The sequence below is a fragment of the Babylonia areolata genome, chromosome 29 (assembly GCF_041734735.1).
Source record: "Babylonia areolata isolate BAREFJ2019XMU chromosome 29, ASM4173473v1, whole genome shotgun sequence".
NCBI lineage: Eukaryota > Metazoa > Mollusca > Gastropoda > Neogastropoda > Buccinidae > Babylonia > Babylonia areolata.
In genome coordinates, this window is record NC_134904.1 from 23228284 (window position 1) to 23372462 (window position 144179).

The 144179-nt window shown below is 42.8% G+C and overlaps 3 protein-coding genes across 3 annotated transcripts; 2 read left to right on the plus strand and 1 right to left on the minus strand.

Moving 5' to 3' along the window:
* Positions 1 to 4940: 4940 nt before the first annotated feature.
* Positions 4941 to 70554, plus strand: LOC143275084 (uncharacterized). Its single transcript, XM_076579152.1, has 5 exons — positions 4941 to 5418; positions 9477 to 9782; positions 31400 to 31520; positions 62238 to 62657; positions 63093 to 70554. The coding sequence occupies exons 2-5, from the start codon at positions 9631 to 9633 to the stop codon at positions 63813 to 63815; spliced, it is 1416 nt and encodes a 471-aa protein (XP_076435267.1). The 5' UTR covers positions 4941 to 5418; positions 9477 to 9630; the 3' UTR covers positions 63816 to 70554.
* LOC143275085 (glutathione S-transferase theta-1-like) lies at positions 67269 to 99467 on the minus strand. The gene is made up of 4 exons (XM_076579153.1): positions 99346 to 99467; positions 95363 to 95450; positions 82817 to 82967; positions 67269 to 78621 (listed from the first exon to the last, which is right to left on the minus strand). The coding sequence occupies exons 1-4, from the start codon at positions 99455 to 99457 to the stop codon at positions 78283 to 78285; spliced, it is 690 nt and encodes a 229-aa protein (XP_076435268.1). The 5' UTR covers positions 99458 to 99467; the 3' UTR covers positions 67269 to 78282.
* A 30683-nt stretch (positions 99468 to 130150) lies between these two features.
* LOC143274616 (uncharacterized) lies at positions 130151 to 134271 on the plus strand. Its single transcript, XM_076578485.1, has 2 exons — positions 130151 to 132516; positions 132583 to 134271. The coding sequence occupies exons 1-2, from the start codon at positions 130294 to 130296 to the stop codon at positions 134269 to 134271; spliced, it is 3912 nt and encodes a 1303-aa protein (XP_076434600.1). The 5' UTR covers positions 130151 to 130293.
* Positions 134272 to 144179: the final 9908 nt, after the last annotated feature.

Consider the following 144179-nt stretch of genomic DNA (forward strand, 5'->3'; position numbering starts at 1 on the left):
ATCTCAATTTAGCCTCCTGACTGAGCAAGCGATATCAACGTCAAAACCAGTCTGTGATACCGTGATATAGACATTTGACTACGGACTCTTAAATGGTGGATAATGATAACGTATCTTTTACAAGAATGGTATTTTGTCAAAACAGGAGTCTATTTCTAGTTTTAATGTGGTCAATCAGTACAAAGCACTGTTATCGTTATTGATTACAGCCACGTTATAATCGATCCAGTGACCATCGGGCGGGACGTTACCACGGCACAGTCTGATTTTATTGACTGACTTGGCCGGAGAATAAAGACTGTCATTTATGTGCATTCGGCATCATTCTGTTCTACTCCATCCTGTATTCACACAAATACAGAGAAACGCACTTGCGTACAAATGCACTCACACACACACTTTCCAAACTGATTCAGTTGCTGGATTGATTGAATAGCATTATTGGCAATATCCACATCTTTCCCCCTGTGTTTCGTTTCTAAGACGGAAAACTTGTAAATTGGTTGATAACATTGTAATGAATACTCTACATCTCACCCACTCCACTCTTTACAGCATTCCAGAGGGGGAAGAAATGAAGAGAATGTATTACAATGTTTTTAACCAATTTACAACTTTTTCCGTCTTCGAAACGAAAATAGATGGAAAGAGTACAGGGGAAGAACTTTGGACATTGCCGCATTGTCTACAGATCTGGTAAATTGGGTGCTTTTTTTCCCCCAGTTCAGCTCAACAGCGAAAACGTGACGAGGCAAGAAAGAGAAAAAGGGTGGAAGTTGGGGTGAAACAAGTAAAACGGGATGGTGACAGCCCTGACAATATTGTAATACCCACCGCGCTGAACTGGGAACCAGTGGTAACGCTGTACTGACTGCTTCAACACAAAAACTGGACAACCAGAAGGCCGATAACTCTGGACTCCTTCAAATATCGAGTGTTTGATCGCAGTAGTGGTTACTTTATCCACTGCTGACAAAAAGTAGAGTCCGAAGAAAAGATTCCTATTCATAGGAAAAGTAGCAAAGCAGCTCAACCGACTGAGCGTGGAGTTCGCATCAAGAGGGTTTAAAGTTCAATCACTGGATGCCCAACGCACAAAAAAGTCATTCTGGCTTCCCGGGCCACCTGAACGTATTCCCCCCCTCGACTGACTTCAGTTTCCACCTGACATAACTAACACACTGCCTGTGATCGACACGGCACGCCAGCTGGTGCGGGTTGCAGTGTGTACCGCCATACATGTGTGTGAGAGAAGTGATAGTGAGGCAGGCCCGTGTGGATCTGGTTGCCAATAGACGGGAGCAAGAGCAAAGCGGTTGTGAAGTTCTGAGGGCCGCGTCCACTGCGCTGAATGGGAAGGAGTGGCAGCTGTGGTAATATAAACAGGCCTCCGCGCGCGGCAGCCGGTTCTCCATCTTGCTAGAGGCTGGCAGCGTACATTTCACTGCAGGACAGTAGTAGAGTGTAGACAATTTCAGCAAAATATTTAATCTTTGTTTGGCAATAAACAGCGATAGGTGGTATGGGAAAGAGTACTATTATATATAAAAAATAAAATAAAATAAAAAATATAAAAAAAATAATTAAAAAAAAGAAAAGAAAGAAAAAATCTTTTATTTTTGATATATCTCTCTCTCTCTTAGTCTTGACCATAATATTAATAATGATAACGACGAATAATAACGATAATTATAATATCAATGATGCTGATAATGATAATAATAGCAACAATTGATGATAACAATGATAACAACAACAACATGATAATAATTATAATAATAATAACAACAACAATAATAATAATATTATTATTATTATCATTGTTATCATCATCATCGTCTGACGGGCGCAATAGCCGAGTGGTTAAAGCGTTGGACTGTCAATCTGAGGGTCCCGGGTTCGAATCACGGTGACGGCGCCTGGTGGGTAAAGGGTGGAGATTTTACGATCTCCCAGGTCAACATATGTGCAGACCTGCTAGTGCCTGAACCCCCTTCGTGTGTATATGCAAGCAGAAGATCAAATACGCACGTTAAAGATCCTGTAATCCATGTCAGCGTTCGGTGGGTTATGGAAACAAGAACATACCCAGCATGCACACCCCCGAAAACGGAGTATGGCTGCCTACATGGCGGGGTAAAAACGGTCATACACGTAAAAGTCCACTCGTGTGCATACGAGTGAACGCAGAAGAAGATCATCATCGTCATCATCATCATCATTAATATTATTATTATTAAAGCAAGAAATAGTTGTCTCAGACAGTATCCGTATCAGTAGCTCAAGGAGGCATCACTGCGTTCGGACAAATCCATATACGCTACACCACATCTGCCAAGCAGATGCCTGACTAGCAGCGTAACCCAACGCGCTTAGTCAGGCCTTGAGAAAAAAAAAGAAGTAAATTAATATCAAAATTTAGATATAATAATAAGAATAATAGTAAAATAATTATAATCAAAATAAAAATAGAAAAATAGAAATGAAAACAATTTTTTTTTAAAAATGATAATGATAAATGGGGATGAAATAACATTAAATGAATAATTTAAAAAATAAAACAAGAGAGGCAAAGCCTTCAAGACTCACTTGTGATACACTTTAAAAAAATATATATATTCGTTAAAATGTGTTCTGTATTTGTTATTATAAAGCTTCGGTTTAAAAGAAAAAGAAAGAAAAAAAAGTCCTACCGGCAGATTCGAACCCCGCGTGTTCGGATGAGAAGAAACTGTCTTATCCATTACACTATCGTGGCTCCTTAACTGACGTTCAAAAATATAATATAGAAACATGCTTTTTTAAAGGGCGATAAGTCGATTGCGGTATTCGCAGTGAGAACGCTGTTTAAATCGTATTATTCTGGTGTATCTTGGGAATTAAAAAAAACATTAAGAGCAATTAAACATTCTTTTTAAGTCCGCGGTAAAGGAGACGTGGCTATCGCCGCAATCACACTGCAACATTTAGCCGTTTTCTCTGGATCTAAATAGATGTACATGTTTAGTTACACCCGGTTGACAGGGTCGATTCAATTTCTCTTTTATGTTCATTCTAGTTTTATAGTTTTAAAGTTGATATGTAAATGAGTATTTTGTTAAACTAATAACATGTAGAGCCAAGTACAAGTACTTCTAAATGTCATATGAAGTGAAAAGGACTTCATTTTGAGAAAAGTCAAGACTGGACATTATTGCGTTTCATCAATTCAAGGGTATTAACTCTCTATGTTTATTATTGTTAACTGTGAATTCCGACTGATTCTGTGGATATTTTTATGGCAGTTTGGGGCATAATCCAGTAAGTGATGAGGCGTTCACAAATCTTTCTCTGAATAAATATTTAACGGTCTCCTTCTCCAACTCTCCATCACATGTTATCGTGTATTGTCCATGGAATATAGGATTGAACGGGCAGGTCAACAACTTGAAACAAAATGGCATCATTCGCGTTCGCGAAGAATATGAGCACGCGCTTTGAATATGTATAAATATGTGTACACAATTGATTTTTGCCATGCTCAGCCAATAGGTCTATAAAGTCCACTTGTCGTATTGATTTTAGTATTTTCCGAAAAAGACCACTTGGGTGAATGAACATAGTGAAAGCCCTGTACACTGAGAGTAAAACACACAAGCTTTTTATGTATTGAGTATAATTTCAAAATGTAATGTTTAAGATGAGAAAGATCAGTTTAAAGCAAATTAAGCCCCCTAGCAATAATTACAGATTAATTTCCCTTTTTTACTATCTGCACCAAAGACATGCAAAATAAATATAACTTCCATGCTTAGCAAAAGGAGATCCTGTTTGAACAAAAAATGATAAAAATGACTGCTCTTGTTGTTGTGTCAGAATAAGAGGTCAAAGTGCCAAGTTTAGAGAATAAAAAAATATATATATATAACAGTAAATTCAGTTTGCATATAATTTGGCTGCTTTTTTAATTTTTTTTGTGCCCATCCCAGAGGTGAAATATTGTTTTAAACAAAATGACTGGAAAAAATTGAATTTTTCCTATTTTTATGCCAAATTTGGTGTCAACTCACAAAGTATTTGCAGAGAAAATGTTAAAGTTTACCACGGACACACACACACACACACACACACAGACAACCGAACACCGGGTTAAAACATAGACTCACTTTGTTTACACAAGTGAGGCAATAAGATAGATAAATAAATAAGGATGAAAAAATTAAAATACTTTTTTTTAATATAAAAAACAACAGGAAAGAAAACGGACTTGGAAATAAAAGAAAACAAAAGAAACAACGAAAAACAGAAAACAAAGTAGATGGGGAAAAAAGAAAATGGGAAAAATAGGAGGTTGGAGGCCCCACAATAGACACCAGAAAACAGCGTCAGTGTGTGTATGACCACAAAAAAGGGGGGGGGGAGAGAAGAAGTGGGAAAAATTAGCTAAGAGGTTGGAGGTCCCACAAAAAAAAACAACAACAAAAAACACAAAAAAGCAACAAGAAAACAACAGCCAAAAACATTGTGTGTGTGTGTGTGTGTGCGCGCGCGCGCGAGCGTGTTTCTGTGTGTGTGTGTGTGTGCCATCACCTTTATCTCGTTTTCTTTCTTTGCCCCCCTCCCTCCTGTAAGTTTTCGTCGCAGTTAACATTTTAAGCTGAGTAACCTTCATCTCTCTCTCTTTCTCTTCTCTCTCTTGTCCAGTTGTTTGGAGACATTAAAACCAAGGTAATTTTCAGGCACAACAGATTTGCCAGCTTAATTAGAGAGAGAGGGAGAGGCGCGCGCGGCAATCAGTAGCCTCCAGCAAGATGGCAGCCCGCTAGCGCGCGGCCGGCCTCCCTTCTTCCCCTCCACACTATTGAGCCCGATGGCCGCGTCACGGACTTCCATTCCGTGGGGCCACGCACCTGAGTTTCGCTCTCCGCGCTGTGTGTTGTGGGGAGGTAACCTCTGCTTTCTCTGTGAACGAGTCAGTGCGCCAACATATTTTAGGTGTGTGTTTGTCTGCTCCAGCCCGGGTCCTGTCGCTTGGCACTTCTCTAAAACCACACAGCACATTGATTCTTGTGCCTGAAGGATGCCGTCCTGCTCACCCATGACGATGTTCCAGTTCACAGCTGGCCAGCCGTGAAACGAATAGCACGCGCTCAATTTGCAGCAACAATCTACCGGGTGAAGGTCTGGGTGGGGATTTCTTCACATCCTCAGTGGTGACTGGCAAACATAAAGCCCACATACACACTCCTGACGAATATGTGACCGCATGGGTGGCGGCCTTCTTCGGTGTTTCCCGTCTGTTTTGAGAGCAGGAGGCTGGATGTGTTGAAGGCACACCCTCGCCATCACCTTGCACGCTGCGCCCAGTGCAGATATTTCTGTGCACGTGGACTGGAGGGTCAATTCCACTGATGGTCTGCTGACTGCTGGGGTCACAAGGTGAGCTTTGGAAAATTGGGGAGGGGTGGGGTGGTAGGATTTATGTTTTCAGTGTGGAGTGCGGGGTAGGGGAATGTTACTGCTGTCAGGTGCAACCTTGACAAAGCGCACACAGTGGTCAGATTATAGTCTGTGCACAGAACCTTTGCTGGGGAAAACATAGCCCCTCCTGCACAGAACCTTTGCTGGGGAAAACATAGTCCCTCCTGCACAGAACCTTTGCTGGGGAAAACATAGCCCCTCCTGCACAGAACCTTTGCTGGGGAAAACGTAGCCCCTCCTGCACAGAACCTTTTCTGGGGAAAACATAGCCCCTCCTGCACAGAACCTTTGCTGGGGAAAACGTAGCCCCTCTCCACCTCCATCTCTTTCTGTAAACATGTGCCCTTTTTCTCTCACACTGTGTGTGTGTGTGTGTGTGTGTGTGTGTGTGTGTGTGTCTGTGAAAAGTGAGGCGGAAGAGAGAGAGAGAATATTCCACACAACCGTTGGATCTGTCTTTACTAATTTCGTCATGTAAATCAGTCGAACTGCTGAATTCACGAAGCATTGATGTAAAACGTGCACAGTAAAAACCGGAATTGATACATCTGGAGACTGATGCAAAGGCAAAAGAACCACAGTGCAAGCGCGCGTTTTTGTGTGCGTGTGTGTGCGGTGTGTGCATGTGTGTGTGTGTGAGTGTATGTATGAATATATGTGTGCATTTGTGTCAGTGTATGTGTGAGTGTAATGTGTCTGTGTCTGTGTGTACCTCTGTGTGCTAGTGTGAACTCAGAGCTCAGTTTATTTGTCGTAAAACCCATCAAAGGAATCTATGGACGCTAGAACTAAACACAACTAACAGGTAAAAGCAGTAAATTGTCAGCACATGCAGGATCTTCAATAAGACATAGTTATGGATTGCGAACGTTAACGCACACACACACACACACACACACACACACACACACACACATATATATATATATATATATATATATATATATATATATATATATATATATAGATATGGAGAGAGAGACGGAGCTGAATGGCAACGGATAACTCGGAGTTTGGTTTATTGTACCATCTGACAAATGATTGAAGAACGGGAATTAATATGCACAAAGAGACGTGATCTCATGTCGCAGTAACTGAGATATGTTTACACTATGTATGTCTATGTTCAACATTTATCCAGAAAATGCATTTCATCCTCAAAACTCCATATGCTTTACATAGTCGGTCCGTTTCCTCGTGATGTTGGAGTGACGTCCTCTCTCATTTCAGGTTCATGTACGCTTGTTTGCAGTCGACCTGATAACGCTCTTCCAGTCTGTTTTTAGAATCTTTGCAGCTGATAATGTTGGGTTGTTATGTATAAGTGTTTGTAATTTTACAATAAAAGGTGAGCCTTGAAATGGCCCCATTCTTTGTGCTGTTCCAATTTGAACATTGTTATCTTGTAGTTTATTTATAACAAAATATTTTTGTCGCCTAACTTGAGTGCACCCTGGTTTTCTAACACGTGGGAGAATCCGTCTGAAACCAGGATCTTTTTGACAAAATTAAGTTAAGGAATTTTTCTAGTCATTTCATCCATAACTGAACATATCATCATATGCTTACCCCAAATAGCTATCTCTTTTTGATTATATGATGTGCACCCAGAGTGATATAACCTGACACACTGCGGTCATAGAAATGGGATATCTGCCTAATTCTGCTAGAACTTGAACTATATGGACTGGCAACCAGTAGTCTTAGTTTACTCCAGTCATATCTCACAAACAGGCAACAATGCGTGACAATGGGTTCGTCAGTCTCCGTGCTAGCAGTGCTTGACTATGGCGTTCCTCAAGGGTCTGTTTAGGCCCTTTACTATTCTCAATATACATAAATGACCTGCCTGTCCATATAAAATCCGCGTGCGAACTCTTTGCGGATGATACAACAATCCACACATCCCATACTGATATCAACGCTCTTGCTAAAGACTTACAAGAAAGTACTAATGAACTCGTTCAATGGACTGAACACATGTCTCTTCATCCACTAAAAACAAAATGCATGTTGACCACCACCAGACAAAAGAGGCAAAAACACTATCGATAAATTTCCTCCCATCCAACTTAAAAATGAACCTGTTGAACAGGTTAGTGATCGTAAGGTTCTGGGAGTCATATTAGACAACAATCTGACTTAGATTCCTCACATTACTTCCCTTTGCAAAAATACATCCCAGAACAACCATCAACTGTCCAAAATAAAGCATTTCTTTGACCCCTAGTCCGTGGATTAGAGTACAACAAAGGAATACCAATGCACAAGATTATGACGGGAAATTCACCACCTACAATGATAAACAAATTCTCTGTAAAGTCATCAAGGAATCCCCTCCCCCCCCCCCACCCCCCAAAGTTCATATCCCAATCCCAAGAATTGATTTGTTCAAATCCACTTTGGTTTACCCATGCGCCACTCTATGGAACTCACTCCTGGAAACAATAAAACAACACCACTGCCATACTACCTTCAAAAAACATGACCTTTCCCACCTCATGACAGTGTAATGTATTGTCCACTTTGTTGATACCGACTGACTCTTGGTGTGTACGGTTGCCCAGGACCCCCACTCCCCCACCTCATCATATTATATTGCACCCCTGTTTTTTGTGTGTTAATTGAAGTGTTATTTTATAATATTTCATTCGTTTGTAATGCATGTTACTTCTGTTTGCTTCTTCGGTAATTTCTTTCTATTAAATGTAGTTATATCCATGCAGTAGTTGCCAGTTGCTCCATTGTCAGTTCGATGTATTGATGTATGTGTACCGATATGTGCATAGTCCTTATATAAATATATATATATATATATATATATATATATATATATATATATATATGTGTGTGTGTGTGTGTGTGTGTGTGTGTGTGTGTGTGTTGATTTGATGATTACAATGCACGTTACTTTGTCTTCCTGAGTGACCTGCTGTTCTCTATTACATGTTCCATGTAATATGAGGTTATCTATTCACTAGTTGATACTGTTCTCTCTCTCTCTCTCTCTCTCTCTGAGTCCCCCTCTCCCTCTGTCTGTCTGTCTGTCTGCTTCTATCTCTCGTTCACCTGTGACATTTTTATTCTCATACTATTTTATATGTTGAGTTATGCTTCCTTTGGCAATGAGCATTCCTCTCCCAACCCCCCTCCCCCTGTTATTGTTATGTGTATTTTTATTAGACTTACTGTTTTATATTTTAGGCTTCAGCTGCGTACGGGTCACGTGATCTGGGTGATTTTTTTTTTTTTTTCGTAAAACATAAACGAATGTTGGTAGTAAGCATCGAGCGCATATAAAAAGAACCCAGGGCAACATTACAAAATTGATAGTTCTGAATACCGTTCAAGCTGATGCTGGAAGAACAGTTTCTCTGCGCTTGGTTCGTTATTATTTTATTTTGTTAAAAGGTTTTCTGTTCACTTTTAGAAAAAAAAAAATCAAATTAACGTGGTTGTCATTCTATGCCACAACATGCTGATGACCTCAAATGTGTGACATAACTGGCCATGTTGTAGCTGTGCCAGCTTTCAGTCTCACCACACTGACAGTCCTCAGCTGAAGCTGTGAAGGTCGTACTTCTGGAGCATGAGCGTCAACTTGCACGTGGTGCAAGTGTTGTTCCGTACTGGTTGGGGAGGTTCTGTGATCCCACCTCTGTGTTCAGGGCCGGTTTGCTGTGCCTGATATCGAAAGCTACTTTGATCTTTCTGTCTCCTGGAGCTGTTGGTATCCGTGGCCAAGATCATGTTTTCCCATGAACTCTGGTGGCCAGTGTGTGTGTGTGTGTGTGTGTGTGTGTGTGTGTGTGTGTGTGTGTGTTCGCATATAGCTGCTTCAATCTCTTTATTGATACGTGTTCTTTACTTCTGGGCATTCTGGTAGTCTCACCTGTGTGGTTTTACCTGTGTCATCTTGTATGGAATGTGACCAACACTATAGACAGGTGAAATTGAATTGAATTGGGCGTACAAGACAATAGACAGTTTTAACAGAATTTCGCCTTGTTTTTCAGTGAACTTGTGTGAACAGCAGTACTACCCACCATCATCACATGCCGCTCTACCTGAGCAGCCCCCTTCCTGTTGCCACCCTCTTCAAGACAACCGGCAGTTTCCACCAGCCTCAGCGGCCTGACGTCATCCCACGTTTCCGACAAGAGTTGAAAGATGGCGGAGGAGCCGGCGCGGGTGGCTTGGCGGACTTACCATGACTGGGTGCTGCCTGTCCGGGCGGTGCAGGCTCTACTGGCCGGGGCGCTGCTCTTCCTCTTTCTGGGCCTGGTCTTACTGGCTGTAGGGGGAGGAACTCGCGTCAGCGGGTGAGTACAGCGAGGTCGTGTGTGATGGGAATAGTGTATGCAACTTCTTGCTTTTCTAGTTCCTTTTTCGTTCTTTTTTTTTTTTCTTCTTTTTTTTTTTTCTTTTTTTCTTTTTTTTTGCGTTTTATTTTTCAATCCCGTGTTCCATATCTTTTGCTTCACACACTCTCTTTCCATCACTGGAGGTGTTGGCCCCGCTGTCTTACACAGAGCTGTCTTACACAGAGCCACATCCTGCATTCTTCATCTGCTGCAGGACACTGCCACAGTCAGCACACGTATTATGTCTGCCTGACTGAATGACAGACTGATTGTCTTTTCTTTCTTTTTTTCCTTTTTTTTTGTTGCTCTGGTTATTGAATCATTCCGGATGAGACATTGACACTAGCACTGACACGGGTTTAATTGTGAAGTCCACCGGCCCGTACACAAAAGGGGGAAGATGGATACAACGGGCTATTTCACAGACACACAGCCCAACAGAAAAGCAAGTTTTGTACAAGAGTAACTGAAAAATGATAATAAAGATGTCAGTAAATACATAAATTAGTATGGATCGTCATTTTTATTGCAAAGCAGTGGCTGGAAAAGATAAAGGAGCGTACTAGTAGTATGCGTGAACACATATGTACATTATACAACTGCTGTTCGTTCCTGTACTTAGAACTGCAATAGGTATACATTGCAAGATTTCTCTGGAAAGTAAAGCATAGATTTTATAGAGCAATTAGCAATATATAATCATTTACTTTCATCAACTCTGGAATATATTTCTGACGGATATGGTTCTGTTTTAGGACAAATAAAAATGAAGTTGTCAGGTTTTGTTTCATCTCCTCTTTTTTTCTTTTTTTTCTTCTTTTTTTTTTTCTTCTTTTTTTTCTTCTTTTTTTTAAAAACAGATATTTGAAGTGGAAGTGATTTGTGCCAATTCAGGGGAAATAACTCGTGTCGTAAAGTTTATTAAACAGTTTGGTCAGAAAAGAGAAAGCAGCGTCTTCAACATATTTCGCAAATTTCATCTGATACGGCTTCTTTAGCCAGTTTTATGTTTTTATAGCATCTCTTACTTCTCCTTCCGTTATAAGACTATCCAGTTCCGGAACAACCCTTTCTCCTGTCGGGTGTTGCTCTGGTTCGTCATGTGGAAGAGCATCTATGCTCATAACACGACTTGCGAAATAGATGCAGTGATTCTGTATTTCTTTTCAGAAACATTTTTATTTCCAGTCAGAACACTTTTCAGAACGTCCATTGCAGAATCAAAAGCCTTTGGTTGTTCAGTCAAAAAAGACGCCATTGGTGGTGGCCAAGGGCTCACAAGCTGCTCTGGAACGCTGCATGAGACAGCGGAGAGTGAGAGCTGCCTCTTCCAACCTTCTATCCTCCGATGCAGAAGCAACAATAGTACTTTCAATGGTTTGGCCTGTGTGTATGTCTGATGAGTACAGTAAATCACTCCCATTATTTGGAGCTTCAACACCTATTTTGCTCCAAGAGTGTTCAGTCCGGTGGTTTGGATTGTAAAACTGTGGGTGTTTCTCTTGCATGCATGATACTTCTCTCAGCATTAATACACGTCTTCGCCAATTGTACTCTTTTCCATTTATTCGCACAGATGATCAAAAGCAATCCTAAGGGCTACCTTTTGCTCTGTAAATGCTTTCTCCCTTCTTCCATGTCTGTACTCATACCTCAGAATTAAGCTCCTTTTGAAGGATTTGCGGTACGATGCTTCCCATGCCACAAGATTTGTCACATATTCAGACAATCACAACAGTTTCTTTGGTTAGTGTAGCTGTTTCTTGGGGGGGTGGGGGGGGGTTGTTGTTTTCTTTTTTCTTTTCTTTTTTTTTTTTGTTTTGTTTGTTTGTTTGTTTTAATCGAGTCACAATTTTCCCCATTTGATAGCTATGGTCTTTAGAAACTGGGCTCTATTTCTTCGTTTTGTCATGCATGATGCAGCAATCTTTTGGAAACAAAAAGGTTGAAGATTGCAGTGCAAGTTGTCCTTTTTGCCTGGGAGTTGATGGTTCAACTGTGGTATCCTTCTTTTCGGCTTCTTTCCCTGTGCCGATGTTTCATTATTTGCATTTAAGAACACACACACACACACACACACACACACACACACACACACATATATATATATATATATATATATATATATATATATATATATATATATATATATATATATGCAGTGTTTTTTGGAGATTCCAGAGTCGTTCTCGTCAAACCAGTCTTTGTGGCTCCTCTGTACATACAAAGCCGAGTGTGTCAGCTGCTGCTGTGTACACAGCATCTCTAATGGTGCTCCATACCTCTTTTACATCAGTCGATGCAGGAATTTCTTGGAGAGCTGCTTGGATTTGCTGCTGCAGCACATCCTTGGTGATTGGGAGGCGGCGGATGTTCAGCTTCCTAGGGGGGTTTTGCCTGGCTGATTGGAGCTTGCGTGCAAGTCTGATGTTCATCTTGCTGCGCACCAGGCGATGGTCCGACCAACAGACTGCTCCTCTCATGAAGCGTGTAATGGAAACATCACCCCTGTCCCTCTGCCGGACAATCACATCGTCCAGCATGTGCCATTGCTTGGAGCGGGGGTGCATCCATGTGTTCACTGAAATCCCCAAGGATGACTAGCCTGTCCTGTCTGTCTACTGCTGAAATGGTGCGGCTGAGTTCCTCGTAGAAAGCTTCGATGATGTCATCAGGGTTGGTCATCGTCGGGGCATAGCAGCTGATGACTGTGGAGAAGCGATCCTCGGACAGCTTCAGATGCAGGGTCATCAGCCTATCATTTATCCCACGTGGAAGGCTGTCAAGTGCAAGTTTGGTTCGTATGGCAAAGCCCATGCCTGAGGTTCTTGGGGGGCCATCTGGCTTCCCAATGTAGTAGAAGGTGTAGCCCCCTCCAACTTTCTCCAGCTGGGTTTCACCGGCAAACCTGGTTTCGCTCAGGGCTGCAATGTCCACCTGGTAGCGATCAAGCATTATAGTAATGAGTCCTGCGCGCCTTTCTGGTCTGTCGTCTCTGTCTAAAAGGGTGCGAACATTCCAGGCACCCAGAGTCAGGACATGACTCCTGGTTCTTTTCTTCTGTTGTTTTCGACCGCTAGTGTTGGATGTCCAAGTAGGTGCGGTTTCCTACTAGGTAATAGGCGAGGTAGGCTTTGTTTAGGGATCCTTTTATCTCCCCTTCTACATGTGGGGAGAGCAGTGCTGTCCCTAAAAAGGGCTGCTCTGACACTGTGGGATAATACGGGCGCCGCATTTGCCCCAGTCTACGGCGGACGACCATCACCCTACAGCCGCCTGCGTGCAGAGTCGTGACTAGGAACTGCCAGCAGCATCCTCTGCCTGTCCCCGTTACCACTTCTCCATCGCCGCAGGGCTTGGGAAAGCTGGGTGTTGAAGGGCTAGTTCGTCGTTCCGACATTAACCTGGTTACCTGACCAGCACAGGTGACTTTTTTTTAGTGAAGAGGAGTTGTGCAGTCCCTTCCCCACTCTCTCGTCTACCGACGCTCACAGTCCCACATACTGCCACGTGCAGAACGGCCTCGGCAGGTGCAGGTTTTTTCTTCAGAGTTCCGTCTCCAAGGAGGACTTCCAGCCAAGGATAAGAGCTCCCCCTGCCCTTTGGTCATCCTCTTCCGCCTTCACAGCCGTTGGGAAAGGTTTCCTCCTCCGCCTGGTCCGTCGTCGGGAGACTTCACATTCGGCAGGTAGTACTGGGTTACATGGTACCAGTAGCAAGGGCTATGCCCCTGACCTGACCCACCATAAACCATAAACCATGTCAGACTGATTAAATGTAGTACTAGATGTGTAACACAAATGTATTCTAATACAGCACCCATTTATGTCAGCAGGTACATCACGCTAATACAGAAATCTTTCATCCTGTAACCAGGTCGCTGACGTTTTAGCATTTTCAGTACACCGGAAGTATTTGATCAATTGACATGCTGTTGTATTACTGTACAAATCCAATTTGAAAGTCATTCATGGAATAACAAATAGTAAAGAGTGGTAACTCTCTCCATTACACAAGGTACACAACTTCAAGTCAGTGATGCTTACGCTACCGATTCAGCTAGCACACAGGTAAATAAAAAGTACATTGGAACAAACCCAAACACTTCCTCAAAAAAAAGGAAGCGCCAGGCCTGTCCTTATACCAATCATTTGACATGTGCACACAGCAGCAAAGACAGAAGAAATTTGCAAACACAAATTTGAGGAAGTGTCTGGGTTTGTTCCAATGTACCTTTTATTTACCTGTGTGCTAGCTGAATCGGTAGCGTAGGCATCACTGACTTGAAGTTGTGTACCTTGTGTAATGGAGAGAGTTACCACTCTTTACTATTTGTTAATCATATCGTCTCCTGCCTCATTATTTGTATAACATTCATGGAATAGCTCAATCTTATCTATTTCTGTAGATATAAAGAAATTAACTGTTAGAGTATGGGGATGTAGTGCCGTTTCAAACACATACACCCCCAAAAAGTCATTTATAGGGGCCAAAGAATGATAATTGGCCTATGTTTATCCTCCCCATGCACTCATACCACAATTTAAACTTGGCAGACAGGTAAATCATGATTTCTGACATAAAAACACACGAAATTCGCAATGAAAAATCCCACTGCCTGAGTAAGTGTTACCACTGGCCACACGACAAACTATTAGTATGTGATGATTTGAACCCCGAATCGGTGACTGTGAATTGAATGATGATGGCATGGATGAAGATGGTGATTTTCATGAATGTGATCTATTCCCCAGAAAGTTAAAAGATACCGAATGTGGATCATGATTTAGAAAAGTTACTGGATATGTTACTGGATGCTGGACAATGCATGAATAAACCATTAATATTGCACCACGCAATAAAAACAGAAACATGTGGTTCGACGATGAATACAAACAGAAAAAAACGCCAGGCAGGCATAGCATAACTCAGTCGAATCGAACGGGGGATAAAGATGATGAACCAATATACAGGCAAAAAAAGATCAGAGTACCAAAAACTTTCCGAACAAAAAAGAAAAGAGTGCCGGAAACAGGTGATAAATAGTATGTTGCAAAATAAAAATGATAGTGCAATGAAAATGATAGTGCAATGTTTTGTTCAACGATTCGGAAAGCTAAAAGAGAATCACTGGATCTCCCCAATATAAGTGTTGATAGCTGGCAGGATCATTTCAAACAAGCGTTTGGTTCTCGTTGTGCTCTCATGTCGCTGACCCAGACGTATGTGAAGAACAGAAAGAAGAAATATACATCCCAGAGCTGGATGAGACAACTGAACACGAAGCCCGCCAGACTGTTAAAAGACTCAGACCTAGAAAACCAGCCAGCCTTATCAAATTTTAGGCGAATTTCTAAAATCAGTTGAACACATAATCGTTACCATCCAAACAAAACTCTTTAACGGGTGTACGATAGTGGTCAGTATCCAGAAGCTTGGACAAAACGTTGTTATATTTTTACTTAAGAAAGGTGACGTCTCAAATCCAGAATATTACAGTGTATTCTCTATCAAGCATAATTAGAAAGGTGTTTACTTTTATCCTAAATCAACGTTTATAAAGGTGGGCAGAAGCTGAAGGGAAAATCAGTTCTCAGCAGGCGGAATCCGTAAACATTACTCAACCGTTAATCACATTTTACTCTGATGTCAGTGATCAAGAAATGTTTGTCTGGTCATAACAGGAATAAGTTCTATGTTCCATTTACTGATTATCAAAAGGCCTTTGGTACTGCGGACAAAGACAGGCTACGGAATATTCAGCAAAGACTACAAACGTCAATAAGATTTATACAGATGCTCAAAGGAATGTGCCTTTGCCTTTCGCCCTTAACTTCTGTTGGAGTCGTCGGGGCGCCGTCCTGATGAGATTTCCACCAGTTCCCTCCATCCCTTGCGGTTGTGTGTCAGTGCCTGAGTCCCTGTCCACTCCTCAATGTTGTCGTTCCACTTTTTCTTTTGTCTCCCCCTCTTCCTTCCTCAAAGGCATGTACAGCCCTGTAAACAGTTGTCTCCGGTGGGGTTCTGAAATCTTGCCCTTATGGTGTGAAACAAGTTTGCTTGATATCTCTTTACTGATTACCGAGGTTGCTGATGCCGTAAACTGTGGTTCCAGTTTCTTCCAGGTATGCAGGAAATCTTTTTATTGTTGTTTGCAGATGACATAGTTTTTCTTTCTCCAACCCCAGTTGAACTCCCGAAGCAGATAGACAATATTGCAAGGGCGTCGGACATGCTAGGTCTCAGTCTCAGTCAGTTTTGCTGAAAACCAAGATTCTGGTATTTTGTAAGGATGAATATCTAGTCAGAAATGAAAAATTGTTCTTTAAAGGGAAAGGCATTGATAGTGTCAACAGCCATAAATATCTTACATTCGCATTTAGCACCATGTCCTTTGAGGCAGCCCCAGAAGAATGCTGCAGACGTTTACCACCATGTCCTTCGAGGCAGCCCCAGAAGAATGCTGCAGACGTTTACCACCATGTCCTTTGAGGCAGCCCCAGAAGAATGCTGCAGACGTTTACCACCATGTCCTTCGAGGCAGCCCCAGAAGAATGCTGCAGACGTTTACCACCATGTCCTTCGAGGCAGCCCCAGAAGAATGCTGCAGACGTTTACCACCATGTCCTTTGAGGCAGCCCCAGAAGAATGCTGCAGACGTTTACCACCATGTCCTTCGAGGCAGCCCCAGAAGAATGCTGCAGACGTTTACCACCATGTCCTTCGAGGCAGCCCCAGAAGAATGCTGCAGACGTTTACCACCATGTCCTTTGAGGCAGCCCCAGAAGAATGCTGCAGACGTTTACCACCATGTCCTTTGAGGCAGCCCCAGAAGAATGCTGCAGACGTTTACCACCATGTCCTTTGAGGCAGCCCCAGAAGAATGCTGCAGACGTTTACCACCATGTCCTTTGAGGCAGCCCCAGAAGAATGCTGCAGACGCGCTAAAGGTGATGTTTTTGAAGATGTGGGCTCTCGGCAAGATGGATATGTCATAATTATTTGACGTCCATGTAAAACCTAAGCTGCTGTATGCATCTGAAATCTGGGGTTTATACAGGTCTGAAACTGTGGAGTTGGTACTCTTATTTGCTTGTAAATGTCTGCTGAACGTCCACTCAAAACCTACTGATGCAATTATCTACGGGGAAAGGGACAGGTACCCTATGTATGTGGACAGTATTATTATTCACTCTCTGTGATACTGGCTTCGCTTACAAAATATGAGTATTTTAAAATTTTCCAAGCAGGCATATGGAGTGATCTTGGAAAAGATACCCAACAATGAGGAGCAAAACCACTTATATACCTGGGCTATACAAAGAGAGCGGTGTCTAGATTCGTTTGGTTTCTCACAGGTCTGGATAAATGGTGGGTTTAGTGAAGAAAAGAAAATTCTGGAAACTCTTTAACAACTAATAATGGATTTCTTTCATCAGGACGTCAATGCAAAACTGGATGCAAGAGAATGCTTTGTACCATATAGCCCACTCAAATCTCTTTTGGAGAAGGTAAGATAAGAATAACTTTTATTACCTCCAACTGGAGAAATTTGGTCAGGTGCATTATCACAACATAGACAAGTAAACAACATGGGGACCATAACTGTAAAAGCCAACAACAGCCCCTACAAATATTACGAAGATACAAATGTAAAAAATATCACATACATCGTTTCATACATACATCCACACACTGCAGGTAATAACTAGTATTCTTAATGTAAAAACAGAAAGAATTAAGAAACATTATTTGAATATAATTATAAACATAGCCTACTATACTGCACATTGATTATAATAGACAGATAAGATAAGAGTAAAGATGAATTGCGGAAAACCACAACCAGATGATCAGCACACACCCGCACCCCCACCCCCTACCCCCCACCCACCCCACACACGCGGATAACTTGATTAAACAAGAGTAATAAACATATGTTCTCAAATAAAAGCATTTCACATATTCGCTTTTAAAAACATTGCAATTAATTATTACATCGTAATTATTAAACAGTAATATATTTAGAATATGGACGTTAGCATTAGACATATTCCACTGTACATTCATCCTGCATATTGCACATTATTCTTCCTACATATTGCACATTCATTATAACCAATTGTCACGTTTTAAGCTCAGTAAACACACACACACACACACACACACACACACACACACACACACACACCACAACTAGAACAAGGTACAGCCTATCATGCACGGACTTTCACACGCCTCACATGAGAGTGCGCGCGCGCGCGCGTGCGCACACACACACACACACAGTTCTCAAGAATTTAAAAGGTGGATTGAACGTGGAATAAAAAAAAGTCTTCAGAGCTCTGGATTTCAACTTAAAAGTTCTGTAGCGTCGTCCTGATGGCAATAGCACATAATACTTTGCTAAAATATGGGTGTCGTCAGTTGCTATCTGCCTGCTTTTTTTAACCACTCGACTTTCATACAGCTCTTGCATACTAGCTTGTTTCACTCCCACAATTTTACTGCATACACTCATGACATCGTTCAAAACACGCTTACTCCTCACTCCCAAACTTCCATACCAGCACATAAATGAAACTGTAAGCACGGACTCGATACAACATCGATAATAACTTTGAAGAATATTTGAATTTATACCAACATTTCTAAGCTTCTGTAAACAAAAAATTCTAGATTGACATTTCTTATGAATGGAATCAACATTTCTGTCAAAAGTCAGCTTATTGTCTAAGATGGTCCCTAAATATCTATATTCATTGACCCTCTCCACTGTTTGACCATCAATAACAAGGTTAGCTACAGGCAAGGGGTCTTTCCGAAAATCTATTAACATTTCTTTTGTTTTCAATACGTTGAGATCCAGATATATTTTTTCACACCAGGAACAGAACTTTTTAATTTCACTGAAATAAATAGCATCAGAGTTGGACAGATCTTCAATTGCTGAATCATCAGAATATTTTATGACAGGAGTTTCCTCCGTGCCTCTGCAGTCATTTGTGTACAGTGTAAAAAGAACAGGGGACAGCACTGTACCTTGGGGTGCACCAGTAGAAGTAGATGTTAGAGAAGAGTGGGCAGAATGAAAGCGGACGGACTGAGTTCTATTGAGAAGAAAACTTACTATCCAAAGAGTAAGCTTCGGATCAACATCCATGCCTAGCAGTTTGAGGGCAAGGAGATGAGGTTGTATTGTGTTAAAAGCAGAAGAGAAGTCAACAAAAAGGATACGAACAAGAGATCCCGTGTTATTCAAATGAAGGAAAGCATTATGACGGAGAGTTAGGATAGCATCGTCAGTACTTCTGTGTGCTTTATAAGCAAACTGAAGAGAGTCAAGCTGCTGTTCAGTGAAAGAAAGAAGATGTCGGAGAATAATTTTTCAAAGCATTTCATCACTACTGAAGTCAGGGCAACAGGACGGTAATCATTTAGTGCGGCTGGGTTCTTTTTCTTGGGGATAGGACAGATAGTAGATTTTTTCCAGATGCTGGGGACAGAGCAGTCCTTCAGAGACCAGTTGAAAATGTTACAGAACACGTCACACAACTGGGAAGCACATGTTTTCAGTAATTTTCCGCAGATATTGTCGGGGCCAATTGCCTTCGTGACATTCAGTTTTAAAAATAAAGATTCAACAACTTTTGCATCGATCTCAAAGTCTTCACCTGTGTTCCTATCTTTGATCTTTTCCTGCAACTGTGAGATAACACTATCCAGTTCCCTTCCCAGATCATTCCTTTCAAAGCGACAGTAGAAATCATTCAGTTTATTTGAAAAATCAATCTGTTCATCCTTTTTCATTTTACAAGCTACTGTTTTCCTTTTCGTTTCTCCAGTAATAATTTTTAACCCATCCCATGCATCTGCCATTTTTCCTGTCTGAAACTGTTGCTCTACTTTTGATTTGAATTTCCTCTGTCCCCTTCGTAATTCACCTCTAAGCTTCTTTTGTATCAGTTTCCTATCCTTCTTGTTCCCTGACTGAAATGCTACCTTTTTCTCGTTTAAAATTGTTTTGAGAGACTTTTAGATCCATGGTTTGTTGTTGGGGAAACGTTTTATTATTTTTGTTGGAATTATCATGTCTTCACAGAAACTGATATAAGATGTAACAACATCAGCTGCTTCATGAACATTCTCACATGGGTCAGTCAACACACTCCAATCAGTACAATCAAAACATTCTCTCAGTTCATCCACACTCTCTGACGTCCAAACTTTCACACTCTTTTTCACAATCGGCTCTGTCTGTATCTTTGGTCTGTAGGCTGGGATTAAATGAACAACATCATGATCAGATACACCCACTGGTGCAAGGGGAACAGATTTGTAGGCATTAGGAATGTTCCCATAACACAGATCGATTGTCTTGTCCAGTCGGGTCCAGCAGGTAACATATTGTTTAAAAGAAGGTAAGGCTTTCTTTAAATCACAGTGATTAAAATCTCCAACAATAAAACACGGGGCGTCGGCAGAGATGAGTTGAAGGTCGCGAACAACACCTGCGATCGTCCTTCCTGTACGTGCAGCAGATGCCTGGTCAAAGACTGGGGCGTACACAACAGTCAAAAAAATACGGCCGAACTCACGTGGCAGGTATCGAGGCCTCAGCGACACTGATATGAGTTCAAGTTCCTGTGTACACAGTTGCTTCTTCACACACACATTCGCACTGTCACACCACTTCTCATTGACATATAGGCACACGCCAGAAATAGATTACTACTGCCAAATATAGACTTTAACTAACTAGACTAAGGCTTGGGTTGTGTGAGATTAACACAAACAACGAGTGTTCAATTTTATTTTTTTTTAAACAACAACATATAAATGTCCTATCTGTGATCACATTGAAAACGAAAATAATTTCCCATTTGTTTGTTTGTCCATGTCATTCCACTCTAAGAAAAATACGCATTGTAAAGCATTCCAGAAATACACTTGATCAAACTCCAGCATATTTATTACAGAACGAGAGATTTAGAGTTGTACAGTTTTTATGCCTTACAATTGCTCAACAATATTCTGTATGATTCATGTATTGTGTGCATTGATGCAATGTCTACATTTTCCCCCTTTTTTCTTTCACTATTTTTTGCTGACTCATTTTGTGTACAAGGTGGTCTCACGAATTAAAACAGCTCTCTCTCTCTTTCTCTCTCGTTCTGTGTGTGTGTGTGTGTGTGTGTGTGTGTGTGTGTTCCCCTACCCCTCAATACCTCTTTGTCAGTCTGTGTTCAGAAATGTGGATGACAAAGACCGGAAGTTTCGACCTGTGCTGTGAATCTTGGTAGTGTCTGACACATACAGATTGGGATAGACACAGAGACACTCCAACAGGCACAGGCAGCAGAGCGATGACTGACAGTCAGGCAGACAGCAGGTGGCAGCGCCGTGCAGGGGCACATGTGTATGCCTGTTGGACGTGATGCGCAATGCCTGCCAGAAACATTCCTCTGCTTGCCGCCGCTGAAAAGGAAAAAAAAAGGATGAGCAGCGCTGCGGAGTTGTACCCAGTATTCATGTGGAGGGTTGTTTGGTTGTTTGGCACGTATCCCAGAGGTCTGCTGAGACTGAATTTGACTAGGAAGAAATATGTTTTTTGACGTTTTGACAAGAATAGACATTCTAACCAATTGAATGACAAATCGACAAATACTTTGATTTTTTTTTAAAGAACAAGATAATGGTTAAAACTAAAAATGATTGCAGATTACATTGGTTGTTATATACTTGCCGGCAATACAAAAACTGTGTAAATTGAACACTTTTGGTGATAATGTAAATTTCTTCTTCTTTTTTTTAGTCCCTCAGAGAAACAGAAGATTTGACTGACTGATCTTAACTCAATGAGCACAGTCTTACAGTTTGTCCTTGTTACACAGGTATGTATTACTGTAATTCAACTGGGCATTAACTAGATAAAGCGGGGAAATAGGACAGAAACTGAAGTAGAGACAAAACATTTCAGTTCCGGTTGTCTGATTGTGTTCTGCATCGCCAACAGATCGAAAGTTACAAATCCATTTTTGTTGTTTTTGGACCATCTGTTTGGATTTTTCATCATTCGTCCAACAAAACATGTCAAGCAGTATGGTCCTTCGAAACAGACGGACGCAAACTTCCATGTCACAAAGAGAAATAAAGCCACAAAATCAACCGTACTCTGTTCAACTGTTTCTCTGCTCTCTCTCTCTCATATGAAAGCCATCTTTATATATATATATATATATATATATATATATATATATATATATATATATATATATATATATATATCTATTCTTAATGATTTATTCTTTTTTGTTTGTGTTTTTTGTTTTGTTGTTGTTCTTTTACTCCCTCTGCTTTCTCTCACTACATCTCCTCTTTTCTGCTCTTTTCTCCTTCTGCCTTTCATTTCCTCTTTATTATCTCCAGTTTCCTCTCTGCGAGTGCGTCCGTGTGTGGAAATGTGAGCAAACGTGTATTTGTGCGCGTGAACGTGGGTATGTGCGTCGTTTCGTGTGTGTGTGCGTGTGCGTGTGTGTGTGTTTGTGCGCTTGCTTGCTTGCTTGCTTGCATATGTATATGTCACATGATGGCAAATCCTCGACACCTTGTGACCCACTGGTCTACACACCAGATGCACTGACTCTCCCAAATAATGAAAATTTGACGAAAAAAAATTATTATTCTATGATACACCCCAAAATCAAACCATATACAAACTCAAACAAACAAAAAAGATGTAAATCAAAAATATGTTCTCTCTTACACACACACACTCAGCCACCCTAACCACCACCCACATATCGGCGGCAGAAGTTGGAGCAGGGTGGGGGTGGTAGACAGTGATGAGCACACTTGTAGCGGAAGAAGCATGTCTCGGCAACTTAGAGCAGATGTAAGGAAGAAGGCGATGAAGACGTTAAAAATACTCAGTGATACATCGCTCTCATTAGAGCGGGTGTAAGGAAGAAGGCGATGAAGACATTGAAAATACTGATACATCGCTTTCGTTAGAGTGGGTGTAAGGAAGAAGGCGATGAAGACGTTAAAAATACTCAGTGATACATCGCTCTCATTAGAGCGGGTGTAAGGAAGAAGGCGATGAAGACATTAAAAATACTGATACATCGCTTTCATTAGAGCGGGTGTAAGGAAGAAGGCGATGAAGACATTGAAAACACTGATACAGTGCTCTCATTAGAGCGGGTGTAAGGAAGAAGGCGATGAAGACATTGAAAATACTGATACATCGCTTTCATTAGAGCGGGTGTAAGGAAGAAGGCGATGAAGACATTGAAAATACTGATACATCGCTTTCATTAGCGCGGGTGTAAGGAAGAAGGCGATGAAGACGTTGAAAATACTGATATATCGCTTTCATTAGAGCGGGTGTAAGGAAGAAGGCGATGAAGACGTTGAAAATACTGATAGATCGCTTTCATTAGAGCGGGTGTAAGGAAGAAGGCGATGAAGACGTTGAAAATACTGATACATCGCTCTCATTCCACAAACTAACAGACACCACATCTGGCGACGATGGTAACCAGATTTTTATTTTCGCCACGTGATAGCTGAATCGGGTTTGGTGACGAGTACCGTTCTCAGTTTGTGTACTCCAGATTCAAATGGTGGGTTGTTATTAGACTTACATGTTCAACAGTGACTCTCCGCGCTGAATTGTATGAACATTTCGTACTTGGATTTAATACATCACTATGTGTTCACTACTACCATTTCAAAGATTTATTTTACTCGGAGAAGAAGCCGCAGCCGGCACCAGATGAGAAAAATGGAATTCTAAACAGGAAACTTTACTCACAGCATTACATTACATCTGACAGTCGGAAGAAAGGGCTGCTATTACATTATGGTGGCGATGACGTTTTTGAAATTTACAAGACATTGACTGTTGAACAGAAAGGCAACGGAGCTGTATCTGAAGTGAAAATTCGACTTCCAATGAGTAGGCAACTTTGGAGAAATCATTCAGTGAACGTTTCACACCAAAACAGAATACATCATGATTATGAAACATTCAAGTTTCGTCAGATCTACCAAAAAGAAGATGAAAGCATTGACTCTTATCACATATGCCTTCGTGCAGCTGCTACTCATTGTGAATTCCATGATGTGGATATTAGACAAATAATTCAAGGGTGCGCATGTTCAAGAGTTAGGCGCAAAGCACTGAAGTGCCAGTCGCACATTACAACATTTCTTGAAGAAGTTCGCAGTCTTGAACAATCAGAAAACAGAGCTGCAATTATTGAAAATACCGGTGCCAGTGCTGCTGCACCCAGCTGTCTACACCAGTCGACACCTGCATGAAAAACCCTGTCGTGACAATGCTAGAGAAGCATACATCGCCAAGAACGATGCGCCCAAATTGATGACACCACAAGAAGTGAAGAAAGCCACAAAAGACCAAACACTTCAGAAAGTGATGCGTGCCAAACAGTCAGGCTGATGGGAAGGTCCAGAGATATCAGACTTTGTCAAATTTCGATACGAACTTTCTATGATGGGGTGATCTTAAGACTTCACTCACCGCATAGTCATTCCTGCTATACTGCATCAGAAAGCCATAGACATCGCTCACCAGGCACATCAAGGCGTTGTAAAAACTAAGTGAAAAGATCTGGTGCCCTAGATTTGATAAACTTGTAGAGAGCAGTGTCAGGTCATGTGCCATTTTTCATTAGAGTGGAGTTTAACGACATATCGGCTTAACGCCCTTAAGGTCAAGTTGTTCATAGCTGTGGTCTTTCCCAAGGGGATGTGGCGTGGTCAAGGCATTGGTCCAGTGGTCTTGTTCGAGGAGAGTCCTGGTTGTGTGCTGGCCGCCGGTGAAGTCCGCGGTCCGTGCTGTGTCCTGGCTGTGTGCGGGTGGTGGAGTCCTGATTGTCGGTCCGAGGCTGGTCCTCGCGATGTCTTTGGGGAGGTGGTCTCTTCGGGGTGGTTCCTGGTCATTCATCGGTGGGAAGTGTCCTTTCCTGTGTTCCCGTGTCGCAGGGGTTAAAACCACGAGGCAACGCCGGAGGACAGGAGCGAGTCAGTCAGGGTTCTCACAGGCCCCAGCCCCAGGGTGGGGTGGGGATGGAGAAAGTCGTCGGCACTGAGGTCGTGAGTGTGCCTGTAAACCCATAGTGGGGTCAGTGAATCGGCGAGAGCCGAACACTTGTCTGAAGGCGTGTGCAAGTGTGACGTCGCTGCCACATGCGCATTTGATGTCCATGAGGACGTTCCTTCGGCATTGGGTCCTGATCCTTTTCAGGACTCTGAGGTTTGTCCGGGGCATGCAGAGGCGTTCTCTCTTTCCCTTCGTTGGGAGGAAGAGCCACCCGTGTGTCTGGCAACGGGTTCGCATATGTTCATTTCGTAGTTCGAACGCGGTGGTTCGAATCTTGCTTTGTACCTCTGCCTGGGATAGTCCGAGGTCAGTGTGGTTGTCTGTTGAGGTGGCAGCTTTTGCAGCTCTGTCTGCCATCTCGTTTCCCCTTATTCCACAGTGGGATGGTATCCACATAAGGGTTAAGTTTGTGCCTTTATTATAAGTATCTCCATCTGCATTTCTTTCCTGTTTTTCCTTCCTCCACTTGCAAGAGCCTGCAGAGAGGATTTGGAATCAGAAAGTATCGTCACTGCTCTTGGTGGCTGGGGCATATCGTTCACAGTGGTGCAGGCCATCAGGATAGCGTGCAGCTCGGCTGTGAAGATGCTGACCCCTTTGTTCAGCCGGTACATTTTTGTGATTTTCAGGTCGGAGATGACCATGGCACATCCTGCTTTTCCGTCTTCAAGGACAGAGCCGTCTGTGAAGATCTGCAAGTGCTCTGAGAATCTTTCGTTTAGTTGTACTTTTGCCAGCGTGGAGAGGTATAGTGGGTCGTTTTTCTTTGTTGCGTCCCCGTAGGACAGCAACGTGTCAGGTCTTAAGAGCCTCCAGGGTGCAAAGGGGGTGATCGGGGTGAGAACCACCTGATCGGGCCTCGTTTGGCTCTTGTGCCACAGTTCTTCAGTCTGGGTGCGGAGTGGTTCAGTCTGCCTGTGCAAGTGGGTTCTTTTTTGTGCCAAGTTACGTCTGTATGCGGCGTCTCCGGAGTTGAAGTCCGTTTTAAGGACATCCCTGACAGAGTTTGCAACTGTCAGGGTACGGACTTCGAAGTTCGCGCATCTCCGGCGGCACTCTTCTTTCAGGGGCAGGCAGCCCGCTTCCTGGTAAACCAGGTCGTTGACAGCGTGTGTAGAGACTCCGAGCGCGTGTTTCATGTGTTTCGTGTGTCATGTGTCCTTTTGTCAAGCCTTATATCCATGCCCAACCAGGCGTGAGTCTCTTCAACCCACACCATTTCCACCTGAACTTTGGACAAGTTGGAATTCCCTTGCTATTGCTTTTTGCAGGTCCATTCTCCTCCGGTGATTATCTTCTCGTTGTCATCGACGAGTACTGTCACTTTCCCGAGGTTGAAGTTGTATCCTCTCCATCTGCCAAAGCTGTTTTACCCAGACTTGTGGGCTGTGTTCTCCCACCAAGGAATCCAAACCACAGTCAAGACTGACAACGGTCCTCCATTCAATGGTTAAGATTTCGCCAACTTCATGAAGAGCTTTGGTGTTCACCACAGAAAAATTACTCCGCCGTGGCCCGAAGCTAATGGAGAACCCAAGCAGTTTATGGGTAGCCTGAACAAAATCATTTATTCCAGAAGGCCATTCCTCGAAATCACAGTTACCCACATTCCTTCGCCTGTACCGTGGTACTCCTCATTCCTCTACAAAACTGTCCCCTTTTGAAGCCCTCACAGGTCAAAAGATGAAAATCGGCCTACCCACTATACCAGTCACTCCCCCTAAACCAAACAGCATCCATGCTGAACTCACAGCCTGAGACATGTCAGCAAGCAGATGATGTGTGACCATGCTAACATCAAAAGAAACACCCGTCCCTCAACACTTGAACCTGGTGACTACGCCCATTGTGAAACAGCAGAAGAACAACCTGACTCCATCGTGCTCTCCCTTATCATACATTATCACCCAGAAGAAAGGCAGTATGGTAACTGCAAGACGTGGTAGAAACCAGTCATCACACCCAATTCTTCTTTTTTTTCAAACCTGTTCGAGGCATGGTGCCCACTTGTCTTGAAGAAGAAGAGGAGAAAAACGATGTATACTCTGAAGCTGAGGTGAACATACACTGTCACTCACCTGACAGTCCATCTACAACCTGCCAGAACCAAACCTGATGACGCCATGAAGTCACAGCTGCCTCCTGTCCAATGATATGAACTAGCAGTCACACCACAGACTGAACCTCATTCCAGACCACAACGTCAAGTCGTCCACTATTCTACAGAACGCTCCGCCTATACCGGATATACCGAACATCGTCTATACCGTCATAGATCCCTTCCACATGCGTCTTCTCTCCGAATATAGTGTCATGTCAGACAGCGTTGATGGCACCTTGCCCTGTTCCCAGGGGTGCCTGATAGTTCTGTTGCATTGTCAAATATTACAAAAGGTCCATTATTCTTTAACTGTAAGATCAGAGGCTATAACTTTGGTATAAACATACTCCTTTGCGAGAAAGGCGGTCTAGACAGAATGCAGTCTGTGTCACCCGAAGGTGTTATCAAAGTAACTGATCGTGTGCAATCATTCTCATTTTCAGGTGTAGTGTCATGCCTATTTCACTAGAAGCTGACTTAAAAGAAAGAGGACTGAAAACTGAAACTTTTAATGTCATTATTAGCTAAATAGCTTTTGTGACATGGAGGTACACAATTACATCCCTGTTGTGAAATGAAAATACACAAAAATACATGTAGAAATTAAAATAGTATTTCAAACATTGTTTTGCACATTTACGCATCGAACTTAAATCACACTCTCACAAAATAGGTCTCGTCCTAGATCACCAGGCATAGTAAAACATTAACCGAAAGTTAACGTGTGTAGTATTTCTTATACTGGAATTGAACGTTTACTCATTTTACTGGCTTTAGCAATATACTTTGCCAATTTGACGGGATTTGATTTGTTTTTCTTTTTGTAATGTCAGCACATCAGCTATGCTTTGTGTCCTAACAACAGGCGCCTGAATCAGATTACGCGTTTGTCGAATGGGTTCAAATGCTTTGGAATGAAACGAAAATGCCATTCATCTTCGTGAGCGTTTCCTTTACAAACTGGGTATGTATTATTTTCTGCTGTGGTTGACAAACCATGTTTTATTCGCATTCAAACCCAGAGTCCTTGTTCAAAATCTAGCCATCATATCACTGTGCCATTTATGTGTTGTGACAGACAAATGTTTTTCAGGCCGCAAGCTACTGTTAAACGAAAGAAACCATGTATATTTTTCATTCTCTTCCATGTGAGCGTGTCAGTCTTGTCAGAACATACATACCAGTCTATCATCAAATTCTGAAATTAATGCATTATAATCCCTTCGTCCCTGATTTAACCAAACGAATCCAAACCCGCTTTCAGTTTCTTTGTTTTTTTATGTTAGATACCCAGTACATTTCCCATTCATTTTCATGTTATATATGCTTGACTGCATAGTCTTGTCACATGTAATTCCATCAGTTTTAACCAATATTTTATACTGTTTAGATATGCACGTATACACATAGGATATCAACCAATTTCAGCGTAAATCATTTTGTTGGGGGAATGTAAAGGCTTGGTGGCAAAAGGACAAACATCTTCCATTTGACTATCATGACTGGAAATAAAAACAACATTGCATTGAAATTTGCACAAGTAACCACAGAACTTTGAGGCCCAATACTGAGTCTCGGCATAAATAACACTTTATAGCCAGGATTCATGAGAATGAGAAATGTTAAACACACACACACCAAACACACACAAAGAGAGCATAGGAAATAGTTGTTTATATAAACAATACATAACACGCATATGCATACAGTGCCTTCTGTCTGAGAACTCGGATAAATCGGAATATTTCCGTAATACCCGGAAACATCGGATACAGCGTCCACAAGGCCAAACGTGGCCGCTGTACCCGATGAATCGGCTATAGTGGATATCGGATATATCGACATCCTAATTCTATCTCCCCAGAGTAGTGAGTATAGCCGGAGTTTATAATCATACTAATAAGAAGAAGGTTGATAATGATAGTAATAAATCAGTAATAACTGCACACCAATCTCTCATGCTTTCCCCAGGGCCTTAGGGCCTCTTTCATCCATATGATTCCTTACTTGCAGTACAACTTGCTCAGCTCAACTTTTACTTGTGCTCACAGCAGGACAAAGTGGGCGAGCCAGGTCCTTGTTTGTGACCTGATTTAATTAACTATGCAGTGCAGGCCACAGATGTGCAATCTTCGCCAACGTTGGAACGGCGCGTAACGGCAAACCGAGCAAACTTTTCATCGAAGTCCCGTCGCTTCACTGGACAGACGGCACAGACCATCGCCCTGCGACCTGTTGTGAAGTTTTCTGGCGATTGCAGTACTCGACTGTAGACACTGGGGAGAACAAAGACCAGCTGATAGAAAAGAACCACTTGTTACGACGACACTGTTTGACCGTCCATTTCAAAAAGCTGCTGCGGATATCTGTTATTTCAGGGGACACAACTACTTAGTCCTGGTGGACTATATCTTAAGATGCATTGAAATAGGGCATCTTCCGCGTATCACTGCAGAAGCTGTGGTTGGAAGACTGAAAAATATGTTTATACACCATGGTATACAAGAACTCCTTGTCATGGATAACGGAAGACAGTTTATCTGTTCTGAACTTTGCTGCAAACTGGGAATTTGATCACATTACATTCAGGCCTTATCATCCTCAGTCGAATGGAGAGGCCGAGCGAGCTGTTCAGGGCTGTCCCGAGTCAGGGTGACCCATCTCTGGCACTTCTGACGTATCGTTCAACACCAACATCAGCTACAGGAAAAAGCCCAGCAGAACTCATGTATGGAAGGAGCATCAGACCTACTCTTCCAACACTTCCTTCGAATCTCAAGCCCGAGTCCTATGACAGAGCATCAATCGAATCCAAAGATAGCAGAGAGAAGAAGCGTAGTCAACTGAATTTCAACAGAAGAAATGATCCACTCCAGTTTCCTGAACTACGGCCAGATGACATTGTCTTAAAATTAGACCATGAGAGACAGTGGAGGAACCCAGCAGTCGTAAAAGAAAGGATCGCCTCAAGATCTTACCTAATCCAGACATCCATGGCACAGTACCGAAGAAACAGACGACATCTGAAGCTTACCAGAAACTGTCAGGTTTTGTCGGAGAAGAAATTACTGCAAAGCCCAACAACTACGGTAGGATTCCATTATCGCCAAGTTCCTCATATTGGCCCGCAAGTAACAAAGTCACATACCCACACAATTCCAATTCCCAAAACCTTAGCAACCAGCCACAGAGCAGATGGACCTTCAATAAGAAACAGTCCTGTGGCAACCAAGTCTCACGAAGACAGCCGCCCAGACGTTCTCATATTTGGAGGTGCTACCAAGAGCCCTCCTTGCAGTGATGGTGGTTCTGTGACGTCAACACACAGACAACCTCCAGTGAGGACAATCTTCCCAAACCTGCCCACTAGTTAATCATCAACAGCAAACAAGAGCACACAATAAAACGTTCACCACCATAAAATCACATTCTTAAAATATTTACTGTTTGAGGATAGAAGAGTTTGACAAGATCTTGTTACATTTATAAACAGGTTGGCTCCACGATGGCCTCACAAATACCTCCAAGATGCAAAATCGTGTCGTTTCGTGTGGAAAATAATTGCAAAATCATCACAGAACACTCTAAAGGCGTTTAGAACCAGTTTGCATTATTCCTGTAAGTGTTAGGGGGGAATTGGTAGGAGCTCGGTGGGTAAACTTCATTTTCCTGACTAATATCGCTTATTTGCACGATATACACAATGCATTTTGAACGAAAATTCTTCATTCTTCAAGTCAGTATTTATTATATTCTGTATTCTGAAGCAGGGGAACATATGTAAATGTTAGCAAGAAAAACCTCACGATTTTGTGACTTAAAGGCGATTCCTGGCAAAACAGCATTTTGGGGATAGGGGAAGCAACTCGACCAGTGTGACTCTCCAGAGGGTCCAGTGTTCATCTAAATGCTCTGGAATAAATCAAGACCCGCGCAGGTTTCTGTTTAAAAATAATTTCGGAAAGAGTGATATTGAAGTGATAAAATGAAACAATCGGACAATTTTACTTTAAATCGTCGGAGGTTTGATAGTAGGCCAATACAAGCCAAAATTGTGAAAGAATGAACGAAAATATTTCAATTTTGGATATCTATTCGAATAGACAAGACCCTATTGAAAAAGAGAACATACGATATGTGGTGGTTTCCTTTATCAAAATATGATTTTTGAGGGTTTGAAGTTGAGCTTGTCTTAATTTCATTGACCTGGTCTACTTCATTCCTGGAGAGAGGGGATGGGGGTGGGGGGGTGTTAACGATACCGAGAGTGATCGTTTTTGTACATTTTACGGTTATGGAACCAATTATTTTTCCCTTACGTGTGTGTGTGTGTGTGTGTGACAGGCTGGTGGCGGCGGGGGCGGTGCTGGCCGGTGTCGGAGGGTGTGGGATGTTGGTGTGTCTGCTGCTTTGCCTGCACGCCTATTTCATCTTCAACGTCCGTGACCAGGCCAACCAGACCACAGTGAGTGTAACACTCAGTCTTCCTCGTATACAGCAGTCGGATTCAGCGTGCATGACTGTTTTTACATCGAGGTTTACGCAGCCATAATCCGCCTGGGGCTATGATTGAATGTTCTAAATCAACATGATATGACAACAATATCAGCATGTCGTTGTGTGCTTGAAAGAAATTATGTTTGTGAAATAATATTCATAGGGTAAAGCATTACTACACTAGCAATGTTTTTGCATATTATTACTGTTATGAGCATTTACGCCTAATCTTGAAAATAAGCCCAAGGCGTTTACAAATAGAACAGATATGTAAATATCAAAAAGAAAAAATTGAACACAAGATACCAAACATCATTAGAAATTATTCTTTTAGAAACAATTCTTTCTTGCCGAATAACCTCGCCGACAAAAGATGTCGCTCCTGTCTGTGTGTATACTCGTGAATGAATCATTTTCAGCAATACTTTATTTTTGTCATAACGCGTCGTGTTGTTAACTGTATCAAAGAGGTCTTTCTGCAAACTATATCAAAAACAAAATGCTAAAAGACACACACACATCTTTCAAGATCAAATTACATAATAATGGAATATTCTATCTTCACTCATCCACAACTAAAATGGAATGGGAATTCTTAAATGTAAAAGGAATACAGAGAAGCAATATAAAATAACATTCATCATGCGATAATTCCCATGGAAGAAGCTTAACTATCGATAAGCGTGCATAAGTCACATACCTAGCGAGTTGACTGCTTGAAACAGTCGACAGCCTAAGGGAAACCCAAAGGTAAACATAAATGACGAGACTGCCTTTGGTCGGTATGCCAACCCAAGCCCATCTCCATCTGCTCCTCTCATTCTGCAAAGTGTGGAGACTGCATGGGAAAAAATATGATGTTTGCGTTGTGTTCGTGCAGGAAAGCAAACTTCTAGTTCTTGTGAAGCTGCATACAATCAGCGAACGTCCAATTATAGTTCGAGCGATAACCAGAATAGCCCACCTGGTTTTGCGTCATGCATTAGGAAGGATTGTGTTGATTTTTACATGATTTGGATGTGTTGAATCAATATCCGTTGGAGGCCAAGTCGTAGTTGTTGAGCATACTGAGTTATTGCATAAAATCCAAAATGGCCGCCACCATGCAGATTCGTGAATTACACGTTTGACGCACAGTTGTCTTTCTTTCGTACCTAATGTTTTCCTCAGTCAAGAACATGATTTAGATAACGAAAAATGATTCATACTATCTTAATTTTATACTATTTAGGCATGCTTTTATGATTTTTGCTTTTCCAAGGTGGCCACCATTGGAAGAAAACAGTACCTTTCTTGCTCATGATTGGCATACAATATGAAGTCAATAAATCTGGCAAAGTGAATACAACTGTTGAAAAGAAATCGCAAGCCTTCTTTCATTCGGGGATTGTAGCATAAAATGATTAATGGTTGCATGTTTAGAAAGTAATGAAATATAAACACGAACAGTCGATCGTGTCGAGAGCCATGCAATTACTGATGCCCACTTTTCGTATCACGGATTTGTGTACATTTTCTTTTCTATTTCGATGGTGTTGATGAATATTTGATTATAGCGCTATAAAAAAAAAAATATTATTATTATATTTTATTATTATTATTATTTAAAAATAAAATATTATTATTAATATGCTGCTATGGCATCTCATTTCGGTTTTGGAATACTTGACAAGGCTGTACTCGTTGTCCCAGCGTCAACCCAGCTGAGAGATACAGATACTTTTATTGTAGTGTTGGTCAGGTTGATCCTCGAATGGGTCTTCCAGTTTGAGCACACTCAGCTCTGGTTAGGAGCTGGCCACGGGACGTGAAAAAACAAATCCATCGTGTTCTTTACAGCGTTTGAGAATTTCTGGTTTGTAGTGCGTGTGTGTGTGTGTGTGTGTGTGTGTGTGTTTCCCTCGGATTTCAGTTCCCTTACGACATAGATATTCCTTTCGCCACAGGCTAGGATGTTTCTTGCCACTGGTTACATCGCTGATTTCACGCACACACACACACACACACACACACACACAAAGTGTTCGCTGATACTAAAGCTAACTTCAGTTCTTGTACCTCCCCCACCCCAGCTCCTCAATCCTCCCAGAACGTGGACCATTTCAAAACTTGGATCTAACTGCCTCAGTTATCACTGTGTTTTAAAATATTTATATAGCATACCTCCTACCGTGTATGACTTGTGGGAACTGGTGTGGGGGGAGGGGAGGGGGGATATGCGTACATCAAGCATCTGCTCACTTGATGCAGATATGATGTACGGAAAAGTCCTCTTCATTCTGCCATGTACATACTCGGTGAACCCCCCTCCAGCCCCCCCCCCCCCCCCCTATATACGCACACTCACACACGCGCTCACACAGACAGAGAGAGAGAGAGACATACATACATACACACACACACACACACACACACACACACTTAAACATAGATACATACATACATACATACACTGATCTATGTTGTGACCAAAAAACATTGAAATGCCAGTCCACTGTGACACCCAACATTCACACACACACACACACACCACACGCACACTCTCACTCTCTCTCTTAATTGGCATAGATCTATATTGTGGTCTAGATCTGTATTGCAATCTAAAACAAATAAAATGCCGGTCGACAGTGACACCCCACCAACCACACACACACGTGCGCGCGCGAACACACACACACACACACACATAAACACACGCGCGCGCGCATATCGATGTAGATCTATAGTGTGATCGAAAAACAATTAAATGCTGGTAGACAGTGACACCGGAGATTAGAAAAGAGAGATAAACCACTCGCGGCAGGCCCCTTCTTACTGTCTATAACAGTGCTGAAGCCGTTTTGGGGCACACACGCAGTGCGGAAGGATGGGGGTAAATCACCCTCTCCTTCCCCACCTGGGGTCGTATTCAAGACAAAATTCATTTTGCCTTCAGGCAAGTTATCTTTGACATGGTTGGGACCCACGGGTACAGTTTACCTTGAAGGATAAGTTAACTTCGTATTCAGGGCACACGCAGTTCGCAGTTCGCTCAGACAGCTAACCAATCGTCTTTTTAAAAAAAATCGATGATTCCCTTCTGCTCATGCTTTCAGTTTCACTTCTCATCACATCACAGCTCGACCATTGTCGATAGAGTTCGCAAAACACGTGCTATCTGTAAAGCAAGCCTGTTTTCCCTTAAACAAAGAAGAAGAAAAAAAGGAAAATGCTGCAAATGGATCCGCCATATTTACCTCTGCTTCGTGGGTAGTCACCCTTGGCAGGTAGTAAGGGTACATTGCCTTCGGGTTTGTAGACATGCGGGTAGACGCTTGTGTTCATGAATACTGGATATTGCTTTCCCTCAGGCAGTTTGCCCTGCCTCCGGCAGATTACCCGCAGGTGCACATTTACCCTCTGGCACGATGCTCTCTTGAATATGGCCCCTGAAGGAAACTGGTCCGTTCTGACGGTTCAGCTGCAGTAAAGCGAAAGTTAAGTTATGCCTGGAATTTCCCACGTGTAGTAAGATTCGCTGTATACAATGAAAACCGATTCATTTTTGCTTGGTTTTTAGCACGTTTGCATCTGCTTGAATGTAGATAATATAAAAAGAAAATAAAGTAGCTCCCCCCACCACCAACTCCCCCCCCCCCACCCCCCCCTACTTTCTGGTTTACATCACCATTTCTTCAACAACAACAAAAATATATATATATATCAAAACATAAAACACATATTCAGCTCTCTTCTAACATCTGTCTATACATACATACATACATAATTTCATATAGATCTATCAGTATGTAAATCTAAATCTATCTATATGTACATAATCATATATATAATTCATATATATACGAACGCTTCATGTTGCCCGAGCAGACCGTTGTATTGTGCTCTATCTCTCTCTCTAAGTCTCTGTCTCTCTCTCTCTCTCTCTCGGGAGTTTTACATGGCTGTTAAAAGCATCTACGATTCTGCACTTGTATGTGTTCGTGACAAAGGTATTTATTCAGACTTTTTTCAGTGTCCAAGAGGGGTTAAACAAGGTTGTATGCTAAGCTCACAGCTGTTTTCCTTTTTCATCGGTGAATTGGCAGTGGAGTTATCAAAGAAGGGGAGACATGGAATACAAATGATACCTGGCGCAACAGATTTGTTCTTAATGCTATTTGCTGATGATGTTGTTCTCTTGTCTGACACACCCATAGGGTTACAAAATCAATTAAATGCCCTTAAGCAAGAAACAGACAGACTACAACAAACAGTGAATCTCGATAAGACCAATATTATAGTTTTCCGCAATGGAGGTCATCTTTCCACTCGTGAAAAATGGTGCTGTGGTGATAGGGAAATAAAAGTAACCAATACATATAAATATTTAGGAATGTTATTCACAACAAAATTGAGTTTGACATCTGCGTGGGATGAAGCAAACAGAAAAGGGGAAAAAGGTGTAATCCAAATAAAATCACTCAGGAGACTGCGTTCGACTGACGCTTTCCTTTTGTTTGGGCGGGGCAAAGGCAGCTCATGAATAATGAATGCGTGTCGCGGCGCAGGCTGCCTGGCTTCAGCAATTTCTGCAAGTGGTTTATCTCTCTTTTCTAATCTCCGGTGACACCCCTCCCCCATTCACACAAACACACACACACACACACACACGCAGACTTTGACCTAGATCTATACAATGGTCTAGATCTGTATTGTAATCTAAAAACAGATTGAGATGCTGGTCGACAGTGACACCCCACCAATCACACACGCACGCACGCACACGCACGCGCTAACACACACACACACACTTTGACCTAGATCTGTACTATGGTCTAGATCTGTATTGTAATCTAAAAACAAATGAAATGCTGGTCCACAGTGACACCCCACCAAACAAACGCTCTCTCTCTCTACCACACACACACACACACACACACACACACACACAATTATATATATATATATATATATGTGTGTGTGTGTGTGTGTGTGTGTGTGTATGTGTGTGTGTGTGTGTGCGCGCGCGCGCGCGCGCGCGTGAGAGAGAGAGAGAGAATATAGCAAGAGCTGGGGTCAGCATGACAGCAAGGTAACAGACACTGACCCACCACAACAGACCAAAGCACAACAGGACACCCATGGTCGTAACATACAATCCAGCGAACTCACCACTACGGGCATGATTTCATGAGCTACAACCGTAACTCCACACCAGTGAGCGCATGCAGAAAGCCATGCCCACACCTATTCTGGCGGAAAGAGCCTGCCGGTCGATAAGAACGCTATTGATGCATTCAACACTACCTGCCGCTGAACCTGAGGCTGACCCTGGCTGCGTCAGGTGCAACAGAGGCACAGCGCGATGTGCTGCTTGTAGACACCACCTTGTGGAATCCCGCACCTTCAGAAGCTCACAAACAGAAGAGTCATTTAACATCAGGCAAAGACTCACCTGTGACAGCAGGAACATATCTGTTCTGTTCTGCGATACCTGTGCACACAAGCAATACGTGGGTCAGGCCCAGAATTCTCTCCGGGAAAGAAAATACCAGCACAGGTCTGACATTGGTTTGAACATTTCAGCAAAGCGAACGTGGGTCACCATGCACTTCCACGAGCGTGGCCACATGCAGGACAACATAAAGGTCATGACCATTGAAGAAGTACATCTGAAGAATAAACAAGCAAGGCTCAAGAGGGAACAGTTCTGGATGGCGAAACTGAGGACAGTCCACCCTTTTGATCTCAACACGCAACAACTGGATATTCGACCTGAAAGCTGAGTTTGACGATGACGATGGATCAGTTCCAGAGACAGAATGGTGTGAATGCTAACTTGTGTGAAAACAACAACTACTACTACTACAACGACGACGACAATTACTACGATTACTACTACCACCACCACAACTACTACCACTTCCATGACTATTACAGCAACAACAGCCACTACAACGACGACGATGATGACGACGACAACGACGACGATGACGACAACGATGACCGCTACAAGTACTACTGATTGTGGGTGTTGAGGTGACGCTGGAGCTGATTCTGGTGATGGATGTCCTACTGTTCTATTTCATTCTGTTGTTTATTTTATTTTATTTTATTTATTCATTTTTTCATCAATTAATCATAGATGTAAAATTCAACCCTTTCCCTTTCTTTCCCCTTATCAGTACTTTTCTTGGATGCCTCTCTTTTTGTAATACAGCCCATTGTTCTCAACGATTTGATTGTTTATAATTGTAAACGCCCCCCCCCCCCCCCCCCCCCACCACCACCACCACCACACACACACCTCCTTTTTTTAGTCATTCTTATTTATTGATTTATTTATCTATTTGTTTATTTATTTACTTTATTTTTCATTTCTTTTCTTTCTTGTTATTTTTTTAAATTAATTTATTTATTTTTTATCTTTATATTTTTTTAATTCTATTATCATCGAGTTCTCAGCTCCCTCTGTCCAGTTGATGACCGATCGCCGATCAGACTTCCTTCTGTGAACTTCAACAACCTGATCTCCATTCCCCTCTACCCCCACTCGTCCAACAATCGTAAGCTCTCTGGTCTTAAAATTGCATCTTTTAACGCACAGTCTGTTGGTCCCAACTGCAGAGAGAAAAGAACCGCTATTTCTTCTTTTATCGTTGACAACAACATTGATCTACTGTATATTCTGGAGACGTGGCTCAATCCCTGTGGAGACGAAGCAGTATGTGCTGATCTTGCCCCCAGTAGTTATGCCATCTAGTCACTGCCTCGTGCCTCTGATCGTGGCGGCGGTATTGCAGTTATTTGTAGAGACTCTCACTCCCCACCTTACCTTCACCTCCACATTTTCCTTCACACACTCATCCTTCGAATTGCTTCAAGTGTCCCTCACTTCCCAAGCATCGCGTGCTGCACTTCATGCGTGTGTATCACCCCTGGCCCAACTCTGTTAATAAGTTAACGGAGACCATGTTCTTTGAACGGTTTCCTAATCTTTTGGACCCCTGTAACTGTCTTCATGGAAATCTGTGTCTTTTAGGGGATTTTAACTTTCATGTTGACAGTTCCACTGATCGTAGTGCTGTAAAATTCTTGGAACTTCTAAATATGTACAACCTTTCTCAGACTGCGTGGACCTACCCACAAACATGGTCATACTCTTGATTTGGTGATTGAGAGGCCCAGTGATGGAGTTCATCGATCGTCTGATGTGAATCATGAATTAGAGTCTGACCATTTGTGTGTAAGATAAGATAAGATAAGATAAGAATAACTTTATTATCTCCAACTGGAGAAATTTGGTCAGGTGCATTATCACAACATAGACATGTAAACAACATGGGGACCATAACTGTGAAAGCCAACAACAGCCCCTACAAATATTACGAAGATACAAATGTAAAAAATATCACATACATCGTTTCATACATACATCCAGAAAGAATTAAGAAACATTATTTGAATATAATTATAAACATAGCCTACTATACTGCACATTGATTATAATAGACAGATAAGAATAAAGATGAATTGCGGAAAACCACAACCAGATAATCAGCACACACCCGCACCCCCCACCCCCCACCCACCCCACACACGCGGATAACTTGATTAAACAAGAGTAATAAACATATGTTCTCAAATAAAAGCATTTCACATATTCGCTTTTAAAAACATTGCAATTAGTTAGTGTCCTCGACATAGACATCCCCTCCTCTGTGACAGTGTATCGCAGAGTGCGCAACATTCGTGCTATTGACAGGGCAGCTTTTCGTGACGACCTGAAATGAGGACTTGAGTGCTTTTTGGACTGTTCAGCTGACCAGTACAACACTGCCCCTTCAGGCAGCACTGGACAAGCACGCCCCTGCATCTCATTGCAGGGTGTCGTCCAGGAAGGTGTCGTGCACATGGTTTGGGCTTCTTGGTGAGGAACTGCTAGCAGCGAAGAGAGAGAGGCGACATGCGGAAGCACAGTGGAAGGTATCTGGTTTAACTGTCTACAAACAAATCTACCAGAAAGCCAAGAACTTTCTTACCATTCTTGTGCACAAACCGAAGACTCTGTTTTTCAACACCAAGATCTCCGAAGCTAAATCAGGCAAAGAACTATATTGCATTACAAATAAGCTTTGTGGCAGAACAAAATCTTCTTTGCTTCCTTCCATCCATCTATCCATTTTCATTACTGCCCAGTGTCTTTTCAGATTTTTTCTGCTAAAAAATTGTTAACCTCAGGAAAGAATTGGATTCACAGTCACTTGTGTCACATCCCTTTAGGAAATAATTTAAAGGTGTTCCTTTTGTTGCTTTCACACCTGTTTCATCGACAGATGTACTGAGTGTGTTGAAAAAGTCTGCTCCAAAAACATGTGACCTGGACCCCATTCCCACACCACTACTGTATGAGTGTTTGGGTGTTGTTTTGCCTGCACTTACAAAAATTATAAACGATTCTTTAATTTCTGTTGTCTTCCCTGATGTATACAAAACTGCACTTGTTAAGCCCCTGCTAAAGAAAGCCACTCTGGATCACACTGACCTCAAAAGTTTTCGCCCTGTATCCAACCTTGTTTTTATGTCCAAAATGATTGAAAAAATTGTTCTCTCCGAACTTTCAGACCATTTAGTCAGCATAGCACTCTTCTTTGTTGAAAGTAGTTAATGACCTGTTACTGTCTGTTGATGAAAGTAAACTATCTGTGTTAACTTCGCTCGATCTGTCGGCTGCGTTTGACACAACAGACCACAGCATACTCCTTTCCAGACTTGAACATGTTTTGGGGATTCCCTCAACAGTTCTGAGTTGTTGTTTTTTGGGGGGTTTTCATACCTATCCAACGGCTTCCAGATTGTCTCTTTATAATTGTAACTTTAAGTCTGATCCAGCCCTGATCTCCTATGGTGTGCCACAAGGCTCTGTCCTGGGCCCCGTTCTGTTCGTTCTGTACACTGTTCCTCTTTCTGTTGTCATTTCTGGCCATTCTGTTCTTCACCACTCTTTTGCTGATGATACTCAGCTACAAAAGTCTGCAGAACAAAACCAGGTACATATAGTCTGATTCTGTCAATGCAGGATTGTATTCTGGATGTTAAATCCTGGATGACATTCAACAAACTAAAGTTTAATGATGACAAAACTGAAGCTATGATTATTTCCGCTGCAAGAATGTCCACATCTACTTCTTCTCCTGCCTCTATTGTGGTTGGTGATGCCACAGTTCAGTTTTCTAAATCAGCAAGGAACCTTGGAGTCATTCTTAACTCAAACCTCAGCATGCATGCTCAGGTTGTAAACCTGATACACATAGTCAATTGTGAACTTCGTCGCATCAGCCCTATCCCAGTACCTTTCTGTTGAAACTACTAAAACTCTTATTTCTGCTTTTGTGCTGTCACGAATTGACTACCGTAATTCTCTTCTCATAGGCTGTCCACAAAATATTCTTCAGCGAATTCAAAAGCTTCAAAACAGTGCTGCCCGTCGGACTCTCAGAGTCCCACGTACGGATCACATTTCTCCTCACCTCTGCACTCTACATTGGCTACCCATTGAAGCGAGAATTAACTACAAAGTTGCGTATCTCTGCTATTCTGCTTTCCACTCCGCAGAACCTACTTATCTTTCTGACCTTATCAGTGTTTACACTCCCACAAGAAATCTCCGCTCTTCCTCTGACTGTTACCTTTTGAAACTTCCTCGTGTGAATACAAGAACCTATGGTGGACGTTCTTTCTTCTTTGCTGCTCCTCACATCTGGAACAACCTTCCTCATCATATCCGTGCATCTGATTCTATTTCTGCTTTTCGCTCATTACTAAAGACTCATCTTTTTAAAACCTATCTATAAGTACTCTCAGCTTCCTTTTCTCCAACACCACCCATGTCAGCTCACGTTGGATGTATGTGGAGTGAGAAAGGGAGAGTGTGAGTGGGGGGAAAAGAGAAAGAGTGGTCATAAATATTTTATGTTACTTGTGATATTTTTCTTTCATGTAAAGCGCCCTGAGCTCTTAGTGAGAATGGGCGCTATATAAATGTACATTATTATTATTATTATTATCATCATCATCATCATCATCATTCTTAATCTTCTTTTGATTATCCCCCCCACCCCCACCCCAACCCCTTTATTTTCTTTCTTTCTTTCTTTATTTTAAATATCTATTCATTTTCTTTATTTATTTATCATTGATTTTTATTTCATTTTTCTTATTATTTTTATTATTTACCGTTTTATTTCTCTACTGTTGATTGAGTTACTCAGTAAGTTAGGTTTTATGGAACTTATTTTTTGACAGTAGAAGAAAATAGACAATTGCAATTCTTTGCTCTAGGCGAAACCTGGCATAGTGAAATTGCATCACAACATGTACGTCATGGCGTGCTTGCGTCATAATAGCTGCGTAAGAGTGACCCTGGTAACTGTCCCTTGAAGGAACGTGATCGTTCCGAAAATTTGGAATATTTGACAGATTGATGTGTTTGTTTTTCTTCTCTCTCTCTCTCTCTCTCTCTCTCTCTACTGTTGATTGAGTCATTCAGTAAGGTGTTGTTTTTTTTTTGGGGGGGGGGTTAAACATTTTTTTAAATTCCATTTTGGTAGGTTAACATTTTACAACAACAACAACATCTTAATGGACATTTATAAAGAAGAAAAAACAAACAAAGAACAAAAAAACCAAACCAAAACCAAAAAAAAAAACCCAAACAAACACCATAAATACTCTGATAGAAACAGCCAAGCAGCTGGATTATACACTGGTTGGTTATCATCATGGAGTATTATCATTCATTTCTTAAGATCTTACACAAGCTGTCAAGGAATACAAACTGTCAAGTATCTTAGAACACGTTCACAGAAAGTGAACACCTCAATCATTTCTTATGAATATCAATAAAAAGAAAATAAATATGGGTGGTTAATTTTCGTTAATCATGAACAGGTTACTAATCATTTGTGATCAATAATTTGTAAGGCAGCCATCTGGCAGAGAAAATGGTATGGTTAAAGTTAATGTATGCATTATATTCTTCAATTCTATATCGAGTTTTTACTTTGTTCAAAAAAACTTATATTTGTGGAAAGCTGTCCTCAATTTTACATAAATATAAGTAATACGTTGCAAACAATATTATAAAACACAAACACAAAACAGCATCAGTTGTTATTGTCACATCATGTCCAAATAGCACAAGTGATTCTGTTAACTTTAAATTTCATGCGTTTACACATCTCTCTTTTATCAAGTCCGTTAAAGCGTTCCAAAACATTTGCACATAATTACATTTCCAAAAAGCATGATCAATACTGTCTTTGTGTTCTCTACAAAAACTACAGTTGTTATTATCCGTAACACCAATTTCTTTTAAAACAATTTTTCTACATAAACATCGGTGTATTATTTTCAGCTGAAACCATTTCAGCTTTACATCAACTATCTTGTGTGCATGCATAAAACAAGATTTCCAGTTATGATGCATCAAAGGCTTTAAGTCCCATTTCTCACAACATTTTGGTTTCATATCATTTTCAATCAACACATCATGATATGGTCTTGAGCCTTTAGAAACAGAAAACAAGTGTTTGAAGCAGAGCGAAGTATTTGTGTGTCTGTTGCTATCCACATGAATATTATGCTTTTTAACTAATTCGTTTATTGTGGATTTATATGGAAATCAATGTGCAAATCATATTTTTCTTTGAAGCGTACATATGAAAAAACTTTACCATCATCATCAAAAAAACTGTGCAAGACAATACACATCATGATTACTGAGCAGTCTGGATATAATACACTTTTTACCAATTTGAACACGATTATTATAACACAATGGCTCTGCAAGCAGTTCCGCTGAGTTTTTTGGTTCACATTTATAAAAGAAAATCTTATAACTTTCAAACACATTTGTCCAGAACTGGTTATATTTGGGCAAAATTTAAGAAAAACTCTGGACTATATTTATCAATAGCTGTCCATTGGGGGAAGTTACACAACAAAAGGTGCTTCCACTTGTGATTTGATTTTTCAGCTTTACGAATCCAGGAAAGCTTTAAAGATAAGGCAAACAATTTAACATCAGGAAGACCGATGCCAACATTTTTTTTTTTACACTTTTATGAGCAGTTTTACGGCTAATTTTATCTGGTTTATTGTTCCAAACAAACTTATAACAAATATGTTGACGTATTAAAAAATGTATCTGGTGGGTTTGGCAAAAGCAACCACAGATGAGTCAGTTTGGAAAGAATAACAGATTTCAGAATTGCTACTCTGCCTAGAGGCGTTAACTGGCGTTCTACCCATATCTTATACAAATATCTTATTTCTGCTAATCTCTCTGAATAGTTTATAGTTACACACTCTTTTAAATCATTAGTAAACCAAATCCCTAAAATTCGGAATCTTGTAGGATTCCAGTCCATACCTAAATGTTCCATATAACGCGTCTTAGAATTCTTTTTGCTCCCTAACCAAATAGCACTAGTTTTGCTTGAATTCAAATAGAGACCTGAGACACAGCCAAATCTATCAAGAGTTGTAACACAACATTCAAAAGATTTCCTATCCCCAGCAAGTAGAAATTCTGTATCATCAGCATATTGGGTCAGTTTATTCTCAACATCATTAATTATTATTCCTCAGATATCCGAATTTTCCCTTACCATTATAGCTAATATTTCTACACACATTACAAATAAATAAGGTGATATAGGGTCTCCTTGTCTGCAACCTCTCTTAACTTCAAACCAGTCAGAGACCTGACAATTCAAAATCACACATGACTTAATATTTGTGTAAAATACACTAATTCATCTACACATATTTTCTTTGAACCCAAATGCCTTTAACACTTTAAACATGAAATCCCAATTTATTGAGTCAAAAGCCTTTTCGAAATCTATGTTCAGTAATAAACCTGGTAGATTATGTTTATCTAAGTAAGCTATGGTATCATATATCAACCTCAAATTATCTCCAATGTATCTATTTCTAATAAACCCTGTTTGATCTTCATTAATAATGTGAGGTAATACTGGTTTCAAACGGTTAGCAATACAAGATGACCCAATTTTATAGACTACATTTAAAAGAGAGATGGCTTTCCAATTTTTCAAATATTGTGTTGGCTTATCACCTTTGGGGATACACGTAATCACTCCTTCCTTTTGCACAGAAGACATTTCTCCTTTCCTGAAACTAGCATTAAGTGCCCTAACAACAAATATTCCTATTTTCTTCCAAATGACTTTAAAAAATTCTGCACTAAAGCCATCTGTACCTGGACTCTTATTATTTTTCATATTTCTAATAACTTGTGCCGCTTCCTCCATTGTAATCATACCCTCTAAATCACTTGCTTCTGACTCATTCAAACATGGAATATAATTCACTAAATTTTCAATTTCACAATGTTCCACCCCAACATTCACATATAAAGAGCTATAAAAATTATGTACTTCATTTAAGTTATCCTTTTGATTTGTTAGAACATTGTCGTATTGATCAATAATTTTGGCTATGTGTTTACTAACATAATGACGTTTTTCTAAATTACAAAAATATTTACTAACTTTCTCTCCCTCAGCTATCCATCTAGCTCTAGACCTTAATAATACCCCTTCCATTCGCTTCTCTCGAATATCTTGTAATTGTTTTTGTTTAATTTCTAGAACTTTAATATCTTCTTTATTTATATTTTGATATTCATCTAAGTTACAAATGTCTCCTTCTAACTCTCTTTCTTCTTCTATCATTTTTTTCCTTTTTCATTGAAGCATAAGAAATTGTTCTCGATCGTATTTTCATTAAAAGGAAGTCAAGAAAAAATGTCATCAGGAACAGAGAACACCAGTTCATCATCCGGTGTGTCATCAGAATACATATTAATAGCATTTTCTTTTTTAACATTATTTATTTCCATATTTATTTCATCCACATATGCTTTATCCTTTAGAAGAGATGTATTTAATTTCCAAAACGTATTGCGTTTTACATTCTCGCTGAATTTAAGTTTCAACGAAATGGCTGAATGATCTGTTCTGTACCCATATTCTATGTCAAATCAAATCAAATCAAATCAAATCAAAAACACTTTATTAATCCACATGGAAATTAAGTTGTGCAATCACAGGCTCATTGTAAACACTGGCATAAAATCATGCGCAACATAAGAAGAGATTAAAACTAGTCAAATAAGAATTCCCAATAGCTGACGATATACTAACCCCCCCACTCCCCACACACACATACTCATGTTAAGACAATAGGGTATTGCACAACAATATTAACAAATGAAAACATCCAACAAAAAAAAAAGGGTATAAGATTACTAAAAATGACATGCGCGCACGCACGCACACACACCCACACACATATACACACACATGCACACACACACACACACACACACACACGTTAAGACCATAAGGTATTGTACAACAATACATAAATAAAAACATCAAGGGAATAAATCGTATATATAAGTAAAATGCACACACACACACACACACACACACACACACACACACACACATACACACTCACACACACACAAACAACGTATGCATGCACATAACATATGTCACGCCAATAAGATTAGAACATTAACATTAAGATACATGAAATCCAAGTAAAATAAGAAAATATTTAAAAATCACTTCCGATCACACACACACACAAATGCTTGCTTGCCCGTGCTCACCCGCTCAGTCCCACATGCACGCATAATGTCTGCTCCCATACACTCGTCTGCTGGTGAAGTTCAGGTGTTGCTGTGGCGAGGGGGCTTGGGGGGTGGGAGGGTTCACTTAGTGTATTGGATGTTTTGATTGTGTGCGCGAATGGCTGTAGGAATAAATGAATTAATGTATCGAGATGTTCTTGCGCGTGGAGCTCTAAACCTACCACTTATGTCTGACCTTCTGCTATTAATGTCATCATGTAGTGGGGGTGTCTTACGTCGGTCAAAATTGTTATTAGTCTGTCAGTCAGTTTTCTATTGTGCATGTCGCTAAAGGTGTCTTGTCTTATACCCACCACCCCACCCGCTTTCCTAATGACTTTTTCCAACCTGTCTTTGTCATGTTTGGTCAGGTTTCCCCCCCAGCACACGGCTCCGTATGTTAAAACACTACAGACAACAGATGTGTAAAACATTTGGAGCATCTGCTTGCATACATTAAAAGGTTTCATTTTTCTAAGACAGTACATGCGACTGTTGCTCTTTTTAATGAGTGCAGTTGAGTTTTCATTCCAAGACAGCTTATTGTCGATTATCACACCGAGATATTTGTATGAGTCTACTTGTTCGACCACTTCATTTTTTGTGATGATTTTACTTAAAGTTGATTTCTTTTTTCTGAAGTCGATTACAAGCTCTTTGGTTTTGCCAACATTCAGCTCAAGGAAATTTTCTTCACACCAGTTCACAAACCTGTCAATTTCTCTTCGGTAGTCAGTGTCATCGTCATCAGTAATAAGTCCTGTCAGTGCGGAGTCATCTGCAAACTTAACGAGGGGACACGAATTGGTCAGACTTCTGCATTCAGCCGTATACAAGGTAAAAAGAAAAGGCGAGAGGACTGTACCTTGTGGTGCACCTGTGTTTGTGAAAGAGACAGTAGACATAAAATCATTTAATTTTACAAACTGAGGCCTTTTAGTAAGATAGTCTAAAACCCATAAAATCGTCGGAAAAGCGAGTCCCATGTGCATCAGCTTTTTTGCTAAGAGGTGAGGTTGAATTGTATTAAAAGCACTAGAAAAATCAAAGAACATCAAGCGGACACAGGTATTTGATTTGTCTAGGTGTTCATAGATTTTGTTCAAGACAAACAGTATTGCATCATCCGTACATCTGTTTCTCCTGTATGCAAATTGCAAGGGGTCTAAAAATGGTTTGACAGACTCCTGCAGATAGACAAGTATCACTCTCTCAAAAACTTTCATCACAGCAGATGTCAGTGCTAAAGGACGGAGGTCATTCATACATGAAACATGTGTTTTCTTAGGTACAGGTATAATGCAGGAAGTTTTCCAGATAGATGGTATTTTGCATTCACTAAGAGACTGATTAAAAATAATTGTTAAAATCTGGTAGAGCTGAGCTGCACAGTATTTCAGTGTATTTGATCGGATCATATCAGGACCAGGTGCTTTGTTTGGTTTCACTCGTTTTAATTGTGAAAGCACTTCCTCTTCAGACACAACAATGCATTCGTCCTTCTTAACATTTAAAATATCACTTAAATCTTGTCTTTCTGCGCTAAAATCGTGACAATCAAAACGAGCAAAAAAGTCATTCAGTTTGTTTGCTTCTTCTTCTGATGATGATAAAACCGTTTCTTTCCCCCCCCCCCCCTTCCTACCTTTGTATCCACTCATTAGTTTCATCCCTTCCCACACCCCTTTCATGTTGTTGCTGAGTAATTTGTTTTCTATTTTCCGCTTATAGTTTTCTCTGCCCTCTTGCAAGTCTTTCTTAACCTGTCTTTGTGCTTCCCTAATCTCTTCTTTTACCCCTCCCTTAAAAGCACTTTTCTTAGCATTAAGAGTACCTTTGATCCGTTTCGAAATCCAGGGTTTGTTATTGGCAAAAATTTTAACATCTCTAGCTGGAACAACACAATCTTCACAAAACTTAATGTAATCTGTAACTGTATCTGTTAATTCACATACATTGTCCGTGGCCTCAACAAACACATTCCAGTCTGTGCACTGTCTGCATCATCTATCAAGACTACTACAGTGTCTGAGATCAAAAAGAAATCAAATCTAGCCTGTTGGAAAGGATTAGTTCTTCTCCAAGTGTAAGGAGGGCAGTCTGGGTTTAATTCACGCCAGATGTCATTGAGATCTAAATTTTCTATCATGTTTTCAACGACTACTTTTGCTTTAGAATTATTTACATGTTTATAATTATGGTAATCTATTGTTGGGTTAAGAACTAAATTGAAATCCCCAGCTATTATAACATTCTCTACATTATTTTCACTTATTTTTTGTTTTAAATTCAGTAAGTTAGGTTTTATGGAACTTATTTTTTGACAGTAGAAGAAAATAGACAATTGCAATTCTTTAGGCTCTAGGCGAAACCTGGCATAGTGAAATTGCATCACAACATGTACTTCATGGCGTGCTTGCGTCATAATAGCTGCGTAAGAGTGACTCTGGTAACTATCCCTTGAGGAAGGAACGTGATCGTTCCGAAAATTTGGAATATTTGACAGATTGATGTGTTTGTTTCTCTTCTCTCTCTCTCTCCCTCTCTCTAGATATATATATATATATATAGCCAAACACACACACGCACACACACACACACACAGAGATATATATATATATATATATATATATATATATATATATATATGTGTGTGTGTGTGTGTGTAAATATAATACAGGAAAATACCGTGAATGTGGGCTGATTCAAATGGAATTCTTCCGCTTCAAGCATGCAACTTTCAGTTCTACGAATACTCATTTCTGGCGAAAGGTAAAGAATATTATTTGGATCGTTATATGTTAATAGGCCTACTGGTTACTGGTAACACGAAATAAGACCTTGCTCATTCACGCATAATCATGGTCAGTCAGTGGATGCAATCTTTGATGAAGCAAGTTAAACATCGAGGATTTTACTGACCTGAATATGAAAGATGCTGCGTCAAACTGCCGAAGCTACACCTTGATAATAGCACACTGTTTCTACCGTTTAATTAGAGTGAATAAACAGCGGAAATGTCACACACTTGTTCTTTCAGAACTGTGAAAAAAAACTAGAGGAATCCCAAAACCAAAAGTACGCGATAATCTGCATTTCCGGATCTGTTCCATTTCATTTTACATGGGTTATTTTGTGACGTCAGTCAGCCATGACTCGCCAACATACCAACCTGCCGCCCCTTTGTGTCAACTGAACCACAGAATACTGTATTCTGTGAACTGAACAGACAAATCAACACTGCAACAGCTATTTTTAGACAGAGGCCGCAAGCAGCCAAAACGCCTTTCGGTACCTCGAAAAATTGCTGTCTGCTAGGAGCTGCTCAGCATATTGTACTTGGCCTCCGAACGATATGATAAACAGACAAATTAAAGATTACTGTTTAAAAAAATCTTAATATATTCTTCAAAGCTAGGTATTTTGTGTTTTACAGACTTCCATGCTTGGACTATATGATTTGTGAATTAAATCGAAGAAAACTGTCGTCTAGCGTTGGATAACGTCTCACATTGAACACACTCAGTGAGATAGTGCCCATTTAAAATTTAGGATGGCACAAACATATGATATAATTATTGTTCAGCATCTCATTTCGATCACTGTGATGATCTAAGAAAACATTAATTGTTGCGAAGAAAATCAGCTCGTTTGGAACAAATAAGCCTCTTTTTTTTAACAAATAAACCTTTTTTTCTTTTTCTTTTTATTAATCATTAGCATTCGCAAAAAATTGTGTTAGAAATATTCACTGGGAAAAAAAATAGACAAGGAGCTTGCAAATAGTATTTCTCCATTTCAGCAATGGCTGATTTGTGTGTGTGTGTGTGTGTGTGTGTGTGTGTGTGTGTGTGTCCATGGTAAATTCATTTTCTCTGGAAACATTCTCTGTCAATACCAAATCTGGATTAAAGATAGGAACAAATACAGTTCTTTCCCCAGATCATGATGACAGTGCACTTGTGTGAAGGGCATAGAAATACTACATACTATGTACACTGCCAAACGTTTTTCCACTGTCATGTTCCATTACTTTTAATTACTTATTCACAAAACTTAATAGTTTTATCTGAAGTATGGCCAGCAGTGATTCTATCATTTTTAATTCAACCAGTAATTCTTCTGTTCTATTCAATATAGAAGTTACATTAATGCATGCATCTTCCAAGAAAAGTAGAATTAAGTGAATCAATGGGACATCAATCTGAATATACTGTGGTGAATTCTTTTTAATTTTTTTTACTCACTTGTGCAAACACAGTGAGTCTATGTTATAACCCCGTGTTCAGGTGTGTGTGTGTGTGTGTGTGTGTGTGTGTGTGTGTGTGTGTGTGTGTGTCCGTCCGTCCGTGTTAAACCTTAACGAATTCATTTTCTCTTGAAATACTTTGTCTGCCAATGCCAAATTTGGATTAAACATAGTAGGAAGAACATCTTCACGTCATACCAATAATAGGTTGTAAATCTTCAGAATTAAGCCGTATCTCCGGATCATTAAAGGTTTATTTCGTTGACGCTTGATCCTGATCCAAAACTTCTATAATCCTCCTTCCCAGTTGTGAGAACGCAGGCAATTTTCGGTCAGAGGAGGGCATGACATCGTTTTTTTCTTGTTCGGAAGTACAAGAAAAGAAATGCAAATTCTGGACAAAACAAACACAGTGACACTAACAACACAATCAATGCATTTTCTGCACATGAATATTCTAAAGTGGATACTGAATTAACTGGAATGAATGCAAAAGAAAAATTGACACAAGCGTTTCTTTCATTTTCGGTCAGCCTGTTGTGGACTGGTTTTTGCAGATCTGGAGAAAAGAGCTATATGTTGCGGTGTGCCTGAAGCATGTGAACATTTCCTTTACCGTCGAATTAAAAGAAGTTTTTAAATAATCGAGATAATTATGATGATAATAGCTGGGTATTTTATCAGTGCTTTCCTCGTTGCATAAAGCGCTTTACAATCCACACACACACATATGAAACACATTCAGTCCTCAACTCACAATCATGCACAATAAACATATATATGCACATCCAGACTCGTACATACATACATGCATACATCTATCCATCCATCCATACATACATACATTCGACGCACACACAACAAAGCGTTACAAATATACCTACACAATCAGCTAACTACTTTCATGTATAAGAGAGGGTCTAGAGGACATGCTGCTGGAAGAGGAAAGTCTTGAGATTAGATTTAAAGGAAGGCAGTGAGGGGCTGTGACGGACGTGGTGAGGCAAAGAGTTCCATATTTGAACAGCAGATGATGAAAAGGCTCGACCACCGTGCTGTCCCCTTTTGTCTTTTGGGACGCGGAAAGTTCTATCATCGGCAGCAGAGCGAAGAGATATATCAAAGAACATGATTTAAAATGTGTTATTACGTGGATACTGAATTAACAGAATGAAGTGGAATGAACATGAAAGAAAAATTGAACGATCGTTTCTTTGAGTATCGATCAGCTTGTCGTAGACTGGTTTGTGCAGATACATGTTGGGGTGTGCCTGAGGCGAGGTCAACGTCTCGTTTAAATAATCGAAATATATCAAGAAAACACGCACATATACACATGTTAAGACACTAGGGTATTGCACAACCAATTTTAAAAATAAGAAACATCCAACAAATAAATGGTAAATATTCTCTGTAGTATCTCTCTCCATTCACATAAAAGGAACATTAAAACAAACCCAGACACTTCCTCGAAAAGGAAGCGCCGGGCCTGTCCTTATACCGATCATTTGATATGTGCACACAACAGCAAAGACAGAAGAAATGTGGAAACACAAATTAGCTTTTATTCAAGACTGGCATAGCCTCTTTAATCCTGACCAAGCCACACAGAACACATGGACAATACAGAATAAACACATGGTTGCCTCGGTGATTTTTCAACTGGAAATGACCAAACAATTAGGCATGGAGATGAAATCATTAACAAATAGTAAAGAGTGGTAACTCTCTCTTGGCTGTCTTTGCTACTGTGTGCACATGTCAGGCAGGGACAGGCCCGGCGCTTCCTTTTATTTACCTGTGTGCTAGCTGAATCTGTAGCGTAAGCAGCACTGACTTGAAGTTGTGTACCTTGTGAATGGAGAGTTACCACTCTTTACTATTTGTATGTGTATATGTGTGTATGTGTGTGTGTGTGTGTGTGTAGATAAATAGATAGATTTTTAGAGAATGTTTTGTACACAGGCCTCAAAATAATAGACTGTATAATGTCCATGGACAACCATCTACATCAACAGATTTCTGGACTTGTGGTCCAGAATTGGTCAGTTGGTCTGAACTCATGCTGCACATGCGCGTTTGATTACTTTTCCGGTTTTTTTAACAGTGGCCAATTTCTGCAATTGTTTGGAAAATATCATTCGTAATTTTGGTTCGTTTTCACGGGATTCCGACATGGAGCAGCCTGGTTTTTTGGTGTGTTTTTTTGTGTGTGTGTGTGTGTGTGTTTTGTTTGTTTGTTGTTTTTTTGTTGTTTTTTAATCCTTGTTCAGTGGGATAAATGGTGATAGACTCAGTCTGCACTGTTCGGAATTTGAGAACCTGTCCGATCCGCTGATTATAATTTGGCCGAAAGGACTGGACTTGCCCACAGTGATTATCATGTATATTACACCAGTAGATTTGTTAGGCGAATTTGTTGCGATTTACGGAAACCGAAAAGTAATGAAGATAGGGAAAGTTTGAAATTTTGACAGATCTATATTGTGATTGTAAAACAGTGAATTGCCGATCGATGAGGATACTTGGGGTGCAATTGCTCCGTTCCCAGCTCACAGCATCCAGTTCGACAAACACCGTTTCTCTCGGTAAGCAATAATACTATATCAATCGTCCCCTTGCCCCTTCTACTTCGGCGTTTTCGGTTTCGTGAGCGAAAATATTATTTGTATCGTTAATTGTATGTACTGTTAATCCCCTACTCCCAACCCTTTTCCACCCATCCTCCACTGTACCACTACAGCAGAAATCACAAACGTGAGTCTCGAATGGTTTGCCTCTTGTTTAATATACATTCTTCAGTAACTCCCGTGGTTGATCGGTCCACGTATGAGTCATTGAAGACTTGCTTATTTTGAGAGGAGGGAGGGTTGGGGAGTGGGGGGGGGATAGGGGGGTGGGTGGGCGAGGGGCGAGAGAAAGAGGGAGCTGAAAATGCCTCCCGTTTTTCATTAAGTTCCTGGCAACTGTGCAGCATTCATTATAAGGCTTGAGGATGAAGGGGGTGCGGGGGGTGGGGGGGCTCAGGAATGCAAACAGGAGAGAAGATGAATACTCTGTCCTAACTGGTGTTCCAAGTGACTTAAAGACATAATGATTTCCACGCACCGTGTTCCTGCTGTTACCTGTCGGTCCGATTTCAACAAGTCCTCTGGTCTGTGAAGTACACTTCCACTGGCTCCCTTCTAGGCACTGTCATATCACCCGCCGTCTTTACTTCATACAGAAATAACCATATTGGCACTGATACCGCCCTTATAGTTGTAAAAAAGTGCTGTGTGGTTCGATTCTGATAGAAGAGAGAGGGGAAAAGACAGGGGGGATATGGGATCAACTAATGATGCACTCACTCACTCTCTCCTCACATCAATAGCAGGGCCACATGGAGTGGTTTTTATAGAGTGTTTACTTTACAAATCAGCACACAGTAAAAAGTTCACCCTACACCTAAAGCAGCACACCTGGAACACAAACACACAACCAAAACCCAGGTCAGATAAAATCTCAAATATCTGGACATCACTGACATGAAAGGCCTTCACCCTTTCAGCACCTTTCATCACATGTCCACCAGTATGCACTCCTCTCACACATAGATCTATGTGAGGAAATACAAGCTTCATCAAGCTTACCTGCTACCAGCAGTGACATACCAATTACCATACTGTGTACAAAACATATCACTGACCAATACAACCCTGTGTTCCAACTCATGTTACCCATCATTCAATTAAACTGTGTGTTACCATTTCCAAACAAAATCTCTTAGCCTTCACAAAGTGTCCAACTGACACAAGTACATGTAAGGAAATTATTACTTCCAACATACCTCTGGTAAACAGCAATGTGCAACAACATAGCACTGACCCTCAATGCTCTCATAGTTTGCCAACTCACTAATCACATTACAATGTTCTTTCCCACTTTGTCTGAACAAAGTAAACCCCTGACACATAGCACAACTCCTAAACATGTTACCACAACAACCAACAATCAAAGGATGGCGTGGTGTCGGCACAACCTCAAAGACTGGACTTGGGATGGAGCAGGAAGGGAGATAAGAAGGAGGGGTTGGGGGGGAGGGGACAGAGTGTGGGTGGTGGGGGGTGACACTGCTGGCACACTATAACATAGTAAAGTGTTCTGATGACTGCAAGACCAATCACATTCTGACAATATTTACTTTGACCGTGTGAATGCTTTTGCAACCTAGTGGTGGGAAAACTGAGATCTGAATATGCAGAGGATGAAAGAAATGTTGAATGGTTTTAGGAAGAATCCATCCACTGTGCCAGGCCTTTTTGTTCTTGGTGTAAACGTTGAGTGTATGAATGAGCATTAATATCAAGGGACAGTTTAAACAATCAATTAAACTTGAATGCTAATTCCAGTCTTATTCATAAAAATACACCAGCCTGGAATTTATTGTTTACAAAAGCTCAAAAACCTCCATGTCAGTGGTCAAGTACTAGTGATAAGAAACTTCTTGAGAGAGCTGGACAATACAAGGTCTTCAGAGAAGAACCCCCCCCTGTCAAGTGTTTCGGCGCTTAACTCCTTACACTCTAAGGGGGCTGGGCCGCACCCAGGTCATGACTCCTGGATGCCCAAGTATTGCCGCCATTTTTTTTTCCTGGCAGACGTTTTAACCACTGAGTACACAGATCTTTGGATGAAGCTGATCCCCAGAGGGGCAATGTTCCACATTTCGCTCCAGCTGAGGCTCCTTTGGAGTGCATTTTCCCATGTTCTCCACTGCCCCTGCTGGCCTTGCTGGACTGCCTTCTGGACTCTTATCATCTTCTTCCTTCTTGATCTCCTGTATGATCATGTATCTTTTTGCTTTCCCCTTTGCCTTGGACCACCGTTACATCTTTGTCGATCCCAGGCCCTGTTTGTTTGTTTGGGTGTGCCTTCGACTTGAGACTTTCTTTCGCTGCACTGACTGCCTCCCTGACTTTCCATTTTCTGCCGGCCAGTCTTCAGCTTGGGTTGGTTGGATCTCATAATACTGTTTCATGAGTCTTCGAGCATGCTGAGAAGTCTTGCCTTCCCTACCCTGTATTCTTCGACAAGGGATTTCAGAGGTAGCCTCAGCTTTGCTTGGCGACAGTAGAGTGTCAGTCCATTTGTGTGTGTACTTGTTGATCTCAGCCTCAAGACTCAACTGTGCTACACCTGATATCATATATCGTGAGAGGCCATAGGAGCTTTGGTATCAGCATAGACTGTAGGTACCACACTTTGTATTTGCCAGGAAGGCCACACTAGTTTATGATATGCAGGCCTTCTTCTGCTGTCTGCTTGGTTTCCTTTCCTAATTTTGTGTCTTTCAGGGTCTCATCATACCATCTTCTAAGGCTCTTGACTGGCTCATCTGACACCGTTGGAATGGCTTGGTTGGCTACAGTGAATGTGACCGTTTCAGCTACCCTTTCTTTATACAGTGAGATGCTCCGTGATTTCTTTGAAGTTCAACCTGGCTGAGGCAACTTGCTTGTCCAGCCGCTTCAATATTTCACGGGTGTCATTCTTTTTTGTTGAAAGGAGTGTTGTGTTATCCATGAAGGCTTTCAAAGGAGGTATCCGGTATCCGTTGCCGAGGTCGGTTTGATCTGTGACCTTCATTGAGGCCTTCAAGATCACTTCCATTGCCAGCATGAACAGGATTGGAGAAATTGCACAGCCCATGGCTACGCCCACTTCCAGATTGATCCAATCTGTCATGTATTCCTTGGTAGTGAACCACACTGAGAAGCCATGGAAGTACTTCTTCAGCATTTCCCTGATGTTCGTTGGTACATCGTGTATCTCAAGAGCCAGTTGGATCATCTCATGAGGAACTGACTGGTACGCATTTGCCAGATCCAGCCATACCATGTCTAGGTCCTTTTTCTCTGCTTTTGCTCTTTGGATTACATCCCAAGTCATTGTGGAATGTTCTGCACAACCAGGAACTCCTGGGATGCTGCCTTTCTTGACTGACACATCCAGGTACTCATTTTCTGTAAGGTATTTTGTCAGTCTTGCAGCCATGACAGAGAAGATTTTTTCTTCGACAATTAGGAGTGATATTGGTCTGATCTGGCTGATAGTACTTGAATTCTGTTCTTTCGGGATGCATACGCCATCAGCTATCGTCCACTGGTCGCTGATCTTCAGGTTCCTTCATGCTGATCTGTGGAGCCACTCAAGGACTTTAAGACATTTCTTGGACAGCAGGTAGGATATTCCGTTTGGCCCTGGTGATAATTTGACATTGGCTTTCTTGATCACTGTCTGTACTTCCTCAAGGGTTGGTGGTTTATCGCTGAACTTCTTCTCTAGTTTCCTGAGATGAACCAAACCCTTGAGACCAAGTGGTTTCTTGCTTTGCGGATCGGAATATGTTTTCCTGAGATGCTGTTCAAGTGTTTCTTTGTCCACTGTGAGTGTCCCTGATTTGGGCTGCTCGAACAGTTTCCTGGCGAACTGAAAGGGGTTCGGAAGAAGCAGTCTTGTGTCTTCTTTTTGCTCCTTTTCCTCCTTTCTGTTTCTGCTTTACTGAGGGCACTGTGCTTTGCTTTCAGGTCTTTCCAAAGTTTCTGTAGGCCGTGCTTCTCAGATTCTGAAGCCGTCTTCATTCTTTTCTTGAGCTTTCTTTTTTCATTTCGGATTATCTCCATTTCTCGTTGTCGCCTGGATTTTTGAGGAGGTGTTCTTGTCTTTGGTTCTCTCACTCTATAGGTTTCCCCGAGAGGTTGTTTACACGACATCTCCGTAGGTGGCTAATTTGTGTTCCAAGGTGTTCTTTCCTATTAGCGCATCAAGTTTTCGTACTATTTTCTAGTCCAACTCTTCCCATTCCGTTTTTGCACTTGCAGGTGGCAAGTTTAGTTTCTGGCGTTTGGCTTCAAGATCTTGTACAAACGATTAGTCTGAATTATTAGCGTGGATGTTCTTGGCACTGTGGTTTCAATCCTGGCCTTGGTTTTCCGACGTCTTATCTGCTGGTGCAGTGCGCTGCTGTGCATTCGTCAAATTCTTCGTACAACCTTTTTTGGTCCTGTGGATCTTCATGCCACGCTCAGTGGAGAATTTCCGCCCACAAACACAAGGGAATTCCATCGGTTGTGAAATCGTAGTCCGTTTACCATTTCCGGTCGTGATTGTGTTGGCACCGATTGATTAATCATTCTTTCCCCCTTTCGGTGAATCCTGGGAGCATCTCTTCTTTGAACAACTCGTGGCAGTTTGATTTAGGGTAAGGTGGGCTGCCAACCCATGGTACCTGAGAGTCTCGTCTTTCCCACTGTCACTCGGTCTTTCCCGTGCGTCATTCACATTGTTCCCAAAAGTCAATGGCCTACCCATGTCTAAGTGATAAGAAACTTCTAGGGAGAGCTGAACAGTACAAGGTCTTCAGAGAAGAAGCCCCCCCTCGGTCAAGTGTTTCGGCCCTTCATTCCTTACACTCTAAGGCGGCCGGGCCACACCCATGTCATGACTCCTCGATGCCCTTGTATTGCCGCTTTTTTTCTTTTTTTTCCCCGGTCCTCAGCAGGTTCGAACTAGCGCCTCCAGGGTGGTCACAACTTCAGGACTGAGTCAGATTTTTACAAATGTTTTATTGAATCAGTGTTAACGATTTCTTTCATAATGATGTTGTTTTGGAAGAATAAGTGTGAAATGTAAGAATGCATTGAACAGAATAGAAATGTGTGCACAAGATTACAGGAGTGAGAAAGGACAAAGTGTGCTCTTCAAACAGTGAGTTATTCATAAAGCAAAAATGATCTCAAATAAACATAGCATGAACTCTTACCTTCTGGAAGACGCTACAAGACTCATAAATTCAAATCTCTTTTAACTAAAACCAACAAAATTCCTGTGTCAGTTCAATTGTTGATTTTACTCTTTTTCATATAGCATGTCAACCAGACAGGCTTTTCCAAATTGTGTGTGTGTGTGTGTGTGTGTTTGTGTGTGAGGGAGGAAGGGACAGAGAGAGGGAGAGAGAGAGAGCTTTCATAATTTAGGAAGTTACGTTGTTTATACCATAAAGATATTAACTGTGGAATTGGCGTATAATGCTGAAATTGATTATTTTAGGAAGTGAATTTGTTTTGCATAATGATGTTTACTTTGCAATACATGCTGAATTTGAGCTGCTATGCTATATTTTACTGCTAAATGTTAATTTTTATGTAGGAATTGATGCTTCTGTGCCTTGACCTTTGTAGTGTGTTTTATATTTTAGTAACCATTGTTTTATATTGATTTGAATATCATATTTATTCAAGTTTTGTGCGAGTGTACGTGCATGGGTGTGTGCCTGTGTGCGTGCATGCGTGTGTGTGTGTGTGTGCGCGCGCGTGCGTGCGTAAGAGAGAGAGAGTGTGTGTGTGTGTTAAACAGTGGTAAATTGATGAAGTTAAGTGGGAGAAGCCTGATGAGCATCATGACCGATCGATAAGGTCAGCGAATGTGTCTGTCAACCATTATCTCTCCGCATTTCTCAATAGATTCAACGTTGCCAGGCACCGGGTGTCCGTGGCTAAATGATTAAACCAGTAATTAAACTACAATGAATATATATTTGACTACAGTATATTGCTTCATATTTTCACTTCAAGCCTATCCTGTTGACATCAAATGTGGCAGTTAAAAATGTAAAACAACCAACGAACAGTTGATACAACGTGGAGGTCGTGGTGCGCTGCGATATGTGTCGACAGTTACAAGTTGCTCAGTCTGTCTGCAAATATGTGCTGACTGGCAGGAAACGGGAAGGAAGGGGGAAGGGGACCTCACTGCGTGAAAATACAGCGTGGTGGTGAAGTGGGAGAGACTGGATCCTCGCCAAGACAAAGCACACACACTCTTTCATCTCCCACACACTGCGGAAGAGAAGATGGATGTCAGGATTGTTACTTCACTTTCACTCATCGTTGGCATTTTGCCCCATTCTTTAGGTAGACCAGGAATGGGTTAGGAGTGTTTAAACCAATCGTTTGCCTTTCTTACCATTTTGACTTATTTCAGTATGAGTGTCTGAAAGTGTCACAGAATCTAGAGGATCTTCCTTGAAATTAAATCTGACACTCAGATGGAACAGCGAATAATTTAGAGAAAACTTAAACTGCAAGAAAAAATCACCAGTATATGACAAGTTTATTTGGACATGTAGAACATTCAATTTAAACACTGTGTGATGAGTGATGATATACTCAGTGGTGTTACTGGTCATTTATCTAATATCTGATAATAATATTGATAATAATACTGACGTGTAATGGAATAGGATGACTTTGTCTTTATTACCGAGTGCACCAGGTTCACAAGGAAATTGGGGATGGGGGGGGAAGAGTAGGAGCCGACAAAGAATACGGACATAAATTGAAAATGATATGCATACACAAAATCTTTTATATTAATACATCAACAGGAATTCCGGTCTTCAGTTGAAAATATGCTAGCACAATACACTTATATAGCAAGAATTTAGATACCATGCACATATGGAAGTGCATGTGCTCGTAGATGTGCACACACATGTGCGAACACACACAGCACTTACACACACTCAAGCACATCAATGTTTCATTTGTATGTTTCTTTGCTTTGATTAAACAGTCAATCTTTGGACTTCCTAGACTTTGATACACTGTATGATTTGTGAACAACACAGAAAAACCAAAAATCACGCTCTCTGTTACGATTTTCTATTTTGTTTTGTTTCTGATCAGCCGTTAGCGCCATCCAGTAGCTGCTGCAAGAGATGGCTATCACAGCCCCGAAAGACAGGCTACCTTTCTCTGGCTCTGTCATTTTCTGCCAGAAATCTTTAGGAGAAGGAGGCAGAGCCAAAGATCTTATGTATTTCCAAACAGTGTTCTGTGTTTTTCTTGGCTTCCCATGAGTGCGCATAAGAGTAGTAATAGTCAATGGTTGCCACTGTTTCATGCTGCCAACAACGAAGCTTAGTTACTTACATTCGGGTTTACGTCTTCATCCACCACAGGTGACTTCTGAAGGTGATGATAAATCTCCAGGAACTAGGATTTGCTTACAAATGGTTGAGAGATGCGAACGGATTTGTACATACACTTCGTCGAGACTGACCGTTGGCAGTAGTCGTTTTGACTTCTTTTTTTTTTCTTTTTTTTTTCTTTTCTTTTTTTATAGACAATTATGAACCTTGAACACCCGATACCAGTTTATCTATCAATGATATCTAAAATATATTATTACAGTGTTAATGTTTAAATTTTCTTACCTGTTGACGCACTATTATCGCCATATAATATGTTGAAGGATAAAATAGAGCTCAGGCGAAGTACTTCTGTCTGAACTATGTTATTCTGCCAACTAGGATCTGCCCCCCCGAGGCATTTCCTTCAAGTCGTCGTCAGAACACAAACTGACAAAGCACAGCAAACGTAGGGTGTCATTCATTTCCATCTAGATACATGATTAAGTAAAATGCAATTTTAAAACATCTCATGCTACATTTATGGTGAGTATTACTGAACTTCTGAGAGACAGACTGTTCACACCTTTCCTCTTCACCTTGTTGAGTCCACTGAGTTGTAAAAGTATACCTACTTCGAAACTTACAAATATAAACCGTCTTTTGTGGTTAAAAAATGAAACCATTATACAGATGATTATAACAGTGGTAAATGTGGCACTAGTGTTAGTTGTGATTGTGACAAATGACTAGATCAGCAAGAAATGTATTTTTTAATAAAACAATCAATAATATTTCAATGATGAACACGCATTCCATATACAGGTATACTTTTGGTGCCGGTGAAGTTTTCTACTCCTTCAAAAAGTTTGTTTTCGTCGAAACAGATGAGCCATATGGGCCTTCCTCGGATCTGTCTGGGCACATTGTCACAAATACTGCTTCACAGGTTGACTGGTCTGCCAGATTGTTGGCCTGGTGTGTTGATGTCTGGAACCATGGGTGTAGCTCTGGGTGTGGCATGCTGTACTAGTGGATGACGGATGAATAGGTAGATAGATGGGACGGGTAGATATTGTATGTAAGCTTTTATATTTAATCTTTATCTGTGTGGTACCTTCAGCAAGCATGCAAAATATGGATGCTTTGGTTACTTTACCGATTGGTTCACTTAAAGGAACATTGATATACACATGTACACTTCAAGTTGATACAACGTACTGTGTCGCATTTTCACGGACAATTGAAGTCCTCTGAACTAAGCCGGCTGTGGAGTGATGGCCTAGAGGTAACGAGTCCGCCTAGGAAGCGAGAGAATCTGAGGGCGCTGATTCGAATCACGGATCAGCCGCCGATATTTTCTCCCCCTCCACTAGACTTTGAGTGGTGGTCTGGACGCTAGTCATTCGGATGAGACGATAAACCGAGGTCCCGTGTGCAGCATGCACTTAGCGCACGTAAAAGAACCCACGGCAACAAAAGAGTTGTTCCTGGCAAAATTCTGTAGAAAAATCCACTTGGATAGGAAAAACAAATAAAACTGCACGCAGGAAAAAATACAAAAAAATGGGTGGCGCTGTAGTGTAGCGACGCGCTCTCCCTGGGGAGAGCAGCCCGAATTCCACACAGAGAAATCTGTTGTGATAAAAAGGAATACAAAATACAAAAATTAGTCTTCCAAACTGCATAACTTTTGCACTCCCACTTGCTTTTAGTCAATTCATGTATATATCAATGACCTGACAATCTACTTTTGTTGTGTATCCCTTCGCAGGACGCTCTGTGGTCAGACGAGATCCCCTCCACGCATGAAATCCCTGGTTACGCCATTATCAACAAACCGTCAGCCTTAAAATCCGCCGATACTTTGCGGCGAAACGGTGGTAACGGCGGGATCAAGAAGGTCACTATGGCTCCGGATGTCGCGCTGAAAGCCGACGTAAGAGCGCCTGCGCTGAGACTGACGGCTTCCGATGATTTCGCGAAGGCCCCAGCTCTCCCCAGACTCGCCTTGGGTTCTACAGCGAAACCGGAAAATCGTACTGTGGGGTCATATGCCATCGGTGATGCAGGAGGCAATGCTCGAGGAGCGAGGATGTCAGGGGGTACCGCCTTGGAGTCCTTCGACCAGATGAGCTTCGCTCAGCAACAACAGTTTCAGGACGTACAGCAACAACGGCTGAAGCACCAACAGGTATCAGAAGTGTGTGGCACGTTTGTGAAAGGAGTTCACTGCAATGATTTCATATTTGTGGAACATCGACATCGATACCATGTGTTGCCAAGGTGATCAGAATGGCCAATTAGTCATTATTGCATTGGTGATAGATTTGAATGCAGACTCTCTCTTTCAATACACACAAGACACTCGAATGTGCGGACACACAGACACAAACACACTTACACACGCACGCACGCACACACACACACACACACACACACACACACACACACAACCTGCTCGTTGCACACACTCACAAATGCACGGAAAATCATACATTACTCAGATACTTTTTTTTCTCATTCATTCATTCATTTATTGATTTATTGTTAATGACTGAGCATTAAGGAAGATGAGTGGTGTGAAATGGGGTTGTGCTGGTGATGTCTGTGCTCTTTTCCACTGCAGGCCAGCCAGCATGCAGGTCACCGACAACTGGAGGACACTGACATCCACCGCCAGAGACAGCAGCTGGAGCTCCAGCGCCAGCACCTGTCGCGTCAACAGCAACACAAACACCAGCAGCAGTTGCAACAGCAGCCGCATCACATCAGAGTACAGGTGCAGCAGCCGTCGTCAGCCCAGTCTGTGACTTACGCCCAAGTCCAACGCTACCCTGTCCCTATGCAGCACTCCCCGTCCCCGTCCATGTCATCTCAGCAGTCATCCGTCTTCACCAGTGCCACCGGCAGTCTCAGTGGAACAGGTGGGGGAGGTGCAAGTGGACTTAGTGGCGTTGGAAGCGGAAGCCACATTGGAGGAATGGGTGTTGGTATGGGAACAGGAAGTAGCGTAGGTACGACGCAGACCTCCTCCTCCTTCAGCAGCTACAAAATCCAGACCCAGGGGTTGCAGTACCAGAGCGGACGGCCCTACCAGGAAGATGACGACTATGACAACCCGGCAGAAGGTATGCCCATGCTCGCACGCAGTTCTCCCTCCCTGGCCACCTCTGTCAAGGGTGCCAACTTCAGTGGGAGTGTTCACAGTGTTGAGGTGAATGTGCCCGAGCCTGCTCCTTTACAATATCCCTCTGCACGCCGTCCTATGACTTTTGAGCAGCAATCTTCCTCCAAGATGAGCATTTATGATAATGTATCGTTTCCTTATGCCGAGGTCGAAGGAGAATGACGCTGACCTGACACATAATAATTGTAACTCCAAAATCTGTGACATGGCTTGCTGTGCGACACTGGTCCTGTTATAAATGGATAGATAATGAAACAGCAAATAAGAAAAATGTTCATGCACACGAGCGTGTGCGCACGTATTATCGATTGCTTACTGTCCGCTATGACGTATTGCTGAGAGGTTTCGGTATCACAGATCACACCTGGAGAAGGAACACGTGAAACTGGGTGGAAATCACCTTGTCAAATCCGGGAGTGGAACCGCGCCCTGCATTGCTTGATTGTTGGTGCCATCCAATGGCGAACATTTTGATGAAAAGATCTGATGTGACAGAATTTGGAAAAGGCAGGGGAACGTCAGCAAACAGACAGTAGATGGGATAGCAGACAAGTGAATTTGGGGACATCACAAATCTGTTCCTGAAGAAAGAATTATGACGATTCCAGTGATGGAAAACATTGTTTTTGTAAACTACTTTGCTTTTAGACAAAACTCTGTGGCCGTGTATGGGGGAATCTAAATGAGCGGCGTGGGAGTAATGCCACTGAAACGGTGCAGATGATGGGGTAGAGAAAAAAAAAAAAAAAAAAAAACACCTCCGTGGCATGATGGCGATAATGAGGGTGTTATTTCCTGGTCCTGCACAACACAGTCATTGCTGTTTCTGTGTCATCCAGTCCCTCAGACACCAGCAATGCTTGCTGAAGTGAAAATAAAGCTTTAATTTCTTCTAAGGTATTTGTTCCGGCCATAGTATTACCGTATCGACGAAAACGAAAAACAAGGACGACCTTCAAATTGCTGCTTTGGAGTGATACAATTGGTAGCTGCATGGATAAACCTCTTTTTTTTTTTTTAATACGAAAAGATACTGCATTCTCCCTGAGGGACGAGAATACGAACGTAAGGTTACAAAGCGATGCATTCGTGTTACAAAACAAAGACAATACGGATAAACTCGAAGAGAGGCTGTGTGGATGTTAAACCACGGTCTTTGTTGTTATCTTTGTCTAGAAGTTCAGTCTTATGGTCTTCGGTTATGAAAAAGTGACCGTTCTTGAGGAATCTCAGACATGGTCTCCTGTCGTTTCAACTATATAGACTTATGTGATGCAGTGTTTCGTGTCATATACTGTACCGTGTCAAACTTATGCAAATTAGAACTATCGATTTGCTCTGTTGGCCAAAGTTCGCTGCGAACAGCACAAACATACCTCTGCCAGGCCCATCATCTGTTCAGCCAATTGGCGCAATTTCCAGCCTTGAGCGCTGAAGAGTAATTCCTTTGACCAATGGTCGACTTGACAAGTCTATCAGGTTTTAGCTCTCTCTCTCTCTCTCTCTCGCCACAACCTTTTTTCGACTTTTTACTGGGTTTCTTTGGCGTTGTTTGCTTCAGTACTATTCTATATTTTTTATCTGAAAATATATCATTTTGCTCGCTCTATATTGATAACCTCACTTTCCTTTTTTGGGGGCGTGGGGGTTTGGGGGGGAGGGCGGCGGGGCTTGAAGCGTGGGATCTTGAGACATTGTGAGTGTGTGTGTTCTTAAACGTCGGTCAGGAAGTGGACTGAGGGGGAGCAAGGTCGTGCCTCATACCCCATGTCTTTCCAGCTGGAGGGTGGCTCAGGTGGGGCTCGTGCCCATAATATAGTTGCCACTGCTCAGGTGGGGCGGGATATTTCTATTCAGCGGGACGTGGCGACCACCCTTTACTCCCAGCAGTGCACCGAGACACTTTGAGGCACTTTCCCCCTCCCATGTTCAGTCCTCTTTCTCACTTCCCTGTGTGTGGGAGAAAGCACTGGCCTCGTGTGGGCACCTCTCAGTCAACCCACCCCAGGTCAGAGCACCCCAGTATCCTCACGGGATGGGTACTGGTCATGTGTACCTTCTACCCGCTACCCCATCAGCCCCCTCTCCTGGCATCTACAGGAGGGCGAGGTCTGGGGTTTCCCTCATTGGTCAGTAGATGGGAGAGACAGGAGACCCTTTTGCTATGTGACCACCTCCGCCCTTTGTGGGAGACTGACTCATGGTTGGCGACCCCGCTATCCAGCAGGTTTCCTCTGTGGAAGAGGGGGAGGGGAACCAGTGAATGACAGTTCTGTTCTGGGTTGTCATCTCATCAGTCCGTTGACGGGTTTGACACCGAAGTTCAACCTTACCTCCCTCCTATCTGGACAAGTTATTCCCTTCCAAGAGATCCAAGGGTCAGTGACCCTTGAAGGTAGTGCTCTTCTCAGATGCATCTACCATGGGCTAGGCAGCACTCATAGTCACACTCCATGTGTCGGGGACTTGGTCCTCGGAGGAGTGCAAACAGCACATCAACATTCTGGAATTCAAAGGTGTTCTCATGGCTCTTCTCCACTTCTGCGGAGAGGAAGCCTCCAGCAAGACCATCTGGTAGTTTATGGACAACATGACAGTGGTCTGTTACGTAAACAAACAAGAAAAAAAAAAGGAGGGGGGGTTGGAGGGGGGGCGGGGGGGGTCGGGAGGGGGCAAACTCGATGAACTTCTCCCAGCGGGCCGAGATCCTCCCCCATTGGTACCACAACTGGGGCATCACTCTCTCGTCAAAACTCACAGTGAGCAAGGCCAACATCTTTGCCAACACCTGCAACAGGTCCAAGAGTTTCCTTCACATGGAATGGACCTTCGACAAAGGCATCCTTCGGGGATGTGGGTGTAGTTCCGACCGATTGAGGACCTGTTGCGCCGAAGACCGCAAGAGACTGCCGATTAATGTCTTTGGAGTATCAGACCTGTATACATGGGCAGTGGATGCTCTGTCCTTCAACTGGCGCAACCTGATCGCTTACACTTTTCCTCCATTTTTGGTTCTGTTCAAGGTGGTTCGGAACGCCAAGTTGGAAAGACACAGCACATCCCAATCACACCCAAAAGGCCAGCCAACCTTGGTGATCTGCTGGCTCTCACTCAAATTTTTTTCTCTGCAACTCATGGTCAAAACAGATCTGCTGAGACGGCCCCAGTCATGCGTCCCGTATTCGAACCCTCAGTTGCTCCACCTGCATGTATGGCTGCTTTGTGGTCCGCGTCGCCTCCACCAGACTTGAATCCTTCTACCCCTTGGACAGCCTCTCTGTCACCAGACTCAGGTTTGGGGTTGGAAGAGGTCGGGAAATCAGTCTATGTATAAAATTACTGTGGGCGCAAATGGCTGTACTAGGGCACGGAATACAGGGTCCCACCTACCAACCTTTTTAGCATGAAACTAGCTTTCCAATTTCCTCACCCTCAAAACTACCTTCCTCCTTTTGATGGCCACTGGTAAGCATAGGAGTGAGAAACATTGTCTGAATGTATCCCCTCAGAACAGACCTTCCACTGTCATTCAATTTTCAGGCTAGAATATACCCAGAGGTGGTCTCCCACTCTCTGGGGATCAAACTTTTATCTGGTATCCAAGGAGCATGAGGATCGGCAGTTATGTCCAACTAGGTGTCACAAATACATGTGGGGTAAATCTCACAGCAGACGTTCCTCTCAGAGACGACTTCTCATCTCGATCAACTGCAAGAACTACAAGAAAGACATGGCAGCTGGTACTTTGTCTCTTTGGGTCTCTCAGGTCCCTCAGGCCTGGAGACGCAATAGCCGCGTGAATCTGAATGCACATGGAGTGTGAGCCATTGTCACTTCAGTAGCGTTTCAGCACTCTGGCTCTTTGACAAGTTCTGGAAGCAGCCTTCTGGCGTTCAGAGAACCCATTCATCAACTTTTATCTCAGGAATTTCCGTGTGACAATGGCTGATGGTTCTAAGGGGATTTCCTTACTGGGTCTCCCCATGCAAACCAACAGACCACTGGAAAGTTCCGTGGCCATCTTGGATCATGCGCATGCACATCTGACTTTTACTCGAAATCGTGAGCAGTGCCAAAGGCAACTTAAGTTGAGTGTCATCAGCATAAGAATGATGACTGACACTGTGGTGGTTGATAGCGAGAGGAGCTGTGTACAGTGTGAAGAGCACAGGCCCTAAAACAGATCCCTGTGGGACTCGTGTGTTTTTACTTTAACGGGTTCAGACTGACAAATATCAACTATGACATACTGGAATCGGCCGGCGAGATATGATTCAAACCAGCTGAGAGCAATGCCGTTGATATCAAATGTAAAATGAAGGCGGGAAAGAAGGATTGGATGGTCTATCGTGTCAAAGGCGGCTGACAAGTCGAGAAGAGTGAGAAGGGAATTTTTTTTCCCCGAGTCGGACGCTAGCAGTAGATTATTCAGGATGTGGAGGAGAGTGGTTTCCGTGCTATGGTAGGCAGACTGAAAAGAGTGGAGGAGATTGTTGAAACAAAGGTGGTTGTTGAGCTGCTTCAGGACGGCTTTTTCAAGAAGTTTGGACAGGAAAGGAAGGTAAGAAACTGGTCGATAGTTTTTCAAAATGTTCGAGTAAAGGTTGGGTTTCTTCAGAAGAGCCCGGACAATTGCAGTTTTGAAAGTGGATGGAAAAGTTCCAGTGATGAGGAATGAGTTGACATTATTGGTGATTTGGGGGAGAAGCTATGAGACACGCTGGGAAAAGACAGAGGCTGGTATAGTATCGAGCTCACAGGATTGTATTGTCATTCCTTTCAGAATTTCGTGGACTTCTGTTTCAGACAAGGGATTGAAGGAATGGAGAGGAGTGCCGTTGAACTGCAAGGGGATCAGGATGAGCAGAAAGGCGTTTGGAACCAAGCTGGTACGAATAAATTGGACGTTATCGAAAAAGAAAGAGGAGAAAACATTGGGGAGTTCAGATAAAGTTTACGCAGAAGGAAGAGGAGTCTTTTTTGCAGTACCAAGAAGATTTGATATGATGGAATAAAGAGATTTGGTGGATGAGGCACCGAGAACTTGAGAAGAAAAGAAGTTTGTCTTCGCTGATGAGACCGTATGTTTGTTTTCGTAAGATTTGATTATGGACTTGCAGTTTTGTTGATCGCCACCGCCGTTCTAATTGTCGACGCTTGTATTTCGCAGTGTGAATGTCTTGTGTATGCCAAGGGTGGAAGGCCTATCAGGGATCATGCGGGTAGTGGGGGGTGCATGTACATCCAGCTGTTGAAAGAGGACAGTGTTGTAATGTATAGAGACGTCGGTACAGGAAGAAGCTTTGGAAAGGTGTTCAGCAGCTTGAAAAGAGAAAGTTTTAATGTTGATAGATTTAAGGTTGCGACGTGTAATGGCCCTTTTTCTCTTTTTTTTTCCTTTTTTTGTTTGTTTGTTGTTGTTGTTGTTCTGGTAGGTTTTGAAGAATTAGGCGAGAAAATAACAGCAGAATGGTCAGAAGAAAGTTCGTCAGTTACAGTCACTGATGAAATTATGGCATCAGAGTCGCGTGTGATGAGCCAGTCCTTGGGTTTTATCTGTGGTGAAAGGTTTAGGTCAATCTGGCATATCATATTGATAGGAAACATTTATACATGCAAAAGAGGTCAAGTTTCATATAATCTTTAGTAAACTTACTACAATCATTGGTCATGGTGAAAACAAAATCTGTGAAAAGAAACAAGGTCAGCATTACAAAATGGCCTTTTTGGAAAATGCAAACTGGATTTTTTCATCCAATTTTCGATCACTATGGTGTGCCACTAGAACATCAGTGCTGTGTAAATTTAGAAGTCAAGGTAACATAATTGTGTCATTTTGCCAGAGTGTTCTGCATTGAATTTGTGTGTGTGTGTGATTCATTCGTTGTAGTAAGTGCATGCAACAAGTGAGTTTTGAAGGCGTTGCTTCTCTTGTTTTGTACATTATTTTACTCAATTTCGATGCAGATTCAGTCACTAAACTTGCTTTTTTCGTTTTTGCCCAGAAGCAATGAAAATGTAACCAATAGGTGCAATAATTTAGGACGTTCAAATAGGACATTAATATATTTTTTGAAAATAATAATTATAATAATAATGAGCAGAATGCGTGTGGCAAGGGGTGATAGACATAGAATATTGATAAAGGAGCACCTCCTACACCTTCATGACTTTTATTTACTGCTTAGTTCCCACTGTAACATAAATTTTATCATGTAATGGAGAAATATACTGTATGGTTTCATCATTGTATCAAGATGAAATTTTCAATATTTTCTTAGAAAAAAACTTGCCTTTTAAAATGTTTCTTTTATCTATTTTAGTATTTACTTACTGTACTTTGTATAGTGTGTGTGTGTGTGAATACAACTTCCGAGACAGTTGTGGCCTGAATAATTCAATGACTTAACCCATCACAGTATTCTTCCATTCACTTGCTTGCCAAATGTTTGTCACACTGTGTTCCTCTAAAATAACAAGTACTGTGTGTATAATGCATGGAGTACAGAAAGGTGCTTCCATGCACATGTGTATGTATGTGTGCATATGTGTATGTTACGAGATCTCAATAGATCTTAGTCTAGTTTATGACACGTAATGATTTCACTGTGATTTCACTGTTTATGACACCTAATGATTTCACTGTTAATTCATTAAAAGTATTGACGTATCTGTTTCTACTCCTTATTTACTGTTTCACACACATTAGAAAGTTGGAAATAGTTGAAAGTAAGATTTCCTGATATGATTTAAAGTTGTTTCTGTTGCAAAGAGCAATAATGGAATGAGCAAATATCTGTGTAAATGTGTGTGTGTGTGTGCGTGCATGCGCGCACGTGCAAATGAGTGTGCATGCATGAATGTGTGCATTCAAATGGTTTGAATTAAAGTGTTATGCTTATGTTGTCCAAACATGTTGATGTTACTGGTGTTGTTTAGTTCTAATGACTATGAGCGTAGATTGTCAAAAAGCACAAGTTGGTCTGTTAGCATCATAAGGATTGAAGAACCTGCCCACATCATTCTCTCTTTCCTGGACTTTACCTGTGATTAGTCAACTGTAATTGTGATTGTTAGAGAACTGTCGTGTTGGATTCCCCCACAGCCATGTTTATGCACTTGTATATTGAGGGTAAAACTGGAATGTAACAACTTTTTTTGTCAACCATTACCATCACAAACTTTTCACTGAATGGGTTAAATATTTGTCAGAGCCATGTTTGCTGTATATTATGGTTTTCTTTGAACTGATTCTTGTTGCTTATAGTTCAGCCAACTGCACAGGGCCATGTCAGGACTGTCAAACCATACAAATGCTCAACTGCATCAACACACAACTGTCACATCTACAAAAAAATCCACTAAGACAAACCCATAAAACACAGTTCATGACACAGTATCCCAACCATTTAGCTTCTTCGGGCAAATAAGACTAGGCCATGCTGAGGACACCAGCCATTCCAATTAATTTATCATCCCCAGATTACAAAAAAATCAGGAAAAAATGAAAAAAACAAAGCCAAGCAAAAAATACATAAAAAGGGCCATATAGGCAAATAACATTGCAGAATGGGCAGCTAAAGCCCATCCAAGTGTTTACAGTCTCACTATCTAATCGTCAGAGCAAAGCAGCACAGATAGTACATCACAGACTGTGGAAAAGAGAAAAAAATGTCAAGGCTTGCTTGAAAAAAGAAACGGGAATGGACTGGGAAGGCAGAAAAAGAGACAACAGTGAAAGAAGTAAAAAGGCAAACACAAAGAGAGTGATAGAAAAAAGGAAATTCCTAGCACAGAAGGCGGGGCATCACCACAGGGGTGCGGGGGGTGGGGGTGGGTTCTCTGAAATAAAGTTAGATATATATATATATATAGAGAGAGAGAGAGAGAGAGAGATGAAAACAACAGTTGTCAAATCATGACTTCAATTTTTGCTGGAGTACAGCTTCTACATGCTGGGGTACAGAAATAAAAGCTTCCAGTTGGTTAAACAGCATTCAGTGAGCTATGATCATGTAAACCTGGGCAGGTCAAAGAAAATATGCTGCATACAAAGCATTTTATCTGTAAGCTAACTACTAGCACACATGCACAATTCCAAACCACGCAGACACGCCCACCCACCTACCCATGCATACATACACACAGACACACTCTTATACATGTTGGAATGCATGAAAAAACAATCTATACATTTAGACCATGTACATGGATATGGTTTCAAGAAAAGAAGGGGTGTGTGAGGAAGTTAAGGCTGGGGTGAGAGAACTGGGTTTTAGGGTGGATAAGCTGGGAGATGAACAGTGGTGGTATGTGGGAAGGATGGAGCTGGGGCATGAGAGAGCAATAACTTGAAAAAGGGGTTGGGGGTAAGAGGAGAGGGCCTGGAGAGGGGTAGTGGTTAACGGCAAAAGGGGTGAAAGTGTGGGGAGCATAGGACAACACAGGCCATAAAGAAATATCCTCATGCAATACACACACAAGTATACAGACATAACTCCCTTATAATAAAATCTTTCAGGGTAAAATCAAAATACTATCCATATATTAAACACATACATATTATATTCACACACACATACACGCATGCATTTGTACATTAATATAGTGGTGTAAAAACTAATCCATGTTAAAATGATACTCACAATGTATGTGGTTTGAGTGGTGGAGGTTAATACTCTCTTGGGGTCCTGGGCTCCACTTTTTGTGGAATAAACAACAGTAAGCTGCACAAACAGTAAACTTTTACCATTTGCAGTGTTTACTTCAGTGTATTGTATTATGACAGCAAACTTCTCCTGTTGTGGAGTTTACTTCAGTGTATTCTAGGAGGAATGGAGACAGGACCCAAAGAGAGTATGAATTTTACTGTTTTTATTGTTTATTTCAGTGCATTCTACACGGAACGGAGCCCAGGACCCCAAAATAGTGTGGATTTTACCATTTGTGGTGTTTAGTTCAGTGTATTCTACGAGGCATGGACCCTAAGATCCCAAGAAAGTGATAGTTTTACAGTTTGCAGTGTTTACTTCAGTGTATTCTACAAGGTGCAGAGCCCTGGACCCAAGGGGGTGTGGGTTTTACCATTTGCAGTGTTTACTTCAGTGTATACAACAACGAGTGGATCCAAGGACCCAAAGATACTGTAATCATTTGTGTGTGTGTGTGTGTGTGTGTGTGTGTGTGCATGGGTGTGTGTGTGTGTGTACCCAAATGATGTGTCTTCTGTCAGTCCTTATCTTGGTCCACAAGTGTCAGTAACTACTGCCATTATTTACACTTTAACCACAAAACAGTATACCTATGCTCAAAGATAATGTGCCATGCTTGTCCAGTTGTCAGTCCATTAAGTTTTATCACTAACGACTATGACACTTGAAATGTTCAATGATTATTTTTTTTAATACAACCAATCAAGTAAACACATGTCTGTTAACCTAGAAAAAAATGCATTGAACAGACACACAAAGTAACGATGTGAAAAAGAGGTTGTAGTGTAACACATCATTAATATTTCTACGAATTATAATTCAGAGTCTTTCAATCCAACGAGTGAAAGTGAAAAGGAACTATGGAAAGGTAATGACTTCACTTACAATAAACTGGAAGTCTATCTGATAAAAGAGGGACAGGAAGGAAATAATCTACATGGTGTTTGTTTTGTGTTGTTGTTTTTCCTTGACAAAGAAGGTATGGAGTATGACTCCAACCAAAATAAAAAATGGCTGATGGCCAGTTTGTCCATACAAAATGGAAGAAATTATTGTATTATGGACTCTGCAGAAATCCATAATGATGTTTTATTTGGGGGTTCAAAAAGTCAGTATATAAACATAATCATATTTCTTATCAATATCAAATCATATATATATATTTTTTTTTTATAATTGTGCTGCTCCATCTCCCATGCCATCTCAGTGACATTCCCCCCAGATAAGCCTACAATACATGCTACACAACTCTTAGATTACTTTGTACAAGCCTTGCACATTAGCCACACAGTATATCAAGAGCTTTCAACTTTCTAACAATCAACACTTCCCCTCAATTACAGTATAATCATCAATCAAAATATAGTAAGCATTTATGATAATTCAAACCATCATAAAAAATTTTCAAGTATCTTTGTAGGACCTGAAACAGACAAAATATAGAATGGCAAATGCAAATACCAACACTTTCCAGTACATTCCCAGATTTCACACATGTAAAAAATTGAAGCAAAATCAGTCTCATACCACACACACATCTCTGAAAAAAAAAATTCCACAGCAGTATCAGTAATATTAGGTACAACTCCTGGCAATATCAGGTAAAATGTGAAACACATCAGAGGCACATACATTTGATCCTGACACATGCATTGTAGAAACACTGGACACATTTGTACATTCACCATACTTTTTAAGCATGTTGATATGAACATTTTTCTATAGTCCCTTCACTGGTGAACATTAGTTTGTGGTCTGCATAATGTTTGTTCCAGTCTTCAAGTATTTTTCTGTGCAATCTCACATCCAGTTTTGATTCTATCACATGAAATCCTTTCACAATCATCTGGGAAAGTAGTGACAACATTTTGAATGAATGTTCCATCATATTATCTTCCATTTGAAATTATGAAAGATGAGATGGTGAAACATCAAGGGTAGATAGTGGATTCAAACTTGTTTTGTTCATTGCCTCATGCTGACATTGCACAGGACAAAAGTTCCACTCTGACACCAAGAACTGTAGTGACTCCCAGTAAGTTTCCAAGAATGAGATCTGCCACAGGGTCTTCAATTACACAGGCAAGTCTAGGTGAGTAGACACATGAATACTGGCAAAGAGAGATCACCATTTTCTCACTCTCCATTTTCTCTCTAAATGACCCAGTTTTTGACTTTTCCTATGAATTGTCCAGGAAGAACTTAAGCCTGTCTCACAACAGCAGTGGTACAGCCACTGTCTCTCAAAGGATGGCATCAAAACAATTAACAATGTATTTTTCGATACGCAACCCTGATGTGGAATCATGAAAGACCAGTGCATGATGAGGATCCTGAAAACGGGTCTCCACTTTGCATCTGTGAGGCCTCATTTTCAGTACTGGATTGCAGACCAGGACAATTACTATATCTGTGAAATTTGCATCCGCAGTTCCAACAAGAAACATCTGCAGCAGAGGATGTGTGTCTGTGATTTGAGTTTGCACCACGATATGAAAAGCCACCATGATTCTAAAACCCACTGCAATCTGTGTTTCCATCAGGGTTCGATTTTCCACCACAGGGAGAACCTCAGAATTGATTTCCAAAAGTTTGATGATTTTTATGAGAGTAATCATGAGTGTGATCACCATGATCGAAACTGGAAACTCTAGGTCATGTATGAAAGTTTCCACGACTGCCTCTGGAATACTGGTGTCCACTAAGATGTGGGCTTTGACCTGCCTCCAAAACAGAAGGGTAAGACGAGTCCTTTCTCACCACCTTTTTTTCTGGGTGTGCATTCCTGTACTGGTCAGTGAGATGGAATATGTTATAAGCAGAATCAATCAATCTTTCCTTAAGAAAGACAGCCAGATCCTTTGATATGCTCTGAAGGATCTGCTCTCTCAAATGGACATAGTGAAGTTATTCAAAATCCTGAGGGCCGGACACTGATCAAACAAATGACGGATTTGAATGGGGAGTGCAGCAAACGACTCACGATTATCTGGTTTGCCTGACTGTAATTCTCGCAGAAACCTTCATCTGTGCATTGGAACATTTTGAGTAATTCCACTTTTTAATTCACCTTCACCCACTTCAATAAGGGAGGCTATGAAGAGAGTTCACCTGTTTTAGGGACTTGCACAGAAGTTTGCATGATTTTCAAAACAAAAAAGAAATAAGTGAATGTCATCCTTGCTATGAGAACCTCCTGTTTATCTAATGTTCAGTCTGTAGCAGTCTCCTGAGAAAGCTTTTTTTAGCTCCAACTCATTAGTCATTTCTAATTTTCTCTGTTCATGCTCTAGTTCTAACTTATCTTGTTTCTGCTCTACCCTTTTCTGTTCCATCTCTTCAGCGCCTCTCCCATCTTCTCTTTCTGACATCGATGAGCATATGTTATTAGCTTTTCACCAGAGAGTCCAAGGGGTTTTCCCTGAAGGAGGTACTTTTCAAAGTCACCCATGGCTACATTCCCAAAGACAAGTGGTTTTGTCAGTGCCCTAAGACCGGATGGGGGGAGGGGGTTACAGGGAATTATGGTGTAATATAAAATTTCAAAGACATAGAAATACAATTATTAAAAGGGCAATTTCTTCCACAATTGTCAATGCCAGGTTATTTCAAATACAAAAAATTTAATGTATACACATTCAACAAACAATATAAATGACAAAAGAATATGTGAGGAAAAAATGGATGGCAGTTAAAGAACCTGCATGGTGTTCCTCAAAACTGAAAGAAAAGTTATGGCACTGTCCAATTATAGATTATCAATTTCAGTTTTATTAACAAAATGAATAAGAATAACAGCAATAACTTTAAGTACAGCAGAATGTAATAAGCAAACTTAACGATTTCAAAAAAACATTCAAGAACAAGGCAAGATTTCACAGTGTAACCTCTAAAGTTAAACAAAAAATGGAAAAGTATGAACACTGTTCCTTGTCATGTGTAAATAATTAGAAGGATTTCCAAAGTGAAATCTCAAAACCCAATGGAAAAAAGAATAATCATGATAAAGATTTCCAAATATTAATCCAAAAATTCTTTTTGAAAAAAGTGCTGCAGTGAGTACCCACATATAATTCCTGAAATCTTTACAGGATTACATTTTAGAAAAGGAAGTGTACACACATACTATCAGAAGCCCTATTCAAATTTTAATATCTGAAACTGTACACAAGATAGTAGATAGGAGCAATTTGTTGTAGACTGCAGGGAAAAGTGGTGGTGGTGTTTTTACGTGGGAAAAAAAACAACAAAGAATGGAAGAACCAAGCTAGATAGAAGATAATAAGAAATGATAAATAACGTCCTCTAATGGTAACTACTACCCGTAAACATGGAGACTGGATCCCCTAGAAAAACTTACAATAACGTATAATAGAGGGGGCAGAATGGAAATGTTTCTGAAAAAATAATATAAACATGGAGTGAAAACAAACATCCTACCTATGAAACAAATGAACAATAAAAGAAAAGAATATTATCTAGACTGGAAGAACACGTCTCTCCAACACTATGTCCCCTTGCTTCAATTCTCAAGCAAGAGAAGGTTGGAGCTAACAGCTCTAGGGAAGGATAACAAATGGAAATTCAAATACACCAAACACTTTACAGTTCTTAGGGTCTCTGCTGTCACACTGTCGTATTCATTCAAGTCCACATGACAGGTAGACTTGCACACAACATGCACATTCTAACTTCACTCCAACCCTGGGATAAACAAAGAAGAATAAACAAACATGTCCACATTTTCTATTCAACAGTGATGCAAAGAAAACACAATGACAAATGTTCAAATTAGGTTTTCAAACTGTTCTTAAATCTTGGTACAAATCTTTACATATAAAAATATGTTTATTTTGTGGCTTTCTTTCAGTTCATCTGAAGATTATTCTCCTAGGTTTTCTCAAATGTTGAAGTTCCTCACAACTGTGTAGGCCAAATAATTTGGTCCCAAAACAAGTGCTGACAATCCTGTAACATCCTAAGAAACCAGCTTCAGTTAACTGGCAAAAAAATAAGAAGAAAAAAAACTTACAATTTTAGATGTACTTTCCCCTTTGGAATTCTCATCTTACCTTACCAGTGTTCTCATAAGTAAATTGTAAAGAAAAATCTGAAATTTGTAAAATTCAGAAAAATCAACTGCACCAAATTAAACATTATCAGACCCGAAGAGAACATTGAACTTACTACTAATTCAGCATCAGCTTTCCTACAGTTTGACAATCCCAGCATCAAGGACTCGCATTCCTTTAGAATATATATCAAGTGTCCCATGACACTAAAGACCCCCAAGTCTATCTATCAACCAGGTCATCCTTGCGACCTATACACTCCTATGTGTCTACAGTGGAATGACTAATTTTGGAGCCCTTCACAGCACATCCCTTAATGAACACACATTCACTTCAGCACCCAAACACATGCATCACTAGTCTTTCTCCACAATTCAAGTTCTGACCACACCACAGTAACATAACCAAGCCATACATGATACAGAAAATCCTCCATTCACAAGCAGACAACACTATCATGACATCAACCCCAAACTCAATGTCATGACAAAGAGACAACCATGGTGTACATATATTTTATATTTCTCATCCAAAATTTTAATAACAGAGGAGTTGTCTACCTGCTCTACCTGCTTCACTCCACTTTCATGTTAAAAAAAAATCATAGCAGAGAAACAACTACACAACTTTTCCTTCATTGAAAAACAACAACAACAAAAAACAAAAAACACACTTACAAAAATGCTTTATATAGCATAGCCATGCACTATTCTGGTTGTCAGACAGCTGAGAGTGAAAGCATTAACCACTGTGAATACAAACACATGCATGTTAGCATGTACAGATACAGTATATATACACACTGTAAAAGCAACTATAGATAGATATATGGGCTTTCTGAAGAAATTACAGCTTAGAAATGGACATTCCTTTGTACATGTCTCGCACCCTGTACACAATTCTGTGTGTTTCATCAAACAGGGGGCTAGTCACATGTTGTACTCTTTTCATCCATGCTTTAATCATGGGACTGCTTTCGTACAGCTCTTCCTCCATAACTGCATACAGCTGCATCAGTTCACAAGCAGCAAAGAGGTCTGCCACAGTGATGACTTGTGAGGATATGAAAGGTGTGTTTTTCAAAAAATAGTTCTCCAACTTTTGGACCACCTTCTGCACAGCCTTTCTCTGTTTGCTGACTTGTTCTTGATCCACTGGTTTTCCACTGGTTCTGGGAATAATCAACTGTTTAACAAAATTTTATTAATGAATGTCATGTGATGCTACATTGAATTACTGTCACAAAACACATTAATACATATATATATATATATATATATATCTATCTATATATCACAGGTCTGATGATTGTTATATTTTGGATCAATGGTTGTTTAAACCTGGTCCTCATCAGAGGAAAGAATAAACCAAAAACACTCCAAAACAAAAGAGAAACTTTTTTTTTAATTTTAATTTCAGTACTAATGTTCCTTTGTATCTTACTTAATAAAAAAAAATCAGAAATAAAAGAACAATTGTACAATTATGAATAAAAAAGAAAAAAAGAAAGCAAGAAATGACCAGTAGTATTTGTATTTGTATATTGTATTTCTTTTCTTTTGTCACAACAGATTTCTCTGAGTGAAATTTGGGCTGCTCTCCCCAGGGAGAGTGTGTCACTACACTGAGAACGCTACCCATTTTTTTGTATTTTTTCCTGCATGCAGTTTGTTTGTTTTTCCTATCAAAGTGGATTTTTCTACAGAATTTTGCCAAGGACAACCCTTTTGTTGCCACAGGTTCTTTTATGTGAGCTAAGTGCATGCTGCACATGGAACCTTGGTTTATTGTCTCATCTGAATGACTAGCGTCCAGACCACCAATCAAGGTCTAGTGGAGAGTGAGAACATATCGGCGACTGAGCCATAATTCAAACCAGCATGGTCAGATTCTCTCGCTTCCTAGGTGGATGCATTACCTCTTTAGTCTAGGCCATCACTCCACACCATTAACCATGCTCTTTGCTGATACAGGTTCAGGGTTTTCTGACTTCATCATAATGGGAGTTTTCATTTTGAAACAGTATTGAATAGCTATGTTTTGTTTTTGTTTTGGGTTTTTTTCTGTTTTTCTTTTTTTAATCAGTTCTTAAAATACAGTGCTCTCATAATATTTAAGATAAGTTGATTTGCTTGAAGGTGAGGCAATACTGACTTATCCAAATATTGATCTGTTCAATGCACTGATTTTATTCATCAAGGAACTGAGAAAAGATTTCCTGGTAACAGACAGCAGATAGAATATTCTGTTCACAGGGATGGAAAAACATTGCTGTTGAATGTCTGACTCCCTGGTATATTTATCTGCTCATTCTTAAAAAAGAATCTAAACAAGTCCTTTTAACTGGCATTAATGACATAAGCACATGATTTCATTTTTTGCTAACGGTTCAGAAGAGAGGCCTGGCAATGGTTTTTATGCATGTGAACCCGACCGATGCCTGTATTACTCCTGGACCTTAAACAACATGGTAGAAATTTAGCAGATACCTGACTTACATCCCAGTAGAATGGCCAGACCTTGCCAGACTGTCAAGTCTGTACTACCACAAACTACATTTTTCTGAGTGTGTTGTTAGTTTTGTTTGTGTGAAACTTAATGTTGGTGATCTAGTGCAAATCAAATGTATGGCATGTGAGACAAATGCAAAAACTCCAAAGAATGCACAACTTTTCTCTAGGACCTCTACAACAAAGGTACACTGCTTGACTGCAACCAAACAGAGTAAAGGCACTTCACCCTTTGGTGATCCCAGACTGCTAGCTGCAGAGAGTGTCTCTGACACATAGAGACACAATCTGATTTACACACAAAGCTTTCGACCATTTGTGGTATTGCTTTTAAGATATTTTTCTTTGTGTCTGTCCTTCATTATGAGTTGTCAGTTGCTCCTACTCTGAAAGTCTAAAACTGTTGCCTGCCACGATCTGTAAAAGGACTAATGAACTGACCAATGTTAATGGGAAAAAGAAATATCAATAAAGACTAAAAAGTAACAGAATAAACTGACGAAAGAACAGTTCTGAACAAAATACAAAAAAACACCTAAACGTTTAAACTGAAATAGTTTCAAATCAATATATGTAACAGAATCTTATACTATCTTATACATAGGTATAGTTTACGCTGATAAATGTAGTTTTTGTCAAAGGGAATAAGACAAGATAAGGCACTTTTACATAACTGCAAATATTCTTATTCCTCCAGGAAATTTTTGGAAGAGTTTTTTTTAAAGAGAAATGTAGATAGACTGTCAACAAATAACGAACTCATTCTGTTTGGAATAGCAGAAAATCATAAAACAGTGTCACTAATCTCATAATTACACTAGCAAAATTTTATGCATGCAAATCAAGAAGAAGCAAAACTTAGCATGCAAGCATTCCTTATACAATCAAAATTTAAATATGAGAGTGAAAAATCTTGAAGTGACAGATACATAACTAGAAAATACTTTGCTAGCATAACAAATATATACTTGCAGACTGAAAAAAACAAAACAGGGAAAGAAGCAGGAAGCGCTGCACTGTGGTGAGACACTCTCCTTGTGGAGAGTAACCATAATTTAACTCAAGAGTAAATCTCTTGTGACAAAAAAGTGTAATAAAATATTTTTTTTTACAATTGAAAAGAAAAAATACAGCATCACAAACTAATCACTTCATGCACCAAGAAAACCACTGAAAGCTTGGAACAACATGAAAACCAGCACTTGCAGGGACCAAGCGCGATTTGTGACCCCTGCCCAGCCTACACTCATCCAGAATGACTGAGGCGCACCAGAAACAGATTTCTTCAGCAATGTCAGTGGAGTGAAGAAGGGCTGCATCTTGGCCCCACACTGGCATCTTTTTCTCACAACTCTTGTCCTAAATCACCAAACAGGTATTATTCATGTTATTTATTATGTATTGCTTAGCCAAAAGTATGTCAGTTACTGTCACTTAAGGTAAGTTGTCTTCAATGAAATTTTGTTGTTATCTTTTCTTTCAAATATTTATTTTCTTTTATTATTTCACGAGGGACAATGGCCTAAAAACGAATAAACCATCCATCCATCCTACAGCATCAGAGGGTGTTTGCCTGCACAACAGATCAGACAGGAAGCTCTTCAACCTTCACACATTTGCTGTTTGCTAATGATGCCACACTCACTTGCTACTGCTAGCAAAAAGACCTTCAATGCTTGATGGATAGATTAGTTAAGGCCTACAACAATTTTGGCCAAATCATCAGTGCAAAGATTTTTTTTTCAAGACAGAGGTCATGGGTCAGAATGTCAGCATGCTACTCTCCATCTCCAGCAACCTGTCCCAGAATGCAGAGATCAGCACCAGAATTGAGAAAGCTTCCGCCAGCATGGGAAAGCTCATTGAGAGAGAAAGGCCAAACAAGAACTTCACAGAGAACACTGACCTGACATTCTACCAGGCATGCATGCTCAGCACTCTCCTAAAACAGTAAACAGCAGCAAGGTGTGGACTATCTACTCAAGACAAGAGAAGAAGCTGAGCTCCTTCCATCTATATCAGATATCATGCAAGAACTCTTAAACAATGAAGAGTGCCAGGTCCACAAGTCCTCAGCCAGCAAGATCTTAGATGGTTTGGCCATGTCTGGAGGATGGAGAAAGGACAAATCCCAAAAGATTTTTTATATGAGTAAACTGAGAAAGAATTTCATGCTGTTGGACATCCATTCCTCCACTACAGAGGTGTGCAAAATAGACCAGCTGCCAAGTATCACAAAAGATTGTGCTCACTGGAAACAGATTGTGACAGAAGGAATTGTGTATGTCAAGAAGTGAATCTGAGCTTCAGATAAGGCAGTGGAAGAAGGCACATGTTGCCATAATCCAGTTCAATCAGCTTTCCAAATTGAGGTCTGCAGAAGGGAATGCCATTCCAGAGACAGACAGACAAGAGGCCACAACTATGGATATTTTCTTTCACATTCCTGATACCATCCACTATCTAATTTAGGTTGACTGAGATTGGAAGATGAAGATCACATATTTGATGGCTTGTGAGAATTCCTTCGAATCCAGTCAAATGGATTTTAAGTAAATATAACCAGACAAATGCATCACACATGTTTTTGTCTGTTTTTCTTTTTTCTTTTTTTTTTTCTTTTTTTTGCTGTTGTTGAATACTGTTGTTGCTGTTGTTTGGGTTTTTTCCTTCATTTCATAAGTGATTATTTTGCTGATATGATGCATTTTGTTACTTTATTCAGTTTATTTCTGATTCATATATTATCACAATATACTTCTGTTTCAACACAATGTTTTCCATGTAAAATACAGATACATACAAAAGAAGTTCATACAGATTTTTGCTTTCATATGAAATACACATATATATGGCAAAAGCAGACTAACCAAATGCTGAAAGAGCAAGGCACACTGAGCTCTGGTATTCAGATGCTGCCAATGCAAATATTCCATGACTCTGGCCCGCTTCTGAATGTCCGATGGATACCAGTGGTCTGCTATTTGTTGGGTGTTGACCACGTAATCCACAATGGCCAAACTTTACCAGGGAATGACATGGGAAAGATGAATTCTTACAAAACTGATGGTACACATCTTTTTTAATAGACATTGTTTAATAACACCAGGCCACATGTCCTATTAAATAAATGAGCATACACTTTTTTTTATAAGTAACACACAGAGAGTCCATTCATCTATGTTGGTATAATCATGCACAACTTTTGGGAAATAATTTGTGATATATTAAAAAGTTTAGATTGTCAGGGATTATGATAATAATATCAATAACAACAACAACAATAATAATAACAACAATAAAAATGATAATAATAATAATAGGAGGAGTTTGTATTATACTCCATGTTTGGTGTTAAATATACTTACCATGTCAAACTGATGCAAACTAGGCCTATTGGTTTGCTCTGCTTGGCCAAATTTCGCGCGGCTAACAGTGAAAAGACGGGCCCACCCGCTCTCAGCCAATCAAACGCCTCTAAAAACTATAAGCGCTTAATCATTCCGTGGCCATGAACAAAAATGCCCCATGAGAACCACGGCGGAGACGCGGGGACGGACAGGCGGGCATTTGAGTTTGACATGGTAAGTATATTTAACACCAAACATGGAGTATAATATAAACTCCTCCTTTTGGTGTCATATACTGTACCATGTCAAACTGATGCAGAATTTAAAGCAAATGGAGGAGGGCAACGCCTACTGGTTCATATGGGGAGCCCTTGTAACTGAGACGGCAGTGTTAGCCGCGACAAAGGAAATCCCCTTGGAACCGTCAGCCCTGGTCATATGGAAATTCCTGAGGTAGAAGTTGATGAAGGGATTCTCAGACCGCCAGAAGGCTGCCTCCAAGACATGCTGCGTTGGCACTGAGTGCTGGAAAGCAGCCGAAGTAGCTATGGCCCGCACTTCGTGTGCTCTGGGATGAAGACAGCTGATATCCCTGTGTGCATGAGAGTAGGCTCTACGAATGCCTTGGGAAACCTGGCGGGAAATGGTGCCTGCAGCGATGTCTTTCTTGTAATTCTCATTGAGGGAGATGAGCAGACACCTCTGAGAAGAACGCCTATGGCGAGACCTATCCCAATAATATTTGAGACACCGAACAGGACAGGTGCCTATCCTCATCATCTTGGGCAAGAATATCAGACAAGGTCTGACCCTCGGAGAGGGGAAGGAACCTCAGGGTCTTGGTTCTTAGCCAGAAACTCTGGAAGGAAACGAATAGTGATGGAACCATCTCTGTGGAAGGCCAGATCTTGTGGCATTCCACTAAGCCCATGCAGCTCACTTCTACGACTGCCTGTGGCCAGCCACAGAAGGAAAGTGGTCTTGAGGGTGAGGATGTCAAAAGGAATAGTCCCCAATGGTAGGAAGGGCTGTTTTCGAATGAAATCCAGCACCAGGAACAAGTCCCAGAGGGGCACTCTTCTGGGGTCTCTAGCTTCCTTCAGAGGGGCACCCCTAGCCACCTCTCTGAGCAGGCAATCCGCTTCAAAGGCGGAACCACCTAGCTGTTTGCATTGTGGTACAGAAGGCAGACCTGTACCCTCGCACAGAACTAGCAGACAGGATGAACCGAGGAGCAGAGAGCCAGAAAGTTGGCCAGCTGCATGCTCGTAAGGTTCGTAGGGGTAATGCCCTGAGCTATACACCACCGCAACCATTTCTTCCAGCGAAAGTCATACAAAGTCTCCGTTCCCTGCCTCCTTGCTCTGGTGACTATGGAGAGGAGGTCAGAGGAGGCACACCCCTGGGTCAGCACAGCCGACACAGAGGCTGACCGAGGGGTCGAGGACTTCAATGGTGATGCTGACAGTTCCGACCGCACAGCAGCCATGCGTGCTGGTGGAGCAGTTGAGGATTGGAATGCAGAGTGCCCGAGCGAGGCTGCCTCAGCAGATGAGATTTGGTTTCAAGTTCCAGGGGTGGGAACATGTGTCAGGGACTGAAGGTCCGGAAACCAGGTCTGGGCTGGCCATTTCGGCGCAATGAGGATCGGCTGCGGGTGTTCCAATCTGTCTTGCCGTATCACCTTGGACAGAATTGGAAAGGGAGGAAACGCGGAGGCAATCAGACTGCTCCAATCTAGAGAGAGAGCATCCACTGCCCACGCTTCTGGGTCGGCAAACGAAGAGACGGAAGTGGGAAGTCTCTTGTTGAACAAGGTCCACCACTGGCCGAAACCACTGTTCCCACACCCCCTGAAGGCTGTCCTTGTCCAGGGTGCACTCTGTGCGTATGACACTCTTGGACCTGCTAAGAGCATCTGCCAAGAAGTTGGTTTTTCCTGCTCAGTGTCTCGCTGAAAGTGCAATGCCCTTGCTGTGGCACCAGCGGAGGAGAGCCTCAGTCCGCATGGAGAGGTCTGCCGAGTGCGCTCCCCCCATTTGTTCACATAACATGCGACCGTCGTCTTGTCCGTGAACAAGCGGATGGTCTTGCCAGTGGCCTCCCCCATAAAGTGCAGGAGAGTCCTGCGAACTGCCTCCAGTTCCAGAACATTGATGTGGCATAGGCGCTCCTCCGGGGACCAAGTCCCTGCTGCATAGAGTGAGTCCATGTGGGCTCCCCAGCCCAGGGAGGAGGCGTCTGTGAAGAGTGCCACCTGAAGAGTAGGTGGGGCTAAGGGCACCCCCTGTGTCCGAAGGGGGGTGATTAACCACTCTGATGTCACCTCGAGGAACCACTCGCCCAGACATATCTGGGTATCCCATGGCTGAGTGCTCTGGGACCGGCGTAACCTCAGTGCCCTCTGGAGAGGGCGCTTGAGAACCCTGTCCAGGGGAATGAGAGGTGCCGTGGACTCCATCATGCCCAAGAGGGAAGAAAGTGTCTGCGCTGTATCTTGGGAGGAGTGGCGCCAGTGGCTGAGGAGGCCTGCCAGACGGTCCCAGTGATCTGGCGCCAGAGAGACTATCATAGACCGCGTGTCGAATCTCATCCCTAAGAAGTCGAAGGACTGACGTGGGGACAGATCGCATATCTGCTGGTCCATGAGGAAGCCCAGTTGGGAGCAAAGGTCTAGAAGTCTGGCCGTATGACTCAGGCACAGGGCCTGCGACTGGGCCAGGATAAGCAAGTTGTCCAGGTACACACGGAGACAAATGGATTCCGAGCGGACAATGGACACCAATTCCCGCACCACCTTGGTAGACAGGAAAGGGGCAAGGGACAGACCAAATGGGAGGGCCGGGAACAGGAACCCCTTGTCCCTCCACACAAACCTCAGGTACCGACGGGATGCCAAATGGATGAGTATATGAAAATAAGCATCTTCCAGATCGACAGAGGTAGGCCAATCACCTTGTTGGATGGTCTCCCGAATCTGTGCCTGTGTGTCCATCTTGAATTTGATTTTGGGGAGGAATTTGTTGAGGGGGGACAAGTCCAAAACTGGTCTCCACCCTCCCGAGACCTTTGGAATCACCAACAACCAGCCGTAAAAACCGGGGCCCGGGTCCGAGAGTTGAGATATAGCCCCATGAGGAGTGGGTGCGATATCTCTTTTTCTAGGACGCTCTCCTGCTCCGTCGAGCTGGGCACCTAAGGAGGAGGAGTGGATCTTAGAGGGGGGAGGTCCTCCACCCAAGACAGCATGTACCCAGACTCTAGCACCGACATAATCCCGTCGTTGAGTCCCAGAGCACACCACTGATGTGCATGCCGGGACAAGTTCCCTACTTGGAGGGGCTGAACGACTGGCGGTGATGAATCGGGGCCCAGTCATTGGGGGTGCTGCCTTCTGGCCTTGGGCATGGCCGGTCGGCTTGGACGGACCTAAGGTGGTTTATTCCTCTGCCACTGATTCAGCACACGCTGCCTTGACAGGCGGCGTGGTATATGGAGGGGCCCTGGTGGCCGGTCTCTTCAATGGCATAGAACCCTGGAGCCCATGAGAGGTGTGGGCCAAATATGAGGCCACCTCCCTGTTTGTCTCTGCCCTGTGGCTGACAAAATGGGGCGGGAACTGGCCGAAGAGGGAGTGCTGCTGTGCTGGGATGGACCGCAGGGCAGCCCTCTCCTCCACAGGAATGTTAGAGAGGCTGAAAATGGCATCACGCCGCGCTAGCACAGTATTGAAGTGAAGGCTGGTAGCTGTGTCTGCAGCTGCCGTGAGACCAGATGCTACCCTATTGCCAAAAGCGTGTAACCTCTGGTCGGTGAAGAGGCCCGGCGGGACAGAGGAAGGAGACCCCTTGTCCTGAGTAACCGGACACTGTTCCCACAGCTCATTGGCCCTGTGAAGGAACGTGTCGAAGGTGTACGCCGTGGAAACCTCGAGGGGGCAGTGGCGGGCCAATTTGTCCCACTCTGCTAACGTTTTAAAGGACAGGTTAGCTGAAGTGGGGAAGGTGGTGCACTGTGAGACCAACATCCTGTCCTGTGCGGAGGGCTCTGCTCCGCTGTAGGCAGGGTGGTCCTGTGTGTACCAGGACCACACCCCTCCCTTGGAGTAATCTTTAAGAAACTTTCCCGGGGAAAAGACGCCCGGGGCAGAGAGGGACTCCCTGCCTGGAGGAGGGATGGAAGCAGCACCCCTGACAGTGCGGGCTGACTTATTAAGCCATACCTGCACAATTTCTGGCACTCTGAGTTGCCTTGTGGTTCTGGAGTTAGAGTCACATGGCGTAAGGAGGGTCAAGGGTAACAAAGTAGCCTGAGGGACTGATTCAGCATACGTGACCCTATTGGGGAGGGTCAGTTCGAGCTCGGCAAAGTCCGAGTTTGGTTCAGGCTGGTCCCTAGGGAGGCACGGGCTCAATCTGTCCCCCCCTGGGATGTGGGCGAAGAGTGCTCATCTGCTTGTTCGTCCTCATCCGAAGACATGGGCTCCCACTCTTGTTCGCAGTCCATCCCCTGCTGGGTGCCATCCCAAGTGGATGTACCCACTGGGGCGTCCTGTAAGCTGTGGTCAGCCCAGCGGGATGAGCTGGGACGATCCCGAGCCGGGACCATGGCCGCCACTGTTATGTCCTTGACACCTGAAGCGGGTGGGGAGCGTGTGGACCGTAGGTCCAACCATGCTTGGGATGGTGGGTGCCACACCTTTTCAGAGAGGGCGTCCCTGGATGCAAGAGTGACCCACGAGTGCTGTGTGGGGACAAACACCCACTCATCTCACTGTAGGACCGAGGGCTGGGCAGGTGGGGACTGCCGGCTCCACCGGGCTGAGTAGGGCCCCTGGGCAGCCGTCGGTCCTGACAAGGAGGCCGTTGTGACCGTGGAGGTCGCCTGTGGGTTGACAGAGGCCCGATTTGTGGACAGAGTGGCAATACTGGTCGAGGAGCTCGACCTGACCGACAAGAAGTCGATCCCACTTGTCGGGGCTGTGTGTGTCACCCTGTGAGATGTGCTGGGTTGGGTCCGGTGGGGAGCGGACAAGGGGCTGGCCCTTTGTGCTCCCGGACACCCAGTGTGCACCCTAGGTGCGCCCCAGTACAGGTAGAATGGGGGTAACTACCCGTGGGCACCAGCCATACTGTGACCCGAACCCCAAGGGTCACTGGTGCGTTGACCTCCATGAAGGGAACAACCTGGCCAAGTCGGAGGGAGGTCAGGTCCGACTTGGGTGTCAGTCCCGCCCGAAGACGAGCGGGCTGACTGCCCGGAACCGCCTGACACGCACGGGCCTCCCCCAGCAGGGGAGACCGGCCGGATAGCGGGAAGACCTGCAGAGCAGGTTGCCACGCGCCCCGAATCCCCTCCCGTGGGGAGACTGGGGTGGCTTGGCCCGGGGTGGGCAAAGTAGAGATCCCCCCCCGGAACCAAATTTTTCTCCCCCCCCAAAAGGAGGTGGGGGAGGGGGGTCGACAGAGGAGGGAGGAGGGGGAACAACAATGGGGCACGTGAGGGCCGTCTCCGAGTGGGGACCCGGGTAATGGCCGGGCGCGGCCTCCCCTTGGGAGTCCGCGCCTAGCTGCGAGTCCCCACAGCACGGAGATGACTTGCCATTCACCCTTCTCCCTGCCTCGCGCTGGGACACCTCGGGAGGCGACGCTCGTACCACTTTCCCCCCGGTCCCCTTCATGACCGTTTTACTGGTACGAAAGTCGCCTCCGCGATGAGCATCTAACGACGCATCGCCGCGGTCCGTATCGGGAGGAATCATGAGCTCCGGGCCTGGGAGAGTCTCTTACCGAGTCTCAATCCCAGCATCATGATCCCCTGCCTTCGTGGTATGGCACACGAGGCATGGAACCCGCGCTTAGGCACCCAGCGAAAATCCGACCCCCAACAGAGAAAGGAAAGACAGGATCGACTTAGAGGCAGAAAAAATCGAACGAATCGAGGGTGCCGAGTCGAATCGAGTACACAGAATGTAAGCATACAATAAACACAAGCCGCATGCAACAAAATAAGGCCAAAAGGATACGCTGAACAGCCGAAAAAAGCTTAAGACGAGACAGAGCGTAAACCTGACAAGATGGCGTGGAGAGCCTTGGCCAAAGGAATGATTAAGCGCTTATAGTTTTTAGAGGCGTTTGATTGGCTGAGAGCGGGTGGGCCCGTCTTTTCACTGTTAGCCGCGCGAAATTTGGCCAAGCAGAGCAAACCAATAGGCCTAGTTTGCATCAGTTTGACATGGTACAGTATATGACACCAAAAATAATAATAATATAAGTTTATTTATTTAACGCCTAATCAAATGATTTTGCTCATCATTTCAATTTTACTTCCTAATGTATAAAGTATAATTTTGTAACTGTAAACCTTTGTTATATCAAAAATGTTTATTCTTCCCCCCCAAAACGCAGTATGACTGCCTACATGGTGGGGATAAAAAAATAAAAAATAAAAAAAACAGTCATGCGAATACTCGTAAAAGCCTACTTGTGATTTTAAGTGAACATGGGAGTCTCAGCCCATAATGAATAAGAAGGAAAAAAAAGAAAAATGTTGAAAAAAAAGAGTCCATACTAGGTTATTGGTTATTTTTAATCAATAGCTTAGTTTACCATTATGAATGATTGCACTCTCTTCCGCACGTTCCAATATTCCGTTGCTCGCACAGTGTAGACATGCATGCACACACATACCTCATCCTCTACACACACGCGCGCGCGCGCGTGCTTGCACACACACACACGCATGTGCAGAGAGCTTCTCCTGACACATGTGTACACTTACACCCTCGCGCACGAACACACACACACAAACACACAGACACACACATACACACACACACAGAGGCTGCCACTGATTGGCTGCAAGAGGGGTCGGAAAAGATCTCTGATGCCAAGAACATGGCGTCTAGGTGTTGCTCAGTCTATTGTATTTGGAAACTGTGTGTGGGGGGATTGGGGGTGGGGGATATGGGCGTATGTGTGTGTGCTTGTACAAGTGCGTGTGTGTGTGGGGGGGGAGTGGGAGGGAGGTGTGTGTGTGTGTGTGTGTGTGTGTGTGTGCCGTGGAAGCTGCGATATGTAGCCTAGTAAATAAGGCTTTTCTTTTTTTTTCATTTCTCATTCCTCGACTGCTGGGGTCGTTGGGAGGACATGAGGAAGATGTCACAGCTCGCCACGCCGTTCTGTTGGCAGCTGTCGTGAGGATATCTGGCATCGTCATTTTGGTCCATTCCTTGACGTTGTCGGACCAGCACTTCCTCTGCCGCCCCCGTCTGCGCCCTCCCTCTACAGTCCCTTGCAGGATGGTTTTGGAGAGGGTGTTACGTCGTATGACGTGACCAAACCATGCCATCTTCCGTCGTTTGACAGTCACCAGCAGTCATTGGTCTTGTGCTCCTTGTAAGAGATGTGTGGTGGTGGTGGTGTGTCCATCGAGATCGATGATGACCATCATTGTCATCCAGCTGGGGGATGGGGGGAGGGTGGTGGTGGGGTTGGGGGGAGGATGCTCATGAATCTATCTGTGAATGCGCAGATGGCTGAACAGTCCAATCTGCGCACGAAATGTTCACTGACAGTTGGGGCAGACAAAGACAGGCATATCATTGCCAGGGAGCTTGTTTGTCCATGACTTTCTGGCCTGCCTCTTCTGAACAGCTGCAGCAGTCCTGTTGGCCTCGCACAACTTGGCACCTTTGTGCACAGCAGCACGCCATTTGTCACAGTCCACTGCAGATTCCTCCCAGGAGTCAGGGTTGATATCAAACGCTTTCAGAGAGACTTTCAGAGTATCTCTGAAGCGCTTCTTCTGACCTCCGTGTGATCTCTTCCCTTGTTGCAGCTCGCCATAGAAGAGCCTTTTGGGAAGCCGATGGTCTGGCATGCGCGCCACATGTCCAGCCCAGTGAAGCTGGGACTGCATCAGGATGGTGAAGATGCTGGGAAGGGTGGCTTTTGCGTGCACCTCTGTGTCTAGGGTCCTGTCTTGCCACTTGATGTTCAGTAGCTTCCTGAGGCATGTTGTGTGGAAGTGGTTCAGCTTCTTGGCATGTTGTTGGTACACTGTCCAAGTTTCACAGGCGTACAGTAGTGTGGGGAGAACTACTGCTCTGTAGACCTTTAGCTTGGTCTCAAGACTAATGCCTCTTCTGTTACAGACATTTGCACTGAGTCTACCAAAAGTTGCGCTTGCTCTTGCAATCCTGACGTTCACTTCATCGTCGATGGTCGCATTTCGTGACAGTGTGCTGCCAAGGTATGTGAACCGCTCCACCGCACTGAGTCTCTGACCATTGACTGTGATGTTGGGCTCAACGTAGGGTTTCCCTGGGGCTGGCTGATGGAGAACTTCAGTTTTCCTCGTGCTGATGGTAAGGCCGAAGTTCCTGCTGGCAGTGGCAAACTTGTCGACACTGAGTTGCATGTCAGCTTCAGATCCAGCGTTGAGGGCACAATCATCAGCAAACAAAAAGTCTCTGATGATGTCTGTCATGACCTTCATTTTTGCTTGGAGCCTTCTGAGGTTAAACAGCTTGCCATCTGTTTGGTACTTTAGGCCGATTCCAACATCGCCATCTCTGAAGGCATCAGTAAGCATTGCAGAGAACATGAGGCTGAACAGCGTTGGAGCCAGGACGCAGCCTTGCTTGACACCATTTGTGACAGGAAAAGGAGCAGATGTTTCGCCATTGTCCTGGACTCGAGCCTGCATGCCTTCATGGAACTGGCTGACCAAGGAAATAAATTTCCGAGGGCATCCGTATTTGGCCATGATCTTCCACAGTCCCTCTCTACTCACGGTGTCGAAGGCCTTAGTGAGGTCGACATAGGTGGAGAACAGATCAGCATTTTGCTCCTGACATTTCTCTTGCAGCTGCCTTGCAGCAAACACCATGTCGGTGGTTCCGCGCTCTTTCCGGAATCCACATTGGCTCTCAGGCAAATGACCTTGGTCAAGGTGTGCTGTGAGGCGGTTCAGTAGGATCCTGGCAAGTACCTTGCCTGCGATGGAGAGCAAGGAAATGCCCCAATGGTTATCACAGGCTTGCCAGTTCCCCTTTCGCTTGTACAAGTGAATGATAGATGCATCTTTGAAATCCTGGGGGATCGTCTCTTCTTTCCACATGAGTGAGTACAGCTGATGGAGCTTCTCAGTCAGCACAGTGCCTCCATCCTTGTAGACCTCTGCTGGTATGGAGTCTGAGCCAGGTGATTTGCCAATGGATAGCAGACGGATTGCTTTCTGGGTCTCAAGAAGTGTTGGTGGATCGTCCAGTGCTTCGTTGAGAGGTGTGTAGTAGTCTCCTCAAGCACTTGGTTTCGAATGCTTGGATTCTTCTTTCTGTTTCTGCCACCAGTGTCCATGTCTCACATCCATATAAGAGGTACTTGAAGCTGGTCACTTCTTCCAAGGGCTCACCATTCATAGTTATGTTAGCACTGATAAGGCTTAGATTAATTTAAAACAAAATGCATTTCATAGAACACACACACACACACACACACACACGCATGCATGCACACACACACACACACACACATATAGATGTCCCTCCCTTACAGACACACACACACACTCACACACAGACACAGACACACACACACACACACGCTGTCAATAAATATCAAGTGCACCAAAAACAAAATTACATAAGCATTAAGATATTTCTTATTTTCTAACAGAGAATTCTGTTCGGACATACTAACATGCCTCCTATACAAGAGTAACAGAGCACTGTACCCTCACAAACACATGCACGCATGTACGCACGCACGCACACACACACCCACATGCCCATTAAAAATAACCAGATAGAAAAAATGCCATCACATCTAAGACCAAAACTACATAAAATACACAATGCATTAAAACAGGACTATAAAAATACTAGTACAAAGATACTTGTTAACAGGCATACCCTGGTTTAACCGTTTAATGGATTTGACCAAATGCAATGATGCCTCCTTGAGCTACTGATACTGAAACTGATACTACACTCTCTTCCTCACTTCATATTTTACTTGTATTAAACTTCTCCTATCCATCAAAGTTGTGCACAGTAGCTCAGCTAATCACTGACTCCTCTTCTGTTGGTGATGCATTTGGCCTATGACAACTGCACAATTTTGCCGACTGCTCAGTGCACTACACATATAGGGTTCTACAATACTGGTGAAAAGAGAGGACTCCAACGTTATTGCTCAGGGTAATGTGACCATTTCCATGGTCCAAAACAAGACTTGAACACTGCAAAATTAACAGATGAACCCCAGTGTTCTTACAAATCGCTATCATGCATGCTCCAACAGGTATACACGATTATGTTCGATGACTGCTTATTGCTTATGTATAAATTTGTGTGTGTTTATACAACACTTTATCTCACAAGCACGTACACACACACACACACACACACACAATGGAACATTATGCTGATGGCTGATATTAATTACAGATTCTTCCAACTTTTGAAGCTGCAAGTATAAATTTAACTAATACAGATGTGGATAACATGCAGTGGCTATCTTTTCCTCATTAGTCATTTCTACACTTCAAAGTAGGTCATTGTTTGGTTGGCTGATTTTGGTTTTAAAACAACCTTGAACCTTGCCCATTCCCCCTGTGGGGATGCTGGGGGGGGGGGGTGTCTTTCAGTATAAATAGCATCCCCACCTTCTCAAAACTCTGTGCTAGAATTCTGCCTTTGCAGTCCATTTCCCTTTCTTTTTTCAAGCAAGCCTGGACACTTTTTAAAAACTCTTTTCCACAGTCTATAAATAATGATGTACTTTCTGTGCTATTTTGCTCTGGTGATTAGGTAGTGAAATTGTAAATACTGGGATGGGCATTAGCTGTCCATTCTGCAGTGTTGTTTCTCTATATTTAACCTTTTTATGTTGGTCTTTTTTTTCTTTTTCTTTTTTTTTTCTTTTTTTTTTGTTGTTGTTGGGCTTTGAAGTATTGGGGTTTTTTTGTTTGTTTGCTGTTTGTTTGTTTGTTTTTTAATTTTTTATGATTTTTTGTAATCTGGGGATGATAAATTAAGCAGAATGGCTGACGTCCTCAGCAAGGTCTAATCTTATTTGCCCTAAGGAGCGAAGTGGTTAAGATATGTCATGAACTGTGTTTTGTAGATCTATCTTAAAGGGTTTTTTGTAGGGGTGTTGGGGGGGGGGGGGAGGTTTGTGTTTAACACATAGTGTGTATTTGGACAGTCCCTATATGGCCCTGTGCGGTTGGCTGGACTATAGCATAAGCAAAAACAATTATAATAATAACAACCTTGTCCCTTAAAACTGATAAATATAGCAAACAGCCTTGAACCCTTACCCTTTTGCTTAAATTTCATACAAATGCAGCAGTTTCAATGAGATGCCATATCATCCAAACTGGCTGATCTGATAAAGCAGGAGTTATTTTTGTGTGTGCAAATATCTGACCTTGATATAAACCCCAAAAGCTATTCAGGCCTTTATAATATATATATATCATTAGAGAGAGAGAGATTGTGTGTGTGTGTGTGTGTGTGTGTGTGTGTGTGTGTGTGTGTGTGTGTGTGTTATAGAACTGCTTGGGAAAGAATGCATGTGATATGATTGTTTTCAGAGAGTGCAAGTGCCCACATGTGTGTGTGTGTGTGTGTGTGTGTGTGTGTGTGTTCATGCTGTTTTTATCTTTGTGATCTTTTAAAGATGCACCTGATTTTAGAAAAAATATATGTTATTATTTTACTTTAGAACTGGTACTAACAGGAATAATAACAATGTCTTTAAAATGTACTGATGTAGATGTTAACAACTGCAAGAATTATCACTATCAATCATTGTTACCATTATGATCATTATCAAAACAACAAATGAACAATAGTACATTTCATCAACAACATAAGAATATCAATAATGATATTTCTTCTCAATTATGAAGTATACCTGTATAAACAATAATTAGATGTGTTAATTAATTATCATTGAACACTTAAATCCAGTAATCACACACACACACACACACACACACACCACACACACACACACACACACACACACAGACACACACACACACACTGATGACCTTTCTGTTAGATGAAAATTTCCATCCGTGACAGCAGGAACAAGGTTGAATGGGTGGACTCTGGTATATTCCTTAGACAAATGTTCCCCTGAATTCAAATAAAAAATCAATGTACACCTCTCTCTCTCTCCCTCTCTCTCTCTCACAAGCACACACACAGTACACAGAGGTACACACGTACATTGAAAATCATATATCAAATTCAATGTGTAAGAAACAGTTTTACAAAAATGGGGGGAAATAAATCCTTGCCTGTGTGAGCAGTTTTAAATATGGTACTTTTTAAAAATTCGAACTGGCTCTTTTTTTTAAACCTATTGGGGTAAAAGTGTGCAGGCGCTCACACACACACACACACACACACACACACACATAGCACACAATATGACCATGACACTTTGATCATCTTGGAATCTGTCAGTGTGTCACAGCATGGGTCGGGAGGGGGTGTTTGCCCACGCTTTCTTGCAATGCCACGTTTTCTCTCACTTTGAGAGAAAACATTGGGGGTGGCTACATGCTTTCTGGGTTTCTCTCACTTTACAATAATGTGGTATTGTGAGAATGTGTGGCCTTTCCCCCTACTCATACACACACACACACACACACACACACACACAGAGCACATTTTTGTTGGTATTGTAATTTTCTTATTTGTACACACACACAGACACACAAACATATGCACACACTAGATGAAATCAGAAATTAAGTTCTGCTAAATATATTGTGAGATGTACAGCAGTGGATGATTTTGAGGAATTAAATATTAGGTCTGATATTGATTTTCCAAAAAATGCACAAAATAATTCAAATCTACAAACCATTCGCACATATGTGTCAGATATTTTAAATTCTTCAGACATTGATTTGCATGATATGGCACCTCGTGTTCTGGTGCCACCTGTCCCTCCCTGGGAGTTAACAAAAGCAAACGTCAACATATGTGCTTCTGACACAACAAAAGGAGAATCTCCACATATAATAGCAGCATCTGTCAGAATTGAATTAGAAGAAAATTTTGATTATCATTTAAAAGTTTACACTGATGGCTCGGTCCTGGATGATAGCAGTGCAGGATCTGCTTTTGTCATTCCTGACCTAAAAACAGAAAAATCATATTATTTAGGTAAGGGACATTCAATTTTTACAGCTGAATTGGTGGCCATCCTTATGGCTTTAAATCATCTTGTGATATACCAATCATAATAAGTAATATCCTATTTTGTGTTGATTCTCAATCTGTCTTAAAAGGTTTGCTCCTTTTTGAGAATAATCAAAGAGAAGATTTATTTTTTGAAATTAGGTATTTATTGCACTCCCTATTTGTGAAGGGTACAAATGTTGATTTTTGTTGGATACCATCCCACACTGGATTCCGTTATAACGACCAAGCAGATAGGGCAGCAAAAAGGGGAGCAAAAAATCATATAGATAGTATAAAAGTATATTGCCCATTGTCATACAAGGAAATAAGCAATATACTAGAAAGAGACTTTTATAGGTGCTTGAATTCAAGTCTAAAACCTCATCAGTTGACTCTCTCAGACTTTGGTCCGATTCGCAGACCAATTCTGAGCTTAGCTCTCAGACTATTATCAAATTCATTACGGACCAAGTATTGTTCTAATGTCAAGTGTATATGCTTTAATAACCTGACAATTGAGCATATAATTTTTCACTGTAGCTTGATGAAGCCTTTTGTACACGAAAGTGTGTCTTCACAAGTGACTGAGAACGTTGATGTTTTTGACTTTTTGCATTCATTATCAGTTGTTTCGCTTGTCAGTTTAACGACTTCTCTTTTACGAAGTCCTTTAAGTAATTTCCTGTAACTGTATTTAGAGGGTTTTTTTTGTTTGTTTGTTTGTTTTGTTTTTCTTTCAAATTTCACCCACATTTTTACCCTCATTTGCCCAGTTTCCCCAAACCCTCCATTCATCCACATCTCCCACCCCTTCTAACAGATAATACTCAGATGTATTCATAAATACTTTTACAAAATGTCTTCAATCACCGATATGTGTGACGGGACATTAAACAAAAATTCCTTCCTTCCTACACATATGCACACATACACAAACACATGCACAAAATCTGTGACATGACCATCAACATCTTTACAGACGTCAGCTTCATTCTATCATCATGGTCGTTGTTCCTGACAACTCCCTGTCGTCTGCCTATCTCTTGTCATTTTTCTCAGGATCAGGATCAGGATCAGGATTTGGGGCGTTGTTATATACAACTTAGCCATTTTTGGCTTTTTATGCCCCTTCAGATTTTACTCCTTTTTATTGTTGGTCAGGTCTTTGACTAGCTAAGTCATTTTATCCATCAAAATCGTATTTCGTTTTTGTCAAAAACTCATGTTTATCTATGAGGTTCTTAGAAGTATTTATACTAGGTGCACATTTAATATTGTTTGTTAATTTGTTCCAGTAATTTGTTACTCTGTTACTAAATGTAAATTTTCTGAAATTTGTTCTGGAATATTGTTTAAATATTTTGTCTGTACTGATTCTTGTAGTGTCTACCTTTGGAGTACAAAAAAAGCATGCTTTGTGTACGTCAAACCCATTACAAATTTTGTAGTCTGTATGAAGTCCCCTCTCACTCTTCTTGCTTTAAGTGATGGTAGTTGTAAGTACTTTAATTTTTCTTGATATGAATCTTTTATGCTATAGATCAGCTTTGTTGCTCTTCTTTGAACCTGTTCTATGGCTTGTGACTGCTTTATTTGCATTGGGTACCATACAGTGTTTCCATATTCTTGGATAGGCCTAACTATTGTTTTATATAACCATAAGAAAGTAGTAGGCCTCCTTCGGTCATGGCTGACCATGGATAGAGTATATCTGACTTAATGTCTAACTGGGCTGTCTGCTTGGACCAAGCAGCGTCGCCTGTGACTGTAGAGACTGATACAAGAAAGACAGTCTCTGTTGCAGCGGTCACATGTGTAAACTGATGCTGGTCTGTTGGCTGCCATCCCTTTTCTGCAAACTCACTTTTCTGCTGCAGCAGCAGACAGTTTGTCCTCACCAATCCGTAACTGATTCTTGAGAGTGTTGAGAAAGTGTAAGAAAGTAACCTTATCTATAAATGTAAATGTTGTTGTTTTTTTTATTCCAGTCATTCTGTTCACTTTATTTATACCATTTGTTACATGTTTGTCAAATGATAAATTTTTGTCAAATGTGACACCTAAGTCTTTTTCCTCATCACATTTTGATACTTTCATTTCTTTGTCTCTGATTTTCATTATGTACTCTTTCTCTGGGTTTGATTTTCCAATATGAAGTACTTTACATGTTTGAACATTAAAATGTAGATTCCATGTGCCTGACCATTTTACTAATGTTTCAATATCTTTTTGTAAATCCTGACAGAATTTTGGAGAGGTGTATAATTTTGTGTCATGTGCAAAAATTTTATATGTACTCAGTAGTTCGTAACGGAGATGATTTATGAATAAAGTAAATAGTATAGGTCCTAACACACTACCTTGTGGTATGCCACTTATAACATTCTCATAAAGTGGCATCTCATTTCTAACATATGTTGGGAGAGCTGGCTTAGGCTGGTGTGGAACCTGCTTTGCAAATGTGGGTGTATGGATTTGTCTGAACGCAGTGACGCCACCTTGAATAAACGGGAGGTGTCGATACTCCGTGTCGATACTGGGGGAGTATCGGGCTGACCCCAACTAAACTTTGTGTTGGGAAAACACAATAAACTCCGGGTAATGTCCCACTTTAGCATCCTAAATTCCTGGAGCTATCTGCACATAATAAAGTAACATCCAATTTTTTAATAATATGCTAATTTTGGGACCCATTTTCACCGCGCCTGGCAGGGGAACGACCGCATTTTCTCGCTGTCCCATGTTTAGTTTTATCGAAAAATGAGAGAATCGCATTACGATAAAAATCAGGGTTGCGAGAAAATGTGGGCAAACGAAGGGGTTGTTGTGAGCTCACCTTTTCTCAAAGCAACAAGTTTGTCTTCGTAAGGTATTTTGTTCAGACGTAGAAACATGTATAGTGCCCGGCACGGCTGCGACATCAAGTCATAATAGTAGAATAGCGCCATGTTGAAATGAACTTTGTACTTACTTTTTCACCGAGCTCAATATATTCATCTCAGTGTTACAAATCTGCCGGTCAAGGCTACATTCAGGTCAAAGTCCGATGGTATGTCTGACGGGAATGGCAGCACGGACTTACATGAAGGGCTGTGGTATTAAGACTAGAGGTAGTTTACTTAGTCAGATATTAAACGTTTTACGTAACAGAAGCCAGTATGCAAATATTTCAGAGGAAAGATCATACACATCAAATGTAACCAGTGGAGTTCCTCAGGGAAGTGTTTTGGGGCCGACATTATTCTTTTTTTTTCAGATTAATTATATTGTGCCAGATGTGTTAGATTGTTTTGTTTAAAAAAAATGCTGATGAAACAACGGCTTACTGTGGAATGAATAATAAAGAAATGCAAAGTCTGTTCCAAGAGAGTATTAATAAACTAGTTAAATGCATGGGTAGCAGCGGAGATTAGAAGCAAGGCTGGTACATGCGACTGGACAGTCTCCGCAGGATGCAACCGGCGGCGACTTGCGTGCAACTAACTAGGCAACACACACGAGAAACCACGCTGCAAGCGTCTGCCAAGCCAGACAGAAAAATCCTTGACACGCTTGCGTCATCAATTTCCTGTTGGAAACCGGCTGAGACGAGCGGCAAGCTGTGGCACCGGCGGCGACCGCAGTTTTGTTGCAAGGCCCTCAAAAAATTATCGGTCTTGGAGTGGAAATAAAATTAATGAGCCTTGCGACCAAACATGCAACCAAAAATCGGGAAAATCCGTTGGTTTCTGAGACCGGCAGCGACGGGCCACAACCGGGGGCAACCAGTCTCCACCAGTCTCCCCCAGGATGGAACACCACTGATGCACGTCCCAGCTCTCAGTCTCCCACACAGCGATCGAGTCTGTGTGAGCAGGAAAACACGCCGGGAGCAAACTAGGCTTAAACTGAATTGTCACATAATTTTTATCAGTGAAACTGCCGTGGACTCGGTGCCATTAAATACCTCATTTGGAGTGACACTGAGTCAGCAAAGATCCGGCTTAGCTGGAAGAAACATATTGAAAACAACTGCTCCAACAGTTAAAAGTCTGCCGAGCTGCCGGCGGCTCCCAGACCATCAGGGAAATGGTACATACGTCTCAGTTTGTCCGCCCACGGCACTGAGTACTTCACTGAGTTTTCAGCATCAGTCCGGCTGGGATCCACATCAACCGCAGCAGGATATTGACTGTCGAGTCTGGCCGGAATCAGTACAACTGACGTCGTGCAGCAAGATTCGCACCGAGGCGCTACACTCGGAAACACGTCAAGCCGGCGTCTCCGACTCAAGTTGATTAACGGGCAACTCAAGTGGCCCACCGGCTCTCAAACAGCGACGTCAAACACTATACAAATTGCAGCATGACAAGGTAAACATGCCCTCCCTGAAGCAGAAACTCATCCCACCACCGGCGATGCGACAACGACGAGCCCACTGACCCAGAACAGCTGTCCCAGATCTTCTGTAGAAGGATTCCTCCCAAGAAAAATTCGGGACTGGAACGCTCTGCCCCCAGCCTGATACTGAGCTGTGGAGGCCAATACCATTGGCACTTTTGTATCAAAGGTGCCGCGGGGTCGCATTGGCTGCTAAATGATAACAACTGACTGACTTTCTTTTTCTTTTCTCTCTCCTGTACCACCACCAAAGAAAGACTGAAGAGGATTTAGGAAATATTTTCAATTCTTTGTGTACTGAGGGATCATGGATCAAAGTAGCAGTAAATGACGGGCTGGAGCTGTGCCGGTCGGGGTTTATCCCTGGGGAGCGCTTCGCTAACCGGTGTGGTCCAGCCTAGATCCTGCGAAATAAAGGTTCCCCCCTTGCCCCCCCCCCCTTTTTATATATATATATATATATTTTTTTTTTAATAGAGTTAGCCGGTGCCTTTTCCTGCAGATCCCCCACACAGTGACAGAGTTATCAAAATGTGATTGTGGTCACTATACAGAACTAGGAAGGAAGGAAGAGACGTGGAAAATGAAAAACTGATGTAAAGTTGGTATACTTTACGTTGGTAAAGATAACCCAAAATACACATATAAAACGTTAGTAAGACCAATACTGGAAAATGCTAATGAGTTATGGTCCCCCTACCTTAGAAAACATATTGACTTGATTAAAAATGTACAGAGAAGATTTACCATGCAAATTATAGGGATAGGTAACCAGTTTGAAACTCCCAAGCCTGGAATATCGCGCTCGCATGTTAAGGGGTGATATGACTGAGACATAAAATTCTATATCGACACAATGATAAGAGCACAACACAAAATCGTTTCACTCTAAAGGACAGTAATCATACCAGGGAACACCTACTAAAACTAACGAAGACATTCGCTTGGGCGCTCGCGCATACCGTGACACGCACACTTGTGTACACATAACACACACTGCTTGTAAAATGGTGTCAGTAAAGAATGAATATAATGTATCTATATCTGCGGTGTTTATGAACTCTAGCAAGCATACCTTCGAATTTCTCCCAGTTAGCATCTTTATATTTGTATCTTCGAACTTTGTCTTTTTGAAATACTGTAGGTCTTTGAGTTACATTAAAAGTCATGATGATCGGTAACTGATCACTTCCCATTGTATCTTTATATGTCGTCCATTTACATTCTGGATACAACGTAGGAGATATGAAAGACAGATCTATAGCAGATGCCCTGTGAGTGACAATATCAGGGATTCTGGTAACGCTGCCATCATTTAAAAGGCTCTGCCGACATATCAATTCCAAAATACAATTCACTTAAATCAAGCAAGCATTCAGGAAATATTTGGACACCAGCCTGTGAAGCAGCAGTAGATAATAAAAAATCTAAATTTATAACTTATCTGAACACTGACAAATCACCAGAGAATGTTATTGAAAAGAAGAAGGCAAATCATCATAGCAACATGGTCATTGCACAGGCAAAAGGACAATATTGGTCTTCCTTCTGTAATAGGGAGATTTCTTATCATAAAGATACTAAAAAGGTATGGAAAAAATTTAATGAAATGAAAGAAGGTATAAATTTGCCATCTTCTCCTATTCAGATAAAAGACAAAGATTTTCCGTCCAATGTAGAGAAGGCAGAAACATTTGTAGAAATGTTCTCGGAGTCTATGCGATTGGAAGGTCTCTCACTTAAAAACAGAAAAAACAGAACCGAAGAGGAGGGAAAAAGTGATTACACAGATCCAAGTCCTGATAACAGTCAGTACGTCAATGCTCCACTCACACTCAACGAGGTTAAAGAAGCATTAGTATCCCTCCCTAAAAAGAAAACATCTGTAGGACTTGATGCAGTCTCAAAATTTAATGAGATGCTGAGACATTTACCAGAAAATTTTGTTGTTTTATTGTTTGAGATTTTTCAAAAGTGCTGGATTGATGGTTTAATGCCAGCACAGTGGAAACAGTCTATTGTGATACCAGTTCATAAACAAGGAAAATGCAAAACAGATAAGAGCAGCTGCAGGCCAATTGCACTAACATCACATACTGGTAAACTAACGGAAAGAATGATTTTGAGAAGGCTGATGTACTATTGTCATGAAAATAAGATTATCCCAGTTAACCAAGCGGGCTTTCAGAGAGGTAGATCTGCAATTGATAATTTGGTAAAACTTACAACACATGTAAAACAACAATTCGCTAGAAGGAAAAACGTTCTTGCAACTTTTTTTGATGTGAAGAAAGCCTATGATCAAGTTTGACATGCAAAGTTACTCTTTAAACTGAAATCTGTTGGCTTTTCAGGACATCTCTATGATTATATCAAAGATTTCCTGAGTGAAAGAAGTATACAGGTACTGGTCGGGAATACGTACTCAAATCCTAAAACTCTTCACATGGGATTACCCCAAGGTTCTGTTATTGCCTCTGTTTTATTTAATATCTTGTTGAACGACTTACCCAAACACTTACCAAATGATGTGATCCTAGTGCAATACGCAGATGATATATGTATGTGGATGAATGTAACTATGAAACGGAATACATCCAAAAGGGCTTTAAACTATATCAAGAAAATATACCAAAGAGAAATAGATAGATTAAACAGATATATTGCTGATAATGGTCTTACATTATCATCAGAAAAAAACACGCGTTATGCTTTTTTTGGTACAAACACAGAAGAGTTACCAACATTTAAGATTGAAAATGAGACAATTCAGTATAAAGATACTGTTAAGTTTTTAGGATTGATACTTACTTCAAAACTAACTTGGAATAGCCATATTGAATATATATTAACAAAAGCAAGAAAATATTTAAACTTACTCAAAATTGTGAGTAAACAATACTGGGGACAAGATACAACGATTTTGAAACATTTATCATCATCACTTATTCGATCCAAACTATCCTATGGACAAGAAGTCTTTTTCAATGCTCCAAAATATTTGCTAAAGAAACTTCAAAGCATAGACTGTAAAGCATATAGACTTGCCCTTGGTGTACCTTTCCATGCATCGACCCTCGGAACATATAAAGAAATAGGAGTACTACCTTTAGATGAATACCGAAACCTCGCATGGGCTAAATACGTACTGAGAAGCTCAACAACTGAAAATTATACATCAGACGAAGTAAAAATTACATCCGAAAACAACTCCCCCAAAAGAGCTAAAAACATCTTATTTAACACCCACTGGCACGTTTGTGTCAAACCTGTTCGAAAAATTTGAAATTAATTCAGATGACGTAAACACACAGAAGACCGTAAGTCCATACCACATCTGGGAGATGAATAAAGCACATTTTTATGTTAATCATACTGACATTAAAAAGAATGAAAATCCGAATATCATGGCAACGGAAGTCCGAGTACACCTTCAAAATAGATACTGTGAACATTTACAGATCTACACAGATGGCTCACTATTAGACAATGGTCAAGCAGGTTCAGCTTTCGTTATACCAGAACTGAAAACGGAAAGATCATACTATATTGGTAAAAATCGTCCAATATTCACTGCTGAACTTATTGCTGTTCTTATGGCTCTAAATCATGTTCTTGATCTTCGAATTTGCCTTCTACAAGTCTTGTTTTCGTTGTTTCCAAATCTGTATTATGTGCTTTAAATTAAACTCATCAAATTGTAAGAACAAATCTAAAATCATACTAGAAATCTGCCACTTTTTACATCTTTTAAGGTTGAAAGGAACACATGTTACTTTTTTCTGGGTTCCTTCACATCTTGGTATTCTCTACAATGAATGGGCCGACAGGGCTGCAAGAAAAGGTGCAAAAAACGAACAGGGAACCATAGAACGTTATGTGCCTCTGTCTGTACAAGAGGGTTATCGAATACTAGAAAAAACATCGTGGAACAAAGTCAGAGAATTATACCCGGAAAACGGCAAAGCTTTAAACCATAGTGTAATTAATGTTCAACAACCGGGAACTATCAATCAGTCAAATACATACAGTAATTCAATAAGATTAAGGCAGATTCATACATTATCAAACAGGATAAAACTGAACGCTTTTATAACAAAGTTCAGCAAAGATGTCAGATGCATATGTGGAGCACATATTTCTAGCAACCATGTAATATTCGAATGTCAGAATCTAAAATGTTTTTTGCCAGACTTCACCAAAAGTTCTTTTGAATGTGTTATTAACAATTTCAATATATTTGTTATTGCAGAAGGTTTGCTGCATAGTCCTATAGGACATTTGTTATTGATGTTATAGTTGTTTGATGTTGGCGTTTATAACGTTTCCATTTTTCCTAGCGTTGTTTCTCCCTATTCACCCTCCACACATACACACACTTTTACCCCTCCCCCTCTCACAGCCCATACCCCCACGTTTTGTTGTTGTTTTTTCCGTCTAATATCACTTCAAGTGGAAAGACGTTAAACTGAATACAACACACACACTGCACGCACACACTGATGGAGTCTCCTGTCGGACCGACGGATGAGTGGGCAGGCAGGCTTATCTGTCGGTGTGTGTCCTCATATGGGAGAAGAGGCCGATTCTGGATGCGCAGCACTTCCCACAGGTGTTGCAAGGGAAAACGTCTCCAGAAGTTGAGGCCTGCTTTATTCGCTCACGCTTCTCCTTAATGGCCAGCGTTCTCTTGTTTTCAAACGTCTTTATGCTACTAGAGCACAGCATCCTCCAGCGAGAGCGGTCAGGGGCATCAGTTTCCCAAGAAGCGATGTCTATGTTACAGGCTTTAAGGTTTGTCTTCAAGGTGTCCTTGAAGCGCTTGCAGGGTCTTCCAATTTCGCGGTGGCCTTCCTTCAGCTGGCCATACAGTAGCATCTTCGGGATCCTGCTGTCTGTCATGCGAACAACGTGTCCTGTCCAGCGTAGCTGGCTCTGGATCAGCAGGCTTTCGATGCTGGGCAGGCCGCTCCTCTCTAAGACCAGGAGGTTGGAGACCCTGTCTTGCCACTTTATGCCGAGGATCTTTTGTAGGCACCTCTGGTGAAACTGCTCAAGTTGTTGAATGTGACGGCGATATGTCGTCCATGTTTCACAGCAGTACAACAAGGTGGTCAGCACAACAGCTCTGTAGGTTTTCATCTTGTGCTGAGCCTGATGCCTTTGTTGTTCCACAGCCTGTTGTTGAGTCTGCCAAAGGCGGAGCTGGCCTTGGCGATGCGCAGCGTCACTTCTGCATCAAGGGCTCCGTTGCTGCATAGGGTGCTGCCCAAGTAGCAAAACTTGTCGACTGACTTGATCTCTGTGTCATCAATCTTGATTGCAGGTGGGGGGAGGCACTGGCGTTCTGTGAGCTAGCTGCTTGGTACATGGACTCAGTCTTGCTGAAGCTGATGATGAGTCCAAAGTGCCTGCAGGAGGTTGAGAACCTGTCCATAATGAACTGCATATCCTCATGGGTGTGTGCTGCAAGCGCTCAGTCATCAGCGAAGAGGAACTCTCTCAGCAGTGCCTCAAATACCCTGGACCTGGCGTGGAGTCGCTGCAAGTTGAAAAGTTTGCCATCTGTGCGAAACTGAATGTAGATGCTCCAGTCACAGTCTTGGAAGGCGTCAATCAGCATGGCAGAGAAGAGAATGGAGAACAGTGTGGGTGCCAGGACGCAGCCCTGCTTCACTCCATTTACAACAGGGAATGGATCTGACATGTGAGTATTTTCCTGTACTCTCGCCTGCATGCCATCGTGGAATGACGCAATCAGCTGGATTAGGTTCTCTGGGCAGCCGAACTTTAGGAGGATCTTCCACAGACCACGGCGATTCACCGTGTCAAAGGCCTTAGTCAGGTCTACAAAGACCATATGGAGCTCCTTGTTCTGCTCACGGCACTTCTCTTGCATCTGGCGTACGGCAAACACCATGTCACATGTTCCCCTGCCTGAGCGGAAGCCGCACTGTGCTTCAGGGATGACTGTGTTGGAGACATGGTCAACCAGTCTGTTCAGTATGATGCGGGCGAAGATTTTGCCGGCAATGCAGAGGAAAGAGATTCCACAGTGGTTATCGCAGGATGTTTTGTCAACCTTCCGTTTGTAGACGTGGACAATTGAAGCATCCTTGAAATCCTGGGGGGCCTCCACTCTCTCCCAGATAGACTGGAACAGGGCGGTCAGCTTGTCTGTCAGCACCTCGCCTCCATACTTGTAGATGTCAGTCTGCATTCCATCCGCTCCTGGTGCTTTTCCTGACGTTGTCAGCTTCAGGGCCTTCAGGGTCTCGGCCTTGGTGGGAGGGGCAGCTAGCAAGTCATTGACTGGTAGCTGTGGGAGGGCTGCAATTACCTCGTCGGATACGGACGAGCCCCTGTTGAGGAGGGTGTTCAAGTGCTCTGCCCAGCAGGCAAGGATGTCTTTCTTGTCTGTCAGGAGGTTGGCCTGGCCCAAGACTCGGACAGAGGTTGAGTCTGTGACTCTCGGCCCACACACAGCTCGGAGACCATCATGGAAGGTCTTCATGTCGTGAGCATCAGCAGCAGACTGAAGCTCTTCGGACTTTCTCTCCCACCAGGTGTTCTTCATCTCACGCAGCCTCTTCTGTACGAGTTGCTTGGTTTGCAAGAACTGGTCCGTCTCCCTCTGGCAGTCTTTATCGGAAATGTGATCCTGATGCCGTATATGCAATGTGTTCAGGAGCTTGGAGATTCCAGAGTCGTTCTCGTCAAACCAATCTTTGTGGCTCTGTACAAAGCCAAGTGTGTCAGGTGCTGTTGTGTACACAGCATCTGTAAAGGTGCTCCAAACCTCTTCTACATCAGTCGATGCAGGAATTTCTTGGAGAGCTGCTTGGATTTGCTGTTGCAGCACGTCCTTGGTGATAGGGAGGCGGTGGATGTTCAGCTTCCTAGGGGGTTTCTGCCTGGCTGGTTGGAGCTTGCGTGCAAGTCTGGTGTTCATCTTGCTGTGTACCAGGTGATGGTCCGACCAAAAGACTGCTCCTCTCATGCAGCGTGTAATGGAAACATCAACTGTGTTCCTCTGCCGGACAATCACATAGTCCAGCATGTGCCACTGCTTGGAGCGGGGGTGCATCCATTTGTTCTTGTACTTGTCCGCTTGTTGGAAGAGGATGTTGGTGATGGTCATTCCATGCTGCGCGCAGAGCGAGAGCAAAAGCAGTCCGTTGGAGCTGAACTTGCCAGTGCCGTGCTGTCCTAGGCCATGAGGAGAAGTCCATGCTGACGCGGGCATTGAAATCCCCAAGGATGATCAGCCTGTCCTTTCTGTCTACCGCTGAAATGGTGCGGCTGAGCTCCTCGTAGAAAGCTTCTTTGATGTCATCAGGGTTCATCATCGTCGGGGCATAGCAGCTGATGACTGTGGCGAAGCAGTCCTTGGACAGCTTCAGACGCAGGGTCATCAGCCTATCGTTTATCCCACGTGGAAGGCTGTCAAGCTGTCGTGCAAGTTTGGTTTGTATGGCAAAGCCCACGCCTGAGGTTTTTGGCCGGGGTGCCATCTGGCTTCCCAGTGCAGTAGAAGGTGAAGCCCCCTCCAACTTCCTCCAGGTAGGTTTCACTGGCAAACCTGGGTTCGCTCAGGGTTGCTATGTCCACCTGGTAGCGATCTAGCAATGAGCGCTGTGCGCCTTTCTGGTCTGTCGGCTGTCCAAAAGGGTGCGAACATTCCAGGCACCCAGAGTCAGGGCATGACTCTTGGTTCTTTTCTTCTGTTGTTTTCGACCGCTAGTGTTGGATGTCCAAGTAGGTGCGGTTCCCTACTAGATACTAAGTGAGGCAGACTTTGTTTAGGGATCCCTTTATCTCCCCTTCCCCATGTGGGGAGAGCAGTGCTGTCCCTAAAAAGGTCTGCTCGACGCTGTGGGAGGATACGGGCGCCGTATCTGCCCCAGTCTACGGCGGACGACCATCACCCCACAGCCGCCTACGTGCAGAGTCGTGACTAGGAACTGCCAGCAGCATCCTCTGCCTGTCCCCGTTACCACTTCTCCATCGCCGCAGGGCTTGGGAAAGCTGGGTGTTGAAGGGCTAGCTCGACATTAGCCTGGTTGCCTGACCAGCGCAGGTGACTTTTTTTTAGTGAAGAGGAGTTGTGCAGTCCCTTCCCCACTCTCTCGTCTACCGACGCTCAGAGTCCCACAGGTGCAGATACTGCCACGTGTAGAACGGCCTCGGCAGGTGCATGTTTTTTCTTCGGAAGTTCCGTCTCCTAGGAGGACTTCTAGCCAAGGATAAGAGCTCCCCTGCCCTTAGATCATCCACTTCCGCTTTCACAGCCGTTGGGAAAGGTTTCCTCCTCCGCCTGATCCGTCGTTGGGAGACTTTACATGCGGCAGGTAGTACTGGGTTACATGGTACCAGTAGCAAAGGTTATGCCCCTGACCTGACACACACTGATACACACACACACACACACACACACACACACACACACACACACGTCACTACGTAACACACACAATTGCACACATGCGTACACACAACACACGCGTGCGCGCACGCACACACACACACACACACACACGAATACGCACACACACTCTCTTCGTCCTCATGCACACACATCACCATCAAGTAATCAGACTGGATGGATAAGGTACGTTCTTAAATGGTAGGGAGGGATAGGCCTCAAAGTTAATCATAATAACGGGTATAGACATAACCTGAAAGATTCCAGGGACTGACCGTGTCCGACTCAGAGAGAGGATGATAGAGAGTTCCCATACACAGCAAAAGCTGCTGAGACAGAAAAAGCTTGTTGGCCATCCTGTCTGCATGTGAAATTAGGAAGCTAAAAGAGCCTGGTGTCAGCAGAGGATTGAAGCGTCCTGAAGGGAATGTATATAATTATGGACATTTTCAGAAACTGAGCAACAGTCTGTGACAACTTTGAAGCACAGACAGGAGCACTTGTATTTTATTATTTGTTCAGTTGGAAGCCATTGTAATTTATAAGGTAGAGGAGCCGGTGCACTGTTGATTTCTAGGTGATTCATAAATAAGCCTAGAAGCAGAGTTCTAAATGCGCTGGTGAGGTCGAATGATAGACTGGGGACAGCCAGTGAAAACAGTCGCAATAGCCGAGACGAGATTGAAATGATGTAAGACGAGACATGCTAGAGGGTCTTGGTTGCTTCTTCTGTAAGAAGTGAACGAATTGAAGAGACACATTTTGAACTCGAGGTAGACTGGTTGGCAAGTTTTTGCAACAGGGAAAGACGTTGTCAAGTACAACGCCAAAGTCACGAACACAGAAAACCTTATTTTGCAATCAGCCAATGAGAGTGAAGTAGGAATAGGAACTGAAAGGGAAGTGGGTTGAGACTTTCTGAATAAATGGATGGCTTCAGTTTTATCACAGTTCTAGATTGTTCTTTGGCATACAATTTTCAACGTCAAAGAAACAAGCCTGTACAGATGATGAGACCAAATGATAGTCAGCAGGAGTAGCAGATTGTAGTAGCTGCGTGTCATGAGCAAACTCATTTCTGTGCGACCCGGCGAGTGACTGTGGATTAACTCTGACAGAGGGGAAGGGTACATGATAAATAAAACAGGGCCTAGCACAGAACCTTGTGGGACACCAAAAGCGACAGTTGAAATTTCAGAGTGATGATCTTTAAACAGAACAAACTGATTTCTGAGAGGTAAGACCGAAACCAATGAGTGCTTTCCCACAAATTCCGAGGGTGTTCTCGAGCCTCCTCAGTAAAATTTCGTGATCAGTCGTGTCGAAAGCGACTGAAAGAGCCAAAAGAAATAATACTGAAATTTTGTCCTCATCAAGAGAGGTTAAAATGTCATTCAAATCATGAAGGATAGCTCTTTTTGTGATATTTCCTGTGTGGTAGGCAGAATGATATTGGGAGAGAAGAGGATTGGAGTCGAGATGAGAAGAAAGCTGATGGAGGACTACTTTCTCTCGGGTTTTTGACAAGAAAGGAAGGTTTGAAACAGACCGATAGTTTTTGAAAACATTGGGATCGAAAGAACTTTTCTCATTAGAAGAGGTTTAACAATGGTGGTTTTGAATTCAGGGGGGGCATTTCCAGACAACAATGAATTATTTATAGTTTTAGTGATGGATGGAAGGAGACAGTCAAGGTGGTCAAGCAAAACAGAAGTGGGAATGGGGTCAAGATCTCGGGTGGTTTTAGATCATTTCGTGATAAAATTTAGAATGAACTCTTCAGATATTGACAAGAACCCAGAAAACCAGGTACCATGATATTGTGTTGAGGAGGGATTAGGGTTGTGAGAGTGTGGAAAGTTGTCCCTGGTGGCTTTGATTTTCTTGTTTAAAAAGGTCAGAGAACATGTTAGGGAAATGAGAAAGGTCAAGAGAGGAAGGGAGAATAGTATCCATTGTTTTTCCAGTCATAGAGTTGACAGTATGGAATTGGTCTGCATGAGTAAGCGGCCGCAATCTTGGCTGGACAAACGCAGATTTTGCGCGATGCACAATTAGGCGACTTTTTGTTTTGCAGTGTCGTATAACTGTTGTACAATTAGTCGGAATTTGGCCCGGCATTTTCGCTCAGCGCGGCGACGTTCACACTTTAAAAGCTGTAGTTCGGACGCTTCTGATGGATACCATAGTGCAGAACGACGATTTGTTGGCTGAAAGCCGACGCACGGATGCATGCTTATCGGGGGTACATCTGAGGCCCGGGTTGGGCAATTTAGGGGTCAGACAGGGAGACTGGGGTACATCTGAGGCCGGTAGGCTGTTTAGGTCAGGCAGGGAGAGGGGGGTGGAGGAGGTAATCAGAGAGGCAAGATCGTTTGAGAAGGATGTCTTGTTCATTTTGTGAATTGAGCGAAGTGACGCAAATTGAGGGACAGGCGCTTGTTTTGGTACGCTGAAACGACATACATCCTGCACATGGTTGGACGTTATGTCATGACAACACTGAGCAGAGTGCAATAAACAGTCACTATCACGGAAAATCACAAGATCCAGAGTGCGACCACTTTTGGGATAAGTTTGTTCATCAATGGATTGTGAAAAATTAAACATGCCCAGAAGTTCTCTGATTATCCTCAGTGACGCGTACGTCCTCACCTACCCATCTATCCCGTTAGTGTCTTCTAGACCGTGGGGGCACCACACAATTTACAACCAGCCTCTTCCATCCCTCGCGGTTGTCTGTCCCTCTAACTTTCTCACTCAGGGTTAGATCTGTCCACTCTGAGATGTCCTTCAGTCTCTTCTACTGCCTTCCTCTTCTCCTTGCTCCCTGCACTGTTCCCTGCAGAAAGGTCTTTGCCATTCCTGATGAACATGAGACGTGGCCATAACACAAATTTCCTTTTCTTTCCCGTGAACAGGAGATCATCATGTGGCCCAATAGCTTGAGTGACTCCTGTACGCGCTTAATCGCTTGTGATGTGGTCTCTGTATGTGATGCATGATTGTGAAGATGGCGCTTCACTATAGGCAAGACGCGGCGGTGTACGTCCTGTTAGTTTTTTTCACTTGTGGATGTCTGTGACTCGTTCCCTCCAGCCAGAGTGGTACCAGTGGTTTGTATGTGTGTCGTGATTCTGAAGATGGATTTTACACGACTTGTGGTGACTGTCATTCTTGTATTTAACGTGTGCAGTGTATTGGTTTAATCATTCCCATTTGAAAAGGCGGCCCTTGGGGTACAGGTAACGGCCTTACGTTTGATATGCACGCGTGATACTCTGGTACTTCTGCAGTCAGTTTATAACTGTCCGAGTTCCCTCCAGCTGTGAACATTTCCCCTCACGACATAAAGACAGTTGTGATAGCAGCAGAACGACTGACAAGCGACGTGCACGGAAGAGAGGAATCAGAGGAGAAGACGACTGAGACCGAACAAGAACAAGCCCACCTCCCTGCCACTTTTTCACTAAAATGTTCGTCCTATTCGGACAAAGAGAAGAAATGTTCACTTTTAAGAACTGCCGCGCAGGCCAATGCCAGTTTTCTGACAATATAGAGACTCCAGTTTAATGTGTTTCACAGAACATGCCATGGCTTTGCGATAACATCAGTGACGACAGCCCTGACACTGAAGGATTTGGATATCCTTTTAAAACAGGCAGAGATTTTAATGTAGAAGGGGGGAGGTGGGGGGTGGGGGGGGGAGTGATGGCGTGTGCCTGTACGTCAACGAAAGTTGGTGCAGCGGGTCTGTTGTGATGGTACGAAAACAGTTATGCACGTCCTACGATGAACTGTTGTTCATGTCACAACGGCCACGGTATCTCCCCCGGGAATACGGCCAGATCTTCATCACAGTTTGTTACGTTCCGCCCTCCTCTTGTGTTTCACGTGCTGCCTCAGAGATTATTGACACTGTCCGTTCCCTGCAGCATATATCCATTGATGCCCCACGTTTTATACTTGGTGATTTTAATCAGTGCAATTTAAATACATTATTTACCTTCATTTAAACAATCTAACACACACACACGCACGAACAGACACAGGGACCTGCTAAGAAGAGAATGCTGGAGAACTAATTCATCATTCCCCAACACATCTTTGATCCAGCAGAAAGCATTATCAGTCTCAAATATATACATATATTATGATCTGTATTTGACTGTTTATGGGTCTTTGTGAGAGGGAGTATCGGGCCGGGCGACAATCGAGCTGACCCCATGTAAAGTGCTGTCAGCTCTAAATGAGACAAGAGAGGCAAAGCCTTCAACTTCAAGACTCACGTGTGATACGTGCTTTATCCAAAGAAGGAATCATGAGAAGAAGAAGAAGAAGAAGAAGAAGAGAGAGAGACATAGAGAGAGAGAGAGACAGAGAGATAGAGAACGTTAGAAATGTGTCATGTATTGAATATAATGAAGCAAAACACACACACACACACACACACACATACACACACACACACACACACACACACACAAAAGGTACTGGAGCGAGACTGAACCATGCATGAAACAAAACACGCGCACTCACGCACATTTTCAACAGTAGAGTTGAACAATCTGCCTGACGACATCAAATCTAAACAAGCTTCAGGCAAACGGTCCAGTGCCAAAACCACTGGTACTACTCCTGTGTGGAGCCCGCACCCACCTCCTCCCCGTTGCAGTTATGGTCAATTTTGGTTCTAGCAACGTATAATCAGATCCAGATACGCAGAACGCTGGTAGGCATTCGATCACCTTTTAATCAGGCTGGTCGGATTTAGTTCAGGCACATAAATGTTTTCAACGGCTTCTGCAGAACTAAAGACAGTACACAGAACAGGATAGTGCTGTATTCAATCACAGTCTTACAAAAGTTATTGACTGTGTGAACCAAATGGGTATGCCGTCAATTTAGTTATGCCTTGAAATCAACATGGTCGGATTTAGAAATCAATCACACCAACATTTTAACGACAGAACTGAAAATAGCACACACAGCATTGTATTCAATCCCAGTCACAGTCTTATAAAAGTGACGGGATTAGGCCACTTTACCCAAACTTTTCTTTCTTTCTTTCTTTTCTTTTTTTTTCCCGCGTGCGATAAATGGATTATTCGAGCTGTTAACACTGTATAAATCGTGTTATTTTGGTATTGCTCTTTTATTTAAGAATTTTTAAAAGTTCGCGGTAGAAGTGACGCTGCCGTCGCCTCAGGCACATCTCAACATGTTGCCGTTTTCTCCATAGTTACGCAGACCGACGTTCGCCATAGGCTTACAAAAACTTGGTAGCCTTAAAGGTGCCGTCATTTTATTTTATTTATCTAATTATTTATCTATTATTATTCACTAATGTTCATTCCAGTTAATTTTCATTATCCACTTTAAATTTTTCATATGCAGTAAAAAAATAAAATAAAAAGAGAAGATTAAAAAAAATAAATAAATAAAATAAAAAAGACGGCGGTACTTTTTTCTCTCTTGTGTAAATCAGGATCAGGATCAGGATTTGGGGCGATGTTTTATACAACTTAGCCATTTTTGGCTTTTTATACCCCTTCAGATTTAACTCCTTTATATTGTTGGTCAGATCGTTGACTAGCTCAGCCATTTTTATACATCAAAGTCATATTTCGTTTTTGTCAATAGCTCGTGTTTATCTATGAGGCTCTTAAAAGTATTTATACTTGGTGCACGTTTGATATTGTTTGTTAATTTGTTCCAATAATTTGTTACTCTGTTACTAATTGTAAACTTTCTGAGATTTGTTCTGGGATACTGTTTAAATATTTTGTCTGTACTGTTTCTTATAGTGTCTACCTTTGGAGTACAAAAAAGCATGCTTTGTTTACATCGTCAAACCCATTTAATATTTTGTATGTCTGTGTCAAGTCCCCTCTTACTCTTCTTGTTTTAAGTGATGGTAGTTGTAAGTACTTTAATCTTTTTTTATATGAATAATCTTTTATGCTATAGACCAGCTTTGTTGCTGTTCTTTGAGCCCTTTCTATGGCTTGTGACTGCTTTATTTGCGTTGGGCACCATACAGTATTTCCATATTCTAGGATAGGTCTAACTATTGTTTTATATAACCGTAAGAAAGTAACTTTATATATAAATGTAAATACTCTTTTTTATTATTCCAGTCTTTCTGTTCGCTTTGTTTATACTATTTGTTATATGTTTGTCAAATGTGACACCTAAGTCTTTTTCCTCATCACATTTTGATACTTTTATTTCTTTGTCTCCGATTTTCATTATGTATTCTTTCTCTGGGTTTGATTTCCCAATATGAAGTACTTTACATTTTTTAGCATTAAAATACAGATTCCATGTGTCTGACCATTTTACCTATGTTTCAATATCTTTTTGTAAATCCTGATAGAATTTTGGAAAGTTGTATAATTTTGTGTCATCTGCAAAAATTTTACATGTACTCCTTAGTTCGCAAGGGAGATCATTTATGAACAAAGTAAATAGTACAGGTCCTAATATACTACCTTGTGGTATGCCACTTATAACATCAGCTTTACCGGAGAAGGAACTACCAATCCTAACCCTTTGAGTTCTTTTTGTTAGAAAGTCCCTTATCCACCCAAGTGTGTTTCCTGTTATTCCATAAGATTCCAGTTTCTTTAGTAGTCTTTCATGTGGTACAGAGTCAAATGCTTTTTTGAAGTCTAAGTATAACACATCCCTTATCTATCTCTTTTGTAAAGTCCTCCATCACTTCCAGAAGTTGAGTCACACATGACCTATTTTTGCGGAATCCATGTTGGCACTCAGCATACAATTTATTATCAGTCATGTGCCCAACAATAGCCTCTCTTATGAATGATTCTAATATTTTACATATGATACATGTTAAGCTCACTGGCCTGTAATTCCCTGGGTCTGTACTTGTTCCTTTTTTGAAAATTGGTATAACTGTTGCTGTTTTCCAGTCTATGGGAAATCTTCTCCTCAATTGATTTGTTAAAGTGTATGTATAATGGGACTGCAATCTCTTCACTCAGCTCTTTTAGTATTTTTGAAGGAATGGCATCAGGACCACAAGCCTTGTTTGAATTCAGAGTTTGAAGTTTCTTTTTTTATAGCTTCAACCGAAACATCTACACTATCCAAAATATTACCATTTGACTTTGAAGCTGCACTTAGAGAAGGTAAAGTACTTATATCTTCTTTTGAAAAAACACCAGAAAAAAATGAATTCAAAATATCCGCTTTTCCACTGTCTGTTCCTACTGTGTCTCCATCTTTAGTTATTAATGGACTCACTCCTGTTTTCATTTTAGTTTTTGATTGTACATATCTCCAGAAAGCTTTAGGGTTATCTCTACATTCATGTGACAGTTTCTTCTCGAATTATTTTTTTCATTTTAGTTTTTGATTGTACATATCTCCAGAAAGCTTTAGGGTTATCTCTACATTCATGTGACAGTTTCTTCTCGAATTATTTTTTTCGGCTTCCCCCCCTTTTTTTATTGCATACATTACGTGCCTTTATATATTTTTGATAGTCTCTCCTTTCTTTGGTAAATAGGAACTTTTGGTACAATTTGCGTTACTTTTTTTATTTTATTTTTTATTACAAATTTCAATGTGTTTGCATTCATCCACCTTGGTTTCTGTTTATTATTATTTTTGGTGGTTTGCTGTGGGACATTTTTTTTCTATTGTAGAATGTAGAGTGGTTTTTGTTTCTTTCCAACATTGTTCTACGCTGACTTCATTTAGTTTTTGCCAGTCTATCATCTTTATTTCTTCTCTCATTTGTTTAAAGTTCCCTTTCTTACTTAAAGTTATATGATTGCTTGGGTTCTTCGCATTCCTGGTCATCACCTAAGTACAGTGAGAACATAAGCACTTCATGGTCACTTTTACCTATAGGGGCTGGATGTTCTGTATCTGATATTTTGCCTTCATCATTAACTATAACCAAATCCAGTATATTTGCTTTTTGTCCTTCTCTTTGTCTTGTTGTTTGCTTTACTACTTGAGTCAAGAATGCATCATGTAAACAGTTTATGAATTTCTGTCCTCTTTCGCCAGAACATGTCAAACTGTTTCAATCTTTGCTCACTCAACAGATCAAACATTTTTTCTTCATTTTCAATTGTTGTACTTGGGCTTTTGTATATAGTTCCAATCAGTATCTTCTGTCTATCTTTAGTTGTAAAAGTAACCCACAAGCTTTCTTCAAAGTTATTTTCCATTAGTGTGTGTTCTTTAGCATTTATGGTATCCTTAACATACATTACTATGCCTCTTTTGGGTTTCTCATTAAAAAAAAAGTTCATAGCTTGGAATTGAATATTCTTGTAAGTTTACTTCTTTTTAGTTCTTTGCTATAGATTCTGTTATTAAAATGATATGTGGTTTACTCTCTTCTATCAAAGCAAGTAGTTCATCTTTCTGTTTAGAAGGCCATCTGCGTTTGTATACAAAAGTGAATAAGAAACTTCCTGTACAGTTTTTTCTAACATTAACAAATTTCTTTTTACAACTATGTACATGGTCTTGTACTTTGGGGTTAAGTCAATTTTTCCCTGGTCTCCCTGGCCAGGCCTGGGTTTCCATTGAACATGCACTATCTTCCTACCTGGGATTCCAATATCCTTCTCTCCTTTCTCTATTCTCTGTCGGAGTTCTTCCCTCAATTCTTTGTTCTCTTTTCTTTCTGATGGTGTATAGTCTGGATTGATGTACACCCTTTCTTTCTGGTCAGACACTCCTTGGTTCAGTTTCCGAGCGTTCCTCAGCATCTCCCTCATTCGTACTGACTTTGACCTTAACAAGCTTAGGTTTGGACCCTAAGTTGAAGTTTCCAAGTCTCACTGGTTTCTTGACAGTATCTTCTTTCAGTTCAGGGCGGATCTTCCCCACTACTTTATTTATTTTTGACGTCATATTTCACTCTATCCTCACTATTCCCACCACTACTTTCTGGGATGTTTGTTTAGCTCTTTTTTTTTTCTTTCTCTACCTTCTCTTCCCACAGTTCTGTCACCGTTCTTCTCTACTACCTCCTCTTCCAGAGCCTTTCCGCTACACCCCTCCTCCAGTCTTTCTTGCCTTTCATCTACTTTCTCAGTCTGATCAGTCGGTCGATCTTTGCTTCTATTTCACTTTTCTTTTCACCCTCCCCCGAGTAGCATTCCTGACAGATCCATTCCATCCCTTCTTCTGTATCAGCTTTCTCACTCAGATAGCTGAAATCCCGGTCTGTGAGTGAAGTGCATTCTATGTGAGACCATTGTTTGCAGTCATGATGTTGGATACTCATTTCGTCTTCTTCTCCCACCTCACATTAAAGGCAAATGAAGAATTTTGCTCTCTCCTCCAATGCACTTCGACCTTCTTTTTTTTTCTTCTTTTTTTTTTCATCCTTTTGCGACTTTCTCCTGTCTTTCAGGAACCCCCCCCCCCTCCCCCCCAGTCGATCCTCTTCCTCTGGTACCGGTCTTCCCCCCTCCTCTAGAACCTTTTCCAGACATAATTTGTTATTAAGAAATTATGACTTTTTTCTGGTTAGGATTAGGATTTGATTATAATTGAAACTACTTTTTAAGCTAATTATTTACGGTTTACTTGTACGCACAAAAACTGGAAAAAGAAAATTTACACTAGTGGGTCACGGCCGTTAAGTATGTGTAATTAAACATGCTGTTTCGTTTGTGTGAGAGTCAAATCAAAACAATGCCGCCTTTTTTTTTTCTTCTTTTCTTCTTTTTTTTCAAGGTAGTGGGTACCAACATAGAAGAGGTCGATTTTCTCGGATTTTTTGACAGCGACAATAAATGTCACCGTCAAAAAAACAATTCAAGCACAATATTGCTGTGCTATACACTTTTTGTTTTTACGTCCGTGGGTCAAAACGTTTGTACTACAACAATATTTATCGGAGCACATCGCAAGAACCACTGCTGAGCCGGCCTTAATGGGTGTGCCGGGATGCACTGGTCTGCTCTGTGTTTTTGATATGGTTGAAAAATATCCACACACAAATCTCTCTCTCTCTCTCTCTCTCTCTCTCTCTCTCTCTCTCTCTCTCTTTCTCTCGGCTGTTACGAAGATGTCGTCATACATTAAAGGTTGAAGATAATACAGAATATGTAATTACTAGACGTGAATATAAATATCTACTCAGGAGAAAGAAGAAACAGTATAATAGGTCTATGTTAGATAAACTTATAATGACAGTCAATAATCAAAAAGAATTTTGGGATGCTGTTCGTGGAGCATCGTTTAAAAGAAAACAGCCCAGAAATACCATTTCAGTTGACACGTGCTTTCAGCATTTTCAAGCCTTATTAGAAAAAGATACAAATGGTATTCAGAATGATGAGACGCCTGATGTTGAATTAGAAGGATATGTTAATCGTCCAATTTCTAAAGAAGAAATATTACTTGCTTTTTAGAAAATTAAAAAGTCGAAAAGCGGCAGGTCCTGATGGTATCATTGCCGAATTATTTAAGAACGCAAATGATCAGGTTGTGCACTTTTTCTTTAGAATGTTTAATAGAATTTTTGATCATGATATATATCCAGATAGCTGGGCTGAATCTGTCATTCAACCTATTTTTAAGAAAGGCGATATTAGTGACCCCAATAATTATAGAGGAATTTCTTTGACTAATGTGAGTAGTAAGTTATTCGGAATAATAATTAATAATAGATTACAGCAGTGGGTGGAAGAAAATAATATTACAGGTGAATGTCAAGCAGGGTTTAAGACGGGATACTCAACAATCGACCACATGTACACCTTGCTAGCTCTAGTTCAAAAACAATTTTCATACAATCGTAAATTATATGTAGCATTTATAGATTTTGAAAAGGCTTTTGATTCCATAAATAGAAATCTCCTTTGGCCAGTTCTCTTAAAGAATGGTATAACAGGTAAATTATATAGGTGTATCAAAAGTATGTATGATGTAGTTAAAGCTAGAGTCTGATGTGGTGCCAAACTGACAGATTACATAACATGTACTTCTGGGGTTAAACAAGGTGATGCATGCAGCCAAGTTATTTTTTCTTTATTCATAAACGAATTACCAATAGAAGTAATTAATAATGGTAGGCATGGTGCTATGCTTTCATTTGATGCTTTTGAATTATTTATTCTTTTGTTAGCTGACGATGTCATTTTGATTTCAGAGACAGTTATAGGCCTACAAACACAATTAAATAGTCTACAGCGTGCAACAACATCTCTTCAACTAAAGGTAAATATGTCTAAAAGTAACATCATAGTATTTCGGAAAGGTGGATATTTAAGTGTAAGAGAACGGTGGTTTTATGATGGTGCTACATTGCCTGTTGTTAATGTATATAAATATTTAGGAATTATATTTTCAACACACTTAAGTTTTGGTGCTGCTTGCAAGGAACTTGCAAGTAAAGCAAAAGGTGCTCTGATATGTGTTATGAAAAGATTATATACGTTAAACAATAATTCATTTCATTTATTCATTAAGCTTTTTGACTGCCAAATACAACCAATAGTGCAATATGGATCTGAGTTATGGGGGCTTGATAATTCTGTTTTTCCTTGTGAATCAGTTCATTTAATGGCTTTAAAGAAATTTTTAAGAGTCGATATGCGAACGCCAAACGACCTTGTTTATGGTGAAACAAATCGTTATCCAATATATATAAACTCTATTGTGAACTGTATTCGCTACTGGCTTAAAATTGTACGAATGGAAGATAACAGAATACCGTTTAAGGCTTATAAAATGTTGTATGATTTAGATAATAAGGGATAATAAGGTTCGTCTTTGTTTGAATATGGATTTGGCTTTGTGTGGATGGAACAGGGCGTTGGTTGTGTTAATGGTTTTGTATCTGTTTTTCGCCAAAGGCTGATCGATTGTAGATGGCAAACGTGGTATAATCACATTCACACTAGCAATAGATTTGATATGTATAGAACGTTCTGCAGTGTACATGATTTAAAACATTATTTGCTGCTAGATATAGATAGACACTTGAAATTTATTACAACGAAGTTTAGATTAGGAATATCTGAATTGACAACGCATCGCTCAAGGTACAAATCGTTTAGTGAAAATGAGTTAGTCTGCCCATTGTGTAATGAATCCCAAGAAAATGAGGTACATTTTGTCCTTTGTTGCCCGGCACTAACAAATATTCATGAATTGTTTATAAAACCAAAATATTACAAAACACCCCTCTCTGTTTAGATTAAGTCTACTTATGTCGTCAAGCAATAGTAAGGAAGTTCGTGATTTTTCTTTGTTTTTGTACAAGGCTTTCAAACATAGAGAAATTGCTGTTTCGTGAAACGAATATGATTATATGTTTTGTTATCCGTATTTATACTTGTTTGCACAATGTTCATGTGAATTGTATAAGGCTTTCAAACATAGAGAAATTGCTGTTTCGTGAAATGAATATGATTATATGTTTTGTTATCCGTATTTATACTTGTTTGCACAATGTTCATGTGAACCCCTTCACGTGGGGCTGAGGCCTATATGTGAATAAACCATTCCGTTCCGGTCCGTTCCGTTCTCTCTCTCTCTCTCTCTCTCTCTCTCTCTCTCTCTCTCTCTCTCTCTCTTTAGTACCTTCCTTCTCTCTCACTCTCTCTTTAACAGCTTCCTGCACATAATACAGACTGAAAACGTATAATAAACGTGCAATGGTAGGAAATACAAAAGTACTGATCCGGAGACTGAACTAACTGATCTGGATTAGAATTTTCAGTTAGTTCAGTTACAGCTTCCTGCTCAGAACAGAGACCGAAAGTACATATTCATAAAAAAAAAGTATGATCCTGAGGGAAAGACAGATAGATGTAGCCAGGTTGGCTACTATCTTCGTTGGACCAGCTTAGCAGACGACTTTTGTGACTCGCCGAAGGTTACTGAGGAAATTGGTAAATCGGTCACAAGTTATCTCCCTTTACAGGCAGCCGTATGATTTTTTCATCAATTTGTTACATTATAAACACTTTCTTATAGATGAGATTATAGTTTTTATGTTATTGGACTTCTCAAAGATCATACTTCTCAACTGTAATGATATCATTTGGCCAGAAAGCCTATCATTCTTTTAAATTAATATTTATGTGAATGAATTTTGGCGCGATCTTCGAAATCCACTCAGTTGAAACATACAAAATACCTTCGTTTTCTATAAATCAATATAGTTGCCGTGGAATTTAGATTGTGTATTAAACTGTAAATGATTAAGCTTTCTTCTCGTGTATCGCTTTCCGTGTACACCTAAGTTATTGGCATGCGATGGTACGAAATGTCTGACAGCCCCACAAAACTATCTCTTCTTCAAGCCACTGGAATTCGTCAATGCCGATTTGAGCAAAATATGTTTTTACAATACCTAGACATTTTTGTAGCGTGTTTTGCAGATGTTCGCATTTCTGTTATTAATCTGATTCATATTATAAATGTATATTTGGGTTGTAATTGGTTTAAACGAAGTATTTCATTGCCGATCACTAGTGTCAAAAGCACCGCCAAGCAGCGCCGACACGGGAGCTGTCCGTTGAGTTTTCTCTTGAATTTTGACATAACAAATCTTTACTCTAGGAGCAGATTCTATAGCTGATTTTTATAAAGTTGGGAATTCAAGATTTTCAGTTACTTAATTGTTACAATTATCTTACATATCGCGACGTATTAATTATTGTAATGTAGCCTACAGAAGTGATACATGAACTCGTTAAAAGCTCGTTCATTCAATGACTCTTTTTGTTTACAGTTTTTAATTACATTATTTTGTAGAAAATGGTTTAGCTTAAGAAAATGCTCGTCTCTTGCAGTTTTGTGTGAAATATAATATGTCTATGTTAGTTCCCCGAGCCGAAAGTTAGACGCCGCTAAATTTGGTCAAACAAACACAAGTTTGGCCCCTCAAAACTCGCGGAGGGCCGGTTTCGTGAGTCGCTTCGCGGCGCTGGCTTTGCGGTTCACCTTCTACCTGTCTTCACCTTCACAAACACCACCTTACCACCCTATCACAGAGAGACAGAGACAGAGAGAGATTTGTGTGTGAATACTTTATGTACCATATTAGACATCACAGAGCAGACCTATGCATCCAGACCAATAAACTATAGAAAGAAAAAAAAAGCCTACCGCCATCCACACAATTAACTCGAAATTAAAAGGAAGGAAGGAAACGCATGAGAACCATTGCAGTATCAGGTCTACCATTCTTTGGTAAAATACTGAAAATCACGGTTACAACGACTTTTGGTCACATCGACATGACCCCCCCCCCCGCCCCCCCGCCACTCCCCGAAAAAAACGTATCTGAATCAGATCCTCAACGAAGCAAACCATTCGTGTTCCCGAAATACGTCTTAATCCGGAAGTCAGTCTGGGTGTAAAGATTTTACCCACTATGTTTAATCAAAATTTGGTATTAACAGGCAAACTATTTCCAGAGAAAATGAATAAGTTGAAGTTTATTTACCACACACACAGACTGACACGCACAACCGAAACACCGGTTATTACACAGACTGCAATTTGTTTGCACAAGTGACTAAAAAAAAAAAAAAAAAAAAAAAAAAACTCAAACAAGTGTTCATTATTATCATTATTAATATTATCATTAAGATCAACAGTAGCATACAATCAAAACAGACTTTCCACTGTGCAGTTACTTGTGACAACAGTAGGGGCTTAGCGTTCTCTCTCCTGCCTGTGTAGAATTTGGTATAAAAAATAAAACAAAATTTAAAAAGCCAGCTTTTTGGTGCTGACCAACGGCACACAGTTACATATACACACACACACTTACACACTGACGCGCGCACACACACACGGCACAGTTGCACACACACAGTTACACACACACACGGCGCGCGCACACAAACACACAAAGGCATCACTTCAGTATGCCCTACACACACACACACACACACACACACACACACACACACACACACACACACGCACACATAGCATGACAATTTAAACAGACGGAAAAAAAGTTGGTGGGTGTGACGAGGCACTGAGTGTGAGTGTGTGTGTGTGTATGTGTATGTGTGTCTGTGTCTGTGTATGTGTCTGTGTCAGTGTGTCTGTGTGTGTATCTGTGTGTGTACGTGTGGCACAGTGTGTGTGTGTGTGTGTCCGTGTGTGTGTGTGCGTATGGCACAGCGCACACACACACACACACACACACACACACACACACACACACACCTGTGCCACACGCACACACACACTGAGACACTGGCAGAGACTGGGAGAGAGAGAGTCACACACACACACACACACACACACACACACACACTCGGTCTGTTGCAGTTCTTTTTTTAAGCGAGCTTTGTCTAAACATTGCTTGCAATGTTAGTCGCATCTGGATGATGTACGCATGGATTTGAATGTGCTAATTCAATCACAAAATGTAAAATGAAATCATTTGATATCATCATATCATATCAATATTAAGCCGTGTGGGCCTGATAAGGCCTTTTGCCCATTTGAAGTAGGGAAGAAAAGGAGAATCCCCACATATGATCATTTTACAACATTGAGTGCGCATTGCTTGTCAGTTCATAAATCACAAAATAGCTAGATGAGTTTTGTATTTAAAATCATGTAAGTGTCTGTTAAGATAATCTTTAAAAGTATTCACTGTTCCTGCGGAAACAACATCTTGTGGGAAATTGTTCCAAACATTTTCACTCTGTTAGTAATAATAATAATAATAAAAATTTATTTTAAAAAAGTGCAAATCTGAGTTTTAGCTGAAACAGTTTGTAGGAATAGCCTCTTGTAACAGCTGGTGTTCTCATTCATTGTAAACAAAGAATGTATAGTTCTACTGTCATATAATCCATGAGTCATTTTATACATCTCTATCAAGTCACCAAGCAGTCTTCTATACTCTAAACTAGGTAACTGAAGTGTTTGCAACCTATTTTCATAGACTATATCAGCAAAGCCAACAATTCTTTTAGTAAATCTTCATTGAATATTTTCAATACTGTCTATATGTTTCACTAAGTCCATACTCCAAGACCAGCCTGACTAATGACTTAAATAATGGCACCATAATGTTCTTACTTTTACACTGTACATTCCCAACTAACATTCCAGTCAAGCTACTGGCCTTTTTATGGATTCATTAATATGAACATCAACAGAGAGATTAGAGTCAGCAATGACCCCAAGATCTCTCTGCAGCTCGTTACCATTATCATAACTTCATACATTCTTTGCTACATGTAAAACTTTACATTTATTGCTGTTACATTTGATTTGCCATTTATCAGTCCAGAGTATCAACTTATCAATACTAACCTATAACTTCAGTCTACCAACATCAGAATCTACTTCCTCATAGATCTTTGCATCATCTGCAAAGATTTTCACAAAACAGTCTAGTATATCAGGCATGTCATTTATGATACAGAAAGAGTGTGGGCCACAAGACACGTTCCAGTTTTTCTTACTCTGCATTGACCTCTGTTGATCACTCTCAATTGTGCCTTGGCTTTCCATGTCCCCCCCCCCCCCTCCGCTCCCTCATCCCACCCCCACTCCTACGCTCCCTATCCAATCTCTAACACACACACACACACACACACACGTTGCCAAAATTTTGTCCAGCAACTCTCCCTCTCAGCATTTTAAACGTCACATATACTGTCATGTCATACTGACGTTAGTGTCAGCATGTTGGCAACAGTTGCTGGTGCAAGACTGCAACTCCCCTCCCCCTTATGAGCTTGTGCTGTATTTATTTTATGCTGTTAATGTCAGTGAATCTGTTTCTTTTGAATGGTTTAACTGTGTTTTTGGTGGCAGTATGTGCAGGGAGTGTGTGTGTGTGTAGGGAGGGGGGTGGGTGAGGTGCATGTATGTGTCAGAAGAGCTCTGTGCGTATAAGTACATACATGCCTGTGTATGTTGGTGTATGAGTGTGCCTGTGTGTGTGGGGGGGTGGGGGGTGGGGGGGGGGGGGGGGGGCTGTATGTCAATGTTGTGGGTATTGTGGGAGAAAAATATAAGTGTGTGTGCATGTGCATGCGTGTCTGTGTGTGTGTGTGTGCATGTGCGTGCGTGTCTGTGTGTGCGTGAATGTCTGTGTGGGTCTGCAGATGGGGATAGTAATGTAGATGTGTGTGTGTGTGAGTGAGTGTGTGTGTGTGTGTGTGTGTGTGTGTGTGTGTGTGCGAGAGTTTATGTGTCAGGCCTCATGTACTTTAAATTTAATGTGTAGTGTTGGGCCTGTGAACATTTCTTTGTGCATTCATATCAGTGAGACTGCATATTTGTTGTATATCTGTTGTGTGTGTGCATGCGTGAAGTGTGTATGTGTGTGTGTGTGTGTGTGTGTGTGTGTGTGTGTGTTGGGGTGTGCGTATGTGTTTATTTACCCTTATTCTTATATTTATTTGTTTATTTATTTGATGAATATTGTGTACAATTTTAAAAAAAATTTAAACAATATGTTCCAGTTTTTCTTACTCCACATAGACCTCTGTCTATCACTGTCACGGATCAGCCCAACCTTTCGTTGCTGCGGAAGTATAGGCGGAAGTGCGAGCGATTTAGTATGGCTCAGTGGCCGGTGAAAGTGGTGTTAGTTCCGATGGTTGGGAGTTCGAATCCCAGTTTCTCTAGATCATGTTTTCTGACATGTTCTTGGTTTGGTAAAAGCGTGTGTATGCACACTCGTTTTACCTGTGTAAGAGTTGTGCAGCACGTGCACACACCGCTCTGTAGGAGCGAGAGGGCTCTTGTCACATTGGCATGACTGCAACTGCAGTGCAGTGCGTGCAATGTATGTTTTGGCCGGTTAGCGTGCCAAGTGCAGAACTCGCGCTCACCTGCCGTTTACCTGGCTGCAGCTGACTGTGATTAGGTGTGACTTGACTCTGAGACGTCAGAGAGCGCGGACCTTGTGGCAGAGGCCCGGAAGGCTGATGGAGAGGAATTCTTGGCCAGCCAGAACCTCTGCCTGATTTTTAGCAAGCCGGTGAGCAGAGGCTGCAGTGCCCGGCTGAAGGTCCCACCCAAGTCACCACCTTCACCCATCACAAGCTGTCGTGAGGTAACCTTGTATCAGGCGGTAACTGTTTCGAGTGTCTTTAGTGGTCTTTTCCACTTTTGGGAGGTCTGTGGGTTGGACAGTGGCTGGGGTCACTTTATGAAACTGTTACGATTACCTGATGTTACAGACTGTCGTGTAACGGTCCAGTGTTATAATTATCATTCCGTGTGTTACGGGTTTGAGTTTATATTAATACACTTGAGGAAGTGTGAGGGAATAGTATAATCTCCGTAATTTGTTCGACAGAGTGTACGTTGGATATGTAAAGCTTACAAGCTGATGTTAGTATCGGGAATGTGAGGGAGACGTTGGGGGAAATACTGTTTCGATAGGTCCTTAAACCTGCGTAAGTGGCCGCTGTTAGCAGCGTGTCAGAAGATAGTGTATTCCGTGTAAGCTATTGTGGCAATAATAGGTTACTGAGTTCTCTCCCTGTATGGACCGAGCACTGGAAGAGTTTGTGTATTGATTTGTTCACTTTAATTGCTCTGCTTGTGATCCGAATGGCTTTGGCAGCCATGTGCTGACGCTATCATAATTTTTCCTTTTTGAATGTTCTGTTCCAACATGTCTGCTTGTGCAAGGGAGGTTACCTTGATTGGGCCTTCGATTCTGGCAGCGTAGCGCTGTGGGAGCGTGCTTCAGGATGCGCGGCACAAGGTTTGGGGTTCGAGTCTTGGGTTGACCTGTGCCACCGTATAAGTAGGGCGACGGCCGGTACCCTGGCAGGTTCCGGACCCCTCACTTCCAGGCATGCATGTTGTCGTGCGATTGGTGTATGACAGTGGTTGTTCATTATTTTGCCTTAGAGTGCTTGTTGGATGAATGAGAGCACAACCTGTGGCTTCTTAGGTCGCCCAACGCGCATAGGGTTATGCGGTTATGGACTGGTGCTGACAGGGGGTTATCCCCGTCCCCAGCTTGCTTGTTTGTCAAGTAGCGGCAAATCGACTGCTCTGCTGTCCCAGCTCCGAGGTCGCCCCTCGGGGTCTTCCACCTGAGGAGCCGAGCGCTGACACAAAACCCTGGGGTCGCACCCTGGGGATCCAGATCGTCCCTCGGCGTCGACCTTCGACCGCAGCCTGCCCTGCTTGCCGCGACCTCCCGGACTCATCTGGTGGGGTGCTCTGTGGGTGAGCTGGACGTCGAGGGAGAGATTGTAGTCAGCGTTCGACTCTCAGCCTGGAGCAGGGATTTTTCAGTCCGTCAACGAGTGACAGATGAGTTAAATGAACGTTGCCGCTTGTGCAGTGAATGTGCGAGTGTGTGTTTGGTTCGTTTTTCTTTCGTTTCTTGATTTTGTCCCGGTGGGGGTTAAAGGTGGGTTAAGGAGGGGTGGTTTGGAGTTAGGTGGGGACGAGGGTTTGGGTTTGGGGATAGCTTAGGAAGTAGGTCCTGTACCCATGTGTGTGATTGTGTGAATAAAAGTTGTAAAATCGTACACGGATTTCTGCGTCCTTCTTGGGAGTGTGTGTTGCGCGGTGTCGACCCTAAAAGTCCACGTCTCCTGACTTTTGGGCTTGCCCAGATTTCTGGAGTGTGTGACAGTTTGGGGGCTCGTCCGGGATTGACACCTGCGAACTCGCACACTCTTGGGTGGGACCCCGGAATTCGTGGGCGTGCACGTTTGTCAGTTTCTTTAGTTTATTCTGTTTGAATTTTTTGTTGCCTTTAACGTGGGAGGTTGGCGGGATTGAGGAGTCGCAAGGGAGGTTGTGACCCCTCCTTGCGTGCTTGGTAGTGTGGGGTTCAGGTCTGGGGTTACTGGGCGAAGTCCCTGGCGCTCTGTTCTGGTGGGCAGGGCTGCGCGAGGCGCGACCTCTTCACTGCTTAGCAGCCAGTCCTTAGCCACTCCTAGGCTTTAGATCGTTGAATGCTGTGTTTCCTCGCAGCATAATTTTGCTTAGTTTGACACTCCCTGGCACTTATTTTTGCCAGGACAGGGGAGTGTGTATACCAACTTATTCTTACGCTCCAACGTTCTTCTGTGTCACGGGTTGTGTAGGGAGAGTTCAGTGCCAAGATCAAGATTGGTTGTTGTTGGGTTTTTTTTCCTTAAAGTTGGTGGTCGGAGGGTACTGAGTAGTTTTGAGATATGGATGAGCTACTGACGCACAGTACCATGCCAAGTGTTATACCAGTCCGCACGTGTGGACCTTTGACTAGAAGTCAGGCTGCTCTAGCTATTGGGGCAACTAGTGTGGTCACGACAACCATGACGGATGTTTCGACCTGTAGGTCAGACACGCATGTCTCCACCAGTGATGTGGGTAGTGTAACACCGGTGCGACAAGGTGGTATCCTTGGCGCGTGTACTCCTCCTTTGACACCAGCTTGTATATCACTGGATACTCAGCCGACTCAGCAGGCTATTTCCGCTGGGGTCTCTTTGTCAAGTCTGAGGTTGGCCCCAGTATCAGTCTTGCAGGCCATATACCCGCCTCTGCCGCGGCTGGGACATACCCCAGGTCACGGACCGGTGACTTTTAGGTCTGAGACAGGAAGGACAGCTCCGACCTTCGGAATACCGCCCGTGCAGGGAAGCTCATTCCCTGTAGCAGGGTTGCCTCCTGAGCGGGCAACCGTGCTGCCGCACACGCGGGCATCGACTTTCAGGTCGCCGGCTACCCCTGTCTGGTCCAGCGTAGGTCTCAATGATCTTTCATTCATCGAACCTCCTCCGGTAAGAGCTCGTTCAGGCTCTGGTGGCTCCGAGGTTGCCCAGGTAATTATGTACCTGGAGAACAGCCGGAAAGGGGAAAGAACAGAGAGAAAAAGTAGAGCGTGAGGAGAAAGAGCGCAGGCAAGAGGAAAGAACAGAGAGAAAAAGTAGAGCGTGAGGAGAAAGAGCGCAGGCAAGAGGAAAGAGAACAGAGAAAGAGGATAGAGACAGAAGGGACCAACAGTTTGCAGACTTGATGGCAAGGGTGGCTCTGTTATCACAGGGTGCACGGTCTGCACAAGTCCCTGCAGCTGTTCTCCCTCCTGCTGCTAAGTTGCCTATCTTCCGTGAAGGGGAGGACGTGGATGCCTTTATAGAGCACTTTGAGTCAGTTGCTCGGGATTATGGTTTAGAAGACAGTGCCAAGAAGGTGCACATGTCTGCATCTCTGTCTGGGAAGGCCAGGGAGGCGTATAATACGCTTCCACCAGAAGGTACTTATGCGGACTTGTGTAGAGCATTGCGGGCACAGTACCGGCTTACACCGGAGGCATACCGCCGCAAGTTCCGTGATATAAGGAAGCGACCCGACGAGACTTGGGCACAGTGCTCGGTCAGGCTTGATAAAGCTCTGACGAATTGGGAGCAGTTGTCTTCCATCCCTCTGCGAGAGTTTATCCTCCTAGAGCAGGTGTACTCTTTTATGCCACAGGACATTGCTGTGCAAGTCCGAGACAGTCACCCAGATGATCTCATGGCGGCGGCTCGTAGAGCTGATGGTTATGAGGAAGCTAGGAGAGATGCGAGGGAGGGTACTGGCTTGCGGAGCGTGGGTCAGGGTAGACATCCTCGGATGCCGGATCGGGGTACTCTGCCCCATCGTTCTGGCGAGAAGTCACCATCCAGCGCACAGCCTCACCCTCCAGTTAGCTGTTGGAACTGTGGAATGCGAGGACACCTCCGACGTGATTGCCCGGCCTTGACCTCTGCACAGCCAGGTCGTTACCAGAAAGGTAATTTAGTCCAGGTCGTGGACCATGCTGATTGCTTTCAGAGTGTGACAGGCGAACGGGAGGACTACCTGGCCATATTCCTCAGCATCGTCGAGGGCAAGGTCAGAGATACCATCCGGGACACTGGGGCTACCTGTGTCTTTGTAGATGAATCACTCGTTTCTCCTTCCGCCAAGAGAGGGAAGTCTTGTTGGGTGACGGGGGTCCAGGGCTGTTTTCAGGCCGAGAGACCCTGTGTCCAGATCTGTGTGGATACTCCCTATTTTGAGGGGGTTGTTTGGGCTGTGGCATTAGAAAGGCCACCGTGCTCGCTCCTTATCGGCAATACAATCACCTTTGTTGATGGGCGTAAGGAGCGAGTGTCTACCCAGTTACCCCCAGGGGTGACTGCTGGCGTGGTGACCCGCTCAGCCTCGCAGCCTCGGAGGGCCCTGGAACCAGTGCGGACTCCTGTCAGTCCATCTGATTCCGCGCTGAAGGTAGATCGTCAGACTGTTCAGAGCCTTCAGCGCAAAGATCCGTCCCTGGCGAAGGTACAGGAACTTGCTCGTACTGGCTCTGAGTCCCCACGGGATGGAACCCAGTACGTCTTCAAGCAAGGTACTCTCTTCCGAGTCTTCGCCAAGCAAGGACGCAGCTTCAAACAGCTGGTGGTTCCCTCTGAACTCCGTCCCACTGTCCTTGCCTTAGGGCATGATTCCTCAATGGCAGGTCATCTAGGGGTCAGGCGGACGCAGGAGCGTATCTGGCAGGATTTCTACTGGCCGGGCTGTTCTTCAGATATCCGTCAGTACTGTCGCTCCTGCGAGGTATGTCAGCGTACCACGCCGAAAGGCCAGAACGTTAGGGTTCCTTTGGGGACGGTTCCCATTGTGGGGGAACCGTTCTCCAAAGTGGCCGTGGACCTTGTCGGTCCCATACACCCCTCGTCTGCCCGCGGTCACCATTACATTTTGGTAATGGTTGACTATGCGACTCGATATCCCGAGGCAGTTCCGCTCAGGAGCATAGATACTCCTACTGTTGCGGAAGCATTGTGGCAGATGTGGACTCGTGTGGGGGTTCCTGATCAGGTCCTTAGTGACCAGGGAACGCAGTTCATGGGGAACGTCATGAGAGAAGTTCACCAGCTCTTGGGCATCAAGGGTCTGTTTACCAGCCCCTATCATGCACAAGCTAATGGCCTTGTAGAGCGTTTCAATGCCACGTTGAAAAAGATGCTCCAACGGCTCTGCGTCAAACGGCCAAGGGACTGGGACAGGCTTGTCCCAGCTGTGCTCTTCGCTTATCGTGAGGTTCCACAGGAGTCTATGAAGTTCTCTCCCTTTGAGCTTCTCTATGGACGGACGGTAAAAGGGCCCATGTCCATTCTCAGACGGGTATGGACTCAGGAAGACTTTCAAGGTGACGACCCGGCCCGTACTGAATCCGAGTACGTGGTAGATCTTCGGAACCGAGTCAAAGAGGTTTGTGAGATCGCCCAGGAAAATCTCAGGCAGGCCTCACGTCGGTACGCCTGATGTTTCAATCGTCGTTCCAAGGAACGTTGGTTCGACCAGGGAGATGAGGTCTTGCTCCTTCTTCTCGTCCGACACAACAAACTTCAGGTGTCGTGGCAAGGACCCTTTAAAGTCCTCGAAAGAGTGGGAGACTGGGACTACAGGATTTCAGTGCGTGGGAAGTCAAAGCTATACCACGCCAACCTGTTGAAGAAGTTCCTTCGGCGGGAGCGGGCTGCGGCCGCCTACTGCCCTACTGTCATCGAGGATAAGTCGGAGGCTACGGAATTGGGGGGTGGTTCTTCTGCGATCCCCTGTGTCCCTCTGACCGCCGAGGAGTCGTTCAAAGATGTTGTGTTGGGGGCAGACTTGGCTGTTCGGCGTGCTCAGCTGCAGGAGCTGACTGCTGAGGCATCCTATGTCCATACGGACTTACCTCTCCGGTCTAGGGTGGGTGAGTGTGAACTCATTCTGGATACGGATGAACCCGTTTGGGTTCGGCAGTACCCGTTACCTCACTCTCAGACACAGGTCATCGCCAAGGAGGTCGAGGCGATGCTGAGTATGGGGGTTATAGAGAAGGCGAGCTCTCCCTATTCTGCTCCCATTGTCCTCGTAAGGAAGAAGGACGGCAAGGTGCGGTTTTGTGTGGACTACCGCCAGCTCAATAAGCATCTCAGGTTTGATGCTGAGCCCTTGCCCAACATTGATGAGATTTTTGCCAGGCTTGGGAAAGCAAAAGTTTTCTCTAAGCTTGATCTCACAAAGGGATACTGGCAGATCCCCGTGAAGACGTCTGATCGCCCTAAGACAGCCTTCACCACCCCGGATGGACAGTTTCAGTGGGTGACCATGCCCTTCGGTCTGAAGACCGCGGGGGCGATCTTTTCCCGTACGATGAGGGAGGTTCTGGCTCCGTTGAAACTGCCAGAAATTCAAAATTTCATGGACGACCTTCTCATCGCGTCTGAATGTTGGCGAGGCCATATCAAGGTGCTGCGGGCGTTGTTCCGTCATCTCAAGGAGGTCCACCTTGCTGCTAAGCCCTCCAAGTGTGAACTGGGATTCTCAGAGATTCAGTTTCTGGGACACACTGTCTCAGAAGGTCATCTAGGGTTGCAGCAGGAGAAAGTAGACAGGATTCGGAATGCCCCAGTTCCAACTACCAAGAAGGAACTCCGTAGTTTTTTGGGTCTTGCCGGTTATTACCGGAAGTTCGTTCCCAGATATGCGGAGGTGGCCTTGCCCTTGACGGAAAAAACTCGCGGGAAAGAGCCAACCAAAGTCTCATGGTCTCCAGAGTGTCAAAAGGCGTTTGACTCTTTGAAGGATGCGTTGGTCAGCGCACCCATTCTGCAACTTCCTGACCAGTCTAAGCCTTTCGTTCTGAGGACGGATGCGTCCGGTACTGGTTTGGGAGCTGTGCTTCTGCAGGAGCATGAAGGGATGCTCCGACCAGTGGCTTATGCCAGCAAGAAACTGGTGGGTGCAGAATTCCGGTACCATGCCATAGAGCTAGAGTGCCTTGCGGTGGTGTGGTCAGTGAGAAAGTTCTATCCATACTTGCATGGACGTACTTTTCAGCTCCAGTGTGACCACAATCCATTGCAGTATTTGCATCGGATCCGTCCAGTTAGCAGGAGACTGATGGGCTGGGCAATGGAGCTGCAGTCACACTCATGTCTTTCAGTCAGTGAAGGGTATAGACAACCATGGAGCTGACTATTTGAGCCGGCAGTCATAGAGCACTTGCCTATATCTGTGCAGCTTACGTGGTGGTTGTACTTGCCTCTTGAGCTCATAGCTTAAGGGCTTTGAAAGGGGGTTGTGTCACAGATCAGCCCAACCTTTCGTTGCTGCGGAAGTATAGGCGGAAGTGCGAGCGATTTAGTATGGCTCAGTGGCCGGTGAAAGTGGTGTTAGTTCCGATGGTTGGGAGTTCGAATCCCAGTTTCTCTAGGTCATGTTTTCTGACATGTTCTTGGTTTGGTAAAAGCGTGTGTATGCACACTCGTTTTACCTGTGTAAGAGTTGTGCAGCACGTGCACACACCGCTCTGTAGGAGCGAGAGGGCTCTTGTCACATTGGCATGACTGCAACTGCAGTACAGTGCGTGCAATGTATGTTTTGGCCGGTTAGCGTGCCAAGTGCAGAACTCGCGCTCACCTGCCGTTTACCTGGCTGCAGCTGACTGTGATTAGGTGTGACTTGACTCTGAGACGTCAGAGAGCGCGGACCTTGTGGCAGAGGCCCGGAAGGCTGATGGAGAGGAATTCTTGGCCAGCCAGAACCTCTGCCTGATTTTTAGCAAGCCGGTGAGCAGAGGCTGCAGTGCCCGGCTGAAGGTCCCACCCAAGTCACCACCTTCACCCATCACAAGCTGTCGTGAGGTAACCTTGTATCAGGCGGTAACTGTTTCGAGTGTCTTTAGTGGTCTTTTCCACTTTTGGGAGGTCTGTGGGTTGGACAGTGGCTGGGGTCACTTTATGAAACTGTTACGATTACCTGATGTTACGTGTTGGGCAGAGGAGAATGGCTTCACATTTTCGTCCTCCAAAACTGAATGCATCCACTTTCATAATTTTCGCCAATTCTATCAGGACCCTGAAATCCGTCTGGGAACATCCACCATCCCGGCGGTCAAGGAAGCCAGATTTCTAGGGGTCGTCTTCGATCAGAAGCTGAATTTTCTCAGTCACATTAAACAGCTGAAAATATCTTGCCTAAAAGCCCTGAACATCATCCGAGTTGTGGCACACACGAACTGGGGTGCTGATAAGAGGACTCTCTTGCACCTCTACAGAGCCCTGGTCCGGTCCAAACTGGATTATGGAAGTGTTGTATACGGCTCGGCCAGACCGTCCTACCTGAAACTGTTGGACCCTGTACACCACCAAGGGCTCCGTCTCAGCTTGGGTGCTTTCCGCACCACCCCTGTGCACAGCCTGTATGCAGAGGCGGGGGAACCGCCTCTTTCCAACCGCAGACTGAAGCTGACCCTGAACTATTATTTGAAATTGTTTTCGGAACCTACAAACCCTGCTTACGATGCTGTATTCAACAACCCTTTCGATAAGAAATTTACAGACAACCCAAACTGCATACCTCCTCTCGGACTCCGCATTCAGCCGCACTTGGAAAATGCCGATCTGGATGTCGGTGGCATCTCAGATTTCTCTAAGTTCCCTGACAGCCCCCCGTGGACCTTTACAACACCTGAGGTCCGATTCGATCTGGCCTCGTACCGTAAGGACACCACCAGTTCTCTGGCCTACAGAACCTACTTTTCGGAACTGTGCCACAAATTCCCCACCTTTCAAGGCATCTTCACTGACGGTTCCAAGTCAGAGGACGGAGTCGCCGCATCTGCGTTCTGTCCCGCCTTTCCTGACCGGCCCTCAACGGAACACATCCTGTCTGACAGCTCGGTATACACCGCGGAACTGACTGCACTGGTCCTGGGGTTAAAAATGGTTCTCTCTTCCAAACAGAAGAGATTCATGATCTTTTCCGACTCCTTGTCAGCCCTGGAGGTGATCGCCTGCAGGAATATCACTCATCCCAAACTGCTGGAATTTTATGAAACTTTTACTCTCGCAACGAAGAAAGGATACGAGGTTGTGTTGGCCTGGGTTCCCGGACATGTTGGCATTCGTGGCAAAAGGGCGGACCTGCTGGCCAGGAACGCTGTAAAGAAAGAATTGTCCAGATCCTTGGTACCCTATACAGACATGAAGCGGAAGGTCAATACTTACGTTAAAGATCTTTGGCAAGAGAAATGGAACACCCAGATAGACAACAAGCTCTTCCAGATCCGTCCGGACCTGGGGGAGACCCTCCCTTCGGGGGTGAAGAACAGAAAGGAGGAATCTGTGCTGTGCAGACTGCGTACGGGGCACACTTTTTTTTTACTCATTCTTACTTGTTGAAGGGGGAGGAGGCCCCTCGATGCGTTCCCTGTGACGAGCCTCTCACCGTGAAACACGTGCTCCTTGACTGTTGGGATCTGCATGACGTTAGACGCAGACATTACACGGCGGTTTCTTTGAAGACTTTGTTTCGTGATGTCCCTCCGTGGGCGCTGATGGACTTCTTAAAAGAAGTGAACCTTTTTAACCAGATTTGAAGGTTTTAAACTATGGAAGTTTTTTTTTAAACTTTGGAGTGGAAAGTTTGAAGTGGTGACTCGTTTTAATTGGTTGTTTTTTTAGCCTTGTAGTAGTAATTGACGCGGCGATAGCCTTGAGATGGCCTTAGTGGTCGGCGAGGCTCTAAGCACCATAATTTCATTTAATTTTCACCTGATGTTACAGACTGTCGTGTAACGGTCCAGTGTTATAATTATCATTCCGTGTGTTACGGGTTTGAGTTTATATTAATACACTTGAGGAAGTGTGAGGGAATAGTATAATCTCCGTAATTTGTTCGACAGAGTGTACGTTGGATATGTAAAGCTTACAAGCTGATGTTAGTATCGGGAATGTGAGGGAGACGTTGGGGGAAATACTGTTTCGATAGGTCCTTAAACCTGCGTAAGTGGCCGCTGTTAGCAGCGTGTCAGAAGATAGTGTATTCCGTGTAAGCTATTGTGGCAATAATAGGTTACTGAGTTCTCTCCCTGTATGGACCGAGCACTGGAAGAGTTTGTGTATTGATTTGTTCACTTTAATTGCTCTGCTTGTGATCCGAATGGCTTTGGCAGCCATGTGCTGACGCTATCATAATTTTTCCTTTTTGAATGTTCTGTTCCAACATGTCTGCTTGTGCAAGGGAGGTTACCTTGATTGGGCCTTCGATTCTGGCAGCGTAGCGCTGTGGGAGCGTGCTTCAGGATGCGCGGCACAAGGTTTGGGGTTCGAGTCTTGGGTTGACCTGTGCCACCGTATAAGTAGGGCGACGGCCGGTACCCTGGCAGGTTCCGGACCCCTCACTTCCAGGCATGCATGTTGTCGTGCGATTGGTGTATGACAGTGGTTGTTCATTATTTTGCCTTAGAGTGCTTGTTGGATGAATGAGAGCACAACCTGTGGCTTCTTAGGTCGCCCAACGCGCATAGGGTTATGCGGTTATGGACTGGTGCTGACAGGGGGTTATCCCCGTCCCCAGCTTGCTTGTTTGTCAAGTAGCGGCAAATCGACTGCTCTGCTGTCCCAGCTCCGAGGTCGCCCCTCGGGGTCTTCCACCTGAGGAGCCGAGCGCTGACACAAAACCCTGGGGTCGCACCCTGGGGATCCAGATCGTCCCTCGGCGTCGACCTTCGACCGCAGCCTGCCCTGCTTGCCGCGACCTCCCGGACTCATCTGGTGGGGTGCTCTGTGGGTGAGCTGGACGTCGAGGGAGAGATTGTAGTCAGCGTTCGACTCTCAGCCTGGAGCAGGGATTTTTCAGTCCGTCAACGAGTGACAGATGAGTTAAATGAACGTTGCCGCTTGTGCAGTGAATGTGCGAGTGTGTATGTGTTTGGTTCGTTTTTCTTTCGTTTCTTGATTTTGTCCCGGTGGGGGTTAAAGGTGGGTTAAGGAGGGGTGGTTTGGAGTTAGGTGGGGGCGAGGGTTTGGGTTTGGGGATAGCTTAGGAAGTAGGTCCTGTACCCATATGTGTGTGATTGTGTGAATAAAAGTTGTAAAATCGTACACGGATTTCTGCGTCCTTCTTGGGAGTGTGTGTTGCGCGGTGTCGACCCTAAAAGTCCACGTCTCCTGACTTTTGGGCTTGCCCAGATTTCTGGAGTGTGTGACAATCACTCTCAGTTGTGTGCTGGCTTTCCCAGTGCCCCCCCAACCCCCTACACACACTATCCAATCTCTAACACACACACACACACACACACACACACACACACACACACACACACACACACAAGTTTCAAGTTTTAATTATCCTTTCACTCCTATTGGAGTATGGAGGATTACTGCAAAAAAATCTTTTCATGCCCAGAACAAACATTTCCAAATACACAACAATGTCACATTAAAGTTGAGAAAACACAATGTCTTTTAACTCCAAAATATAGCTAGGCAACATTTGCAAATCTTACTTACAGCTAAAACGATGACTTTTTTTTTGGTTTTTTTGCCTCCTTTGAGCATATTACAAAAATTAAAAACCGATTTTGGAGACAAATATTTTTTAGCAACATATCTATTTCGTAACTGATCATAATTGGGACATTCCATTGTAAAATGAAACTCATCCCCAGTCACAGACATGTTACAAACCTTACAAAGCCGTAACTCTCGTGGTATGCCTTTGTGTCTCCCTGTTTCAGTTTCCAGCTTATGATTACTACTTCGAAATCTGAAGAAGCTGATAACGTAACTATCAGGCATTTGACATATATTTTTCTCTACCAAATCCATTTTTGAAATTTCGATAAAACATTTACTACTCGCCTCTAGAGCATGTCTCTATACATTTTGAAAACTGTCTCTCAAAGCAGTGTTGACGTTCTTGCAGAAAGATTCCCTCTCCAAGAAGAATTGAGTATCCCAAACACAGTTATACCCTGTTTCTGTTAAAATTTGTCTGATACAACTCATCCATTTTGAAGAATAAATACCATTTCGATATAAGTCAAGTAATATCAAGTATATTTCCCCAGAATATTTTTCTGTGTTTGATATCACTAAGCTGCTCCAAAATCGAACTAATCTCATTTTCACTAACACACTAATTGGATAAATACCAGTTTCTCCATAAACAATTTGGGTCATAGTATTTCTGTTCAGTTTGAACAAGCGTTTCAGAATTTTCAATTCTAATTTTTCAAGTATATCTACATTTTCACACACACACACACACACACACACACACACACACACACACACACACACAGTTGCCTAAATTTTGTAAAGCAAATCTCCCTCTCAGCATTTTAAACGTCACATATACTGTCATGTCAACTCCCTCCCCCCTCTCCAGTGCCCTCCGCTTCCCAAACACCTATCAAAGTCGATCTAAACCTCCTTCTGCACCCCTCCACCGTATCTCCCTTCCTCCCCCATCACCCCTTCTCCATCCATTAGAGTTGACTTCATCAAGATTTTGTGACTTATAAATATTATTATTATTATTAGTAGTAGTAGTAGTAATTGTATGTATTTATCTTTTTTTTATTTTTTTTATTTTAATTCTTTTAAAAAAAATTTTTTCTCAAGGCCTGACTATGCGCGTTGGATTACGCTGCTGGTCAGGCATCTGCTTGGCAGATGTGGTGCAGCGTATATGGATTTGACCGAACGCAGTGACGCCTCCTTGAGCTACTGATACTGACACTTCCCTCCTCACATGAACATCATGTACACCAGGCCTATACATCACATCATAGTTGGATGTTATGCAAGGTTTACTTGACAAATTGATTCTGATTCTGATTCACACACACAGACACAGACACACAGACACACACACACAAAAAACAAGGTGTACACACACACCACCACCACCATCACACATAGACATAGACACAGACACACACACACACACAAGTAGCCCCCATGCAGACAATCCCTTGCTACCACATCCCATAGAAATGTCAGGCAGCAGAACATCTTTCAGAAAACAACCAGCCCTGTACTACGCAATACAGTTGTCTCAACTCTCCCCACGTCATTGAAAACTGCTACCTTTCATTCTTTTCTTTATCATCATCATTATTATTATATCATCATCATCAAATATTGTCTTGCATTTCATCTCAGCTGTTTACTTCTCTGTAGCTAGCTTCCAAAGCATGTGTGGAACGATGCACTGTCTCTCTCACATGATTGTCAGAGTGAGTGACACACATACTCTCTTTATATAGTATATATATTATATTATTGTGAGCTTATACTGTGTTTAATTTATGCTGCTAACGTCTATGAATCTGTTTCTTTTGAAAGGTTTAACAGTGTTTTTGGTGGCCGTATGTGCGGGGAGTGTGTGTGTGGGGGGTGGGTGGGGGGATGAGGTGCATGTATGTGTCAGGAGAGCTCTGTGCATGTACATGTTTGCCTATGCATGTTGGTGTGTGTGCATATGTGTGTGTGTGTGTTGGGGGTGGGGTGTATGTGTTTGTCATGTTGTGGGTATTGTGGGAGTGAAAATACATGAATTCAGTTTGCATGTGCATGTGCATGCATGTCCGTGTCTGTCTGTGTGTGTGCATGTGCGTGCGTGTCTCTGTGTGTGTGTGCATGTGTGTGCGTGTGTGTGTGTGTGTGTAGGGAGGGGGTGGGGGGTCTGTGGATGGGGAATGTACATGTTTGTGTGTGTGTGTGTGTGTGCGCGCGCGCGCGTTTGTGTGTGTGCATGTCTGCGTGTGCGCGAGTTTGTGTCAGGGCTCACGTGCTATATGTAGTGTTGGGCCTGTGAACATTTGTTTGCACATTCATATCTGTGAGGTGACTGCATATTTGTTGCATATCTGGTGTGGGTGTGTGTGGGGGGGGGGGGGGGGGGGGAGGGGGGGGGTTATTTACCCTTACTTTTATATTCATTTGTTTATTTATTCAATGAATGCTGTGTACAATTAAAAAAAAAATTAATCAATATGTTATAGTTTTTCTTACTCCACGTTGACTTCTGTCTATCACTCGCAATTGTGTGTTGGCTTTGTCCCTTCTTCCCCCATCACCCCCCACCCCCATCCAGTCCTCCCTCCTCACATGAACATCATGTACACCAGGCCTACACATGACAGCATAGTTGGATGTTACACAAGGTTTACTTGAAAATAAAATTAATTCTGATTCTGATTCACACACACACACACACAAACAGAAAAGAAAAACAAGGCACACACACACACACCACCACCACCACACACAGACAGCACACACACAGAGACATGTAGTCCCCAGTGCAGACAATCCCTTGCTACCACATCACATAGAAACGTCAAGCAGCAGAACATCTTTCAGAAAATACAACCAGCCCTGTTCATCGAAAATCCATTTGTTTCATCTCTCCTCACGTCATTGAAAACTGCTATCTATCATTCTTTACTTTATCATCATCGTCATTATATATGATCATCATGTGACGGGGTGGTAAGGTGGTGTTTGTGAAGGTGAAGACAGGTAGAGGGTGTTCGCAGAAGACAGCCGCAGCCAGGCCAGGTAGACTCGGGAAGGCGGTGCGGCGGTTTTTCTTTTACCTCCGCGAGTTTTGAGGGGCCCAACTTGTGTGTGTTTGACCAAATTTAGCGGCGTCTAACTTTCGGCTCGGGGACCTAGCATAGACATATTATATATCACACAAACCTGCAAGAGACGTGCATTTTCTTAAGCTAAACCATTTTCTACAAAAATAATGTAATTAAAAACTGTAAACAAAAAGAGTCATTGAATGAACGAGCTTTTAACGAGTTCATGTATCATTTCTGTACATGACAACAGTTCATCATCATGGCCTGGCTTCGCTGACGAAGATCTAGGAAGGGCGTTGTCCACGTCTGATGCAGGCACGCTCATGGCTGACAAGGCCAATGCGGGAAAAGCAGAGTCGGCCGCAGCGGTTGCAAGGGAAAGTCTGGTCTGGGTTCGCGGCTGCAGCGTCGTGGTTCTTCCTCCTTCTGCGTTTGTCCTCAAGGCTGGCTCTGCGGTTGTTTTCGAAGGAGGAGACAGCTTGGTGGATGGTGCGTCGCCAGGTCTCTCGATCAGCGGCTACTGCGGACCACTGGCGATGGTCAATGTGACAGGCACCGAGAGCTTTCTTCAAGGAGTCTTTGTATCTCTTCTTGGGTGCTCCTCTGTCACGGTGGCCAGTGGACAGTTCGCCATACAGCGCGATCTTGGGCAGGCGGTGGTCCTCCATCCTGGACACGTGCCCTGCCCAACGTAGCTGGGTCTTTAGCAGCACTGCCTCGATGCTGATAGTCTTTGCCTGCTCCAGGACCTCGACATTTGTGATGTAGTCACTCCAGTGGATGCTGAGGATGGTGCGAAGGCAGCGCTGGTGAAAGCGATCAAGCAGTCGTATGTGGTGCCGGTAGGTGACCCAGGTTTCGGAGCCATACAACAGGGTGGGCAGTACAACAGCTCTGTACACGCTGATCTTTGTGTCTTTCTTCAGGTGTTTGTTGTTCCATACTCTCTTGTACAGCCTGCCGAATGCGCTGTTTGCCTTTGCAAGTCTGTTGTCGATCTCCTTGTCGATCTTGGCGTCAGACGAGATGGTGCAGCCTAGGTAGCTGAACTGGTGGACCGACTTCAGCTCTGTCTCACCGATGTTGATGTGAGGAGCGTGGAATTCTTCCCGTGGGGCAGGCTGGTGGAGAACTTCCGTCTTTTTCAGACTGACTTCTAGGCCGAAGAGCTGCGCAGCCTCTGCGAAGCAGGACGTTATACGCTGCAGGGCCGCTTCTGTATGGGCGACGAGGGCAGCATCGTCGGCAAACAGAAGCTACAGATGAGTTGCTCCAGTGTCTTGGTGTGGGCCTGTAGCCGCCTCAGGTTGAATAGGCTGCCATCAGTGCGGTATCTGATGAAGATACCGTCGTCGTCGCCAAGATCTTCAGTGGCCTGTTGGAGCATCATGCTGAAGAAGATCGTGAAGAGGGTCGGCGCGAGGACACAACCTTGTTTCACTCCATTTCCAATTGGGAAGGGCTCCGAAAGGTCGTTGCTGTGTCTCACCTGTCCACGCTGTTCCTCATGTAGTTGGATGACCATGCTGAGGAATTTTGGGGGGCATCCTAGACGTTTCATGATCTCCCACAGACCTTTTCTGCTCACGGTGTCGAAAGCTTTCGTGAGATCGATGAATGTCGCATACAGTCCTTTGTTCTGTTCCCGACATTTTTCTTGTAGCTGTCTGAGAACGAAGACCATGTCAGTGGTGCCTCTGTTGGCTCTAAAGCCACACTGACTCTCTGGGAGATGTTCTTCGGCGATAGTAGGCACCAGCCGATTTAGGAGGACTCTGGCGAGGATCTTGCCTGCGATGGAGAGCAGAGTTATCCCCCTGTAGTTGGAGCAGTCCGACTTTTCTCCCTTGTTTTTATACAGGGTGATGATGACTGCGTCACGGAGGTCCTGTGGTAGTTTGCCTTGCTCCCAGCAGCAGACAAAGAGGTTGTGGAGTTTGGAGTGTAGTGCTGAGCCTCCATTCTTCCACGCCTCCGGCGGAATTCCGTCAACCCCTGCTGCCTTGCCACATTTCTGTGAGGCAGGTGCCGGCCTTTTCTTCTCTATTGTTGTTCGACCGCGTTTGGAGATGCCTGTTGACCGCGGCTAGCCAGCTGGGGGGTATGGAGATGAGCATTTGTTTGGACCACCTTTTCTAGGCCCCTCTCCGTGTGGAGCAAGCAGTGCTGTCCCTAGAAAAGGCTGCTTGGTCGTTCAGGGTGCTGCCGAGTGATGCTGTCACCTCCGGGTCAACAATCAGGCGACCAATATCCTGAACCGCCTGCATGCAGGATTGGAACTGCGGCTTCCAGTGACATCTTCCACCTGCCGTTTTCGCCCCTTTCCCATCGCTGCAGGACTTGGAATAGTTGGTGGCGCGGACGTGGACATGTCCTTCAAGCCTGCGCAATGGAATTTTTAGGTGGAATGCAGTGTGCGCAGTACTGGCCCCACCCTTTACACCCGTGGTTCATCTGCCATAGCCTAGCAAGCTGGGACGGTGACAGTGAGGTCCTCAGG

What these genes read in the sequence shown, in the direction of transcription:
- LOC143275084 (XM_076579152.1), top strand. Translation starts at nt 9,631, where the DNA reads ATGGCGGAGGAGCCGGCGCGGGTGGCTTGGCGGACTTACCATGACTGG. An exon ending in ACCAGGCCAACCAGACCACA is followed by an intron (nt 31,521 to 62,237) that starts GTGAGTGTAACA and finishes ATCCCTTCGCAG; the next exon opens with GACGCTCTGTGGTCAGACGA. An exon ending in AACGGCTGAAGCACCAACAG is followed by an intron (nt 62,658 to 63,092) that starts GTATCAGAAGTG and finishes TTTCCACTGCAG; the next exon opens with GCCAGCCAGCATGCAGGTCA.
- LOC143275085 (XM_076579153.1), bottom strand. Translation starts at nt 99,457, where the DNA reads ATGGCGCTATTCTACTATTATGACTTGATGTCGCAGCCGTGCCGGGCA. An exon ending in ACTTGTTGCTTTGAGAAAAG is followed by an intron (nt 95,451 to 99,345) that starts GTGAGCTCACAA and finishes ATTTGAATTCAG; the next exon opens with GGGAACATTTGTCTAAGGAA. An exon ending in AATTTTCATCTAACAGAAAG is followed by an intron (nt 82,968 to 95,362) that starts GTCATCAGTGTG and finishes TCCCTGGTAAAG; the next exon opens with TTTGGCCATTGTGGATTACG.
- LOC143274616 (XM_076578485.1), top strand. Translation starts at nt 130,294, where the DNA reads ATGGCAAGGGTGGCTCTGTTATCACAGGGTGCACGGTCTGCACAAGTC. An exon ending in TTCGGAACCGAGTCAAAGAG is followed by an intron (nt 132,517 to 132,582) that starts GTTTGTGAGATC and finishes TGTTTCAATCGT; the next exon opens with CGTTCCAAGGAACGTTGGTT.